The sequence below is a fragment of the Mus caroli genome, unplaced genomic scaffold (genome assembly GCF_978045245.1).
Source record: "Mus caroli unplaced genomic scaffold, Mus_caroli_1 scaffold_9, whole genome shotgun sequence".
In the NCBI taxonomy this organism is placed as follows: Eukaryota; Metazoa; Chordata; class Mammalia; order Rodentia; family Muridae; genus Mus; species Mus caroli.
Genome location: NW_028227264.1, coordinates 80,466,142 through 80,603,991, shown reverse-complemented (window position 1 = coordinate 80,603,991; position 137,850 = coordinate 80,466,142). Strand labels below are relative to the sequence as shown.

Below are 137,850 nucleotides of genomic sequence, written 5' to 3'. Positions count from 1 at the left end.
TTGGAGCTTATAACCACGGCCCCTCTGGCCGAAGAGGTAGGTTCCCTTGATTCCTTCAAGACCCCCTGAAGCACCAGAACAGACCTTGCCAAGTTGACCTTTGGCAAGAACATAAAACTAGCACCTCTAAGAAAGTCGTGGATGGCAGGAGACGGGTGTTAAATCATTCTTAAAGTTGTTTTCTATGTGGGCATATTAGAAGTAAGCTCAGGGTGGCCAAGGAAGAGACCAGCATTGCCTTTTTTGTGTCTGGAAAAAGAAAACGTTACTCTTCATCTAGAAGCTATGTTCCTGCCCTAAGCAGAGGCTTTGTTGGTTTTTATTCTAAAGAGGTGGTGGCTGTATCATTTCCCCTTTGGCTTGAGTCTCACCTCAGTCTTATTCATTTGGATAGTCTAGAAAGAATTGCTGCAACGGATATGAAGAAGTAAGAGGAAAGAGGTGCTGCTCCAGAGACAAGTGGATCTTTGAGGAAACTAAGGTTTTACCGGGGTAGGGAGATTAAAAATATTTGAATTTCTTAATCCAAAAACAAGATTAATAGTACTTGATGGAAAATACTCATATTTGATTTGTTAAACATATATCCTTTTGTCTTTTCTATAAATGCCGTTCTTTTTAAACTCATTTAAGATGTCATCACTATGTTCTGTGTTGAATCAAGAAAGTACAATGAGGAGGGGTACCTGTTTAGTGTTAGTTGACTCAATAATCCTTAGCCAGGCTTCAAGTACAAAACAAATCATTATTGCATCTATTTCATTATTATGGTTTAGGGTGAGACCTTTGCATCATAGGTATGGGTCCTTGGCCAATTCTCATTGGAATTTTAGGCCAGAGATTCTGTTCTCTTGGTCATGGGGATTTTCATATAAATATGCTATCACTTTTAACTTCCCTCCTTCCCACAGCTCCTAGAATCACTTAGCTGAAAGATCAGAGCTCTCAAAACACTTTTGAGATCGTTGGGCTCTAGAAAGGATAAAACGTTCCAGGCAGTCAACTTTTTCTCTCATTTCTTTAATTTTGGAAGCTGCTTGCTTACACTTTGTATATAATCAGGTAATTATTCCTTCTTGGATTTCTAATGGGGTTGAAGACTAGACAATTAAAGTCTCCCATATACATTTAAAGTGTTTAGGATTTAGGAAAATGTATTAAGGTCTATGCAAGTTATGGTAAAGAATGATTTAGACACAGAATTTAAACTCACCAAGATAGAATAGATTATAGAATACTTTATCCAAAGATTCCAAACAGAAAGAGCCTTTTATTAACTAAAAGGGGAAAATGTAGACATAATGTTTTGTGCTCTGTGGGAAGATTATCTCTGTATTATTCAAATGCTGACATCTCTGGCCCCATATCTGGTTTCAAGCCTTATTCAAAGTATCTCCTGCCTCATTGTTGTATAAGTACTGCTCACTATTTATTCCCTGACTTCTGAATAAAATCTTACCAGTCAATTACTGAACAGGGGAGAGAATAGGTCACTATTTCATCCCAGCTAGGGGAGGGGGAGAGAGGGGGAAGTAGAGATTACCCAGAGGGAGAGAGTCCAGAAGAGACCTCAAGAATGACATAAATGCAAGTATGTTGGGGATTTGGGCTATTAAGTAGCCAGATTAGTATAAAGATTAAAACAGAGTTCATCACTACTCAGTTACTTTGCCCTTAAAGCTTCTTAAATAAATATATTATATATATTATTTATATATATATAATATATTAACATAGACTCAATTATTGGGGAATTAGCTAAATTATAAAAAAATACACTTACTAAAAATCCATGAACATAAACTCTAATCCTTTATGTTTCTTACATAACTGACTTTTGTCATTGTATTTTATGAAATACAAAAGCTTTTTAGACATTTTTATTCAGGAAACATCCAGTCATCTTAATCTAAGACCATTTCCATATTTCAGTCTTCTAGTTTCTTCTTTCACTTGCTAGTATGTTTACTTTTTAAAATTTATGTATTTATGTACTTTACATTTGAATCCTTGCCCCCTGGTCTCTCCCTTACACAGTCCCTCCCCTTCTCCTCTGAGGGGGTGCCCCTGACACCCACCCCCAGTATCCCCGCATTCTGGCACAGTCAATCTCTGCAGCATTAGACTCCTTTCCCACTGAGGGAAGACAAGACAGCCCAGATAGGAGAATGAATTCTACAAACAGGAAACAGCTTCAGGGACAGAACCTGCTCCAGTTGTTAGGGTACCACAGGAAGACTGACCTGATGTGTGGGTTTATTTCTGGGTCTCTAGTTCGATTCCATTGACCAACCTGTCTGATATGATACCAATATCATAAAGTTTTTAACACTATGACTCTGTAGTATGCTTGTAATCAGGGATGGTGACTCCTCCAGAAGTCATTTTATTGTCATAAAGATATAAGTCATAAGTCATAAGATTGTTTTAGCTATCCAGGTTTTTTTTTTTTCCATATGAAGTTGAGAATTTCTCTCTCAAGGTCTGTAAAGAATTGTGTTGGAATTTTGATACATTGAATGTTAGATTGCTTTTGGTAAGATGGCCATTTTCACTATGTTATAGCTACCAATCCATGAGCATGGGTAATCTTTTCATCTTCTGACATCTACCTTAATCTCCTTCAGGAACTTGAAGTTTTGTCATACAGGTCTTTTGTTTGCTTTGTTAGCGTTACACCAACATATTTTATGTCATTTGTGGCTATTGTGAAGGGTGTTGTTTTCATATTTTTTTTCTCAGTCCATTTATCGTTTGTAAAAAGGAAGGCTACTGATTTCAGTACGGTAATTTTGTATCCGGCTACATTGCTGAAGGTGTTTATAGTTGTAGGAGTTATCTGGTAGAATTTGGGAGGTCACTTATGTATACTATTACATTATCTGTGAATATTGAGCAATTCTGTCTCTTCTTCATTCCAGTTTGTATCTTGCTATCCCCTTTACATATCTTATTGCTCTAGCTAGAACTTCAAGTACTATATTGAATAGATAGGAAGAAAGTGTACAGCCTTGTCTTGCCCCTAATTTTAGTGGAACTGCTTTAAGTGTCTCTCCATTTAATTTGATGTTGGCTATTGGCTTGATTTATTTTGTTTTCATTATGTTTTATGCACCTTGTATCACTGACCTCTCCAAGAATTTTAACACGAAGAGGTGTAGTATCTTGTCAAAAGACCTTTTCAGCATCTAATGAGTTGGCCATGTGATATTTTTGTTTATTTATATGGTGGATTACATTGATGGATTTTCATATATAGAACCATCCCTGTATTCCTGGGATGAAGCCTTCTTGATGGGATGAATGCTGTGTTCTTGGAGTCAGTTTGTGACTATTATATTATTTTTGTGTTGATATTCATAAGATAAATTGGTCTGAAATTCTTTTTCTTTGTGGAGTCTTTGTGTGGTTTAGGTATCAAGGTGACTCTGCTATCACAGAATGAGTTTGGCAGTGTTCCTTCAATTCTTATTTTGTGAAATATTTTGAGGAGTAATGGTATTAGCCATTCTTTGAAAGTTTGGTAACATTCTGCACTAAAACCATGATAACTTTTTCTTACTGGCATGAGGCATAAAAAAATTGACAAGTAAATTTATCAGGTGATCCACTTTTTTGATGTATGAATGGATACTTGTATTCTCCTCCTTTTCATTGGAGACCAAGGAGAAGAAAGTATGTTTGGTGCCTCCACATTTAAAGATGTGACTCTGGAATACTTTTGACCTTACTGAATTCTCCTTGTATTTTTGTCTGTCTGACTTTAACCTGTCTGTGCTTGAACTTCATGTAGGCAAACTTCTGGAATGGATATATAAAACTTCACATTCCAACAAGACAAGTAAGCTTTTAGTGGGTGTACATTAGAGAGTGTTTGGCTATCTCAAAAGATAACCTTCAAATAGTCCCTTTGAACATTTCCTTAATGCCAGGTAGTGGTGGTGAACACATTTAATCCCAGCACAAGAGGCAGAGGCAGGAAGATCTCTGTGAGTTCAAGGGCAGCCTGGTCTACAGAGTGAGTTCTAGCACAGTCAGGTCTATATAGAAAACCCCTGTCTCCAAACAAAACATAAACATTTAATTGACCCTCTTCTCCAATTTTGTAATCCATCAACCTTGGTTACAATCTTCAAATTAAATACAAGTAGAATATGAACAACCTCGGACTTAATCCTGCCCTGTGAGATATCTTTCATTAAATCAGGCTGCCTAGGTTAAAAAAGATACAGTCAGATTAAGTACCCACTCATAGTTTAGGGACCATAGGACACAGAAAACATCTAAGTTAACTGAGGAGACTATATTAGAATGTTCTCTGTAGTTTCTTTATGTCCAAGCAACTAAAAAATGAAAATGAAAGCACAGTTCCTAGGGCATGCTTGGGCAGACACAAGAATGGTCATCACCAGGGGAAGAGAGGAGTCATGAGTGTCTTGGGAAAAACAGGCAATGGAGATTACCAGTGGGGTGCAAAGGTGTGAGGAGAAGCAGTAAGACTCAGTGTACACTGTATCTGAAGCCTCCAGCTGTTATAGCTGCTCACTAGCAGCAGCTTGTCTAGCACCCAGCAATCTATTCTTTCGGTAATCTTGGGATGTGTGCTATCCCAAGAATGGCTAAGCTGGTGCAAACCACATGAGTCTTCAAATCTAACAATTGTAGTGGATTAGGACCTTTATTTAATATCTGGATATCTGTTGGAGGCAAATAGTTAAGAACATTTGCATAATTTCCAATAAAATAATTTTCTGGTAGTATATTTGAGGCTACAAATGGGAAGACCACAGTAGTGAAGGACATTGTAAAAATTCTAGAAGATCTGGAAGGTAATCTTCATGTGCAAGCTGATATATGTGCACCTCTAAAGAAATTTCAGTGTACCCAGAAGTTTTATGGAAAAGCAGCAGTGTAAATAAGCAAAGTTTAGTGGTTATTAAATTCTCATGATTCCATATAGCTCCATGTCAGGTAGCTGATAAATTACCTGAAGACTTTCCTCTAAGAAAGAAGGCAAGGAAACAATGCCTTAACAGATGTCACAATTTTAATCATAGCCACGTGAGAGCTATCTTGTAGAACTGTCCATCCATTCACTTAGCTTAGCCCTTGCTACCTCGGGGCCCAGTTAAACCCATTGCATTTTATTTCTCCAATTGAGCAGCAGCATCTCCTACCCTAAGGCCTGGGACAAGGAAAAGGGCAAGAACAAAACTCTTCAAATGTACTGGTTTCCCTATCACCAGTTTTCGTCTTATAGGGCTGGCAAAGGGCATATCTTCTGGACCTTTCCATTGTAAGGAATTAGGTTTTACATAATGTATCCACTCTAGCATTGCAATTTCCCTGAACCTTAAAATCCCTTTGTCAGCACTAAGCCAAGGGATATCAGGCAACTCCAACTCCTTTTCAGTAGGCCATCTTTTGATAAAAGTTTCAGCCAACCATTCAAACAAACTTCTGAAAGGTCACCTAATTCATTGCCAGTTAAAACTGATGGATCAAAATAATCAGAGGCATTAGCTTCTTTAAGTTTGAAATCTAGTTTCCATCACAGGCCTTCAATATTCTGAGCTTCTGGAGAGAGAGTGTCTGGAGAGCTTTCAGTAGTTGAAGGTAATGATGAATTAAAAGGTGCTGGAAAATTATTAAACCAATTCCAGATACTTAAAAGATTCATCATTATACTTCTGCTCCTCTAGAACCACTCCTGGTACCAACTTCTGTTATTAGTCAGGGTTCTCTAGAGTCACAGAACTTATGGGATGTCTCTCTATATTGAGAGAATTTATTGTGATGACTTACAGTCTGTAGTCCAACTAACCCAACAGTGGTCAGCTATGAATGGTAAGTCCAAGAATCTAGTAGTTACTAAGTCTCACCAGTCTAGTTTCAACTGGTCTTCTGTAGAAGCAGGTTCCAACAGATGTGCTGGCCAGTAAGTACAAGCAGTAGAGAAAAGAATCTTCCTTCTTCCAATGTCCCTATGATGGCCTCCAGCATAAGGTGTGGCCCAGATTAAAGGTGTATACCACCAAGCCTGGATCTGGGACTTTCTTTTGTTCCAGGTTAACCTTGAACTCAGAGATCTCCTTGCCTCAGTCTCCTGGGATTAAAGGCATGTACTACCTTGCCAGGACCTAAGCTTTTCACAGCCACTATTCCTCAAAATCTCCATGCTAAGATCCAGGTCAGAAACTTGTGTCATCCAGCCTCAAGATCTGGATCACAGGTGAGCCCTCCAATTCAGGATTATACTTCATTTCAGATATAGTCAAGTTGACAACCAGGAATAGCCATCACACATACCATTCAATTACTGTCAAAATTATACACATTGGTAAAGAGAATACTGTGTGTCAATGATTCTTTAAAAGAAATCTTCCATATTAAAGTATCCTTCACATACTTCAGTGCCTTACCCTAGTTTAGGTAGAGAAGCAGTTTATGAGAGAAAAGTATGTTGTTGTGGTGGAGAAACCTGAATCCCTATGCTATATCTCTACAAGAAACAAAAAGTTAACCTAGTGAATGCAGTATGAAAACCTTTTATTTGTTATTCCTCCTTTAATAGGTATATCACCTGTCACTCTGGGCTAAAGCCATTTGAGTGCTTCCTGCCAAACTTGGCCACCTCTGTTTCATCTCTCCGTTCTCACAGAGAGGAACTGAAGAAGAAACACTTGTGCACTGTCCTCTGACAGGTATGTGGACATCATGACAGAGGTGTATACACAGTGTTAAAACTTTGGAGACCATGAAATCAATCAAGCAAATAACTAAAATGTTGAGGATATAGGATGCAATTAACCAGGTGAAATTAACACATTATGGAAATACAAGAGAGTAGGAGTCGGAGTCATAGGAAATTTTATCTATTCCCACAGTATTCCCATGTAGTTTCATCTTCTCAAACTGTGCCCAGGAGAATTGTTCTCCATTTCCCCATAACAGTCCCTCCTTATTTTCCTGTGCCCAAACACCATGAAAAGCTCAATAGCAACAGCAACCAGACCAAGAAGAGAGACCCAGGGACAGATATTGCCCCAGAAAATGACAGGAAATAGAGCAGGATCTTCTTGCAGGACCTCTGTAATACATCAAGGAGCTCAAAGGAAACCTGCTATCTACTTACTAATCTATCCCTTTCTACACATCCACACTGATTCTGGCCAGGCATGGCTCCTGCCAACTTAATATCAGTTCTACTAATATAACAATTATACAACATCCCTCTGAGCCTTATGGTGATTTCATAGGGAAATTCAAAGATGCTACTGAGAAACAAGTAAAAGGGGAACAAATTCAAGAGTTATTGTTAAAAGACTTGGGTTTAATGCCAGTGAAGACTGCCAAGGACTAATTAGGCCCCAGAAAGAGACAGGAAATGTTATAGACTTTCTAAATTATGTCGAAACAAGTGTATCTACAAACAGAACAAATTTATCTGATGTTGAAGACAAATGACTGCTGAGTATTTGAGTGGGGGCCTACTGAGCCACTTAAAGAAACAATGTAAATTGCCCTTGAAACACCAATACTCAGAAATAAGGAGCTTATGGCTTATGTCCTAAATGCAAGAAAAAAAAAAAAAAACAAAGATCAAAACACTGAGCTAAAGAATGCTACTGCAAACATGATAAGGACAGCTACGCATGGCCTACCAACTCTAACACCAAGAACCATGAACCAGGATATGGATTCAGGCCCCCTCTTCAACCCCACAAAATTCTTCCCACCATTTGTATCTCTGCCTGGAAATTTCTACTTTCCTCTCCTGCCTAGCTATAGGCCATCAACTCTTTATTAAACCTCTGAGGTGAGGAAAGTGTGTTTACAAAACACCAAGACAGGTAGTACTTCATAAATTTAACAATGTTAAAGTCCAGTCTGTACTCGACTCTCTGATGGTATAGAAATCTACATTTGAGTAATAAAAAGACAACCTTTACACAGTACACAAAAAGATTATCCCAACACCTCATGAGAAAAAATGTGTTTCACTTCCTGAGAGAGGATTTGGTAATATATAATAAACTGTAGATTTAATCACTTCATTGAAAAATAATGATAAACCACTACTGTATTTCTATGTAAGAGGAAAAAGTTTTACAAGAATAATTGACCCTGGAACTGATGTCTCTATTCTAACCATAAAAGGATGGCAACCTGAATGGCCTGCGATGGAGGTAACTCTAAGGAGATTAAGTGCTATGAAATTATAATGCATAGGTCCAGAAAGCATAATAGCAGGTTAATTGCCTTGTGTTACTCTGTATTTCCAATGATCCTTGCAAGAGGGACTTTCAACAACAAAATAATGTCAGTAACAAGGAGAAGATATAGGGAGACTTGGGGACAGATGGAGGAATAATTACGTACTGCAAACAAGGCAGGTAAAAGCCCTGGGTCAGGGGAGAACCTGGAATATTGGAAAGCCAATGAGGGTTCTGAGTGTCAGGAGCAAAGGGACAGTGAGGAAGAGAGAGAGAAAGAAAGATGGGAAGGTAGGGGGCGATGATGTCCCAGGGAATTGTGTCTTCACACACGGACCCTACACCTCCTGACTTCTGTTCTTCTGCAGGAGACCTTCTGGCACAGAATCCATCCAATCCTCACAACCATCCAATACTCTTGTACCCTCCCCAGCAGGGGACACCACTTTAGGTAGTGTTTCTAGGGCTACACATTCATGAATGTGATGCAGAAAAACATTAGACCCTAGGCTACCCCTATGTCTTCTTGGTACAGGTGGGCTGGTCAGAGGCTGGAGGGCTTCTTTTTGGGGTCCCTCACTCTTCATAGTTGAACACCAAGTTCTTGGCATAAAGAGAAATAAGACATGAGGGCATGGCAGGATATGTCAGGGAATACAACGTTGGACTCTCAGCCCCATGCTTTCCATAGTAAATGTGGTTTTCCCTGTGAACCAGGTCCTGACCCTTTATAGGCTATTTGCATAAAGCCTGCTCAGTCCCTTTTATCCTGGGATTTTCTTACATGTATGGTTTATTTTATAGAGTCCATGTGGTACAAGGTTTCCAGTATTTCTTTTCCAACTGGCTATTCCTGTCTGTTCTGAGACAGGGTCTGGTGTAAACCAGAGTGGTCTCAAACTCAGCAATGTAACTGAGGATGACCTCAAACTCCTGAGCCTCTCACTGCAACCTCCTGAGTGCTGGATGACAGGAGTGAGCCACCATACCTGGTTCTTACCATGCTGACTATGGAAGCCAGAGCTCTAGGCATCCTAGGTAAAGAGCCTACAAACTAAGCTATAGCCTCAGCCCCTTGATTCATTCATATATTAACCTTGATGCCCCTCACTGCACATCCCTCTCATCCTCACACAATTTTATTATACCACACTTGACCAAGACAACATTCATAAGAAAATCAGTAACACTCTGGAGTCCATTTTAGAAATGCATAAATTGGTATTGTTACACTTTTTAAAATGCATCTGTGCTGGAGCAATGATTAAAAGCACCAACTGTGATTCCAAAGTTCCCCAGTTCAAATCCCAGCAACTGCTTGATGGCTCACAGCCATTAAAAATGCATCCAGTGGGACCCAGGCACCCAGGAACTACACACGACCAGTGGTACAGGTTCCTTCTTATGTCCTGAGCAGACCTTGGGCGTGAACTCCACCGCCAGTCCCAAACACCCAGAGGAAGCTCCACCCCCAAGCACTCTAACAAGCCCAGGATCACAGGATTCCAGGAACATGGTCACACCAGGATCTCAGGGTCTCAGAGGCACCTTGACTCCTAGGAGCTCTGACATATCCAGGAACTAAGGGTCACAGGATCCCAGAATCACAGGATCCCAGATACTGCTGAACTCTGAGGAATTGTGACACAACCAGGATCACAGGAAGGACAGGCTCCAGTCAGATATAGCAAAGGCAGGTAGCACTACAGACAATCAGAGGGCAGGAGGCAAGTATAAGAACATGAGCAACAGAAATCAAGATTACTTGGAATCATCAGAACCCAATTGTTCCACCATAGCAAGTCCTGGATACACCATCACACCGGAAAAGCAAAATTCGGATCTAAAATCACTTATCATGATGATGATAGAAGCCCTTAAAGAGGAAACACAAAAATCCTTAAAGAATTACAGGAAAAAAAAAAAAAAAAAAAAAAAAACAACAACAACGAAACAGGTGAAGGAGATGAACAAAACCATCCAAGATCTAAAAATGGAAATAAAAAAATAAAGAAATCACAAAGGGAGACAACACTGGAGTTAGAAAACCTAGAAAAGAGATCAAGAGTCACAGATGCAAGCATCACCAACAGAATACAAGAGGTAGAAGAGAGAATCTCAGGTGTAGATGATACCATAGAAAACATTGACACAACAGTCAAAAAAAAAATGCAAAAAGCAAAAAGCTCCTAACCTAAAACATCCAGGAAATTCAGGACATAATGTAAAGACCAAACCTAAGGATAATAGGTATAGAAGAGAATGAAGATTCCCAACTTAAAGGGCCAATAAATATCTTCAACAAAATTATAGAAGTAAACTTCCCTAACTTAAAGAAAGAGATACCCATGAACCTAAAAGAAGTCTACTGAACTCCAAATAGACTGGTACAGAAAAGAAATTCTTCTTGTCACATGATAATCAAAACACCAAATGCACTAAACAAAAAAAGAATAATAAAAGCAGTAAGGGAAAAAGGTCAAGTAACATATAAAGGTGGACTTATCAGAATTACACCAGACTTCTCACCAGAGTCTATGAAAACTAGAAGATCCTGGGCAGATGTCATACAGATCCTAAGAGAACAAAAATGCCAACCTAGGCTTCTATACCCAGCAAAACTTTCAATTACCATAGACAGAGAAAATAAGATATTCCATGACAAAACCAAATTTACACAATATTTTTCCATAAATCCAGCCCTACAAAGGACAAGAAATAGAAAACACCAACACAAGGAGGGAAAATACACCCTAGAAAAAAAGCAAGAAAGTAAACTTTCAACAAACCCAAAAAAAGATAGCCACACAAACATAATTCCACCTCTAACAACAACAACAAAAACAAACCAAGATGTAACAATCACTTTTCCTTAATATCTGTTAACATCAATGGACTCAATTCCCCAATAAAAAGACATAGACTGACAGAACGGATACGTAAACAGGACCCAGCATTTTGCTGCATACAGGAAACACACCTCACCTGGCTCCTAGTATGGCTGACTTTATAAAGGGTTGCCTTTTATCTCAGTTGTAACCACTGCCTAGTCTTATGTATGCATTTCTGTTTTATGTCATTATGTATAACTTCAATGTGCCTTGGCTGATATGTCACCTAACTTCTTTGTTTTCTTCTGTAATGTAAGTCTGATGCTTGCTTTGAGAAATTACATTCAGATACAGCACTCTCTCTGTGTCAGTATGTCATTTTTCACCTACTCCTTGCCCACCTGAGTACCAAAACCCTGATTTCACCACAGGTTGAGGGACCGATTGAGTCTAGTCTATGGCAGTTCATTATTAATATTTTTAAGGTATGAAAGGATATGAGGGCTGGAGAGATGGCTCAGCAGTTAAGAGTACTGACTGCTCTTCCAAAGGTCCCAAGTTCAAATCCTAGCAACCACATTGTGGCTCACAACCATCTGTAATAAGATCTGACGCCCTCTTCTGGGGTGTCTGAGGACAGCTACAGTGTACTTAGATATAATAATAAATAAAAGCAAAAGCAAGCGGGGCCAACCAGAACGAGAACAGACCAGAGTGAGTGGGGCCAAAGCAAGCAGAGGTCCTGAATTTCAATTTGCAGCAACTACATGATGGCTCACAACCATATGTACATCTGCAGTGTACTCATATACATAAAAAATAGATCTTTTTATAAAAAAGAAAGGGTATGAATATAAAATTTTTAACAAAATTTTGTTTCTTTGCATACAAGATGTCCAAGGAAGCCAGAAGAATGTATCTGAACTTCTATATCAGGAATTAGAGGTACTTCTGACCCATCTGTTGTAGCTGCTAGGAAGAGAAGAATTTCAATATTCTCAATATTCTTTGAGAATATTGAATATTCTCAAAATATTCAATATTATTGTTTGATGTATAAAATGCACTTATTAAAAATTAAGAAAAAAGAACTCTAACAGTTGTCATCTTAATACACATTCTCCTTTCTTTCAAAAATGATGCATAAGCTTGAAAAAAGGCAAAGCCTTTCCAGGTTTCTACCCATCATTCTCATTCACCTCACTCATGGTTGACATTTGGTCCCTGTTTAGTTCTTCTCACTGGCTTAGAGCTGGGGGACCTGGGAGAACTGAGCCAATAGGAGAGCTGGACTGAAGTTTCATGCAATAGTCAACTTTACACAGCCAGGGGCAATTTAAACTCTGAAGATTAAGAAATGTCACCTGAGTAAAGCTCTCATGAATAAAGCTGTGTACAAGAGAACAAACACACATGGCAAACATGTTTTCCTACAGAAGCATTTAAAGCATACGATAAACTTTTAAATGAGCAACTACAAGCAACAATGAGTAATCTCACTCCTATCTCCTACATCTCAGAGCATGAAAACACATTCCAAGAACAAGACTGTAATTTGAAGAATCTAAGGTCATAAGAATCTTCTCATATTTTTTTTTAGGTGTGTTTTCACAAGCATTCAGAATTCTCATGTAACTCCACTCCAGGACTGTTTCTCAGTAATACATGTAAATTATTTTTATTTTCTAAAAATATAACATGATTTTTACATTTACATATACATGTTTTAAAATATGGAGTCCTTTTGTGTATGTGTGTGCCTTTACAATCTTTGCATACAAGATGTCCAAGGAAGCCAGAAGAATGTATCTGAACTTCTATATCAGGAATTAGAGGTACTTCTGACCTATCTGTTGTAGCTGCTAGGAAGAGAAGTACTACTATGTCAACATTCCAGGCCACAAATATGCAACTATAATGCAGAAAATGAAGAGGCCCCATTATTCCCTTGGTCTTCTATCACTTATAGGGTCCCTGATAAATGATCATTGAAGAACTGAATGGGTATCTATCCTATTGTGAATGGACTCCTCTATTGCTTTTCACTGTCATTTTTAGAAGTTCTATGAGAGTGAAGACAACAACTTAGTTGAGGAGAGATGAGTTCAGAATATACTAGGAAAAGATCCAAAAATGGAGATATGGTTGTTTGTTTTAGGGGTATATTGTTCTTGATGTCTTGGGATTTTTGTTGGTGGTGGTGGTAGTGGTAGGATGGTTGGCTTTTGGATTTGGGGGTGGGGGGAGGCAGAGACAGGGTCTCTATACATAACCATGTCATCCTGGAACTCACTTTCTCACAAGTGCTGTGATTATAGGCAAGTACCTTTCCATCTAACTGAGGTGTTTTTACAAAGGCCTATCTTTGAATCAGAGAATTAAAGAATTATGTAAGATTTATACACAAACCATCATTCTTTGATGAACAAAAGCACCTCCTAGAATACAATAGATTAATTACAAGTGGTAAATCATTTATGTTCTCAACACTGTGGCTATTTTGTTTTCTTAATTTCATGTTCAATAATTTTTACCTGGATGCATACACTCGTGCTAGGGTGTGCACATGTCAGTCAGAAGCCAACTTACACGTGTCTATTCATATTTCCTCAGGGTAAGTTTGACCCACATAGTCAAGTTTTGCAGCAAGAATCTTCTAACTGGTGAGTGAACTCACTGGCGCTTAAGTTTCAAAAATATTTATGTATGTGTTGCTGTGCATATGTCATAGCATATGTATAGTGATCAGAGAAAAACTTGCATGTTTGTCTCCCACAGAATAAACTCAGATCATCAGGCTTAGCAGCAACCTCCTTTACCCACAGTGATAATTCTCTGCCATTCATTTGTGTTTCTTAGAAAGTGTTAAGAATAAGTATTTATTCCTCAGAATAAACTAACCCATAGAAATGGATGGCAGTATATAATTATCATTTGTAAGTAGGTTTTTATTTTTCAAATTACTGTGGTGTTCTATTCTTGGGTGACAATTTGTATATAATAAGAAAACAATTTTTTTGAAGGATGAAATAGTTCTGCTAATCTTCTATAAGCACCAGAAGATGGCTCAGTAGGAAATATGTGCTTGGTGTGCAAGGCTTTAGTGCATTTATTAGATTCATAGTGATTATTTCCAGTAGGAATGCTTTCATGATTTTGGAGAAGACTATGACACGCAGAGACACTATGACATTGACTTTTCTCTGGGATGTGTTTCAAGATTATACTGATGATCAAACTTTTATTACATCAATTACATCCATAATCCTATCCAGTACAAAATTTTTTGTGATTGCAAAGACTAGTGTGATATGCACAGGCTTTAACCACAGTGAGTACATTCTTATGGTTCCACTCTAGTATGAACTCTTTTGTGTATTTGAAGATAACTTTGACTTGCGAAGGCTTTACCACACTGATTACATTCATAGGGTTTCTCTCCAGTGTGAATTATTTCATGCCTATGAAGATCTCGGTTATATGTAAAGGCTTTACCACACTGATTACATTCATAGGGTTTTTCTCCAGTATGAAGTCTTTTGTGTATTTGAAGGTAACTGTGACTTACAAAAGCTTTACCACACTGATTACATTCATTTGGGTTCTGTCCAGTATGAGTCCTTTTGTGTACTTGAAGATAACTATGACTTACAAAGGCTTTACCACAAAGATTACATTCATATGGTTTCTCTCCAGTATGAACTCTTTTGTGTATTTGGAGATAACTTCGACTTGCAAAGGCTTTACCACACTGATTACATTCACAAGGTTTCTCTCCAGTGTGACTTCTTTCATGTATTTTAAGACTGCTACTACATACAAAGGCTTTACCACATTGCTTACATCCATAGGGTTTTTCTCCAGTATGAATCCTTTCATGTATTTGAAGATCACGCTTTAATACAAAGGCTTTACCACATTGCTTACATCCATAGGGTTTTTCTCCAGTATGAATTCTTTCATGTATTTGAAGATTACTGCGACGTGCAAAGACCTTACCACATTGGTTACATCCATAAGGTTTCTCTCCAGTATGATGTTTTTCATGATTCTGAAGACTAGCACGACTAGCAAAGGCTTCACCACAATGATTACATTCATAGGGTTTCTCTCCAGTATGAACTCTTTTGTGTATTCGAAGATAACTACGACTTGCAAAAGCTTTACTACAATGAGTACATTCATAAAGTTTCTCCCCAGTGTGACTTCTCTCATGAATTTGAAGACTACTGCTATATGCAAAGGCTTTACCACATTGCTTGCATCCATAGGGTTTTTCTCCAGTATGAATTCTTTCATGTATTTGAATATAACTGCGACTTGTAAAGGCTTTACCACACTGATTACATTCATAAGGTTTATTTCCAGTATGACTTCTTTCATGTATTTGAAGACTGCTACTACATACAAAGGCTTTACCACATTGCTTACATCCATAGGGTTTCTCTCCAGTATGATGTTTTTCATGATTTTGAAGATTAGCATGACTTGTAAAGGCTTTACCACAATGATTACATTCATATGGTTTCTCTCCAGTGTGAGTTCTTTTGTGTATTTGAAGATAACTTTGAAGTGCAAAGGCTTTACCACATTGATTACATTCATAAGGTTTCTCACCAGTGTGAGTTCTTTCATGCCTGTGAAGAATACTCTGACTAGTAAAAGCTTTACCACATTGTGTACATACAAAGAATTTCTCTCCAGTATGATGTTTTAGATGATTTCGAAGACTAGCATGGCTTGCAAAGGCTTTGCTGCATTGGTTACATTCATAGGGTTTCTCTCCAGTGTGAGTTTTCTCATGTGCTTCTAGAGCTCTGCTGTATGCAAAGGCTCTACCACATTCATTACATTCATAGGGTTTTTCTCCAGTATGAATTATTTCATGAATTTGAAGATTATTGTGAGTAGCAAAGGCTTTCCCACATTCATTGCAGCAATATGGTTTCTCTCCTGTGTGAGTTCTTTGGTGCGTTTGAAGATTACCTTTACTTGCGAAGGCTTTCCCACACTCACTGCACCCATAGGGTTTCTCTCCAGTGTGAGTTCTTTGGTGAATTTGAAGATGACTGCGAGTTGAAAAGGCTTTCCCACATTCACTGCACCCATAGGGTTTCTCTCCTGTATGAGTTCTTTCATGTACTTGAAGAGAACTTCGACTTGGAAAAGCTTTACCACAGTAATTACATTCATAGAGTTTTCTTCTACTATGACTTCTTTCATGTTGTCGGAGACTATTAAAATTTGCAATGGGTTTACTGCACTGATTACATTTACAGGATTTCTCTTCAGTATGGACTCTTCCGTAAGTTTGAAGAACACTGTTACTTGCAACAGTACATTGCTTCTTTCCATATCCCTGATACTCACAAGGCTGGGGTCCAGAGTGACAAATATTATTCCTATTAAAGGAGAAATAATAATCAAAAGGTTTGTACTTGCAGTCATATCTGTGAAATTTTTGTTGCCCCATACACATGTGCTATAGGGATTAAAGTTTCTCCACAACATCAATCTTCTTGTTTCCCATAAACTGTTCCTCTCTCTAAACTCTGGAAAGTCACTGTCAGTATACGAGTAAACCTAGCTTTACTATAGATTATTTGCTTATAAAAGGTATTGGACATTCACTGGACATACTTTTAAGGATATTTGAATGGGATGAAACTAAATAGATTGACATTTCTACAACATGGCTCTCACAGGACTACTGACTAAAAGAGTGTGATGTGTTAAGGCATTGTTTGTCTTTTTTCTTAGAGGAATCCCTTACAAACAGGTCAACTACCTGACTTTAAAGGACATGGTCTTCTGAGAATTAAGTAATCACCACTATACTTAAATCTGTGCTTAATTACATTGTTGCTTTCCATTAAAACTTCAGACCACATTATATTTTCTTCAGCAATGCATTTGTAACAGATTCCACATGAAAATTACCTTTTATATCTCCCAGAACTTTGACAACTTTCTTCAATATTGTGGTCTTCCCATTTGTAGCCTAAAATATAGTACCAGAAAATGTATGATATATTATTCGATACTGTACAAATTTTAACTTATCTCTAGTGAATCTGAATATTAAGTCTGATTATTTACTACATCCTTCCTCTTTGACAAGAGAAATTACAGAAGTATACCAATAACCAAGAAAGGCTTGTTCCTTTGTTTAGAACGTGAAGGAAAACTCACATTCTTACCTATAGCTGTGAGGTTCCTGCACGTTTCCAGCATCACATCTTTGTAGAGACTCTTCTGGGAAGGATGCAGCAAAACCCACTCTTCTTTGGTGAAATTCACATGCACATCCTCATAGGTCACTGCAGCCTAAAATAGCCCATACACGTACATAAAAAAAAAAAATGGTGAGACTTTACTGTATGGTAAATGAACATTACATTGAGAATATTTTTCCAGAATGCTGAGTACTTCATACATTTACTCCATATCACAGAATTTCAAATGAAGTCTCCAAGTGTTTTTAGAAAAAAATAGAAAAGGAGGATCACATCTCTCATTTCTGGGCCCACTGAATTCCACACAGCATTGCAAGAGAGATGACTACTAACAGACGATACAGAGAGACACTCAAACAGATCAACAAATAGATTTCTGGTTGCTAAACAATCTGCTGTTAGTGATAGCAGGAGGCTGAAGATACCAGTGAAGCTGGGTGTTAATGCCTCATATCATGCCTGTGCCCCAACTGGAACTCTCCGGAAGACCATCACGATTCCTCTGTTTCACCTGTGATGTCCACTCCTGTGTCTGACCAACCATACCTAAGAACCTGCACTTTTATTTTCATTTTTGAGTTGTTTTGACATCCATAAGCTATGGAAAAAGAGCATTCTAACATTGTTTCCTTTCAACTATTTTAGATGTTTTCTGTATTGTGGATCACATACTCTTTAAACTCTGAGTAAATATTTAATCCAACATTGCATATTTGGCAAAGTGAGTAAAAAAGGTTTTGTTTCAGTCACGGTTTCCCACAACAGTTCATCATCAAAAACAGTGAGAGCAGAAGCTTAAGCAGAAACATAGAGACAAGAAGCTGATGCAGAGACCATGGAGGGGTGCTTCTTCCTGGCTTGTTGCCCATGGCTTGCTCAATTTGCTTTCTTATACAACTCAGGACCATCAGCCCCACCCGGGGGGGGAGGGGGCACAACCCCCATTGGAATGGACACCCCCTCAATCAATAACAAAGAAAATACCCCAAGGACACATTTTATTCTTTGTGAATTTCACATCATCACCCAAATCCCACTCATCTGCCCATCCCTTCATTTCTGTCATCTGTCCTTACAACTTTTCCCCAAAAGAAAAAAAAATCTCTTTGTGGAAGCTGTAGTGTTGCCAGGAAGCAACTGGATACACTAGCTCTCTTGCCCTGCAGCCGCTGTTGCCTGCTCACTTGCCCTCTCTCTGCTGCTTGCTCCAGCTTAAATGTCTATTTGTGCCATGAGAGCAGCCAAGCCGTGAAGTGCACTCCTCACACCAAGCTGCTTAGACTGAAAGAGGAAAATTACTGGACACCTGAACTGTTCCTGAACTCTCTTACCCCTCCCATCCAGAGACTGTTCTCGGAACACTCCTGAACTTTTTACCCCAAGGTACCCCCTCCCAATTGGAAACTGTTCCAGGAACATTTTTTAGATAAGGGTCTCCTGGAACGAACAAACCTAGTCCTACCCCTCCTAACTGAAGACTGTTCCAAGAACATTTTTGAGATAGGGGCCTCCTGGTACTACCCCAGAATGTTCCAATAGATCAAGTACATTGCCAAAATATAGTACACGACCCCTTGGTTACGTAAAGCCCCTTTGGAAAGTCCCTTGGAATAACCCTTGGCAGAACCCCTTGGTGACGTAAAACTTGTACTTTTCCCCTTACCCTTCTCCCATAAAAGCCTGTGACAAGTCTGGGTCAATGGTCGATTCTCCTCTGCACCTTGCTGGCTGCATGGGTTTCGACCCCAGATATCTGGTATATGTGCTTTTTATGTGCTTTCTTGTCGTTGCTGTATTAAATCTTACTCTCTATACATCCTGAGTTCGGTCTCAGTGTCTTCTTGGGTGCGCGGCTGTCCCGAGGCTTGAGTGAGTGTCTCCCTTTGGGAGTCTTAGAGTCTTTCAAGACCACACCACTCAGACCGACCGCTGGGGCCCTCACGGTAATAGAGGCTGCCTGCGGTGACAGGGAGAGGATTCCTGTCCATCAGACAAAATGTGTCTGTTTGTTGTCTCTGCCATGCTTCTACCATTCCATTCTAAGATACACTTGGCACACATCTGCAGTTCCGGTCTAAGGTATAACACATGACCTTTCTCCACAGGTGGAGCTATAGCTTCTGCACCATCTTAGCTAATGGCAGTCACATGGCTGACTGTAGCTTCAGAGCCATCTTAGTTAAAGTCATTCTCATGACTATTCTCCATCTTTATTGGGCAGATCATACTTCACTACTGTGTTTAGAGGAACAGCCTGACTTAGGGTCTCCAAATACAAGTTAAAATTAAGATATGGTTTCCTTGTGATTTCTCTCCTGCCTTGATAAATAATTTTAATATTAATTTTTAGTCTTGTTTTTGCTACTGTCATTACAGCTCTTAAGTTATAATATATTCTCTTTATTTGATACATACATTCTAGGACAAATAATTAAACAAACACAGATTGCCTAACTCAGATATACTTAATAGATACTGGCTCTCAATCTTGTCAGAAATCTGCTAAATATAATGTTAATATAATATAATATTTATTAAATATAATATTTAAGCTTATTATGACAGAGACTCTGAAATTATAACAGTAACCTTCCCCAAGGTCTCCTAGAAGATAAGAACACAGCCATATGACTACGTAGATTGGGGTATGATAACCACTGAGAAACACTGCTTCATTAGCTTGCCCGCTGCCAGGGCTCGACATAAACTGTGGACAAACAGAAGAAAGCCAGAGAATTAAATGTCTCATGTTGCCTAAAACAAGGTGAGTCATTTCTCCCAGGCTCCTCCCCTACAAGAAAAAGCTTCCCATTCTGAGCCTGTCGGCCAGACTGACTCTGCCGGAGTTGTTAGGGAGACCAAAGGGACCAAGAAACTGTTTAGTGGTAGACTATAGACCAATCTCTGTCATTTTAATTAATATATGACATCTAGATTATAATTTATTCTTCCCAGATTTCTGATTACATTGACAGCGAGGATACTACAGATTGACAGCTAGAAAACAGACCTCTAGCTCCTTACCCCAAGGTAATCCACCACCTTATTAGCTCATTGGTCAATCTGTTAACTAGTTAAGACTACCACATCTCTTATCAAAAAGACAGGTTTGCCTTGCTCACAGGCCTCACAATAAATGGTACACAAGTTTAGATGTAAACTTACACAGATGTAACCTTCTACTGCTTCCTTATCTAAACTCAGTTTCTAGTGACTAAATGCTTCATATTTCCTCCCCTTGTTATGCCACTATCGTAATGTTAACAATAGAGTTCTTATAGAACATTCCACTATACGAGATCCAATTTTTACAATCACAAGTTCAGATTATAGGTTTCCTTTGATTATCTTTTAGTGATAAACTAATGTTTCTCATGCTAAATCTGTATTACCAACTATCATATTGACAAGGTCAAGGCTTTGAGTTTCCTTTGTTTTTTAAATGATAAGTTAAAAAATGCTTCTTATTATGCTAAATTTTTATATATTCATTCTCCTAGACAGAAGGAGAAAGCCTTCCTTGCTCCTGCTCCACAAAAGGTTTTGTCTTCCCTAAACTCACCTTAAAGACTTTTCGTGCTGTTAACAAATACCTCTTTTGTAAACTTAGAAGCTGCAGAAAACACATTCAGATCTACCTTTCATGGACCAAACAGACTCCATCTAGATAAGTACACCTGCCAATCAATAGCCTAAGTTGCCACATGCTACCTATTCCAGAGGGTGGGATTCCTCTCCTGTTCCCCAGGATTGGGAATCCCCTCACCCCAACTACCAAGACTTAAGGGTTTCAAATGTTCACCTAAGAAAAAAGTTTTTCTCCCAAACCTACTTAACTTTATTTGCTGCCTCATAAATACAATTCAGCAGCATGGCAAGTCCAGGCGTTTACTCAAAATATACATCCAGGACAGCTCCAGAGAAGCAACCCACAGATACTCCAATCTACTCTCACAGACACAGATGGTCCCACAGACTCTGGACAAGAAAACAACAAACTCTCCTAAGACTGGACCAACATTCCCATCCCCTATTTTCGTAGGTTTCCCAGAGACACATCATATCAAAGTCAGCAGAAAGCAGCTAATGACGACCATGACCTTATTCCTGCTTCAATATCACCTCTTTCTAGTTCCTCCTTTTTCAATAAAACCAAAACAGAGTAATATTGGCATTCCTTCTACACTCTGCCCAACAGTTACCTGACAATAGGCAGGTAGGCCTGGTTTGCTTAAAAGGGGCTGTTTGGCCCCTCCTACCTCTCTGTGTCTCTCTGCCTCTCTCTTTTTTCCATCACCCCTATTTTTTCTCTCTCCTTCCCCCCCCCCATGTGTTCCTGGCAGGCATCTCCTCTACCCACTCTCTGTCTCTACTCCCTTCTCAATCCCTAAATAAACTCTATTCTACACTATAGCTGTCATATGGCTGGTGCCTCAGGGGAAAGGGATGCTTCCCCATGGTCCTGCTGAGGCACCCCTCCCACTTCGCCATACCATGCTCTACAAAATATATCCTGGTCTTTTTATAAAACACAACAACTATTCTGTTAGCTTTCTGAACAAGGCGCAGATAGAACTCGGAGCTCCTCCAGCTTTATGTCTGCCTGGATGCTCCCATGCTCCCACCTTGGTGAAAATGGTCTGAACCTCCAAACCTGTAAGCCAGCCCCAAATAAATGTTGTCCTTTGTAAGAGTAGCCTTGGTCACTGTACCTCTTCACAGCAATGGAAACTCTTTAAGATAGAAGTTGGTAACAGGGACTGGCATTTTGCTATGATAGACCAGACCATGCTTTTCTTTGGGAGAATGTGGGTTTGGAAAGCACTGGAATCCTTTAACTGGGGCTTAGAGGGCTATCCTAGTAGGAACATGTTAGACTTTGTTGCTGAGTTATTTGCATAGTGCAGACCCAGCTCAAGAGGTTTCACTGGAGAAGAACTTCAGTCTGTGGCCTAGAGACTGTTTTTGTGGTATTTTGGTGAAGAATATGGCTGCTTTTTGCCCTTGTCTGAAAAGACTATCTGAAGCTAAGGTCGAGAGATTTATACTAATTGCACTGATAAAGGACATATAAAAACACCCTGTTATAAATTCTGTTGTGTGGTTATTAGAGTCCACGCTTATGAAGAGTCTGTTAATGAAAAGGAGTAAGCTGAGAAAGAAAAGACATAAAATATATGGTTCAGGTAATGAAGGAGCTCCAGGAAGTGAAATGAAGCTGAATTCTATGTTTAAGGAGATAAACAGATTACGGGAGTAGTGACCTGAGGGCCACTCAGCTAAGATTAGGCACACACCTTTAATCCCAGGAAAGAAAGGCAAGAAGATTTCTGCGTTCATTGTCAGTCTGGTATAAAGCAAGTTCCAAGGGGAGAAAAGCTTAAGTCCAGGTGAGATAGTAAAAGCCTTTGTCCCCAGCATTCAGGAGACAGAGCCATGCAGATCTCTGAGTTCAGAGTCAATCTATAGAGCAAGTTCCAGAACAGCCAAGCTTACGCAATGAAGGAGTTGGAAAACAGAAAGCTATGACAGGCCAGGGAAGGCCATTGGTGAAGTTGTAGCCTCAGATGCAGTTGATAGTCCAGGATTGAAGGAGTCAGGCAAAGAAGTTGAGGTTTGGCACTATGAAGAGAGCCTATGAAAGGCTACTGAAGCCTAGCTGCAGAGGAAGACCCGAGTGTATTGGAGATGCCAGTACCATAGGATGATCACCAAGAACACCAGCAGCAGTGGAGTAGAGTCTGTAGTGTGCTACAGAAGGCAGAGCTGGAGAAGTGACCCAAGTCCTTTGGAGGAGCCCAGAAGATGACGGGTGGATCCCAAATACTGGAAGAAGAAGCTGTAATGTTGAAGTTGCCTTGGAGACCCCAAAATGTTCAAGATATCAGAGCCATGGGATATCTACTGAGGAAATAGCTACTAACAGGGAATGGAATCAGACAAAGAAAATTGTGCTGCAGTCAACAAAGATGAATGGAGCTGAAGATCTTAATTTTTTTTTCCCCTTGGTTTTTCAAGACAGGGTTTTTCCGTGTAGCCCTGGCTGTCCTGGAACTCACTCTGTAGACCAGGCTGGCCTCAAACTCAGAAATCAGCCTGCCTCTGCCTCCCAAGTGCTAGGATTAAAGGCGTGCACCACCACTGCCTGGCAGAGCTGAAGATCTTAAAAGCACTTTAATAATGAACATGGAGATGCAGTTTTGAGTTGGCCCAGCTTGGTTTTGATCTTGTTTGTTCCAGTATTTACTCACTCTGGCATTTTGGAAGGGGGCTGTATATCCTGTGATGTTTAAGGTATGTGATCTGACTTTTGATTGGGGAAGTTTGAGAACCACAGCTTCCATCCCAGCCTGCACCATTGCTCACCTGGAGAAGCATGGGGTGTGATCCCTATCTTGGGCTGAGCTTCACCTCCCCTGAGTGGTGTGTCAGCATCCCACAAGCCCAGGTCCTCAATGGGGAGAAAGTTTTGCCTCCCCAAGCAGAGTCTCAGTGGTGATCTGACCCCCCCCCCCAGTGGTGAAGCAAAAAGCAGAACCACATCTGGCTCCACAACATGGACCTACCCAGCTGACATACACCATAGCAAGCGGCTTGTGCAGACCTATATTGGAACTCCAGATTAAACAAAGACCATGAGCAGCCCTGGCTTTTAGCAATAGCCTAGAAGACCCAGGCCTTCCCACTCTGAAGACAGACAGGTTATCTTCTTCCCACTTTTGTTTTCTGGCGGAGCTATTGCACCAAACCCCATCTCAAACAACAGTCCACTTGGCCATTAACATAGACTCCAATCCCTACCCCTACCCCTACCCCACCAATACGATGCCACCAAGCCCCTATGCTGTTTCTACTCTACTTTTAGGGTTTATATAAAGTAGCACACCCCCACCTTACAGCAGTACCAGCAAAGAAAAGCCACACAGGGACAAAAGGACACACACTTATTCTTTCCTGGGAGCTCTCCCTGAGTTCCTGGCTATGATCCGAGAACAGCCGCCACCATACTGCCAGCTGGCATTCTTCTACGAGCGCCCCCGCCACCGTTCCTTCCTCCAGCTGGCTTTGCTAAGATGTGGACAACCACCCTGCCCAGAAACTCTGGGAGATGCTGTTCACATTCTACCACCAAACCATCCCATCTGGCTCTACCAACTGCCAATGACTGCCCCATGGCTGTACCCTTTCTCCTGTCCACCTGAGTCTTAGCGGATGGAAAACACCAGACAAGACCACCTTAATATTTTATAATCGGCCAGATAACACAACCACTGGGTGCTGAATCTATTACCCTAAACTCATCAGCTATCTTATATCATAATTCTTCCAGTGACAGAGGCTGCCACCAGTTCTTATAGCCCCCAGGCCTACAAGGTGTCAGTCCTGTCTGCTCTACAGCCTGGTCCAACTCTCCCATCCTCTCTGCATCCCCTTCTCTTTCTGTCAGGCCTGAAAATTTCGCCTTATCCTTTGCCCAGCAATTAGCTTCTACCATCTTTATTGACCCAATCAAGAAACAATTAGGGAACTAGATTTTAGTTATCAACTCCTCCCTCTACAACCTTTGTCCAGACACATCATCTGATTGGAGACTTTCCAGACAAGTGGACACTGAGACCTGACAGCTTTGGGTCATTCCAGCAACAAGAAATCTCTTGCTTGAGCCTAATGGCTACAAAACTTGGGGAAACTTGCATGATAGTAAGGAAAACATTAAATAAATCAAATGGTGTTTAAGACCAATGTTAACACCATGAAAAACCCCAAACAAACTTACTCTTGATTTCAATCCACTAAACAAGGAAGTTTGTTCACTAATCCCTCCTCTTAAGGCACTTGCAGCAGAGTTCAGATGAGCGAGCTTGCTATGGCATTTCTCTCCTGTTCCTGGAGTCTGTGTCATTAACTCCACACCAACCCCCAAGGGCAGGTAGAGCCATGCTTCAAGTAGTCCAGGGCACAGGCAGCATCTGGCGCCCAATATGGTCAATACACTACTTCATCTTCCTCATTTTTGTGGCTGTTTGTGAACCTCCTTTTCTGGGGGCTCGTTTTTTGCCTGTAGCAGCAAGGACTGTGCTCTCAGTTCGACATGATCTGCTCTTCTCCTTGAGGTGCTGCTGTTGTGTCCACTTCAGTTGCTTCTTTGGTGAGTTGTCCCCTTAGAATTTTATGTTGTGAGTCCCTCAAATGTGACTGCTTATCTCATTTCTGTCTTCTTTGTCTTTTCTGTTTGTCCCAGTGACATTTCCACTCTCACTTTTGGTCTCCATCTGGGGGTGAGCATGCAGCCTCCATATTTTCTTTCTTCCTTGTCTTTGTCTGGGTAAGTATACTGTGGTGAACCATCTTTTCTGTCTTCTTTGTCTTTGTCCGCTCATTTTCACTTTTGGTCTGGATTCATGCCAGTACCTGACATAGGGGCTAGTCTCCCAGGCAGTGTTAGCAGGGATCGGCTCCCAAATGCCTTCTCTATACTGGGTAAACCATCCAGGCATAAGGCCTTTGAACTACAACTGAGGGAGTCTCCTGATTAGTACAGTATGACTTTTGTCACCTCTTCTGTCATATTTGTCGTATCTGTTCATTGTTTGTTTCCTTTGTGCTTGTTGTCCTGGGTTCTCTTCCATCAAGGAACCATATTAGAGCTCTGAAAACTCTTCTAGTTACTCATGGTCTAGGAGGACTCTGCCTTCCAGTGGTCACTCCTGCAGTGGTTGCTCCTGCAATACCTGTCCCTCTTGCTGGATTGCCTCTTCCCTGGGAACCTCATTCATAAAAGAGACATCTGCACCAATATAAGAAACCATTTGGAATAAGACTTCCATTTTGAGTAGTGGTCAAGTAAAGTTTAAGTTCCAAGACCTCCCTGAAACTGACATCCTACTTGACAGAAAGAGACATGAATGTGGGCAAATGATATCCTGATTGGCAAGTCAAGACATAAATGTTAGACAAGTCCTATCCTAGAAGAAACGTTAAGACAAAAATGTTAAACAGGACAAGTCCCCTGCCACAGTTGAACACTCCAACCAATAGAAAAGGAATAAACATACCACAAAGACATATTCCTAATTAAAAAAAAAAATCCCCATCCCTAAATCCTGATTGGTAGAATATCTTGGCACAGACGTTTGTGTATTTTACACTTAAAATCCCTGTAGTATCTTAACTCAATGTTATAGTTCTGTTCCCAAACCTGGAACATGGCCTGGTCAAACAGTCCTGGGGCGTATGCTCAATAAACTCTCCCTGTCAGACTGAGATCGGAATCCATGTGATTTGTGAGGTGATTCCTGGATCCCAACACATGGGTTAAAGCTGGACTTCCAACAACAACAGAAACACCAGAAAGCCTATACACTCATGGCAACTGAACAACTCTCTACTCAATGAACTCTGGGTAAGAGAAGAAATAAAGAAATTATAGAATTTCTAGAATTCAATGAAACATTTCCAAATTTATGGGTTACAATAAAAGCAGCTAAGAAGAAAGTTCAATTTACTAAGTGCTACCATAAAGAAATTAGAAAGATCTCATACTAACAATTTAAAAGTATACCTGAAAGCTCTAGGAAAACACATACACAAAAACACACACATCAGAGAGGAGTGAAAGGCAGGAAATAAATTCAGGGCTAGAATTAATCAATTAGTAACAAAAAAAGAATAATACAAAGAGTGGAAGAAACTGAGAGTGAGTTTTTTGAGAAAAATCAAAAAGATAGACAAACCTTTAGCCAAATTAACCAAAAGATAGGGAGACAGTATTCAAATAAACAAAATCAGAAATGAAAAAGGAGAAATAACAAGACAATGAGGAAAATCAAAGAATCATTAGGTTTTACTTCAAAAACCTATATACCACAAAATTGTTTCCAATTTTAGGTCATCCTGATACCTAAGCCACACAAAGACCAACAAAGATAATTCAGACCAATTTCTCTTATGAATATTCATGTAAAAATAGTAAAATATTTGCAAACCAAATCTAGGAACACATCAAAAATATCACCCACCATTATCAAGTAGGCGTTATCCCAGAGATGAAGGAATGGTTTGCTATATATTAAATCCAACATTGTAATCCACCATGTAAACAAACTGAAAGAAAAACAATCATTTGATCATCTCTTCAGATGCTGAGAAAGCCTTTGATAAAATCCAGTACCCTTTCATTTTATAAGTCTTGGCGAGATCAGAGCACATACCTGACACACTAAAAGCAGTCTACAGAAAGCCAATACCTAACATCAAATTAAATGGAAAGAAACTTAAAGCAATTCCACTAAAATCAGGGACAAGACAGGCTGCCCACTCTCTCCCTATCCATTCAATATAGAACTTGAAGTTTCCAACAAGGCCACACCTACTCCAGCACTGCCACACTTCCTAATCATGCTACTTCCCATTGGCCAAGCATACTCAAACTACCACAGTGTGTGTCCCAGACCCATTATAAGCCAATCTTTGAGAGGAAAGCTAATGTCCCTCATATACTTTTAGTGACTTACTCTTGTTTATTGAGAGGAGTACTATATGAGAGACAAGAAGTTAGTTGTGGTAGAAAAAAACTGAATCCCTATGTTTCATCTCTATGAGGGAAAAAGTTAACCTGTGTGAATGCATTGTGAAAAACTTTTATGTGTTATTTACATAATATTTGTGTTATATAATTTTATATATAATTTTACATATGTAATAATTTTAATTTTATATATAATTTTACATAATGTTTTTTTATTCTATATAATACGTATATAATCTGTCACTGTGGATTCAAGCCATTTGAGCTCTTGTTGCCAAACATGACTGCCTCTGTTTCACCTCTAATACTCACAGAGAGGAAATAAAGAATAGACAACTGGGGGGGCTAGAGAGATGGCTCAGTGGTTAAGAGCACTGACTGCTCTTCTAGAGGTCCTGAGTTCAATTCCCAGCAACCACATGGTGGCTCACAACCATCTATAATGGGATCTGATGCTCTCTTCTGTTGTGTCTGAAGACAGCTACAGTGTACTCATATAAATAAAATAAGTAAATCTTTAAAAAAAAAAATAGACAACTGTCAATTGTCCCCTGATTGGTATATGGATACTATGATAAGTGTATGCATATGGTTAAAACTTTTGAAAAAGATGAAATTAAACAAGTCAAGGAAGAAAGAAAGAAAGAAAGAAAGAAAGAAAGAAAGAAAGAAAGAAAGAAAGAAAACAAACCAAGAAGCTGGGCAGTGGTGGCGCACGCCTTTAATCCCAGCACTTGGGAGGCAGAGGCAGGTGGATTTCTGAGTTCGAGGCCAGCCTGGTCTACAGAGTTCCAGGTCAGCCAGGGCTACACAGAGAAATCCTGTCTCGTAAACAAAACAAAACAAAAAAACAAAACAAAAAATTAAACAAGCATATAACAAAAATACTGAGGACATAGGACACAACTGACCAGTTGAAATTAATACATTGTAGAAATCCAAGACTTGTTCTGTTTATAAAAACAGTGATGTTCCTGCTTTAAATCTACGTCATCCTTTCATTCTCTGCCTGTAGTGTTAAATGCCTGTAATCCCAGCACTTTGGAGACAGAACCAGGTGGATCTCTCTGAGTTTGAGGCTAAACTAGTCTACACATTGAGTTCCAGGATGAACACAGCTATATAGAGACCCTGTCTCCAAAACAAAACAAAAACAATAATGGTAGTTACCCTAACATAATCTGGACTCATCTCTCCCCAACAAAATATTTCACTGTCTTCACTTACATCAAGATAATAATATTAACAATAAGAAGCAATGTACAGAGCCCATTCACAGAGGGATAGAAATACATTCAATGGCCATGCAGGGACTTTCATCACACACAAGTGATAGAAGACAGAATGAATAATAGGGCATCTTTATTTTTTCATTATAGTGACACCCTTAGTAGCTGGAGTGTAGACTCAGTAGCATTGCTGCTGTTGTATGCCCAAGTTTGTTTCTTAACACCCACTTCAGATGGCTCAGAACTATTTGTATTTACATGTCCATAAGGTACAATGGACTTTTCTGGCTTCCTTGGGCACATGCACATTTTATATATTTTTATATATGATATAAGCCTGAATTAAGTTATTGTGATTTTCTAAATAAAATAACAAATACATGATGAAAACAAATTTTACAGTATGAAGTCCTGTGTTTGTGTGTGTGTTGACTCCTCCATATTATAAAAAAGGTCTCATTTATATATTTTTTAAATTACAATTTTGGGTATATTGTCTAAACACAATCCAGAAATGGAGTCACAAAAGGAGAACTCTAAGAACTTGTGAGAACAAGCAAAGAAACCAAGAGACTTGTGACATTCGTTTCTTCAAAAAGAGAACTGTGCTTGGAATGTGTTTTCATGCTCCTTTCAGATATAGCAAATAGAAATGAGTTTACTGTAGATTGTTCATTAATTCTTGCTGCTGCTATTCAATTAAAAGTTTAAACTATCTTTTCTACACCTCAATGGAAAAGCAGGTTTTTGCCACCTGCAGCTTATTCTTGTCATTGTATAAAGCTGGGACTCATAAGTCTCACTCTTGTGAGTATTCTTCACTGTTTCTCCAACCAGACTCTGTCTACCCCTGGATGTCCTGGAACTTGGGTGTGTAGACCAGGACAGAGTCAAACTCGGATCCACCCTATTAACCAAATTTCCTACAGATCAACATGAAGATGAACTTTCATGAAGTAATGCTATTTAGATGAATTAATGACTTGATAGAATTCCTAACTTGATTCAAATAATTTCAGGAAGAAAGCTGAAGGAAAGGGTTTTAGTCATTTTGCCAGAAAGAAGTAATAAAGTTAGAATCAAGAATAGAATGTGCCAGGCTTGGTAGTGCACGCCTTTAATCCCAACACTCGGAAGGCAGAGGCAGAGGCAGAGGCAGGCGGATTTCTGAGTTCCAGGCCAGCCTGGTCTACAAAGTGAGTTCCAGGACAGTCAGGGCTATACAGAGAAACCCTGTCTCAAAACAACAACAACAACAAAAAGAATAGAATGTGCCCCCTCCATGTAGAATAAAGGCTGCATAATAAGGACTGCATTGAGCAACATGAATTTGCACTAAGAAGAGAAACAGGTTTCAGACAAACTTGTAATCAAGGAAAAGCATTCATTCTAGGACATGTCCAAGGATGAAGCCACAGGTTTGCAGTATGATAAAGCAAGGCCATGTGAAACTGTTGCTTTGAACTTATAATGAGCTTATAAAATGAAACAATGCTTTGAACATACTATCAACATCCTTCTGCAACTCCCCTTTCATATAACATTTTACCTATGAAGTAACCTTTTCATAAAAGAGAGCTTTTTGTCCTAAGTGGCCAAGTTCTGCTGCTTGCTAGTACTGATCATGTCTACCTCATTCAATTATTTTCTATTTTCAACAGCTTTCTGTTTCCCATGTTTTTCTTCACTGCCTAACCTTAGCTGTCTTGGAACTTTCTCAGTAGACCATGCTGGCCTTGAACCCAGAGATCTATATGCCTCAGTCTCCTGATTGCTAGGATTAAATGCATGTACGACTGCACCTGGACCTTAGCTTTTCTTTACCTGGAACTTGCTCTGAAGACCAGGCTAACCTTGGACTCAGAAATCTGCCCTCTGTCTCCTGGGGGCTAGGATTAAAGGCCTGTACCACCATGCCTGGACCTCAGCCTTTTCTTTTTTTTTTTTTTAACAGATCTTTATAATCATGGCCACTGTACCACAAGTAAAGGCTTGTGTCAATGTGGATCAAGAATGTCATCCCACCTCAAGATCCTGATCTAAAGCCTGAATCTTTCAGATTCAAGATCCATATCAAAGCATCTAAATCTTTATACCGCAAGATCTGGATCACTGATACACCCTCCATTTCAGGGGGCTTGGGGGAGTGATCATCCAGATATAGTCAAGTTGATAACAGAAAATAGCCATCATAACCTAACCCTTATCAACTGGACGATCATATTTCATATATTAAATGAAAACAATAACCAGGTCATAATGCCTAACCTGGTATAACGATGCCTTATACAATTGCACAGACACAATAAGCTTAGCTGGTTTTGATCTTGCCTGAGATCACCATTCCTATAATTCCATTTGATATATTCAATCTATTTATCTGCTTAAACACAGGATTTACCTCCATTCCACTTCCTGGTACCCCTTTAATCCTTGAACCATATATTTTGTATCTGTCCTTGCTCATATTATTCCTTTGCAAAATGTTCTCTTACTAAGAGAGTGAACCACAGGACAGAGTCTACACTAGGCTTTTTGAAATGTCCTTTACCAAAGTAATTAATCTAAATTTCTTCACCTTAGCCTCAGCAGCCTCTTTAGACATAGGCAAAAAGCAGCCAAATTCTTCAACAAAATATCACAAGAACAATGTCTAAGCATCACACTAAAATTCTTCCTCTCTGAAACTTCTTGAGTCAGGCACCCAAAGTTCAAATCACCCTCAGGACCACTGTCTTCCATGCTTCTACTACTATGGCCAATTAAGTACAACTTAAAGCATTCAACTGCTTTCCTAATCCAAAGGTCCTTAGTTAGGGTTTTACTGCTGTGATCAGACACCATGACCAAGGAAACTCTTATAAGGACAACATTTAATTGGGACTAGCTTACAGGTTCAGAGATTCAGTCCATTATCATCAAGATGGGAGCATAGCAGCATCTAGGCAGAAATTGTGTAGGCAGAGCTGAGAATTCTACATCTTCATCTGAAGGCTGCTAGTGGAAGACTTGCATCCAGGCTGCTAGGATGGGAGTCTTAAAACCTACACCTACAGTGACACACCTACTCCAACAAGGCCACACCTCCTAATAGTGCCACTATCTGGGCTGAGCATATACAACCCATTACAGTACCCAAATCCACACACCTCAAACAAAAACACGGTCAGCACTATCATAATACCCCAGTCCCTTGTACCAACTTCTCAGGATTTTATTGATCTGAAGAGACTCCATATATAAGGCAACTCTTATAAAGGACAACATTTTATTGGGGCTGATAATGGTTTCAGAGGCTTTGTCCATTATCATCATGGTAGAAAGCATAGCAGTGTGTATGCATGCTTGCTGTTGGATGTGCAGCTGAGAATCCTATAGGTGGTCGATCCTCAGACAGAAAGGAGGACTCTGTGTTCTGCAGGCAGCAGGAAGACACGTTGATTCAACATGGAGCAGAGCCTGAGCATTCAAGACCTCAAAGCCTGCCTGCCTGCACAGTGACACACTTCCTCCAACAAAGTCACATGAATTCCAACAAGGCCCCACCTCCAAATAGTGTCACTACTCATGTGCCAAGCATTCTAACATGAGTCAATGGGAGCTATACCTATGCAAACCATCACAATCCTGATAGTTTGTATATGCCTGGCCAGGGAAGGCCTCGTTAAAGTAGGTGTGTCACCGTGGACATGGCTTTAAGACCCTTGTCCTAGCTGTCTGGAAGTCAGTTGTCTTAGTCAGGATTTCTATTCCTGCACAAAACATCATGACCAAGAAGCAAGTTGGGGAGGAAAGGGTTTATTCAGCTTACACTTCCACACTGCTGTTCATCACCAAAAGAGGGGCAAGGCAGTGTTTAAAGGGAAGAATGGAAGTTCACCTTTCCTCCAAGACAGGAGGCATGGCAGTATAACAGTGTCCAAGTAGACATGGTGGTGGAGAAAGAGCTGAGTTCCACAACTTGATCCACAGGAAGGAGAAAAAAGGGACTGTGTTACGCTGGCCACGGTTGAGCATATAGGAGACCTCAAAGCCCACCTCCACGGTGATACACTTCCTTGAACAAGGTCACACCTCCTAATAGTGCCCACTCTCTATGAGGCAGGCATTCAAACACAAGAGTCTATGGGGGCTAAACTCAAACCACCACAACGTCACATGCAAAAAATGAGGCTTTTAAAAGAGATATAAAAAGCTTTTAAAAAAAAAACTATTTAGGTATACCAACTTTAAAACAATGTAAGTTCTTTTCTGGTAGAGAAAATGCCATTAAGAAGACAGTGTATAAACTGCTCTGTGTAATATGTGAACTGCTGAGTGTTGTACACTGATACACAAGCCAAAGCCAAATGCCCCGTGTCTCAATACTGGTGCCTTCAGTCACTAAACTGAAGTGACACAACCAGGTTTGCATTTACCCATATGAGAGAGTTGGCCACTTGGAAATTTCATTGGCCCAAAATAACTTCCTCAAATTCCACATCCACCGATTTGGTTTGCCTTAATTCATAAGGTATGAATTAATGCATGTTGGGAAAGAACACATAAACTCACCTACCACATCAGGATAATAGAGACTCCTATAGTTCACTGATTAAAGATTAAAAGCCTGTAACCCAGCTACTGCCTAGCCTGTTTTGACCTGCAGTATACACAGTAAGCTTTTCCTTCCTTCTTTTCCGGTGTCCATAGAGAAGCCATGCTCCACACACACATGTCCTATTCCTGCTACTGACATGAACATACCACTATGTAAATCAAAAGAGTCTTTTTAGAACTGTGTGGTACTACAATCCTTTTATACAAGAATTGAGGAGATTGGCTTAGAAGGAACAGCTACACAGTAGGAGGAAGACAACCAGAGTCAACATAGGACACCCAAAGTATTTTCCTGAAAGCCTGGAGGTGAGGCTGCTCTGGAATTAATGTGCCTTCCCAACGTGAAATCACACCACACATTTAGAGAATAGTGAAGAAGACTCTATATGATAAGAAGTCTCCAGCACAAGGCAGCTACAAGATTTTGCTAAATTATATAACCGTAAAGGATAGGCTTCTGCATTCCACATATGTCACAGGTCCTCTGACCCGGCGGCGACACGAACGACACAGACACCAAGTCAGGTTCACGCAGCAACTTTACTTCGGGCTTTTTCTTTTACAGCTCCCTTCCCCAGCAACTTCTTCTTAGGGCAAGGGCTAAACTACTCCTATTCTACTTCTACTCACGGCAAGGGCTAAAACTCTCCACTAGCTAAAACTCACTACTCTGCTCGTGGCTTCTACCGACTAGGGCAAGGGCTAAACAACCTCTCTCCTCTCTCTCTCTCTCTCTCTCTCTCTCTCTCTCTCTCTCTCTCTCTCTCTCCACCCCACCTCATCCAATCAGAATTCACACACACTCCAGGCAGGAGCGAGCTTAGGTCGTTCACAGATTGGCTGACAGATTTGGATCCCGAGGAACTGTCCAGCCTGGCAGGCAGCCCACACATGTAGCCTCACTGCGCATGCTCGGGCAAGGCAGTAAACAAGTGGGTTTCACTCACCCGCTTCCCACACACATAGTCTGCAAACTTGGTGAATGCTGCTTACTGCTTCTGGTGGGTTGAATAAGAACGGTACCCAAAGGCTCATAGATTTCAGTGTCTGGCCATTAGGGAGTAGTGCTACTTGATAAGTACTAGGACCTTTGGCCTTGTTGGAGTGGGTGTGGCCTTGTTGGAGCAAGTCGGTCAGTAGAGGTGGGCCTGGCAGTTTCAAATGCTCAAGCCAGACCTACTGCCTGCTGATCTGGATTTTGAAGTCGCAGCTGCCTCTCCAGCACCATGTCTGTTATGTATACCCATAATCCACACTGTGGCAATAATGGATTAAACTTCTGGAACTGGAAGGGAGCCCTATTTGAATGGTTTTCTTTATAAGTGATGCTGTGGTCATGATGTCTCTTCCACAGCAATGGAACTCTGACTAGGAAACTGCCCGGATGCTATGGCTTGCTAAGACTGCTTTCTTATACAACTCAGAACTACCTGCCCTCGGTGGCACCAAACACAGTGGGATGGACACTATTATATCAGTCATTAATCAGAATACCCTACAGATTTGCCCACAGGCCAGTCTAACTCTAGCTCGTGTCAAGCTGACCCAGTCTCACCAGTACCTCCGAGACATCTCCCACAAGACTTTTAACCAAACCTCAATCACCTTAACCCTCAGTTTTCAGCCTGTGAAATGGGCGCACTCACATGTAAAATTTTCAAAGTCTGTCAAGTTTAAGACACAAGAGATGGCTCAGCAACTAAGACCTCTGCTCTAGTGGAAGAGCTGGGTTTGGTTCCCAGCACTAACATGGTGGCAAAGAATTATTCCTAGATCCTGGTGGCGACATCTAATGGCCTCTCTGGTCTTCTATTGGTGCCAAACACCCAAGTGATGAACACACATGCACGGAAGCAAAACACTCATGCACATGAAACAAATTTAGTAAATTAAAAATACAGATCCCCATATCTCTTATATGTCACCATGGATAAAACAGCAATAAGACATATATGACAATATGACAAATATCTGTAGCCAAAATTATAATTTCGTAATTAAAAGACTCGAAGAACTTGGTCAAAGGAGAGAAATCCTATGACTCTAGACAATTAGTCTCAGTATTATTTCAGTACAGAATCTGAGCTATAGATTCAACAAACGTCCACTAAAAGAGTCTAACGAGTTCTGCAATGAGCGACACAAAGCCGATGACAAAAGGTCATCATGAATGAAAACATGAGCACACAAGACTGAATAAACAGCACGGTGACACCGTCTGACTTCTAAATTACCCTACACCTGCGATAAAGATTGTGCTGTTTGAGACCGACATAACATGAGAGAACAAGAACACTTAGGACAAAAACACAACTAATATTCGGTCGATTTTGACAACTTATGGAGGGAAACACAGTGAGTCTGGCCTTACAAACACACGTGACTGAACCACCGTGGCATCTACATGCGAATGTGTTAATGGCACAGACTTTACACTGCGCAGAGTTAACTGCGATGGATGCTACACCCGAATGTCACCTGCCAGGTTCAGAACTTCTGGAAGACACTAAAGAAAAGAATTTGCTCTGCCAGTCAGCAATTCCCTCTGCACTGACAACAAAACCCGCGCATGCGCGCCCGCTGAAGGATGCCGGTGTCCAAGCAAAGCATCATCTCTAGCTTCCTATGCTGTGCGCCGGTGCAGCCCCGGGAACCGTCTCATGGGGAGGTGCTGCTTCCACACCGGAGGATAAGGGAACTCGGGGACTTCAGGTGAACAAACGCAATTACAAAGGTCGCCACATCTCGCTGCCGGTCCCCGCACCCCAGGACAACCCCACACGGGACCCCGCGGGTCCTCCCCGCGCGGGGACAGCGGCCTCGCTCACCATGGCGCGGATTCCAAGTTAGCCTCGCTCTCCGCTCAGCTCCCGGCAGATGGTAAAAACTGCTTTCCTCAGATTCACAACAAAGCGGGTAATATGGCGAACAGGAAGTGCCCGCCCACTGTGACTGAAGGCTCGTCTCGAAGTTCTGATTGGCTACTGAGGCCTGAGTGACAGGAGCAGTGTCCCTAAGAGACACTGTGTTTCCCATCTCTGACTTTCACCACAGGCCAAGAGCGGGCATAGATCTTAAGGCAGGTTTTGCCATAGAACTTGCTCCTGGACTGCAAGGTGGTCCCTGCACTTTTCCTGCACTCAGTAGGCACTTCCCCGTCTTCCTCCTGGGCAGAGAGTGTTATGTCTCAAACCCAGAGACAAATAAATTTGGTGCCTATTTATCAAAAATGCTGTCTGCCAGGTTCCCTCTGCATATCTCAGTCCCTACCTGTTACAATGTTGGCCTGCATGCCCAGCCCCTACCCTGAACTTCTCCAGACTAGGAGCTTGGCTACCCTTACCCCAGATGTCCTCCCCACGTGTGTCATCTATCTATCTCGGTACCTGGGGCAGAGGCAGGGTGGAGGATTTTTTGTTCGGTTGGTTTTGTTTTTTGTTTTTTTGTCATCTACCCTTTACATGCCTGACTTCTTGGTCTGCCTCCTCCATCTCCCCTCCCTCCTCTTCTCACATGCCTAAGGGTCACGTTCATCCTGGACTCTCCTACATATCTCTGCCGCTGGCTGTATTCTCCCATTTATTTACAAGAATTCTCCCTCACAATATCTAGGAGTAATCATGGTCTTTACTTTTTTCTTTTATTTATTCATCTGGGGCCAAAACCCAGAACCAGTCATGTTCTCCTTTTCTTATTTCTTAGTTTTTGATTCACGGGGCTCTAGCATACACAGATGGTTGCTCAGTGTATACTGAAGTGATTCCCCCACCTCACAGCTGAAATAATACCCCACACATTCAGGTCGAAATTAAGCCAACAGACTAAGTTAATTAAGATTAATTAATTAGGATTAATTAATTAAGATTAATTAAGTCAGCATCAGCAATTTCAATAAGATTTCCTCACACCTCTCAGATGTACATTCTTAGCCAAGCAATAACACTTTCCCAGCCTTCTGTCGTGGCACTGGCTTACCATGCCACCATTCCAGAGGTGGGCATCAAAAGGTTAAATGAGTGAGGACTATACCACCAATAATTATGGTCTCCAAAGTGAGCATGATGCCCTCTCCATGTGACTTCCAAACGGAGAGAGAAGAGAGGTTTAGCCACAATTTCATGTTTACATCAGTATTTAAAACAATACTGATTGGTCTCCCTTGGCTGTAGGCAGGTTCTAGAGTGGGCCAAATTCTGACATCTCACATCTAGGCAACATCTTTTTTGTTGTTGTTGTTTGTTTTTTTTTTTCGAGACAGGGTTTCTCTGTATGTCCCTGGCTGTCCCAGAACTCACTTTGTAGACCAGGCTGGCCTCGAACTCAGAAATCCACCTGCCTCTGCCTCCCGAGTGCTGGGATTAAAGGCGTGCACCACCACACCCGTCCGGCAACATCTTTTTATCAAGAGAAAAATATTGGTAAGATACAGCTGTCTAGGCAACATTTCTCGTAGCCTTATACTTACTGTTTGTGGAGAAGGATCCCTTGCGTTGTTACGAATTCTTTTAGTCACTGGCTCAACTTTCCTGCTTAGTGCTGAAGACCATGCGGGTGCCCAAAAGTAATTTTTGGGCCACTTGTGCACCTGGTGCTCAGATGTGGTGTGAGCTTGATAGGACCCTTAGGCTCCTCTAGCCTTTTTCTACCACTTATCTATCACTGGGAAGGTAAGACAAAGGCCTTGCTTGACCAAGTTTGGCTTCCTCTGAAGCCTGCATGGAGCCTCCTCATTGTACATTGACAAAGTTTTGAATTAACTGAATAGGATTACCAAGGCTCCATGAACAAGACACCAAGTGACTTTCCACAGGTACAGGATACTGATCAATGGCCCACAGACTGCTGGGATCTCATTGACCTGAGAGGGCAAAGAAGAAAATATTCTCCCTCTTAATCCTTCTGACATTAGTATAGCCTGCAAGTGTGTTAACTGTATTTCCAGAGATCTTTGGCCACCACTTTTTCCTACTTTTAACTGCTCATATTTCATCTTATGGAAAAACAGGGATAAAGATGACCAGTAGAGAGCTGGAGAGATGGCTCATCGGTTAAGAGCACTGACTGCTCTTTCAAAGGTCCGGAGTTCAAATTCCAGCAACCATCTAGTAATGAGACCTGACACCCTCTTCTGGTGTGTCTTAAGACAGCTACAGTGTACTTACATATAATAAATAAATAAATCTTTTTTTAAATGACCAGTAGAGGGGCAGAGGCCTGCGGAGAGGCAGAAAGACCCAGCTTGACTTGTACCTGGTGCATCGAGCTCTCACAGATGCTCAGTGGCAGCAGCTTATCTAGCACCCAGCAATCTATTGTTTTGGCTCCTTTGGGATGTGTGCTTTACCAATATTGGTTCTCTAGGCTGATATAAATTCACATGAGTCGTCAAATCTAACCAGTGTGAACTTTGTTTGATAACTGGATATTTGTTGCAGGCACACAAATAAGAAAATTTGCATGATTTTAATAGTGTACATTTTCTGGCACTATAGTTGAGTCTACAAAAGGGAAGCCCATGACATGAAGGACACGGTGAAAGGCTGGGAAGGCAATTCTCATTTGCAAGCTGATACATGTGTACATCTGAAGAAATTGTAATAAACCCTTGTATTTTAAGGAAACGCTGCAGTGTAAATAAACACAGATGTGCTGCTTATTAAATTCTCATACGACCATATCTCAATGTCAGGTAGCTGATTGTGGGGAAAACTTGCCAATTAAATTTAGAGTCTGCCATTGTCTAGACAGCACAAAATATAGAACTCCATTTACCAACAAGGCTTCTCCTTCTCTGGTCTTCTCGGGAAGCCTGAAACCCCCACACCCTCTACACGCAGAAAACTACATAATCTTAGTGAGATTATAGGTTCGGCTTACTTGCTCCCAATACCTGCTTTTTTCTTTGCTGACTATGAAAGCCAGGATTCTGGGCATCCCAAGCAAGCAGCCTACAAACTGATCTTACCCCTGGCTGAGAAAATACTAGCTTAGACTTGATGCCTCTCTCTGCACAACCCCCACATTCCTCACACAATGTTATTATACCACATTTGGCTAAGAAGGGGTTCATAACTAATTTGTCAATAATATTCTCAGGTCTGTTATGCAAATACATAAATTATAACATCTAGAAGTGGTCCTCCCTCAGGCTAAGGATATGAAAATTGAGCACCTAGGCTCACTCCTCAAATCTCACCATTTAGAAAGCTGGGGCAGGCTGATTCCACGAGTTCCAGTCCAGTCAGAAGTATATTACAAATTTCCACCAGTGCACACTACTATGTGAAATCCTCCCTAAAATTTAATAAACAAACAGATAAAATGGAAAGAATCCAACCTTTCTAAACAATGTACTCAGAATTCATTAAATCCTGGTGCTTAGATGTTGGAGTGTGAAGTACTGGCAGAAAAGTTAGCTTAATATTATTGCATTTTTTAATCACTTGTGTATTTATTCCTTCTGGATGGGTAGATACGTGTGCCACATGCTCCTGGGTAGGAAGTGGCTCTGTATTCCATGTGTGCAGAAGTTGGTACTCTATGGATTCCAAAAGTTGAACTCAGGTCACATGGCTTGTCTGAGATCACCTTTAAGCAGCCTACCTGGCACAGGAATTGGACAATTAAATTTCTCCTTTACTTTTATGAGCAAAGGGTTTTTGGTGAAGTGAGAGTACAGTCCGATCCATTACACTGTTTTTACCTTATTGAAATCATTTCCCAATGTATCTGCCTGCAGACTCTTCTGGAAAGGATACGGTAAAGACCACTCTTCTTTGGTGATGTTAACATGCACATCCTCATAGGTCATTGCAGCCTAAACTATCCTATTAATGTACATCATAAAAACAGTGAAGTAGACAGTATTGTACATGTACATGACATTGAGAATATATATGTCAAGGTGGGAGCATGGCAGCATCTAGGCAGACATGGTGCAGAAGTTGCTGAGAGTCCTACATCTTCATCTGAAGGCTGCTAGTGGAAGACTGACATCCAGGAAGCTAGGGTGAGGGTCTTATAGCCCACACCCACAATGACACACCTACTCCAACAGGGCCACACCTCCTAATAGTGCCACTCTCTGGGCCAAGCATTTACAAACTATCACAGAGGGTGAGCTGGAACTCGGATATCTGCTTGCCTCAGTCTCCTGAGATTAAAGGTGTGTACTACCTTGCCTGGGCCTAAGCTTTTCATGACCACTATGCCTTAAGATCTCCATACCAAGATCTAGGTCAGAAACTTGTGTCTTCCAGCCTTAAGATCTGGATCACAGGTGTGTCCTCCAATTCTGGATTGTAGTTCATTCCAGATATAGCCATGTTGGCAATCAGGAATAGCCATTACAACAACCAAAGTAAAATTGTGAGTTTGTGACTGAATTGTAAACACCCAGTATTCCATTAGCTTATTAGAACTCCATTGAGCATTAAAATTTTTGAACATTTGAAAATAGCACAAATGAAGAAAAGAAATCTGAAGCATTCTCCATTTTTCAGATACCTTAAATCACTTTCTTACACCTCTACAACTTGCATTTACATACCTTAATCAATTTTCAAACCCTCAGAACTTACCTAAGCCTTTACATCCTCAGACCATTATATACCTTAGAACACACAGAACTTACTTTAAACCTTTTTATTTCCATATAATCATTTATCAGAGACATGAATAGTTATTACTGATAACAGTTTATTGCAAAGCAAGTTTAACTAAAGGAACAGAAAAAAAGCTACATCTGAAACCTGTTTATATTTTAGTTTGAAGCCTGTTAGCAAGGCGAACCTGTCTGCTTTTTGAAAATAGAGAGAGACCCAGTAGTTTGAACTAATAATTAACCAATAACCTAACATAGTAGTGGATTATCTTGACATAAAGAGGTAGTTGACTGTTGTTAAGATGCAAGAAGCTGTCAATGCGATGAGAACTTGAAGGAGAATAAGTTGTAATAAGATGACTATCAATTAAAATGACGGATTTGCCCATTAACCAGATGGCCACCCCATTAGGTTCCTGTAACATTGACTTCATTGGGGCACAGGTCCCAAGGCAGGATCAATCCTGCATTGATTTTGCAATATCAAAGTAACTTTTCAAAAGAAGGCAGCCATACAGCATAACCATAGTTTTTAGAAGACAAAAACAATTTCCAATTTTTTTAACTGTAAATAATCCAGTGTTTCTAAAATCAATATAAAGTGCATTATTTTCATGTTACAAAGTTTGGTTGTCAGCAAGAAAAGTTCTTGTATATAAATGAATGGAGGTGCAAATTTAATGCCTCGTTAAAGAAACATTTTGTTGTCATATTTATTATTAATAATAATTATTGTATTTCTTTAAATTCCAAATGTTGCCCCAACTCCTGGTCCTCCAATCTCCCTCCCCTTCACCTTTGAGAGGATGTGCCCCCCAGACATATTCCCTCTCTGAGGCATCAAGTCTCTACAACATTAGGGACATCCTCTCCTACTGAAGCTAGACAAGGCATCCTTCTGGTACATATGTGCCAGGGCCTCAGACCAGTCTGTGTATGTTCTTTGTTTGTTGCCTTAATCTCTGGGAGCAACCAGGGGTCCAGGTTAGTTGACACTGTTGGGCTTCCTATAGAGCTGTCATCCCATTCAGTTTCTTCAATTCTTCCACAGGGGTCCCGGATCTCAGTCTAGTGCTTGGCTGTATCTGCATCTGCCTCAGTCAGCTGCTGATGTAGCCTCTCAGGGGACACCCATGCTAGGCTCCTGTCTGCAAGCACAATAGCATCAGTAACAGTGTCAGGATTTGGTGCCTGTGCATGGGATGGATCCCAAGTTGGGCCGGTCACTAGCCTGACATTTATTCAGTCTCTGCTCCATTTTTTTTCCCTGTATTTCTTTTAGACACAGACAACTTTGGGTCGAAATTTTTGAAGATAGGTTGATGTCCCCCATCCCTCCACTGGAGTTGGTCTCTTCAGGTTCTATATCCTCACTGTTGTGCATTTGAGCTAAGGTCACCCACATTGAGTCTTGAGAGCCTTCCCCATCCCAAGTCTCTAGGACTTTCTAGAGATTCCCCCCACACTCACACCCTATCAGCTGCATATTTCCATTTATTCTCCTGGCCTTCTGGGCTTCTCTCTTGTTTTCCCTCCCATACCTGATCCTGACCCCTTTTCCCCTCTCCTTCCACTCTCTCACCTAGGACCATCTCTCCCTCTACCTCCTACGATTATTTTGTTCCCCCTTTTAAGTGGGATTTAAGTATCCTCACTTGGGCATTTCTTCTCGTTCTACTTCTTAGGGTCTGTGAGGTATATTATGGGTATTCTGTATTTTTTGGGTATTCTCCACTTATCAGTGAGCATATACCATGCATGCCCTTTGGGGTCTGGCTTTTAAATCCTATCTCTTTAAGTCTAGTTTCTAGAACAAAATGTTATTCTAATTTAAAAGTATCTTTAGATCTTGCGTGCGTCCGACTCGACCAGCAAGAACGACGCTGCAACAGGATCCTTCTGCACACGTTTATTGGGAGAGCTTGATTGTAGAAGCGAATAGACCCTGAGCCCAGCACTGGTGCTGCTTTATATAGGCCTAGGAGAGGCGTGTCTCACACCTGGATTGGTTGTGCTTTGGTTGATGCTTACCAACTCATTTGCATGCCTACATCTGATTGGTTAATTTCTCTCTCATCTGATTGGTTAACTTTTCTCTCATCTGATTGGTCAACTTCTCTCTCATCTGATTGGTCAATTTTGGTTAATTCTCAAAACCTCATCTTGGCAAAAAACTTTCCTGCCTATGTATGCATGGTGGCCAGCAGAAGCCTGTGCCACTCTGCAACGGCACATGTGGCTTCCCACATCTCCCCCTTTTTGTTTTAATAAAATGAGGCTGGACTAGGCCTGTGCAATTATGTCCATCTGCTGTGGCTCCTGTTTTAGGTCGTTCCTCCAATGTCACAGCCTTTCCCGTCATAGGGTAACCCTATCGCCACCGGGCCCCGTGTCTTAGGTTGGCCTGTGCATGAGGAAAGTTGCCCGTCTCTGGATACCCCAGTGCTGTGTGACAGTAACTGCTAAATGACCTAGGGCGAACTCTGCAAAAGAGGCCAGCCAAAAAATGAATCAGTGGGGAAATCATGATCACCCTGTCGTATGCATCAATGTGCAAGGGCTGATCAATGATTGTTGAGTCTCTCTCATGCACAAGAGCAGAGAACTCAGATGCCGACTAATTCTTGAGCATAGATAACCAAACTTTAGGGGAGGTGCCGTTTTCAATAGCTAATAGTGCCTGAGTTATAATCACCTTGTCACGTTTTTGTTGGGTTCTAAATTTGCATACCAACCAGAGCATGAACGCCAGTCCACAGCATATGGCAGCACCAAACAAAATCACTCTCACCCATTCCTTAAAGTAAGAGAAAGCAGAGGAAAGCCAAGAGGTAAAGTCTCCAAAGGTCACAGGTTCCACTCTGGTTCCATTAAGATTCAGGATCTGTATCTGCAGCCTCCTCTGCAGCCTGTCCAGCTCCTGCGATCAGTTCCCCTTCAGATAATTCGATAGGTCTGTACTTTTAATAAAAGAATTATTAATATACCTATTGGGAGTAATGCATACATGCGGAGTGGATGCCACACAACTCATTTGAACGACATCCATCATCTGTTCCATGTTATGCTGTAAAATATCCACTCTCTGATTCACTAACATTAATCCTGAGGCGATATGAGAATCCACCCTTTGCAGAGTGAGCAATGCCTCAGACGTTTTTTCTGCTATCTGACTTATGGTATCAGCACTATTAACTTGATTGGCCATAGCAATTCCTGCGATAACCGCTGATGCTGCAGACACTACAAAGGCAGTGACAATGGCAGCTGTGATTCCAAAATCTCTCTTCTGCCTAACTAGACTCATTATTGGGAACTTCTCTGGATCTGCCTCAACAGGTACAGGGACCAAGATTGGTAGCTGTACCACTAAGGCTAAGAATTTGCTTCCATTCCAGCATTGCGTCAAAAAACAAGTGATATTTGTACAACCTAACCATTCTATATCATTTTGAAATTCAGCCAATATAAAGAAAAATGGAGGACTAACACAAACTTCTACTGGAGAGGTAGTCATATTTCTGATAACTCTATTAGTTGTCACATTATCTAAATGAGCAGAGGTATTGGAAAGTGTGGCAGAAACATTCAGTATCTCATGAAATGTTCCAGTCAGCAGTGCAAAGGCTGACAGACTGGTACTAGCACCTGCCTCATTACTTAAAATCCATTGGTAATATGGCCAAATATTTTCTTTTCCTGTAGCATCTTCTTTATCATTCATTACAGTAAAATCTAAAGGAGGTGACAAAACAAAACCCTTTGCTATTTCTTTTCAAGGAAAAATTTTTGATTGACAAGGTGAAAAAACTATAGGAAATGTGAAGTCCGGATGACACCAGGGCACGCTGCGTTTAGCAGTGGCATTGCCAACAGGCCATCGTGATCTTTTGGGAATAGTCACCTTTCCCTTTATCATAATAGTGGTGATGTTTATAGGTGAAGTTATATTATTTCCAACATCACCTGAGCCTAATTGCGCTCCTTGGACGACTTGCGTTAAAGCATTAAGTAACACTCCAGAGCTCACTTTATTTTGGATAATGGGGTCTGCCCAATTAGAGATAATCTTTTTCTTTAAAAATATACAGGGTGTAAAAGGTTTATCCACATTATGCACAAAGCATAGTGTATAATTTAAATGAAAACTCGTACTATTATACACCCGTGGCTCTTGAGGAGTTTGTTGTGCACAAGGCACATCCAGAAAACATTCTGTTGCATAAAACAAAGGCAAGGTAGAAGAATTTGAATGTACCGGTAAAGGTACTGGCCATGATCTTACTATGGCCCACAAAGGTATACTTATCCCGGTCTCAATCATCAGGAGCAGGAGGATCATCTTGGGGTTCATCTTGCTCTTTCACGGTCCTTGTCAGTTGCGTCGGGACCCAAAGTGGATTTTCTTCACCCTGTGGAAAAACACAAATAGCTCCCCGGGATCTGATTAAGATAGGATCCGGGCCATACCATTTATTATCAAGGACATTTTTCCATTTGACCATTTCATTGGGCGATTGAGGCCATTGTCCGTGCCTTTCAGCTGGTGATCTTCCAGCATCATCCAATTTTAAAAAATTAAGAGTAAATATTGTAAGGGATAGAGCCATCTTTGGCGTCATAGCCTCTATTCCCCCTTTCTGTTTTTGCAAATATTGTTTCAAAGTTCGATGGGCTTTTTCAATGATGCCTTGGCCCTGTGGATTATAGGGCAGTCCAGTAATATGTTTCACTTGCATTTGTTTGCAAAATTGGCTAATTTTAGAAGAAGTATATGCAGGACCATTATCTGTCTTTAGCACTAGGGGCTTACCCCATGCAGCCCAAGCCTCTAAGCAGTGAGATATGACATGAACTGCTTTTTCCCCTGACAAGGGAGAGGCATGTAGGACACCAGAACTGGTATCAATGGACACATGTACATATTGTAATTTCCCAAAAGCTGGGATATGCGTGACGTCCATTTGCCAAACATCTAGGGGTCGCAATCCGCGAGGATTAATGCCCACGGAAGGTGCATTAATAAATTCTACACACCTACCACACTGTAGGACAATATCTCGAGCTTCTGTTCGTGTGAGCTTAAACTTTTGTCGTAATGTAGAAGCAGGGACATGATAAAGTTGATGAAAATTTTTTGCACTTTCTATAGAATTTTGTGATAGGAAAACCATATCTTTGGTGGCTGAATCAGCAATTGCATTACCCTTAACCATAGGTCCAGGTAATGATGTATGTGCTCTAATATGTTGAATATAAAAGGGATGCTCACACATCAAAATACAATTTTGTATTTTCATCAAAATTTCAGATACTGCACTAGACTGCTTAAAATTTCCAGCAGTCTCTAACGTTAGTACAGTATTAACCACATAAACAGAACCAGAGATAATATTTATGGGCATAAGAAATCTTTTAAAGACTTCTAAAACCACCAAACATTCTACCAATTGAGGGGCTCCTGGTGTAAATTGCAACCTTACAGCCTTTTCATTAATCACATAACTTCCAATTCCTGTTTTGGATCCATTTGTATAAATATCAATGGCTCCCTTTATAGGAGTATTAGCCGTTACCTTTGGAAATATCACTGGATGCAATAACAGAAAATGTAATAAAGGATGTTTAGGATAATGATTATCAATTAAACCAGAATAACTGCATCTAAGAATAGCCCATTCATCTATAGTCGCACACAATGTTTGCATTTGTGCAGCAGTATAGGGAACAATTATGCTATCCGGCATTTTTCCAAAGTGAGTAATTGAACTTTTTATGCCTTTATGGGCCATATTTGCCACCATGGTGGGATAATGCTCTATAGTCTTATTAGGGGATATATGTGATGTATCCATACTAGAGGACCATCTTGCCATAATACAACAGTTGGCAAATTTATGGTTCATAATATGCATAGGCAAAAAGGTTTTTGCTCATTTATACGATTTAGCTGTGCTGTTTGGATCGCTTCTTCTACCTTCCTAAGAACATCAGAAGCCTCAGGTGTTAATTGCCTCAATGAGGTAATATGTGATTCTCCTTCTAAAATTTGAAATAGAGGCTTTAATTCCGAAGTAGGGATCCTTAAATAAGGTCGAATCCAATTTATATCTCCTAATAATTTTTGAAAATCATTTAATGTCTTTAGATGATCTTTTCTTATACTAATCTTTTGTGGGGTAACACACCGTAAAGTAATAGTGGCTCCTAAAAATTGACTAACATTAGACTGCTGTACCTTTTCTGGTGCAATAATCAAGCCATTATTTTTTAAAGTTTCATTAAGAAAGCCATAAGCTCGCTGTATACTTTCTTCTTCAGGTCCACAAATCACAATGTCGTCCCTATAATGACAAATTTTTAAGGAGGGGAAACCATCTCTAACTGGTTGTAAAGCTTTTCCTACATATAATTGACATATGGTAGGGCTATTTGCCATTCCTTGGGGTAACACTCGCCATTGATACCTTTTATCAGGCTCCATATGATTAACAGAAGGTAGAGTAAATGCAAATCTAGGTTTATCTTTCTTGTTTAATGGAATGGAAAAGAAACAATCCTTAATATCTACTACTATAATTCTCCAATCCTTAGGTAGAGCTGAAAGTAGGGGGAGTCCTCTTTGTACAGGACCCATAACTTGCATTTGTGCATTAATGGCTCTGAGGTCATGTAACAATCTCCATTTACCTGACTTTTTCTTTACAACAAAAATAGGGGTGTTCCAGGGTGATTGTGTGGGTTCTACATGTCCCAGGTCTAATTGTTCTTGTACTAATTCTTTAGCTGCTTTTAATTTCTCAGAGGATAAAGACCACTGAGGCACCCACACCGTGTCCTCCGTACACCACGGAATGGGCAAAGGCTCCTCAGCGGCCCCTAGAAAAAACCCAGCCCTTTCTTATCTGCTTTTACTGTGGCTTTAACTGGTGAAATTCTACCTTGTAAATTTTTTCCTAGACCTAGTCCAGGTATATATCCCATTCCTTTCATCATTTCCTTGCTTTTCTGGGAATAATCATTAGTCAGTATAAAGTTCATGGCTGACATCACATCTCTTCCCCATAAGTTTACAGGTAAAGGGAGTACATAAGGTTGAAAAGGCCCTGTCCTTCCTTCTTTATCTTTCCATTGTAAGGATTTTGCACTTATAGTTGGGGTAGCCTCATATCCTAATCCTTGTAAGCTATGTGACGATTGATTAACAGGCCAAGAAGCAGGCCACCAATTACTGGATATAATGCTTTTATCCGCTCCTGTATCCATTATACCTTGAAAGGTTTTTCCTTCTATTTGTAAAGATATGTACTTTATTTTCAAACCTACTCTTTCTACCCTTTGTACACTGCTTTTGCATATCACCTGTTTTCTTATGTTGTTTAGAATAACTCCAATCTTGAGTTTCCAATTTTAAGCTAACTTTCTGTTACAAGTAAAAGGCTGCCTGCCCCTTTAAAAGCTCCATTTGCAATCAGCCCTCAGCAGGGCTTTTTCAGCTGTACTTGACTCCCAGCCACCATGCAGCTAACTTGTCATTTTTTGCTGTGCAGACTGAGACTGCTTTTTATATTTTTCAACATGAAACACAGAACAACAATCATTCAATCATCCAAACATGAATTGACAAACATATAGACAATTTGGTGCACCAAAAACAGACAATAGACAGGAATAGAACTTGATGTCTCAAAGGGACACAGATACCCTATCCAGCGCTAAAAATCTCTCCATAGGAGCCAGAGAGGAAGGAGGACATCTCCCGTTTTCCTTCTGTCCCTAGGAGGGCTCTGAAATAGCTTATTTTCATTTTTTCTCTTTCTTCTGGGAATTCTGCACAGTGGCTGCTTCTAATAGTTACTCCTCTTTCCCTGAGAGCTATCGTTAAGCCTTTGATGAAGGCTGCCTCTTTAGTCAAAGTCCTCGAGAGGAGGGTAAATTGACTTAATTTTTTGTTCTTCATTTTTTATATTATCCTTTATATCTTTATATTATCCTTTGTATCTTTATATTATCCTTTGTATCTTTATTTTTAGCTTCCTTTCTTTTTCTCTTTTTTTTTTTTATATTTCTTAAGTTACTTATTTTTCTGTGCGCATCTTCTTTTTCCTTTCTCTTTGTTTCTGATATGCCTTCCTGGTACTCTTACAAAGTCGCTGCCCTTCCTTAACAGCTGGTCCCACACAAACCCAGCAACAACTACCAGACCTACTGCGTAAGAAAGCATACCTCTCAGAGACTTACCTTAATTTCTGTATACTTACCGGTACCACCGTTCCTCAGCTGAAGAGTTCTGAATCCACGCAGTTGAATCCTTCTCAGCAGTCTGTTTTGCAGGAACACTTTATTAACACCGCTCCCCAGCTGAAGAGTTCTGAATCCACGCCGGATCCTTCTCAGCAGCCTGTTTTTCGGGAACCTTTATTAACCGCTCCTTCCCCACGATGCAGTTCTGAATCCTCCCTGTAGCAGGAGGTCTTCGCTCGTGCCTGAAGATGTTTCCTCCCGGGTTTTCGGCACCACTTCTTGCGCGTCCGACTTGACCAGCAAGAACGACGCTGCAACAGGATCCTTCTGCACACGTTTATTGGGAGAGCTTGATTGTAGAGGCGAATAGACCCTGAGCCCAGCACTGGTGCTGCTTTATATAGGCCTAGGAGAGGTGTGTCTCACACCCGGATTGGTTGTGCTTTGGTTGATGCTTACCAACTCATTTGCATGCCTACATCTGATTGGTTAATTTCTCTCTCATCTGATTGGTTAACTTTTCTCTCATCTGATTGGTCAACTTCTCTCTCATCTGATTGGTCAATTTTGGTTAATTCTCAAAACCTCATCTTGGCAAAAAACTTTCCTGCCTATGTATGCATGGTGGCCAGCAGAAGCCTGTGCCACTCTGCAACGGCACATGTGACTTCCCACATTTAGAGACCTTGGTTGACTCATGCTATGTGTTGTTGCCCAGGATGGCTTTAATCCTGAGTTATTTTAAACCACTTTTCTGTTACCGACATTATAGATTATTAATCATATATCATAAATAGCATTTCATGACCAAGACATGCAGAACATGTTAACTTATAAATATTTAAGACTGGTCAGAACTAAACATGCAGTGCCCACATATATCTATATATTTAAATCAGACAGACAAAATCTTTTTTCTTTTAGCTATAATTTCAAAGAAGGAGAACCTTGATACCTGTTGAATTCAATTCTCATAGCCATCAACTTTCTTCCTGGAGAGACTGAGAAACTGCTGGCCTCTTTAGAAGTGGCTTGCACAGAGCAATCTGGCTTCGTGTGCTTGATCCAGGCAGGAGGCAAAGCTTCTGGGGCAGCGCCAGTTTATTGCTTTTTGGTTTTTCAGCTTAGCCACTCTTTTCTTTGAAATTAGTTCAAACCAAGTCAGGGGTGAATAGCCAACAAATGAAATTTTCACCATTTTCCCCAGACCTAGATGTCCTGCCCAAGGGACCCAGACAATCCACAGTGCAAAAGTTAATGATAAAAAAAAAAAACAAGAGTTGGTAGACCAGCTGGCCATTTGTTCATGTAAAAGATGGTTAGTTTTTCTGGCTCTAAAGTTAAGCTTAGATTCTCTGCCAGGCATCTTAAGTCCTTGAAGTGTAACCAGACTAGAGGAGCTGGTGTAACAGGTGGTGGTGTCTCTCAAGGTAAGAGGGGAGAGCCAATAATCCACAAGCACATAAAACAAGCAGACACACAAAGGTGTTCCCAGGAAAGCAAAACCAAAAAGAGAAGGCTGTCTCAGACGGTCTTCCTTCCTGGGCATGGAAGACCCACAGACCCACAGCAGATTCAGAAATCAGGTGAGAACTAGCAAGTTCTCCCAGATGGGTTTCAGGAGAGTCCTCCTTAACTTCAGGCTAGTGATAGGATACACAGCTGCTCTGTCCCTCTCAGCCTCCAGATTGACAATAGAAAAACAGGCACAGATACAGACCGAGCCCTAAAACAATCAGATATTTGAATGGGGGTCTCCAAAGAATTCAGGATGAACTCCCAATTGTTAGGGTTCAAGAATCGCTGAAGGAAGATTCAAATAGTACGCAAAAGCAAAGAGCATTTATTCAGCAGAATTAGCTGCACGCAGCCAGGCAGTGGTGGCGCATGCCTTTAATCCCAGCACTCGGAATGCAGAAGCAGGCGGATTTCTGAGTTCCAGGCCAGGCCAGCCTGGTCTACAAAGTGAGTTCCAGGACAGCCAGGGCTACACAGAGAAACCCTGTCTCGAAACACCAAAAAAAAAAAAAAAAAAAAAAAAAAGAATTAGCTACATGCTGGGGTCTCCCCATTTGGGAATGGAGACACAGGTGTGGGCTCTGCAAGGTCAATTTAAAGCCTATTAGGTTAGGAGTGTGTGACTTTTACCTTTCCCTTGATTGGTTGGCTCTATCCCTAGGGGTATGGATGTCTTTGTGATTGGTTAGGGCTCAGGAAACTTACATAGTGGCAAGCTATACTCAAATTGGCTGCCCACAGCTATGGTTGGCTGACCAAAGATTCCTGGATTCAGGTTCTCATTTCTGAGAAAAAGAAACTTGGGCCTAGTCTCCCAAACTGCCAGATTGCAGCCTGTCATGAAGTCACCTTGGCTCAGGCTAACTTAGTCCTCTCAATATCAACTGTGTCCATGGGTGGCATTATTGAAGATGCCTCCTCCCAAATGGAGGTGGCTTACCATTTGGTGAGTCTTATTTCATGAGATTTTAAAAGGGGACATATTTATCTAATCTGAGGGATTTTTTTTCTAGTGTAGTGAGGTATTCCCTGCGGTAGGAAAGAAACGGAAATGCCTGGTTGAGAGAAGAACTCTTCTGCAGCCTTCTATCAGCAGATTAAGCCCTGTCCCAAAACATCAGCATGTCCACAGGTTTAAAAGCTCTGGTGACCACCCTAGCAGTTTTTACCGATCAATACATAATGGATTTTTCCTTTTTTTTTTTTAAGGAAAAAAGATAGAGGGGGTATTTCTAATTCTGGGAGAGGCTGTCAGGGTGCAGGCAGAGGTGTGAGGACCTTCTACAGACACCAAGGAGTGGCTGACCAGAAGGTTTCAATTGTCCTTTCAAAGTGTCTGAACCCAACCTGATGGTGCAAATGAAAAACAAAACAAAAAACAAAAAACAAAAAAAAGGAAAAAATATACTGATAGCTTTCAGTTTGGGGGAGGCTTAGGGTCTTGGGGTTAATACCAAATGCTGGGCTTGGGGCCACTCATCTTTCCTGTTCAAACTGAAAGTCATATAATATCCATCTTGGGTGCCAGCTGCTGCTCCAGGTTGACTTTTCCTTTTGGGCTATTCAAGTACCACGGTGCACTGGGCACTGGAGTGAATGGAATGAAAGTTAGCTGAGAGTAAGTAGGTTAGGCAGGATCTTAGTCACTGTCGAGTGTGAGAGAAACGGCTTTCCTTAGAGATGGTTTTAAATGAAATAGTTCTATTTACTGGAGGCAACTAAGGACTGTATAAATACTGGAGAATGGACAGGGACCTTTGGAATGAATGTACACCATTGGCTAGTGACAAGGTGAAGGGAATGTGTCATTTGCATGAAGAGGAATTTCAGGTACTTTCTGGACATGTCTTTATAAGGAGAAATGAAGTTCAACCTGACACCTGGCCATCAGGCTACGTGATTACCTCAAGATGGGGGGGGGGTTGCACTGATATGTGCGTTGAGACATGCAGAATCAAAGGAAGAAGAAAGAAGTCCTACTTCTAGCCTACTTCTAATCTACTTCTTGTCTCAGGACAAGATTTTCAGTTTGGACACATCTCAACCTAACTGTTGCTCTGAATCAGCTCTCCTAGTAGCACAGTTTTCCTAGCCCTACATACATGAAAGGAAATCCTTTACAATCTTTAGAATGCAAAGGTATAGTGTAGAAAGTATTATAAAAATAGTCTATAAAATCTAACACTTATAAGAGGCTAGCTGTTGGAAGGCCTAGTCGTAAAGGTCCTGTTAATTCCATGGTAGCATTTACTCAACATAGATCCTGCAGCAAAAGCCATTTTTCTGATTGTTTGTTTGTTTGTTTGTTTGTTTGTTTGTTTGTTTGTTTTTTCGAGACAGGGTTTCTCTGTGTAACCCTGGCTGTCCTGGAACTCACTCTGTAGACCACGCTGGCCTCGAACTTAGAGGTCTGCCTGCCTCTGCCTCCCAAGTGCAGAGGATTAAAGGCATGCGCCACCACACCCAGCTTCTAATCTTTTTAAAATCACAAAACAGGAGAATTCCATGAACTGTCAAGTTCTTCAATATGCTCCTTTCCCAGTTGTTCAAAGAGTAACACCAGGGTGACTGCTTTCTTTTATATTGTAAGGAGCCACTGAAAAGCCCAGAAGGGATGCTCAGAAATTCAGGTTATATGATCAGCATGATCCTTTCAGAAGCTCCTAGGAAAGATATCCCAAGTCTTCTCTATTGGATTTTGGAAGGGGATTTAAAATTCAGTTATTTCCTGCAACTCTTTCCCCAGATCAACCAGGTTCCTTCAAACATTAATATCAGGGATGACAGTTAATTTATGGGGAAGAGATGTTCTTCAAAGTCTAGGCATTTATCTCTTTATTTACCACTGGTGAACAGTTGATGCTCTCACAAGATTGAATTCCAGGAAATAGTTTTCAACAAATGGTGCTGGACTAACTGGGTGTGTGCATGTGGAAGAATGCAAATAAACAAAAAATCAAGTCCAAATGGATCAAGGACCTCAACATAAAAGGGGTTGCCTAAATCTCATAGAAGAGAAAATGGGAAATACCCTTGAACATATTGAGACAATTTCATGGTCAGAACACCAATGGCTCAAGCTCTAAGATTAACAATTAATAAATGAGACCTCATGAAACTACAAAGCATCTGTAAGACAAAGGATACTGTCAACTGGACAAAACAGCAGCCCACAGATTGGGAAAGATCTTCACCAACCCTACATCTTACAGAAGAAGAATATCCAAAATGTATAAAGAATACAAGCAGGTAAACACCAACAACCCAAATAACCCAATTAAAAAATGGGGCACAGAGCTAAACAGAATTCTCAACAGAGAAATCTCGAATGGCCAAGAAGCACTTAAAAAAAATGATCAAAGTCCTTAGTCATCAGGGAAATGCAAATCAAAACTCCGAGATTCCCTCTTACACCCATCAGAATGGGAAAGATCAAAAACCCAAGAAATAGCACATGCTGATGAGGATATGGAGCAAGGGTATGCTCCTTCATTGCTAGTGGGAATGCAAATTTGTACAACCACTTTGGAATCAATTTGGCGGTTTTGCAGAAAACTGAGACTAGTTCTACCTCAAGATCCATTTATTCCACTACTGGGCATATAATCAAAAGATGCTCTACCATCCCACAAAGACACTTGCTGTCTAGCAGCTTGTTCCTAGCAACTTTATCCATAATAGCCAGAAACATGCTCAGGCAAGACATATGCCAAGACAAGACCTACGGAGGACACATGATGTTTAAAGGGAGTATAAAAAGACTCAACAGACAGTGATAGAGGCTGAGCTTGGCTTGCTTACATAGCTAAACACTTGAGGTCTGGTGTCTTCACTGGTCTTTGCTTTGGTGAGCTTCACTTCACTGAGAGAAAGAGACACAGCTGAAAACCTTTCCCAATATTCGTGTTGGCTCTGATCCCTCCTGTTGACAGCTAAAGCCTGGCTGCTCTGCTATGACTAACCTGACTCTACCAAACTAGACTGCTGTTATATCCATAAAGTGTTTGTGAGTAAACTGAGCTGTTGATGCTGACCCGTGAACTAAATTGCCAATTTCCAGACAACACAGAAGAGAGATGCTCCAAAGAACCATTTCTTAACAGGTCCACTTCCTCCATATCCTTTCTTTTCTACTACCTCTGGTGGGTGATGGCCTAAAAGAGAGGTTAAAGCATTTAAGAACCATCACTTAAAATAAGCTTTAAAAAAATAAAGTTACCAACAGGTGTGTGGGTGTATTTCTGAATCTTAAATTCAATTCCATTAATTAATGTGTCTGTTTCTGTAACAATACTATGCAGTTTTTATAATTATTGCTCCAAAGTACAGCTTGAGGTCAGAACTTTGGGTCCTCCCAAAGTTTCTTATTGTTCAGGATTGATTTGACTATCCTGAAGTTTTTTCCATATGAACTTGAGAATTACTCATTCAAACTCTACAAAAATTGTGTTGGAATTGTGATGGGGATTGCATTGAATCTATAAACTGCTTTTGGTAAGATGGCCATTTTCACTGTTAATCCTATCTATGGGAGATGTTTCCATCTTCGGAGGTCTTCAATTTCTTTCTTCAGGGACTTGAAGTTCTTGTCATATAGATCTTTGATTTGCTTGGTTAAAGTTACACCAAGATATTTTGCATTATTCATGGCTATTGTAAAGGGTGTTGTTTCCCTAATTTCTTTCTTGACCCATTTATCACTTGTATAAAGGAAAGCAACTGATTTCTTTGAGTTAATTTTGTATCCAGCCACTTTACTGAAGGTGTTTATAAACTATATAGAATTTTTGGGGTCACTTATGTATACTATCATCCAATCGTACGATACCTAGACTTCTTCCTTTACAATTTATATCCCCTTGATCTCCTTTAGTTGGTTATTGCTCCAACTACTATGTTGAATAAATAAGGAGGGAGTGGACAGCCATGTCTTGTCCCTGATTTTAGTAGAAATGGTTTAAGCTTCTCTCCATTTACTTTGATGTTGGCTATTGGATTGCTCTCTGTTACTTTGATTATATTTAAGTATGTACCTTGTATCCCTGATCTCTCTAAAACCTTTAAGATGAAGGGGTGTTTGATTTTATCAAAGGCTTTTCAGCATCTAATGCAGTAATCATGTGATTTTTTTTCTTTCAAGTTATACGGTTGATTACATTGATGGATTTTCCTGTATTGAACCATCCTGCATTCCTGAAATGAAGCCTACTTGATCTTGGTGGATGATATCTTTGATGTGTTTCTGGATTTGGTTTGCTAGTATTTTTGCATCAATGTTCATAAGAGAAATTGGTCTGAAGTTCTCTTTCTTTGTTGAGTCTTTGTGTGGTTTAGGTATCAGGGTGACTATGGTCTCATAGAATGAGTTTGGCAGTGTTTCTTCGGTTTGTATTTTGTGGAATAGTTTGAGGAGCATTGGTATTAGCTATTCTTTGGAAGTCTGGTAGAATTCTGAACTAAAAATATCTGGCCCAGGACTTTTTTTGGTTGGGAGACTTCAAATGTCTATTTCTTTAGGTGTGATAGGGCTGTTTAAATAGTTTAACTGATACGATTTAACTTTGGTAAGTGAACTCTGTCTAGAAATCATCCATTTCATTGAGATTTTCCAATTTTGTGGAGTACAGGCTTTTGAAGTAAGACCTAATGATTCTTTGAGTTTCCTCAGTGTCTGTTGTTATGTCTCCCTTTTCATTGCTGATTTTATTTGGATACTGACTGTCTCTGTGTCTCTTGATTAGTTTTGCTAAGGGTTTGTCTATCTTTTTGATTTTCTCAAAGACTGAACTCTACGTTTCCTTGATTCCTTGTGTTGTTTTGTTTTTGATTTATTTCAGCCATGATTTTAATTGTTTCCCGCTTTTTACTCCACTCTGGTGTGCTTACTTCTTTTTTTTTCTAGAGCTTTTAGGTGTAGTTTTAAATTATTGGTATGAGAACTTACAAATTTCTTTATGGAGGCACTTAGTGCTTTGGAATTTCCTCATAGCACAGCTTTCTTTGGGTATTTTGTGCCTTAATTTTTGTTGAATTCTAGAACATCTTAAATTCTTTCTTTACTTCTTCCCTGACTGAAATATCATAGAGTAGAGAGTTATTCAATTTCCATGAGTGCATAGGCTTTCTGATTTCTGTTGTTGGTCTGATAAGATACAAGGTGTTACTTCAAATTTGCTGTATCTGTTGAGGCTTGCATTGTGACTAATTATATGGTCAATTTTGGAGGTTCTGTGAGGTGATGAAAAGGTATATTCTTATGTGTTTGGGTGACATATTCTATAGATGTCTGTTAGGTACATTTGATTCATAATGTCTGTTAATTTCATTATTTATCTGTTTTAGTCTTTGTCTAGATGACCTATTATTAATGAGAGTGTTGTTTTTGAAGTCTCCCACTATTTATGTGTGAGATTCGATGTGGGATTTAAGCTATAGCAATGTTTTGTTTACAAATGTAGGTGCCCTTGTGTTTGAGGCATAGATGTTAGAAATTGAGATATCATCTTAGTAGACTTTTCTGTTGACTTTCCTGTTTTCTGTATGAAGTGTTCTTCACTGTCTCTTTGTTAATTGTGGTTGAAAGTCTATTTCATTAGATATTAGAGTGGTTATTCCCACTTGGTTCTTGGGTCTGTTTGCTGGGAGAACTTTTTTCCAGCCCTTTACTCTGATTTAATATCTGTCTTTACTCCTGGGGTGTGTTTCTTGTGTGCAACAAAATGTTGGATCCTGTTTTTGCATCCATTCTGTTCACCTGTGTCTTTATTTGGGGAATTGAGTCCATTGATGTTGAGAGATATTAATGACCAGTGATTATTATTTCCTATTATTTTGATGTTGGTAGTGTTTGTGTGTGTGTGTGTACACATTCCTTGTATTTGCTGGTATGGAATTATGTATTGCTTGTGTTTGCTTGGATATAATTATCCTCCTTGAGTTAGATGTTTGAATTTGCCTTTGTCTTGAAATATCTTGTTTTCTCCATCTATGGTAATTGAGACTTTTGCTGGGTATAGTAATTTAGGCTGGCAATTGTGGATCTTTTTTTTTTTAAGAGGTTACAAGATATCTGACCAGGATCTTCTAGCTTTTAAATTCTCTGTTGAGAAGCCAGGATAGAAATGCCTTTGCATGTTACCTGGCCTTTCCCTCCATGTCTCTTTTAATATTCTTTCCTTGTTCTGTAGGTTTTGTGTTTTATTGTATAGTGTCCATTTTTCTTTTCTGGTCCAGTCTAATTGGTGTTCTTTTTTTTTAATTTTTTAAAGATTTATTTATTTATTATATGTAAGTACACTGTAGCTGTCTTCAGACACACCAGAAGAGGGGGTCAGATCTCATTACGGGTGGTTGTGAGCCACCATGTGGTTGCTGGGATTTGAACTCAGGACCTTCAGAAGAGCAGTCAGTGCTCTTAACCGCTGAGCCATCTCTCCAGCCCCTAATTGGTGTTCTATAAGCTTCTTGTATGGACAACCTTTTCTTTATGTATATTTTTTATTAATTTATTTTTTTACACTCCATATTTTATTCCACCCCCATCCACCCTCTGTTGTTCCACATCCCATACCCCCTCCTCACCTACCTGTTTCCACATTGATGTCCCCCACTCCCCACCCCACCTGACCTCTAAACTCCCTGGAGTCTCTTGAGGGTTAGGTGCATCATATCTAAATGAACACAGACCCAGCAGTCCTCTACTGTATGTGAGTTGGGGGCCTCTTATCAGCTGGTGTATGCTGCCTGGTTGGTGGTCCAATGTTTGAGAGATCTCAGGGGTCCATATTAATTGAGACTGCTGGTCCTCCTACAGGATCGCCCTTCTCCTCAGCTTCTTTCAGCCTTCCCTAATTCAACAAGAGGGGTCAGCTGCTTCTGTCCATTGGTTGGGTGCAAATAACTGCATCTGATTTTTTCAGCTGCTTGTTGGATCTTTCAGAGGGCAGTCATGATAGGTCCCTTTTTGTGAGCACTCCATAGCCTCATTAATAGTGTCAGGCCTAAGGACCTTCCCTTGAGCTGGATTCCACTTTGGGCCTGTCCCTAGACCATCTTTTCCTCAGGCTCCTCTCCATTTTCATCCCTGTAATTCTTTTAGACAGGAAAAATTATGGGTCAGAGTTGTGACTGTGGGATGGCAAGCCCATCCCTCATTTGATGTCCTGTCTTCCTGCTGGAGGTGGCCTCTATAAGTTCCCTCTTCCTACTGTCAGGCATTTCATCTAAGGTCCCTCCCTTTGAGTCCTGAGAGTCTTTCACCTCTGAGGTCTCTGGTGCATTCTGGAGTGTCCCTCCAACCTCCTGTCTCCCAAGGTTGCCTATTTCCATTCTTTCTGCTGGACCTCAGGGCTTCAGTCCTTTTCTCTTACCCGATACCAGCTCAGGTTCCCCTCTTTTAGCCTCTTCTCCCCAAATCCACTTTCCCTCCCAGGCCCCTCCCTCCCTCCCTACTTGTGATAGCTTTCTTCTCTCTTCCAAGTGAGACTGTGGTGTTCTCACTTGGACACTTCAGCTTGTTGACTTTTCTGAGTTCTGTGGACTGTATCTTGGGTATTCTGGTTTTTGTTTGTTTGTTTGTTTGTTTGTTTGTTTGCTAGTATTTACTTACTAGTGAGTACATACCATGCATGTTCTTTTGGGTCTGAGTTATCTCACTCAGGATATTTTCTAGTTCCATCCATTTGCCTGAAAAACTCAGGATGTCCTCATTCTTAACAGCCAAGTAGTATTCCATTGTGTAAATAAACCACATTTTCTGTATCCATCCTTCTGTCTTGGGACATCTGGGTTGTTTCTAGCTTCTGGCTATCACAAATAAGGCTGCTATGAACATAGTGGAACACATAACCCTGTAGCATGGTGGGGCATCTTTTGAGTATATTCCCAAGAGTGGTATAGCTGGTCTTTGGGTAGATCTATTTTCAATTTTCTGAGGAACCTCCAGATTGATTTCCAGAATGGTTGTACCAGTTTGCAATCCCACCAGCAATGGAGGAGTGTTCCTCTTTCTCCACATCCTCTCCAACATGTGTTGTTACCTGAGTATTTGATCTTAGCTATTCTGATTGGTATAATGTGGAATCTCACTCAGGGTCATTTTGATTTGCATTTCTCTGATCACTAAGGATGTTGAACATCTCTTTAGGTGCTTCTCAGCCATTTGAGATTCCTTAGTTGTGAATTCTCGGTTTAGTTCTATATTCCATTTTTTGATTGGGTTGTTTGGCTTTTTGGTGATTAACTTCTTGAGTTCTTTATATATTTTGGATATTAGCCCTCTATTGGATGTCAGGTTAGTGAAGTTTTTTTTTTTTTTTTTTTCCCCAATCTGTAGATTGCCAATTTGTTTTATTGACTATGTCCTTTGCCTTACAGCTTTCTTTTCTGGTCCAGTCTAATTGGTATTCTATAAGCTTTTTGTATGTTTATAGGCATCTTTCTTTAGGTTGGGAAAGTTTTTTTCTATGGTTTTTTTTCTTTTCTGAGAATTACTTACTAGGCCTTGAAGCTGAGACTCTTCACCTTTTATTCCTATTATTCTTAGGTCTTTTCATGGTATCCAAGATTTCCTGGATTGTTGTGTGTCAGTAATTTTTTAGATTTAACATTTTGACTAATTTATCCGTTTCCTGTATTGTATCTTCTACACCTGACATTCTCTCTTCTATCTCCTGTATTCTGTTGGTGATACTTGCATGTTGGTACTGTTCTCTTCCCTAAGTTTTCCATATCCAGGATTTCCTCAGTTTGTTTTATTTCCCCTTTCAGGTCTTGCAGTTTATTTCCTTCACCTGTTTAATTGTATTTTCTTGTATGATTTTAAGGGAACTGTTTCCTCTTTAAAGACCTCTGATTGTGTATTTCTGTATTACTTTAAGGGATTTATTCATTTCCTCTGTAAAGGCCTCTATCATCTTTATAAGATTAGATTTCAGATCATTTTTCTTGTGTTTCAGTTATGTTAGGATATCCAGGGCTTGCTGTAGTGGGGTAGCTGTGCTTTGGAGCTGTCATATTTCCCCAGCTTGTGTTGTGTTCTTTAAAGAAACTTTATCATCTGAATGGTTTTGGTACCTGGATGTTCTTGTTGTAGTAAGTTTTGGGAAGGGGGAGAACCAAGCTGTATTGGTGTGGAAGGCCTCTGATAGTTATCTTGGGCTGTATGGTTCCAGACCTGCAGGTCTCTATGATTCAGAAGCCTCAGGTCCGATGATGGTAGGTGGAGACATGGCAGGAGAATGGAAGTCTCCCTGGAATAGCAGACTGCTTAGGGCAGCTTGGCTTGGCCCAGAGGGCTCAGAGAGCAGGGAAGATGGGTGGGCAAAGGGAAGCTTACCTAGGTGTCTCAAGTCTAATGAAGGTTGGGGAAGAGAGAGCAGGAGAATGGAATATAATGTTTGAATTTTAAGGGAGATTGCTGCCACTTAGGCAAAATTAAAGGTAAAAATGACACAACTGACAACTATGTCAACTGATGGTCTCCTGAGTGCCCTTACTGAAACCTCCTTTAACTATGTGCCTCTATTGCCAGAAGATGACCCTGAAGCATGGGACATGGCTGAAAAGAGGAATTGTTTGCCAGTTCTTCCCAGGCATTTTGATGTGTGCTTGATATTTCCTGCACAATTTCAGCAAATCAAAATGTTTATTAGGGATTAGGTATGGATATCATGAAAGACTTTTAAAAGACATTTGCTTCCTATGATCTAGTTCTTCATACTCTTGTAACTATCTTTCTGTTTGGAGCAATGACGCACAATGGCTGCCATATGATTTTCACACATTTGCTCAAATGGTTGTTAGTCCTTCCCAATCTCTTCGATGCTACATGTGGCTTGCAAATAAAGCTCATGAAAAATTTGGACAACTGGGACTAAGGGGTAATTGTGGAAATGTGGTATTTGAAATGCTGACAGGGAGTTATGATAGGTACCCATAGATTACCAGTTATGTAATAAACCTCCTGCTGTGTTTCCATATTTTAGGGGCATAGCCAAGGCTGCCTAGATAAAGCTGATACAGCATCTGCTACTGGAGTCCAGCTCTAGTGCAGTTCAGATCCTGAGGAAGAGTGGAGTTGGAGAAGGAAGAATGAACACACAGGGATGTGTTGATTGCACTCTCTGTCTTCTCTCAGAGAGGACTTCTTTTATTTTTCTTTTCAATAATGAAACCATTAGATATAGGAAAGCATGTGTTGCATGGGTTTTACATAATCAATTTCCAAGAACTTTCAAGATTACATTGCAATGTTCCTCAAACCTTCTACCCACATTCTCCTTCCACGTCTGCTGACCTGACATCAGTTCTACTTCTATAGAAATTAAAACAAGGTTCCTCTGAGCTCTATGCTGATTCCATATTGAGGCTCAAAAGTCCTATTAAGAAATAAGTAAAATGGGGTCAAATTCAAGAGTTATTATTAAAACAGTTGGATTTTGATAATGTCAATTGTCTTAAGAGTTTCACCACTGTGAACAGACACCATGACCAAGGCAACTCTTATAGGGACATTTAATTGGGGTTAGCTTACATGTTCAGAGGTTTAGTTCATTATCATCAAGGCAGGAACATGGTGGCATCCGGACAAGCAGGGTGCAGGCACAGCTGAGAGTTCGACATCTTCATCTGAAAGCTACTATCAGAATACTGGCATCCAGGCAGCTAGGATGATGGTCTTAAAGCCTACACCCACAGTGATACACCTACTCCAACAAGGTCACACGTACTCCAACAGGCTCACACCTTCTAATAGTGCCACTCCCGGGCTGGTGAGATGGCTCAGTGGGTAAGAGCACCCGACTGCTCTTCCAAAGGTCCAGAGTTCAAATCCCAGCAACCACATGGTGGTTCACAACCATCCGTAACGAGATCTGGAGTGTCTGAAGACAGCTACAGTGTACTTACATATAATAAATAAATAAATCTAAAAAAAAAAAAAAAATAGTGCCACTCCCTGGGCAGAGCATATCTAAATCATTATACCAGTGAATATTGCCAAGAATCAATCAGACTTCAGAGAGACAGGAAATGTTATGGACTTTCTAAATTATGCAGAAAAATTGAGACCTAAAACATAGAACAAAATTATCAGCTTTAGAAATCTATACTGTTCAAAGACATGTGTCTGCAAAGTGTTTAAATTTCAGCCAACCTGGCCACTTAAACTATATAAATTGATCTTATAACAAATGAATACTTAGAGTTCATGGTTTATGCCCTAGATCCAGGAAAACACTGGGCTAAGGAATGTCAATCTAAATATAAGGACAGCTATGCATGGTCTAGCAACTCTATCAATATCAACCAAGAGCTGGGAAATGGATTGAGGTCCTTCCACTTCATGCCCCACAGAAATAAAAGGGTTAAATCCCAAAGCACTAACATTTGTGCTAGCTTCAAATTATAATCAATCTATTCTTTACTACAAGCTGGCGCACACACACGCACACACAAGTGTTACTGACATTTCTTGCTCTAAAGATACTGCCACTTCCTTTCTTCAATATACCTTTTAGTTACTCACAGGAAAGTGTGAACTTGTTCTATCAGGAACAACTGGACTTTTATTTAGTCACAGTAGTTTACCTATGAAAGGAATCATAGTTCATACAGGAGTCATATTAACAATTAGGCAGTGGAATTGCTGTCATGGAAAATGTGCTTTTGAGAGGACTGAGTTAGCCAGAGCCAGACTGATTCTGTAAAAGGCTGCAAACTGTCAGTCTGGGAGACTAGGCCTAAGTTTCTGTTTTCCAGGACCAGAAAAGTCCAAAACAAGTCAATTTCAGGGAAAACCACCCCTCATGAACAGCAGATCAGGAGCTGTCAGAAGCTGCCCCACCACCTAGCTTGAACCAAATATCAGTCAAATCAATCAAATAAGCAAAAGTCCCCCAAAATCCCCCAGAGCATTAACCAATTACAAAAGCAGCCACACCCCTGGAGACAGAGCCAAACAATCAAGGGACAGAAAGGTATGTCACCAACTCCTACCCTAACAGGCTTCTAATTGACCCTGCAAAGCCATACCTCTGTCTTCCATCCCGGTGTATGGTAGACCCTTACACGCTGGTTCTCTACAGAATACTCTTTGCTGTCGCATACAGTTTGAGTCTGGGGTATCATTCTTCCTGAATCACAGACCCTTACACTTTGACAGAAGCCATCTATGAAAGGCTATAGCAAGAAAATGAGTTTTATAGAGATGGCCCACCATCTTGCATGCCTGTAGTGGTTTGCTCTGTGATGCAGGGTCCTGAGAGACTTCATGCCAAAATTGCTTCTTGCTGCTGCTATGCCTTTCCTGTCACAATTACATAGCCTAATGATTCCTGGCCATCAGCCCACCCTATTGGGCAAATTTCCTGCAGATCAACATAAAGATGAACTTTCATAAATTAATGCTGTTTAGAAGAATTAATGACTTTATAGAATTCCTAGTTATTCAAATTCAAATAATCTCCTTTAATATTTAAGGAGATGGTTTAGTTATTTTGCCAAAAAAAAAAAAAAAAAAAAAAAGTAATCAAGTTAGAATCAAGAATAGAATGTGAAACCAGGCGTGGTGGTGCACACCTTTAATCCCAGCACTCGGGAGGCAGAGGCAGGCGGATTTCTGAGTTCGAGGCCAGCCTGGTCTACAAAGTGAGTTCCAAGACAGCCAGGACTATACAGAGAAACCCTGTCTCAAAAAACAAAACAAAAAAAACAAAAAAAAAGTTGCCAAAAGTCAGCAACTCTGGGCCCCAATCGCTGATGCCATACCCCACTGCCTTCCTCAGTTACCTGGATGCCAGAAAAGGTTACCAGCAGTGCTTCATTCATTCTTGATGGAGGATTTGGTAATATAGATAAAACTGTAACTTTAAGCACTTTATTGAAGGAGAATCATAAAACATTAATGTATTTAAATTAAATGTAAAAGTAAAAACTTTACATAACTGACTCTAGAAGAATGGCCACCTACATGGCCTGGGATGGACATATATCCAGCCCTGATAGGGATGTAACTACTAACTCTCAGGAGAGTAAACAATGTGCTACAAGATTACAGTGCATAGGTCCAGAAGCAGGTCTGTTCCCTTCTGTTACTCACCATGCCATTCATCTTTGTATCAAGCACTGCCATAGGATTTCTCTCCGGCACAGAATTTTTTGTGACTACAAAGACTAGTGAGATATACAAAGGCTTTTCCACATTGAATACATTCATACCGTTTTTCTCCTGCATGAGCTCTTTTGTGTACCTGAAGGTAACTACGACTTACAAAGGCTTTACCACACTGAGTGCACTGATGTGGCTTCTCTCCAGTGTGCGTTCTTTCATGTACTTGAAGAAGACTGCGAAGTGCAAAGCCTTTACCACATTGACTACATCCATAGGGTTTCTCTCCAGTGTGATGTTTTTCATGGTATTGAAGACTAGCACGACTTGCGAAGGCTTTTCCACACTGATTACAGTCATAGGGTTTCTCTCCAGTGTGACTTCTTTCATGGATTTGAAGATTACTGCGACGTGCAAAGGCTTTCCCACACTGACTACATTCATAGGGTTTCTCACCCGTGTGAGTTCTTTGGTGTATTTGAAGATGACTGGGACTTACAAAGGCTTTACCACACTGACTACATCCATAGGGCTTCTCTCCAGTGTGATGTTTTTCATGGTATTGAAGACTAGCACGACTTGCGAAGGCTTTACCACACTGATTGCATGCATAGGGCTTCTCTCCAGTGTGCGTTCTTTCATGGATTTGGAGATTACTGAAACACGGGAAGGCTTTCCCACACTGACTGCAACAATAGGGTTTCTGTCCCGTGTGAGTTCTTTTGTGTACCTGCAGATTACTGAGCCGTGTAAAGGCTTTTCCACAGTCACTGCAATCGTAGGGTTTCTCTCCTGTATGGGTTCTTTGGTGAATCTGAAGATGACAAGGACTTACAAAGGCTTTACTGCACTGACTACACTCATAGGGTTTTTCTCTAGTGTGATTTTTTTCATGTTGTCGAAGACTACGGAAATTTGCAAAGGCTTTACTGCATTGACTACATTCATAGGGTTTCTCTCCAGTGTGAATTCTTTTGTGTACTTCAAGATAACTTCGATTTACAAAGGCTTTTCCACATAGAGTACATTCATATGGTTTCTCTCCAGTATGAACTCTTTTGTGTATCTGAAGAGAACTGTGACTTATAAATGCTTTACCACATTCATTGCAATTATAGGGTTTCTCTCCTGTATGAGTTCTTTCATGTACTTGAAGAGAACTGGGACTTGGAAAGGCTTTACTACAGTGACTACACTCATAAGGTTTTTCTCTAGTATGGTATTTTTCATGTTGCCGAAGACTATAGAAATTTGCAAAGGCTTTACTGCACTGATTACATTCATACGGTTTCTCTCCAGTATGAACGCTTTTGTGAATTTTGAGATAACTGCGACTTGTAAACGCTTTACCGCATTGAGTACATTCATACGGTTTCTCTCCAGTATGAATTCTTCTGTGTATTGGAAGATAACTGCGACTTGCAAAGGCTTTTCCACATTGACTACACTCAAAGAGTTTCTCAAGAGTATGATGTTTTTCACGATTTTGAAGATAATTGTCATTTTCAGAGGCTTTATCACACTTCGAACATTCATAAGGTTTCTCTCCAACATGACTTCTTTTGTGGATCTGAGAACTGGGACTCACATAGGCTTTACCACAGTGATTACATGCATACGGTTGTTCTCTAGGATGATTTTTTGCATGTTGTGGAAGACTATGGAAATTTACAAAGGCTTTACTGTATTGATTACATTCATAGGCTTTCTCTTCATTGCAGATTCTTTCATACGTTTGAAGAAAACTGTTACATGCAAAGGTACATTGCTTCTTTCCATGGTCTTCATTCTCACAGGGCTTGTATCCACAATTACAAATGTTGTACCTATTAAAGAAGAAATAACAAAAGCTTTCCACACTGCATCCACACATATGAACTGCTTCCCATAGATATGTGCTATAGGGGCTAATGCTTCTCCAGTGACAACAACCTTCTTGCCTCCCATAAGCTATTCCCTCTCACTAAACTTTGGAAAGTCACTAGAAGTGTATGAGTAGCACTAGCTATTATGAGCTATTTGGTTATTAAAAAGACATACACTGGTCCCCTAATCAATGTTTTTTGTGATACTCAAATACGATGAAACTAAACAGACTTACAGTTCTACAACACAGCTCTCCTGACTAAAATGGTGTCATATATTAAAATATTCTCTCTCTCTCTCCTTTTTTGTTTTTTAGAGACAGGTTTTCTCTGTGTAGCCCAGAACTTACTCTGTAGACCAGGCTGGCCTCGAAATCAGAAATCCACCTGCCACTGCCTCTCAAGTGCAGGGATTTAAAGGCATGTGCCACCACTGCCTGGCTAAGATATTATTTCTCCTTTTCCTTAAAGGAATGCCTTGCAAACACTGGCCAGCAACCTGAAATCCAAGTACATAGTCTTTTGAGAATTCACTAATCATCAGGATACTTAAAGCTGTGTTTATTCACACTATTGATTTTCATTAAAACTTCAAGGTACATTAAAATGTCTACAGTGATGCATCTGTATTAGCTTGCACATGAAAATTACCTCCCAGGTCTTCTAGAACTTTGACAGTGTTCTTCAATATTGTGGTCTTCCAATCTGTACCCTAAAATACAGTACCACAAAATTTATGATGTATTATTTGATACTGTGCAAATTTTAAGTTAGTATCTCTGGTGAACATGAGAACCATGTCTGAGTATTTATAGTCACCACAGTCTTCCTCTGTCACAAGAGAAATAACCAAGAAACATTGTCCTCTTCTTTACATCTTACCTATAGCCATGAGGTTCCTGCATGTCTCCAGCATCACATCTCTGTAGAGACTCTTCTGGGAAGAATCCAGCAAAGCCCACTCTTCATGAGAGAAGTTCACATGCACATCCTCATAGGTCACCACAGCCTAAAATATCCCACACATGTACATAATAGACATGGTGAGACTGCATTGTAAATATACATTCACTGAGAATATATTTACATAATTCTGGGTGCTCCACACATTTATTCCATATAACAGACATTCAAATGAAGTCTCCAAGTGTTTTTAGAAGGAAACAGAAAAGGAGGATCACATCTCTCATTTCTGGGCCCACTGAATTCCACACAGCATTGCAAGAGAGATGACTACTAACAGACGATACAGAGAGACACTCAAACAGATCAGTGCTATTGAGTATACAGTAGCAAAATTGTATCAAAGTCCCTAACTTCAAGAAAGGATGCACAAGATGAACGTGGTGATGCACACCTTTAATGTCAGACCTCAGGAGGCAGAGACGGGTGAATTCAGTGATGGCTACGTCAGCCTACTTTGCATACTATTTCCATGATAGTCAGAGGCACACAGTGAGACTCTGTCTCAAAAAAACAAATAAAGGATAGAAAGCACACAAGAGCTTACTTGACATTCCTCCAACAAATTAAAATTTACTCCAGTATAAGACTAGTTTGTCAGAAAACTGGAGTGCCCCAGTTTAAACCATAGGGGGGGATATAATATTTCTACATAGGAATACATTTGTAATAAGTTACTGACAGATCAAAGAGGTCTCAAAAATATTAGCAAATTATATTAATCCAAAATCAAAACCAAAACCAACAGCAACAAAAGGAACATAGAGAGGAAAAATGGGTCAACACAGGATTAAGTGGGGACGTCAGTCCCCAACACTCATGTGGAGGCTCCCAACCATTCATAACTCCAGGTCAACAGAATCCAATGTTCTCTTCTGACTTTAGTAAACACCAGGCACACAAGTAGTACACATTTATGTATTTGTGTACATGTGTTTGCATGCACACATATGTGTATATGCAAAAGACTCATACACATTTTTTTAAAAGCAAAAACATACATAAAGATAGGGAGAATGTTAAACAACTACAGGCCGATGATTGTGGAGACTCAGTATTAAGGTCAGGAATGCATGCCATTTGCTTAAAAAATAAGACCTTATGCAAAAGTTCAAAGCTCAAGATGTGAGTAAAGGTCAATATACGTGCTTGGTGCCAAGAGTAAGTGCATGTGGGTGCCATGCTGCCGGGGGAGTGGGAGCAGCTGACCAGGCTTATGTGTGCAAGGGGACCACATCCTGAAGTTCATCACCGTCTTTCCCACACGCTTTCCTGAATCAAACAATGTGTAAGATTCTGGACTAGAGGAAGGGAATGGCATGGATGTTGAAGGGGTGACACACAAGCAGGTAGTGGACCTGATTTGCACAGGCAAGGAGGAATTGGTCTTGACAGTGTTGTCTGTACCTCTTCCTGAGGCTGATAACCCAGTGACCATTCCTTGGAACAATCATTTTATGATTATACAGAAAAGCAAGCAGTGCCCATTTTAGTCCCCTATACAAACATGTGGAACAGAATGGTGAGATATTTATGGTATACAAAGTTTACATGACAGGGAGGCAGCTATGTTCTAAGTGGTACCAGGAGTTTGCCATATTGCACCAAAATCTAAAAAGAGAGTTTGCCAACTTTACATTTTCTTGACTTCCAGGAAAGTGGCCATTCTCATTATCAGAACAATTAGATACCTGACATTCGGGGTCAGGAGTGGAAGAATATCTAGAATAGGTGTGTTCAATCCAAGTCACTGGTGAGAGAGACATCATGCAGGAATTCCTGCCAAATCTGATGACTACAATGGTATGTCTGATGTAGAGCTGAGAGTAGTGTTACTGGATGGAACAACAGTCACTGTTAGAGTGAAAACAACAGTTCTACAGATGGCAATGTGAAGAAAGGTTACATTAAAGCAGAGAAGAGGAAAAATCTTACCAGTTACAAAAGGTATATGAACAAAGGAAGATGGTCATATACCTCAAAATGTTAAGGATTTGTGAAATCAACTTCCCATACTGTGCCTGTGAATCTAAAAGGAGGGGCATGTGGTCACGAGCCATCAGCCTCATGAACTGTAAACTTCATGCCTGCACTGAAGAAGGGCAGTCAGAGAAGCAAGTAATAAATAGGATTTGAATGGGATGAGATGTAGCAATGGGACACAGATGAAGAAGGAGTAGTCTTCTGAATATGCACAAAGAGAAAAGAAGTCTCCATGGATTAAAATCTTCATACTATATTTCAGTTACATGTATGAATATATTGAGAGGATTTTCTGCAAGCTCAGGTGAAGAAAAGATGAATATTAGTTAGAGACTGATTATTCCATGTAAGCCAGGACATTCTCTGGTCTCTGGATGATGAAGGGACTATGCAAAATGTGCTGCTTCTTCCCTTGTGTAGGGCTCGCCCATCTTTCATGACTTCATGGACCCTCTCTGCCTGTCTGATTTGTTGTTGTTGTTGTTTCTTTGTTTTTTAATCAAATAACCCTCCATGCTGCACCTGACCCAGGAGAGCACCTGTCCTGAGTTTTAGCCATGTGATTAGATAAGTCACAGTAGAGTCTTTCTACACTAACCAAGAACATATATGTGAGGACATGTTTTTGCTACTGTTGTTTGTAGTCAATTAGTACTGGAGCAGAATTTAGAAGACTTTAGCTACTTACTCTCAAAGAAAATCAGAAAATCAAGAAGCCAGTCACATGGAAGTTTGTGTTCTTGCTATAGTAGAAAGAATACTGGGCTCTGGAAGTCATCTGAGTCATATACTCTTGTCCACACAATTTACCTGCAAATGTTCATTACAACTGGTCTTGTTTGAGGCGTCCGTCTGCTACACTATCAATATTGGATATTCACCAGATCTCTGTGTCATGGAGATCCTACAGCTTTGGATCTGCAACAATGGCCCCTTCATGACCTCCAGCAGTTCATAGATGACGTAGATGTTGAGGTCAGCTAACTCACAGCCCTGGATCTGCATCTGGGTAACAGCACTCAAATACAACTTTAGTAAAAAAAAATTGGGAAAGGGATAGAGGGCATTACTAGAGAAGGAAATGGCTCTGCTGTCTATTAGGAACAAACTGCTCTGGCCCTGGCCATTCAAGCAGCCAGCCCAGGCATAATGGGACAAGGAGTTTTGGATGTGGAAGCTGACTGCCTAACTATTCTCTGGGAAATTTTAGCCAACTCATGATGATAAAGTTGTACCAGGAAATATTTGAAGCAGGAAATGTTTTTTGAGAATCCTTAAGTTTTAGTCATTAAGAGAATTGAAGACCCCAAGGAAAAGGAACACTGGGCCTAGGGACAGGGCTGTCCATAGAAAATACAAGGGACAAGATAGAGGAAGTAATAGCTGGATCTATTGGATTAGTGAGCTGACCTTCCTGGAAAGATAGGAACATACTGATTTGATCCCCTGGCATCATTTGCCTAAGGAAATTAGGGTACAAGTTTTAAGAGATAGGATTTGGGCTTGTGAAGGAGCCCTAGGGGAAGTTACAAGAGGAATGAATATTTATGAAGAAAAGTTTGGAAAGTACTGTAGAAATAGATATACAGATGAGCTTAATAAAGAGATCTTGCAAGTTTTAGACAAGTTAAAAATATTAACATTATCCTGACCTGTTTAGGCACCATTCTGTTTTCATGCTAATGCTATAACCCTATGTTCATGCCCAGATGACCTGTGATGTGTAGATTTTTCTGAGAAGTAAAGGTTAATGTAAAACTTGCTTTAGCAGACACTAAACTGTGTCTTTGGGTGTGCATCATGCTTTCTGGTGGCAGAGTTACATGAGGTTTTTCAGAAAAACTAATGTGCTTGAGAAAAATAATGAAGAGGCTTTGGATTATGTATTACTGCATAACAAGGAAGTGTGTAGCCAATAAAAGCCTGAGATGAACTCAGAGAAAAAAAGAAAAGACAAACCCGAAAGCTGTCTCTGAGCTCAGCTTCTGAACAACTATGAGTCACCTGTCAGCTTGAGCCTGCATCATTGCCTGAGACTCTTGACTTCACACTGGTCCAATCTTTCCATTCTCAAGAACCCCGAAACAACAGATGAGGCTGGTCCTCAGCAATTATTCCTAGCCACAAAAGTACAAATGATCTTGACTGGTGGCCATGGTGGCACCAAACACAGTGGGGTAGGCACTATTCTATCAATCATTAATCAGGAGAATACCCTATACATTTGCCCACAGGCCAGTCTGACTCTAGCTTGTGTCAAACAGACCGTCTCAAACAGTACCTCTGAGACATCTCCCAACTCCCAAACACAAGACTTTTAACAAACCTCAATCACATTAACCCTCAGTTTTCAGCCTGTGAAATGGGCACACTCACATGCAAAATTTTCAAGTCTGTCAAGTTTAAGACAGAAGAGATGGCTCAGCAACTAAGACCTCTGCTCTAGTGGAAGAGCTGGGTTTGGTTCCCAGCACTAACATGGTGGCAAAGAATTATTCCTAGATCCTGGTGGCGACATCTAATGGCCTCTTTGGTCTTCTATGGACACCAAACACCCAAGTGATAAACACAAATACAAGAAAGCAAAACACTTGTGTACAAGAAACAAATGTAGTAAATTAAAAGTACAGATCCCCATATCTCTTATATGTCACCATGGATAAAATGGCCAGAAATACACAGAAGTGGAACAAATATCGGTTGCCAAAACTATAAATGTATAATAAAAAAAAAAAAAAATCAACGAATTCAATCAAAGGAGAGAAATTGCAAGATTGTAGACAAGAAGTCTCAGTATTATTGCGGACACAATCTGAGCTATGGATTCAACAAACGTCCACTAAAGAGTCTAACGATTTCTGCAATAAACGACAGAAACCCGATGACAAAAGGTCAGCATGAATGAAAACATGAGCACACAAGACTGAATAAACAGCACAGTGACACTGTCTGACTTCTAAATTACCCTACACTGCTATAAAGACTGTGCTGTTTGAGAAAGAAAGAGGCCAACAAAACACGAGAGAGCACTCAGAAACAGAAACACAGTTAATGTAGGTAACCCAGTAAGTCTGGTCTTATACATGTGATTGGACCACGGTGGCATCTGCATGCAAATGTGTTAATAGCACAGACTTTACACCTGCGCAGAATTCACTGCAGATGGAGCCCACACATGAATGGCAAATGCCAAGTGACGAACTTCTAGAAGACTCTAGAGAAACTAGAGCTCTGCAAGTCAGAAAATCTGGCTGCCCTGACCGTGAAACCCGCGCATGCGCGTGCACTGAATGGTGCTTTGCACTTTGCGGACAGCAGGTCCGGCATCCCAAGTTGTACGCAGGCGCAGAGAGGAGAACTAAATCAATCAGAGGTCCCGCCTCCGCCTGGGAGATGCGGGGACCTCAGGGGGAACAAAGGGAATCACACCGGGCCCCGCGTCTCGCCGCCGGTTCCCGCACCCCGGGATAACCCACACGGGCTCCCGCGGATCCTCCCCGCGTGGGGACGGCGGCCCCGCTCACCATGGTGCGGATTCCCAGCTCGCCCGCTCTCCTCACAGCTCCTAGCAGCAGTTGAAAAAGCAGCACACAGAACCACAAGAGCTTCCCTAAGACTCACAGTCAAACCTGCAGCATGGTGGCGGAAGTTCCCGCCTCAGTTCTGACTGGCAGTCCAAATCCAGGTTCTGATTGGTTAATGAGGCCTGTGTGACAGGCGCTAACACCCTACAGACAAGAGGGCCTTACAGGGACGCTGCACAGAGGTTTGCAGGGACAGAACTTTCCCAGACCTGTGGAGATTGGCACTGCAGCTGAATTTGTGCCTGGATTGCAAAGTCATTCCTGCACTTCTCCTTCACACAGTAAGGTATTTCCCCTTCTTCCTCCTGGGCACAGAATGTTAGGTCCTACAACCAGGGATAAAAAACTGAGGTAGGTACTTTATCAGCGCAGAGGCTGTCTGCCAACTTCTCCCTGCATCCCTCAGTCCCTACTGCTTACAGAGTTGGCTGGCATGCCCCAACCCTACCCTGAACTTCTACAGCCCTGCTTCCCACAGCAGCCCTTCCCTTTATAATCCAACCATTAGATTACCTAGGGGTGGGGATGTATTTTTATTTTTCATCTACCCTTTACATTCCTGATCTCTTGGTCTGCCTATGAGAGGCTATTGGTGGAGCCTAGTTGGAGCACAAGACCAGAGCCTACTGGAGAGCCCAAAACCAAGGGATGATCACCAAGAACAGCACAGAGTGCTACAGAGGGCAGAGCTGGAGATATGACCCAAGCCCTTTGGAGGAGCCCAGAAGATAACGTGTGTGGATCCCCAACATTGGAACAAGAAGGTGTGAAGTTGAAGTTGCCTCGGAGACTATATTAGAGATGCCAGAGCCATAGAATACCTGCCAAGGAAAGCTGCTAATAGGAAGTGGAGCCAGCCAAGAGAAAGAATTGTGTTTTAGTCACCAAAGCTGAAAGGAGTTAAGAGATTAGACATGGAAATGCAGAGTTCGGCGTTTCCCCAGCTGATTTCTGGTCTAGCTTTGGTCCAGTATTTCCTCACTATAATTTTGGACTGGTCATGTGCATCCTGTGATGTTGAAAATACACGATTTCCATTATGATTGAGATTTTTTTTCAGGTGATTACAGTTAAGAGATTGCATAGGTCTCAGAAGAGCCTCTGAACTTTGGACTTTTAAACATTGTTGAGACTATGATATACTGTGGGGACTTTTACATTGTGGCTATGATGGCCCCTATAGACTTGTGTGTTTAAACAAGGATGTAGGGCCAGGAAATGGAATGTGGTGGTTTGAATGTGCTTGGCCCATGGGGATTGGCACGACTCAGATGTGTCAATGTTGGGGTAGGTGTGGCCTTGTTGGAAGATGTGTGGCACTTAGTGGGGTGGATGTTGAGGCTCCTATGGTCAAGCTCCATCCACTGTGGGAGACCGCCTCCTCGTAGCTACCTAGGGAAGACAGCCTGTCCTGTACTGGGTACAATCAGATCAAGATGTAGAACTATTGGCTCCTTCAACACCTTGTCTGCCTGCTCACTGCTATGCTCCTACCATGATGATAATGGACTGAACCTCTGACAATGTAATCCAGCCCCAACTAAATAGATTTCTTTATAAGACTTGCCATGGTCATGGTGTTTTTTCATAGCAATAGAACCGTAACTAAGGCACACACTCAACAATGTTTATGCCTTTTACAATAATTGAATGGTATGAACCCAAATGGACGGACAATGGTACAACATGGCTCTCATGTGACATCTGTTAAGGCATTCTTTTCTTGTGTTGTTTCTTAGAAAAAAATGCCCTCAAAACATGGATCAGGTACCTGGCATTGGGTTATGTGGCATTATGAGAATTTAATAAGCATCACGCCAAGCAGTGGTGGTGCACGCCTTTAATCCCAGCACTTGGGAGGCAGAGGCAGGCAGATTTCTAAGTTCAAGGCCAGCCTGGTCTAGAGAGTGAGTTCCAGGACAGCCAGCAAAAAACAAAAACAAACAAACAAACAAACAAAGCATCACAAAGCTGGCCTTATTTCACCGTAGCTTTTCCTTAAAACTGCAGGGTATACTACAATTTCCTCAGAGGTACATGAGTATATCCTCTTGCACATGAAAATTACCTTCTACGTCTTCTAGACCTTTTTAATGTCCTTCAATATTGTGGTCTTCCCATTTACAAAGTGCCTCTAATATAATACCAGAAAATGAATATTATCAGAAAGTATGCATATTTTGGTAGTCATGTGCCTCCAAAAGATATCCAGGTATTAACAGAGGTCCTAACCCTCCACATTGGTTATTTGTTTTGTTTTTGTTTTTGTTGTTCTTGTTGTTGTTTTTTACCCTCCACATTGTGAAGGCTCTGGTGAATATGCAACAGCCTAAAGAGCCAACCATGGGAAAGCACACATCCAAAGCAAACCAAAGGAAGAGATTGCTGGATGCTCCAGAGATGCCACCAGTGAGCAGCCATGAAAGCTGAAGGCTGCAGACAGAGGCAAAGCTGGGTCTCAACACCTCACATCATGCCCTGCCCTGCACTGCTACTCTCCATGCCTGCTTTTTCTTAATATATGTGTGACTCCTCTTTTGAAGTCCATTCTTATTTCTGCCCAAGAATGCCCTAGGAGCCCATGCTTTTATTTCCATTTTTTTAGTGACTTTGACATAAACAAGGTATGGGAAAAAATACATTGTAATATAGTTTCCTTCTCAGTTAACTTATTTGTTTCCTGTTTTCTGTGTCCTACCCTATGAGTGAGTACTTAATCTGCCAAATTATAATTTAGTAGGCCACCTAATATAAAATATCATCTCTATGTGGGGGATTTAGTTTGTTCATGATCTACTTCTATCAGAGATTGATGGATTGTAACATTGGAGAAAGGAAATGCTTGTCTCAAATTTTTCCCGTTTTCTTTTTCTTTCTCCCTATTTTTTCAAGAAAGGGTTTCTCTGTGCAGCTCTTGCTGCCCTGGAACTCATTCTGTGAAGGAGGAGGGCCTGGAACTCACAGAAGTCTACCAGACTATGCCTCATAAGTGCTAGGATTAAAAGTGTTCCCCATCACCAACCAGCATCAAGAAAATGTTTTAAGGGGATATTGGAAGTGTGTCCCTGAAGGAAGACAAAGCCCTCCCTAACTCACACCCATTAAAAGTTTACTGGCATCCTGTTACTCTCTTGTACATTTACAGGGATCTCAGTCTTCAATGATGGTGATGAAAACGTTTTCTAGGCCTTTGCTCTCAGAATCTTCTCCTTCAATTCCTATTATTCTTTGGTTTGATCTTTTCATAGTGTCCCAAATTCCCTAGATGTTTTGTGTCATGAACGTTTTAGATTTTTCATTTTGTCTGATGTATCGAGTTCTTCTATCATATCTTCTATGCCTGAGATTCTGTATTCAATTTCTGGTATTCTGTTGGTGATTCTTGTGTCTGTAGTTCCTGTTCTCTTTCCTAGGTTTTCCATTTCCAGGATTGCCTCAGTTTCTGTTTTCTTTATTGCTGCTATTTCCATTTTCAGGTCTCAGAGAGTGTTATTCATATCCTTCACTTGTTTGTATTTTCCTGTATTTCATTATATTTATTTGCTTAATCTTTTTTTTTTTGAAAAGAGATATTTATTTATTTTATGTATATGAATACACTGTCCTGTCACTGTCTTCAGACACACCAGAAGAGGGCATCAGATTCCATTACAGATGATTGTGAGCCACAATTTGAACTCAGGACCTTTGGAAGAGCAGTCAGTGCTCTTAACCATTGAGCCATCTCTCCAACCTGCTTAATCTTTTAATGCCTCTAACTGTTTCCCTGATTTCTTTAAGGGATTTATTCATTTCCTCTTTAAAGGTTTCTGTCATCTTTATAAGATTGGATTTAAGATTATCTTCTGTGCCTCTGTTTCATTTGGGTATCCAGGGCTTGCTGTAGCAGGATAGCTGGGCTTTAGCACTGCCCTGGATCTTGTTATGTTTTTACGCTGCCCTTTAGGCATTTCGTTTTCCCTGTTGTTGGCTGGATGATCCTGATGATCTCAGAACTTCTTGGGAAGGCAGGGGGAGCTGTCGGCCAGACAATAAAGGTCAGGGGACCCAACTCTGCGGATGTCCCCTAACTGGACTGCCTTGTCTGACCTTAGTCAGAGAGGATGAAACTAGTCCTGCAGTAACTTGATGTGCCAGGGAGGGAAGTGATACCCAGAGAGGGCTCCCTGTTCTCAGAGAAAAAGGGGAAAGAGAAATGGGGAAGGATCTGTGTGAGAAGGTACTGGGAGGAGATGGGGACTGATATTGGGATGTAAAGTGAATAAATATTTTTTTAACGTTTACTGGTCTTTTTGCCATGTGAGATGCAGTACATACATTCAAGAAGTTTGGAACAGGGCTGGAGAGATGGCTCAGCAGTTAAGAATACTGACTGCTCTTCCAGAGGTCTTGAGTTCAATTCCCAACAACCACATGATGGCTCACAACCATCTTTAAAAGGATCTGATGCCCTCTTCTGGTGTGTCTGAAGAGAGCTACAGTGTAACTCACATACATAAAATAAATAAGTAATTTTTTAAAAGTTTGGAATAAGCCAAGCAGTGGTGGGACATGCCTTTCTTTAATCCCAGCACTCAGGAAGCAGAGGCAGGTGGATTTCTGAGTTCAAGGCCAGCCTGGTCTACAGAGTGAGTTCCAGGATAGCCAGAGCTACACAGAGAAACCCTGTCTCAAAAATTAAAAAAAAAAAAAAAAAAAAGTTTGGAATATAACAGTTGATGTTAGACCTCATTCACCTGAGATGACCTTAATAGGAGAAGCTGCCACTAGAGGCCTTGAGACAACACAAAATTTCATATGTTTTAATTGTGGTGAGCAGGGTCATTTCAAAATAAACTGCAGAGAAAAAAAGTCCCAAAAGGAAGCCTAGGCCTCCTGAAATATGTAAAAGATGTGGCAAAGGCCAACATTGGACTAGGGACTGTAGATCAGCAACAGACAAATAGGGAAACAAAAACTCCTAGGGGAGGGAGCTCTTGTGGGCCCCAGTGCCAGACAGGGAGGTTCTCTTCCTCAGGACCATTAAATACCACTGCTCTGAAAAGAGACATTAAAAGAGATAACAAGGTTGAGGCAAATTCTATAGACAATTCAAAAAACCTAAAAAGGGACCAAAATGCATATTTTGACAAATTTCTATAGAGGATCAAAGATCCAAGCTAAGAATACTTGTAAACAATATTGAAATTGAAGGAATGTTCGACGCTGGAGCAGATGTCACTATTATTTCTGCAGATTCTTGGCCTGCAGGTTGGCCACTTCAAGAAGTAGACATACAATTGTAAAGAGTAGATACTTTATCTCAAATAAAGCAAAGCACCAGATGTCTTAAATGTACAGGGCCAGAAGGTCAGATGGGAAAATTAATGGTAGGCACACTGCTGATACAGCCATAAACTTATGGGGAAGAGATCTGTTACAACAGTGGAAAACACAAATTAATATTCTTTCAGTTTCACAGGCTGGCCACAAAACCAGTCAGGCTCCTAATTTAAAAATCAAATTAGTTAAGGAATGTTATCAAAGACAGTTTTGGACTGCCCAGGCTATTCATAAACAAGACACAGCAGGAGCTGACAATTCAGCTTTACATCAAGGAGCCACTGCAAATAAAACACCAACAGCCTTTCTACTAAAGTGGTTAACTGACCAACTCATTTGGATTGATCAATGGTCTATGACAAAAGAAAAGCTACAGGCACTAGAACAGCTAGTCCAGGAACAGCTAGAGGCTCAGCACATAGAGAAGTCCACAAGACCTTGGAATTCTCCAGTATTTAAAAAGAAATCTGGCAGATGGAGGATGTTGAAAGATCTCAGGGTAATTAATAAGATTACTCAGCCAATTGGGTTCCTTGCAGCCTGGACTCCCATTGCCTTCCTTGTTGCCTAAGGAATGAACTATCATAGTGATTGATCTAAAAGATTGTTTTCTCACAATTCCTCTACATGAATGTGATAAGGAAAGGTTTGCTTTCTCAGTACCTACCTTCAGTAGAGGTCACCCAAGAAAAAGATATTAGAAAGTCCTGCCACAAGGAATGTTAAATAGCCTTACCTTGTGTCAATATTTTGTACAACAGCCATTGAAGATGGCTCAAAAAATTTCTTCAGTCCATTGTTTATCATTATATGAATGGTATCCTACTGGCTGATTCAGGTATAAATATCCTGGAAGGACTGTTTGATGAAGGAAAAAACACTTGCCTTGCTGGGAATTGCAAATTGCTTCTGAAAAAAATAAATTCTATTAATTATCTAGGATATAGAATAAGTCTACAGGTTAGGCATCAAAAGGTGCAAATCAGAAGAAACCAATTAAGGATTCTTTATGATTTTCAGAAGCTACTAGGAGAAATTAACTGGCTTGACTACTCAAGAGCTAAGCAATTTATTTCAAACCTTACAAGGTAATAAAGATTTAAATAGCCCAAGGAAATCATCAACTGAGGTTGAGAAAGAGCTCTGGTAGAAAGGAAATTTCAGAATACACATCTAGATCTTGATGCAAAAATGGCCTACATCTTAGTCATCTTACCTTCTACTCATTCCCCTACAGGAATTCTTATGCAGAGAGGGAATATTGTATATTAGAATGGATATTTCTACACATAAACAAAGTAAGAAATTTTTTAACTACATAGAAAAGGTTTCTGAATTAATACTAAAAGGGAAAATGAGACTTCAACAATTGCTAATGGATCTAGTTGAAATTGTGGCACCCTTTACTACTGCAGAGATTGCCTCATTATAGACACAGAATGAACATTGGCAAAGGGCATGCAGTATCTTGGGAGAGATTAATAACAAATACACTAAAAGCAAGCAACTTAAGTTCATAAAGAGAACAGACTGGATTCTCCCTCTTATAATAAAAAGAACTCCAATTTCTGAAGCCCCTACATTTTACACTGATGATAACAAATCAGGAGGCAGGATATAAATCAGAAGATATAAGGTGGTTGAGAGTACCTATAAGTCAGCTCAAGAGCGTTAATTATATGCAATACTTATGGTGTTATCAGATTTTCAAGAGTCTCTTTTTTTTTTTTTTTTTTTTTTTGGTTTTTTGAGACAGGGTTTCTCTGTATAGCCCTGGCTGTCCTGGAACTCACTTTGTAGACCAGGCTGGCCTCGAACTCAGAAATCCTCCTGCCTCTGCCTCCCGAGTGCTGGGATTAAAGGCATGCGCCACCACGCCCGGCTCAAGAGTCTCTTAATATAGTAACTGACTCTCAATATGAAGAAAGGGTTGTTTTACACATAGAGACTGGTGAACTTACTCAGGATGATTCTGAATTGATATCACTGTTTATTCAGCTACAACAAATGATCAGGAATGTTCCTTACTGGCTTGTTTCCCCTGGCTTGCTCAGCTTGCTTTTTTATAGAACCCAAGACTCCCAGCCCAGAGATGGTACCACCCACAAGGGGCCCTCCCCCTTTGATCACTAATTAAGAAAATGCCTTATAGCTGGATCTCATGGAGGCATTTCTTCAACTGAAGCTCCTTTCTCTGTGGTAACTCCAGCTTGTGTCAAGTTGTCACATAACCAGCCAGTACAGTTATATTATAGAAATTAGAGAAATATATGAATAGTAATAGGACACTAAATTTACTCATAAGCAAAGCCATAAACTTACTTTGGGAGAAATCTTTATATGTGATGCAAAACTGAAGTTATAATTCCTTACATTGTCATAGAATTTATATATTGTTACAGATGTAAGGTTTTCATTGATATAAATCTTTCTATACTGATACAAAATTTAAAATTAATATTGTTACTCTTAGATAGTACCTACACAACTCATTTAAGAATACAAAGCTTAGACCCAGACCTTCCTTTTAATAGCTGCTATTACAAACTGGTTAAGATGATTAAGTAATGCAACTTAATAGTCAGATAGTAAAACTCATGGACATATCAGATTCTAATTTAGTTAATTACAAAAAGTGTTTTCAAGATTGTTAAAATAGTGAATAGCTAAGAATAATCAATGTTTGACAATTATATATATATACATATACATACATGTGTGTGTGCATGCTCTTAACAAGCATCAAAGATCAGAGATCCACAGATTATGGAATTTAATATTATTTCATTATGAAGGATCATTTGACTATGCAACATGTGTGCTCCGGACAGTATCCCCATTTTACTTCAAGGAATATATTGAGCATCATTACTTCTAGGTGGGGTTGCTTCAGTTGTGGCAAGGTGGCCAGCCAATGGACAAGAATTGCCCTAATTCATCTGCAGACAAAACATACTATCCAAAATGACAAACTGATGTGGGATAGTCGACTGCTAAGCTCTGCCAATAAATTGTAAGCTAGTCCTTCATAATTCCATCATCACTTAAGGTCTCTCAGATGGTTCTGAGCCAGAAGGCTGAAGACAGATGCTCCAGAGCTAAAAGAAATTAGGGAACTCTCGAAGCAGTCAGCTGTTTCTATAAATTGTATAGTTTTGGAAGCTATGGCTTCTACTTCTTACATATTCCTTTTCAGATCTCTGATGGGGTTGAAAACTGGTTTTAGTCTCATAACTGAACCTAACTTGTTTAGCATTAAAGAAGATGTTACAGATTTGAAAGGATGGATTTCAGATGGTAATACAAGGTAAAATCAACATAATTCAGGCACAGAACTGTAAATTCTTTAAATTAGGATAATTTACAAATATGATGGACTAGATGTTGAGTGTATATCATACTTTATAATTTGCATAATTTTTATAGTTGTATTCAATTTATATCGGAGGAAAAAAGCTTTTTATTGGACAAAAAGTAGGAAATGTGAGTTCTCCTGATGCTGTTTGTATGCTAATGTTAATTCTGTTTCCTCAAGAGGGGTTGACCCCAACAAGCAATAGATCATATACTCGGGTGATCTCATGTGAACCTTCTCCCCATTTTAACTGGTCAGTAAAGGCTAGAGTCTGTGGTTGGGCAGTGGAAGGGAAAGGGAAACAAGAGGTTTTTGAGAGTCGGGACAGGTAGAGAGGACAAGAGTATGAGTGGGGTGGGGAAGGAGAGAAGACAGAAGAAGAGGAGAACATACCCATGGTGACACAGAACCATGTGACCAGGAGAAACTGCAAGTAGCAAGGGGTCTTATAGCTGGGGAATATGTTAGTATAGTATTAGATCTGCCCAATCTAGGCTTGTAGTTTATAATTATAATAACTAGATTGTGTGTGGGTTTTTTATTTACATTTTATTGCATTATGATGAGAAAAGGTACATAATTTCAATTTATCTGAATTTGTTAACATTGAAAAACATATTTTGAGTAAATAGAATTACATCACATTCTTCTTTCCCTTTTGTACCCCAACTCCTCCCAGAGATACCCCCTTCAATACCTGTCATACCTTTCATTTTTTTAAATTTTATCATATTCTTTTGTTTTGTTTTGTTTTTTGTTTTTTTGTTTTTCGAGACAGGGTTTCTCTGTATAGCCTTGGCTGTCCTGGAACTCACTTTGTAGACCAGGCTGGCCTCGAACTCAGAAATCCGCCTGCCTCTGCCTCCCGAGTGCTGGGATTAAAGGCATGCGCCACCACGCCCGGCCATATCATATTCTTTAAAATGTATAAAATATTGTAACAATAAAATGGGTACTATAAAAGTTGTTTGATATAAAACAACAATCAATTGAAGTCTTATGTAGATGCTTGCCTACAGCAATACTGAAAATACATGTTTTTCTCAATATAAATTTTAAGTAACTCCAAATATATTAACTATGTGATAATTTTAAATAATATATAACTATTAGTTTTTTAAATGAACATAGATAAAGTCTTTTGTTTGTTTGTTTGTTTTGTTTTGTTTTTAGTAGAGCTTAAAATCTTGGCTCTTACTGTGGTACAAACCCAAAATAAGAACAATTTTTAGACATTGGAGTTCATTGTAATAAGGCTGTACTTCAATGTCCCTCACATGACCAAAGGAGTTTACCTCCATAGCAGCTAAGAGTTGATAGTTCTGCTACACCAAGGAATGAATTGTAAGCACGATTTTTGGATACAGATTTCCTGCTATGGTCAAAGCTATATGACTTGAGTGATTGTCTTCACTCTCAGCCCACAGGGAAAAGGTTACATTCATTTAAGAGATGGTGTGTGTATTAAGATAGTCTATCCATGAAGTCATTCATCAACAGTTTCAATGAAGAATGGTTCTGCTTGGAGGGTGGCACAGACATTAGGTGAGGGTAAGATTTTGGTTCATTGGCTGTGATGATTTTGAAAAGCATTCATCTCAGAATTCTAAGAGTAACTTCTTCAAAATTGATACAATAATTATAAATATCAAGCAAAGCAATCAGTCTCACTCTTTGTTGTTCTCTTACAAGCCATCTCCCAAATTAATTGTTAACATTTCTTTTGGCTGTATAAATAATTTTGAAATATGTAAGTTGTTCTGAAAACCATAGTATAGTGTAAAAACATCAAATAAACAATCCTACTAATAGAGAGGCTGAGATAGGAGAATCATGATTTCAAGATCATTATGTGGTACACAGCAAGTCACTGTCATATACAAACAAGCAGAAAATTTATATGGATTGTACCATATTGAACCTATTTCTCCAATTACCAAATTAGAGAGACCACTGGATGACAGCCAACAAATTTCTAATTCCTCATACTTTTGAATTTCAATCATTAGGGTGTGTTGGTAATATTAATTTTCATATTAAAAGATATTAAGGAAAGGTGATTGTTACTTCCTGTTAATTTTCTTGTTAGAGGTGGAATTATGTTTGTGTGGGTTTGTTGAAAGATTACTCTCTTGCTTCTTCTAGGGTGTAGTTTCACTCCTTGTGTTGGTGTTTTCCATCTATTATCCTTTGTAGGGTTGGATTTGTAAAAAGATATTGTGTAAATTTGGTTTTGTCATGGAATATCTTGCTTTCTCCGTCTATGGTGATTGAGAGTTTTGCTAGGTATAGTAGCCTGGGCTGACATTTGTGTTCTCTTAAAGCCTGTATACCAACTGTCCAGGATCTTCTAGCTTCCACAGTTTCTGGTGAGAAGTCTGCTGTAATTCTGATAGGCCTAACTTTATATGTTACTTGACCTTTTTCTCTTACGGCTTTTAAAATTCTTTGTTTAGTACATTTGGAGTTTTGATTATTATGACAGGAGGAATTTCTTTTCTGGTCCAACCTATTTGGCATTCTGTAGGCTTCTGGTATGTTCATGGGCATTTCTTTCTTTAGGTTAAGGAAGTTTTCTTCTATAATTTTGTTGAAGATATTTAGTGGCCCTTTGCATTGGGAATCTTCACTTTCTTCTATACCTATTATACTTGGGTTTGGTCTTCTCATTTTGTCCTGAATTTCCTGGATGTTTTGGGTTAGGAATTTTTGCATTTTGTATTTTCTTTGACTATTGTGTCAATGTTTTCTATCTGCACCTGAGATTCTCTATCTGTTGGTGATGTTTACATCTGTAACTCCTGATCTCTTTTCTAGGTTTTCCATCTCCAGGGTTGCCTCCATTTGTCATTTCTTTATTGTTTCTATTTCCACTTTTAGGTCTTGGATGGTTTTGTTCAATTCCTTCACCTGTTTGATTGTGTTTTCCTGCATTTCTTTAAGGGGTTTATTTGTTTCCTCTTTAGGGGCTTCTACCTGTTTGCCTGTCTTCTCCTGTATTTTTTAAGGGAGTTATTTATGTCTCCTTTAAGGTCTTCTATCATCTTCATGAGATAGTATTTTAGGTCAGAATCTTGCCTTTCAGGTGTGTTAGGGTATCTAGGGTTTATTGTGGTGGGAGAACTGGGTTCTAGTGGTGCCAAGTTATTTTGCTTCTGTTGCTTATGTTCTTGTGCTTGTCTCTTGCCATCTGGTTATCTCCTGGTGTTAACTGGCATGGCTGTCTCTGACTGGAGCAGGTAGAGCTCTGTGGTGAGATGGTCTCGAGTAGGCCTCCTGGGAGGTAGAGTGCTGTCTCTGTTTAGGAGGGCCTCCTGTGTCCCTAGTTAGGGCAGGCCTCCTTTGTCCCTGGTTATGGCCAGCCTTCTGGTATACAGACAGGCTCTGTGTTGTGGGAGTCAGGAGCTCCAGATCTGCTCCTGGTGGCGTTACAGACTGGAAGGAAGATGGGGCTCTAGCAGAGTGGATAGATCCCATATTTGTTGGGCTCTGTGAGTGTCCCACCTGGAGCAGGTACTAAGGTGGGGGTCTCACCTGTGTCCCTGGTTACGTCAGACCTCCTGGGAGACAGACTGTTTGTGGGATGTAAGAGGGGTGCAGGAGTATCCTATCTGCCTCAGGTAGAGTTGCAGACTAGAAGCAATATCCTTGTTTTTAATAGCTAAATAGTTTTCCATTGTGTAAATGAACCACATTTTCTGTATCCATTCTTCAGTTGAGGGACATCTGGGTTGTTTCCAGTTTCTGGCTAGCATGAGTAAAGCTGTTATGAACATAATGGAACATGTGTCCTTGTGGTATGATGGAGCATCTTTTGGGTATATGTCCTGGAGAGGTATATCTGATTCTTCAGATAAAACTATTTCCAGTTTTCTGAAAACCACCAGATTGATTTCCAGAGGGGTTGTGTGTTGCTGGAATTATCAATCCTAATAAGCCCATATAAAAAACACACAAGCAGTCTGGGCCAGTGCCCTGAGCAGAGCGTGGGCAAAAACTCCACAGCCAGTTCTACAACACCCAGAGGCAGCTCCACTCCCAGGCGTTCTAACACGCCCAGGATCCCAGGAGCTTGATCATACCAGGATCTCAGGGTCCCAGAGGCAGCTTGACTCCCAGGAGCTTGGACACACCCAGGATCTTAGGATTACAGGATCCCAGAATCCAGGATCATAGAGACAGCTTGACAGTTCTGACACAACCAGGATCACAGGAAGGAAGAGCTCCAGTCAGATACAGCCAGGGCAGGTAACACTAGTGATAACCAGATGGCGGGAGACAAGCATAAGAACATAAGCAATAGAAACCAAGGTTACCTGGCATCATCAGAACACAATTCTCTCACCATAGCAAGTTCTGGATACACCAATACACTGGAAAAGCAAGATTCAGATCTAAAATCACTTCTCATGATGATGATAGAGGACTTTAAGGACCAAGATGCCTAACAGTGGGGAACTGGATCCAGAAGAGGCCATCTCCTGTAGCCAGACAGCCCCCAGTGAGGGATGTTTCCACCATGTCCAAAAACTTTGACCCAAAATTTTTCAGGTCTAAAAGAAATGCAGGGGCAAAGATGGAGCAGAGACTGAAGGAATGGCCACCTAATAATCAGCCCAACTTGAGCCCCATCCCATGAGCAAGCATCAATCCCTGAAACTAGTAAAAATACTCTCTTATGCTTGCAGACAGAAGCCTAGCAGGAGAGGCTCTACCCAGCAGCCAAACATTGGATGGGGCTCAGGGACTCTTATGGAAGAGTTGGGGGAAGGACTGAAGGGCCCAAAGGGAATAGGAACTCTACAGAAAGACCAACAGTGTCCACTAACCTGGACCCCTGGGAGCTCTCAGAGACTAAGACACCAAAAAAGCAAGCGTGGGCTGGACCAAGGCTCCCAGCACATATGTAGCAGATGTGCTATTCATTCTCTATGTGGGTCTGCCAACTAGACCAGGGGCTAGTCCTAAAGCTGTTGTCTGACTGTACAATCCATTCCCCAACAGGGCTGCCTTGTCTGTCCTCAGTGGTAGAAGATACACCTAACACTGCAGAGATGGGATGCACAGGATGAGGGATACCCAAATGGGCCCCATCCTCTCTGAGAAAATAGGAGGGGAAGTAGGGGAATGACTCTGGGAGGGGACTGAGTGGAGGCAGTGATGAGGATGGGAAGGAAGGAAGGAAGGGAGGGAGGGAGGGAGGGAGGGAGGGAGGGAGGGAGGGAGGGAGGGAGGGAGGAAGCAATCTCCGATTAGCTGGGATTCCCACCAGAGGCAGATATAAAGACTGACGTGGCAGAACTTCCAGAGGAGGAAGGAGCACATAAATCCATCCACAAAACCTTACACAAAACACAAAATTTATCTTGCCTACATAGCGTGTAGGGATAAATGTGGCCTCCCTTCCCCCAGCCTGGAACCTGCTTGCTCAAGGGTGGAGCTACCTGCTCATTCGTCCTGCCACGCCTACTGCTGGAACCTGCCTTTGCTGCCTGGAGGCACACACGTGTTCGTCCTGCTACTGGACCCTGAGTTACTTGGCGGGAAGTTGGGTTCCCTCCCCCTTCCTTTATAACTGAGTGTCTGAAAATAGTAAAATTGAGCCTTGATCAGAATGTTTGTTGTCTTGGCTCCATTCTTTCTTTCGCCCCATCTAGATTCCTCTCTTTTCAGATCGAACTGCCATTCTCAGTTGAACCGTTCGTGTTGTGGACTGCGGGCAGGCCGCAACAGTTGGCGCCAGAACTGGGTCCTGAAGAATGGCAGAGGGATGCTAAGAGAAACGACTGCTGTGTGGAGCTCCACAAGAAAGGAAAGGATCTTCGTATCGGAGGAGCATCGGAGCAACGGACAGGTACACATGCTAGCGCTAGCCTAAAATTTCAGTTTTGTAAAGTGTTGCTGAGGATGCGGTAGGATAGGAATCAAGTTTGAATCAGTGCTGACCCAACACTGTTTCTGCTTGGGGTCAGTAGTTCGTTAATCGGAACTAGATACGGAGACAGGCGGTGTGCCGCAGCTTTTTAGAAAGCTGCTTAGGTGGAAGAAGGAAGGGTTTAAAGTCATGGATCAGGCAGTTGTTTTTAGTTTTCAGGAGTTGCTTCAGGCCAGAGGAGTAAGGCTTGAAGTACAATTAGTAAGAAATTTTTTAGATAAGATAGATAGCTGTTGTCCATGGTTCAAAGAAGAAGAAACGATAGATTGTGGAACCTGGGAGAAAGTTGGTGAGGCCCTGAATATCGCTCAGACTGATAATTTTACCCTAGGTCTCTGGGCGCTTGTAAATGATGCTATAAAAGATGCAACTTTTCCAGGGCTAAATCGCCCTCAGGCGGAGCTTGTGATATCTCAGGAGGAGTGCCTATCAGAGAAGGCCTCCTCAGAAAAAGATCTTCTTAACTCAAAAATTGATAAATGTGGAAACTCTGATGATGGACTGAATTTTAACAAAAATCACTCAGATAGAGGAATTGCCCATTACCTTAATGAGAATTGGTCCTCTTGCGAATCTCCCGCTTCACCTATAGTCACCACTTCGGGAGGTGCTACTCATAGGGACACACGGCTAAGCGAGTTAGAGTTTGAGATTAAGCTTCAGAGGCTGAGTCTCTTAAGATATTTCTAGTTTAGATAATGATTAATGTGGTTCCTATCCTAAATAGTAAAATTTAAGATAAGATATAAAGCAATGCCTCTTTATTAAAGCGTTAAAGCTTGCTTTAATAGGTATTCATAGGTATTAATTGATATCCAAACTTCGTAATATGATAGTAATGCTTCTAATATTGATTTTAACAGTGATAAATTGTTTTAAACATAGGTTTTGCTTTCCCAAAGTTGTAGGTATTATCCTAACCTTGCACAAAAACTTAAAAATTATGGTTAAAACTGCCATTGTTCCATTGACTGCAGCTTGCAGTTTGATTGCAAATTTAAGATTAATGCTCAGATTAAAAAGTATTTTACCTTTGAGTCAATACAGGGCTCTGGGCAGCCCCAGAGCGGCTTGTGGCCCTTTCTTTTGTTTTGCAAACAATGCCTAAAAAAGTTTTTCCCTGTGTTCAAGAAAATTTCTTTTTAACAGTGTTACAGATCTATTCAGATGTTTAAAATAATGCTTAAATTCAAAGATTTTTGCTTCTAGTAAACTGGTAATCACTAGAAAATTTTGCCTCTACGTATGGCTAATATAGCTTTACATTATGTAAGAAAAATGTTTATTGTTTCTGCTTCTTTACAAGAAGCCAAAAGTTTTAATCTTTCTGTATATATTGTTTCCTAAGTGGAAAGTATTTTATTAACTAATGCTTCTCAAGGGAAGTTTACCTTAAATCCTTGCTTGTCATTTTTCCAGTTTAGACTAGCTTCTAGCCTTTTAACTTTATGGCAATAGTACATCAGAGACTGTATATTCAGACTTAGTAAAATTAGTCATTTAATAGAGTCATAATGATTTTTCACTCTTCTTCAGTGTGACCAGCCATTCTAACTCAATCTTAGACTGGTCTAATATTCAGTTCAATTATTAGAGATTCCTATATTCTAAATTACCTAGCAAAGTTAATTCAGAGCATTTCCCCCAAGGTCACCAAAGGCTCATCTTGCCTTCACCTTATTTGTCCTAAACTTTTTGCAAACTGACATTAAAGGTCAGTCTGCAGCGGAACACCACTGGCACCCAGTTACTTCTAATTCTTATGCATTGGTGAAATGGAAGGACGCCCTGACTAATAAATGGAAGGGTCCAGATCCAGTTCTAATCTGGGGAAGAGGCTCGGTTTGTGTTTTTTCACGAGATGAAGATGAAGCACGGTGGCTACCAGAGAGATTAATTCGTCAGGTAAACACAGATTCTGTCTCTTCTCGTAAGTATCATTCTAAAGACTAAAATTCCTCTTGTGCTAAGAATTCAGCTGGGAGTGGAAGCTCCCAAGAAACTGTTTTCCTCTGAGCCAAATCCCCTACAGGAGGCCAGAGATTAGCTTTAGTTTTACAATTTGCATCTAAATAAAGTACCTTGACTTCTCCAAACAGAAAATTTACATTGCTACACTCTCATTGTTTAGATTTCTTCCTTTTCTCAAGCAGGTCAATCTACATTCTCCGGTTCTCCGCCCCTAAGAGCAAACAGGTGGTACTGCTAATCTCCCTTCCAAGGACATCCCAGCATGTGGTTTTCAGTCTGAGATAGGATTTAGATTTACCAGGAGAGCTAGGGAAGTAGAAATTTCATATATTTACAGAGATTAGTTCTTATTTTAATAGAGATGGGCTTAGTCCCTTAGCTCGCCTCTGGCTTTTCACCCTTGCTGTTACTGCAAGGTGTCCTTAGTTCCTCAGGCTATTGGGAATAACAGAGATGAAGAGGAAAGACTTTCAGCTCCTATTTTAACCAAAATTAATGGTGTTAATACTGACATAATTCTGTCTAGGCCTTGCTAAATCTGAGGTTGACAAGTCTCATATAGAGACCGCGCATAACTCAGAACTGCGATACTGATTCATAATCATATGAATACAGTATGGGTACCGCTTGGCGCAGGAGATTACTGCGGAGGGAAGGTCCAGCTTGACCGTTTCTGAGTTCCCTGTGCGACACACCTGATTTGAAAGAGGTTGGTATCTGATTCCAGCTAAAAACCAAAAATACTTAAGGCTCTGCCTCCCCTCCCCAAAAGATACCAAGAGCCACAGATGTGAGTTGTTATAATGCTCACGGGAGGAATCAGGTCAATGTCCACCCAAGTCAAGGTTAAAGGCCCACTCATCTATGGATGAAAAAAAATCATTTGATCACCTCTGTTAAGCATTGCCTATTTAAACTTAATTAATAGGGGGGAGAGAGGTTGGAGACCTTACTGTTGTAAGGGCAAGCCCTTCACTGCCTCCCACCCAAATAAAAAAGCCAACTGGCTTTGTACTAAAGAGCTGGTCTTACCCCCTTCTCCCTGTTTCCCCTGCCTGTCACCCAAAATTGCGGAGGATTATCAGCTCAGTGTTATTCTAAATTTGTTTAGTTAAACTCAGCCAGGGTTCCAACGCCCTACTTAAATTGCAAACAGGTAGTTACCTATTCAGCACTAATTAGCATTATAAAGTCAGAGCCTATTCTGTTAGTGGTTTACTAGGATAATAAAGACAGTCTTAGCCAAATACAGTTTACCATTAGAAAAGTTAGGGAATCCCACGGAAACAGGTTTTTTCTTTGGCCCTAGGAACTCAGGCAGAACTATTGAACATAAATAATTTTTCTGCCTCAGGCCACCCCCTTTTTTATTTTTGTTTGTTTTGTTATCTAATGGGAGGAGATGTGGCCTCCCTTCCCCCAGCCTGGAACCTGCTTGCTCAAGGGTGGAGCTACCTGCTCATTCGTCCTGCCACGCCTACTGCTGGAACCTGCCTTTGCTGCCTGGAGGCACACACGTGTTCGTCCTGCTACTGGACCCTGAGTTACTTGGCGGGAAGTTGGGTTCCCTCCCCCTTCCTTTATAACTGAGTGTCTGAAAATAGTAAAATTGAGCCTTGATCAGAATGTTTGTTGTCTTGGCTCCATTCTTTCTTTTGCCCCGTCTAGATTCCTCTCTTTTCAGATCGAACTGCCATTCTCAGTTGAACCGTTCGTGTTGTGGACTGCGGGCAGGCCGCAACAGATAAAGATGGAGCAGACAACAGCCAGCCAATGACTGTCCCAAATTAAGACACACACCATGTGAGAGAGCCAACCCCTGACACTATTAGTAATACTTTGCTATGCTTCCAAACAGGAACCTAGCATAACTGTCTCCTGAGAGGCTTCATCCAGCAGCAGATGGAGACAGATGCAGAGGCGCAGAGGCAAACATCAGGCAGAGCCCAGGGAGTTGTGTGGAAGAGTGGGTAATGAAAGTAAGCAACTCAGAGGATCAAAGACACCACAAGAAGACCCACAGAGTCAACTAATCTGGGACCTTGGGAGCTCACAGAGCCTGAAACACCATCCAGGGATCATGCAGGAACTGGAGCTAGATTCCCCACCCATTTGTAGCAAATGTACTGCTTGGTCTTCATGTGGATCCCCTAGCAAGTGAAACAAAGGCTATCTCAGTCTCTGTTCCCTGATATTGGATCCCCCCCTCCCCAAATGCTTGTTGTTATCTTCCCTGTTAACACAAATACAGAGCCTCTCTCCCAAAATAGCATGTCCTTGATCCAGCAACCCAAAGTCATCAAAAGTATATAGAAGGATTTAATTTAGCAGCCTGTTTTTTATTTAGGTCTGCTCTACTTTGTCCTCTCAGATAGAGGATGTGTAATACCATTATAACCACCAAACTCACAATCACCTTAATTTTGATAATTAAAATAACTGAAAACAATTATTATTTATTGAAATAGGGTTTCTCTGGGTAGCCTGAGTTAACCTGGATTTGTTTATAGATTAGATTGGCTTCAAACTCATAAGAAACCATGCCTTTGTCTTCTATGCATTGAGATGAAAAGTCTGGGTTTATTTCTTTACCTATATATCCTTAAAAACATTTAAAGCAATTTCCATTTATTTCTCCCTTCTATCCTTAAAAACAAAGTAATTTTCATTTATTTCTCCCTTTTATAGAGATAAATGTCTCTGTAGATAAACATACTTACATCCTCCTTCTCCTTATATAAATTGAATTAATATCCTTTTCTATATTTAATATTATTTAAATTCCCATCTATTTACTATATGAGTCTACTTTCAGGGCACCATAAGTGACATGTGCTAGGCTAAGCAGTCCCAGTATTCCCGTGGAGCCCACATTGAAAGAACCTGGTTGCTTCTGATAATACTGACATCTTTATGAAGGTGATGAGCATCAATACCTCCATATGGAGTTACTTCAATTATGACAGGCTAGCCACTGGGTGAGAAATGCCCTGATTTCATCTGAGGACAGAATGCTGTCCAAGAAGGACAAACACAAAATAAACAACTACAAAGCTCTGCCAAAATAGGATACGCTAATTCTTCATAATTCCTACTTCACTTAAGGTCTGTCAAATATTCTGAGCCAAGAGACTAAAAATAGATACTCCAATATTATAAAAATATTGGGGACTCTCCAGACAGTCAACTGTCTCTGTCAATTATTTAAATTTTAAAAACTATGTTGTTACACTTCTTACATAATCAGATATTTATTCCTTCTCAAATCTCTGATGAGATTAAAGACTAAATATAATCTCATAATTAAAAAATTATTTAACATTAAAAATTCTAGATTTAAAAAAGATAATTCTCAGGTGATAATACAAGTTAAAATCAAAATAATTAAGATATAAAATTATAAACACATTAAGATAGATAATAAAATCTTTATCTAAATTGCCAAATATAATAGACATCATAAATATATACCTTATAATTTACATAATTATTATGATTACATTCAATTTATAATGAAGAAAAAAAGCCTTTACTGATAACACTGAGTCATTACTTACTACTTACTATGTCTATCTAGGCTGTTCTTAACTCCAATTGGCCAGCCCTCAGGGCCACGGTTGTATGGCTCACCTAACCCATGGTGGCCTCTCTTTCTTCCTCTTGCACCTTCTTTTCTTCATGGTTCTCTAACCACAGGCCCAGGGACATTCTAACCCCATCTTTGTCCCTTTGGCCCAGCTATTGGCTGTTGGCACCCTTATTTACCAATCAGAAATAACTTGGGGGCAGGGTCACTGGGGCTATATGTAGACTCTAGGTCTTGGAGGCCCACACTTGGCATTACAATAAACAGCAAGACCAGACCTCAACAGATTAAAGAGTTATAAAATTACAACACATAGGTCCAGAAGGCATAGTTGTGTTTCTTCTGGGATGGGAGGGTTATCCTGGAACTTGGAAGCCCAGGAACCATATAGCACTGAAGGAAAAAGTATCTCAGTAGAAGGGCATCCTGAGCTCAGAAATCACACAGCTCTGAAGGAAGTCTCAGTAGAAGCATTGCAGCTCCCAAGGGAGGGCCTCAGACCTCCTCCTTCTTCACTTGTACTCTTCATTGCTTCTTTGTTTTCTCAGCACCTTCTGACAACAGAGTAACACCAGGCAGAAAACCTCATGAAAGAGATTTATGGGAGGCTCTAGGATGTGGAGGATGTGGATGGTGATGACTCCAGGGGTAACTGCCCTGTGATTCCAGGAGTAGGAACCAGGGAACTGGACAAAGGGCAGGGCTTTTCAGTGCAGGGATTTCCAGATTGAATATTGGGGGAATTTCAAGTCCTGAGCTTGGGGAGTTCAGGGTTTTGTGAAAAGCTCAGGCATTGGTAGGTTTTCATGATCAGGGATTTGTGGGATTATTTCGTCCCTTTTCCTAGCAACTGCCCATGGGTTAGGGTGAGAAACCCTTCCTGGATATAGCTGGCTTTTGTTGAGGCACCACCTCTGTGGGACTGCTGGGGAGCATGGAGGGGGAGGCTGGAGAGGAGGTGCTGCCACTGTGGACAGTTCCTGTGGGACAGCTCTTACAGCGGTGTTCCATGAAGGCAGTAGGCTGAGGCAGGAAAGGTGTCAGCACCGTGGACAGCTCTTGAGGGGCAGCTTCTGCTGAAGCTGGAAAAATGATGAAACCCCACGGACAGCTCCTGTGACACCACCACCCCACCCGCACCCCCGCCCCAGGCTGAGATGCCATACTGCTGCCATTTTGATGAGAGCTGCCATTTTTGACAGCTCTGAAAGAGCATCTTACCAACGCCATAGGCTGGGGCAGGAAGGATTGCAGCCCCTGCACCCTCCTAACCTCTCCTGTCCTCTGTTCCTCATGTTGTTTCAGGCCCCTGATAATCTACAAGAGCCAGCCTTTCTCTTCCCTCAGGCACAGAATCTCCTCACAAGTCACAAGCATCCCAATTGTCCTGTCCCCTACCCACAAGGCAACACCACTTTAGGAGAGGTCTCTAGAACTATGCCATCCTGAGTGTGAGGCAGATTCCCACTCGACCCTAGGCTACCCCTATCCCTTATAGGTAGGTAATGGTGTCCTTGCCAGAAACTGGGGTGTGAGGGAGCTTCCTCTTCTTGGGGGCTCCTTGCTCTTCATGGTTGGACACTGAGCTCTTCCACAAAGAGAAATAGGACATGGGGCCAGGCCAGGATACACATGAGATACAATGTTGTGAGCCATGCTCCCCCAGCTCCTAATCTTTTTAGGCTATTTACATAAAACCTGCCGAGTTCCCTTTATCCTGTGCTTTTTTTCTTTTTTCTTCTCTTTTTTTCTTTTTCCTTTTCTTTCTTTTTTTTCTTTTTTTTTTTTTGTGGGTGCAGCAAACTTTATTGATGGTATTCAAGAGAGTAGGGAGGGCTCCCTAGGCCCCTCCTGTTATTATGGGATGGCACTGTACAAGAAGATGCCGCTGTCTCTGTAACAAGGAGGAAGAGAGAGCCTTGGTTTTTCAAGATAGGATTTTTCCTATGTAGCCCTGGCTATCCTGGAACTCACTCTGTAGACCAGGCTGGCCTCAAACTCTGAGATCCACCTGCCTCTGCCTCCCACGTGCTGGGATTAAAGTGGTGCACCACCACTGCCCGGCTATTCTGTGTTTCTCTTATTGTGTGGTTTGTTGCATTGAGTCCAAGTGGGGAAAGATTTCTAGTCTTTCTCTTCCAACTGGATTTTCTTGTTACTTTGTCCTGAGACAGGGTCTGGTGTAACCCAGGGTGGCACAGACTTAGCAAATTCTTGAGCCTTCCCCGATGCCTCCTGAGTGTTGATGACAGGAGCAGCCCACCATACCTGGCTTTGCTGTACCAACAATGGAAACAAGCAGCCTACAAACTGAGCTTAAAGGACAGCTTCTGAATTCTTTCATGTATTAGAGAGACTTGATGCCTCTCTGCATGCCCTCCCTGTTCCTCACACAATGTTATCACACCACACTTGGCCAAGTAGTGGGTCATAACAAATTTGCCACTGACATTTTGGGGTCTGCTTTGGAAATACATAAATTATAACACCTAAAAGTGGTCCTCCCTCAGGCTATTAGTTCTGTTGCTTTTAAGGAAATGGAAACCAGCACCTTGGCTCACTCATGTAATCACAACACGTAGAATGCTGAGGCAGGAGGATTCTATGAGTTCCATCAGAGTCAGAGGTATATTGTGAATTTAGGTCAGTTTAGGCTACAGTGTGATATCCTGTGTAGAAATGAATAAATAGATAAAATTTAAAGAGTCCACCCTTTCAAAAGTGTGAACTCTGGCTGTGAAGATAAGGAATGTCTATAACGTGATTAATATTCCATTTCTTAAAGAGCTTCTTAAACTTTTTACTACTGTAGACTGGTTCATTGTCAGTTTTGATAGAAGTAGGCAGCCCATAACAGTCAAGGTTTGTATAAGAGAATATATGGCAGAACCATTCTCTGAGGACTGAGAAACAGGGAAAATGTATTAATGAAAATGTACAGGGATAGCATCTGTGGCACAGGAGCCAAGTGCCACAATTCATCAATTCATCAGCATTCTTACCTCTGGGATTAACACCAACTATATGACTGTGACAGTATAAGGAGGCACAAGTAGGATATTCCTGCACAATTGTCATGTTTCTGTAAATGGGATGAAACACATGAAGTCTATTAACATTAGTAGGTAGGTGCTGATGTCCTGTTCGAGAGAAGCAAATAATAAGACAGGTTAATGTATCAGCTTGAATATTCCCTTCTACAATAAAACCAGGGAGGTTACACTATGCATGAATATGAGTAAGAAACAAAAGATGTGGGCAGGTTTTAAACAGATGTTACAGTTCCACTGTAATGGAAGCATAAAAGGAAGATAAAATTAAAGCAGTGTCTACTGCTGCAAATAACCCCACAACATGAACAGAATCTGAAATGATTTATAAGGGTTTATTAATTAGTCCTAATAGAGGAATCAAATCAGCTAGGTCCAATTGTTCAGCTAAGGAAAACGAAGTATTAATAGATTGATGAATAAAAAGTGTCTGGAGCCTGAATCCCTCCTATACCATTTGATTAGCCATCCATGACTTTAGTGTCTGCCTGTGGAATGGGAGAAGTTTGGACAGCTTTTGTAATAACAAATTCAGTTCATATGAGGGAATCCCACATCTTGCCAGCTGGATAATGAATTCCTATCCTTCTGTGGTAATCTACAAACAAAATTTGAAAATTCGTAGTCTGTGTAACACTCTTAAAACCTCATTGTTAGGGGTAACACACCGACCGCAGCAAGCACCACACCCACGCAATCGTTGGCACCAAGTCATCCACTCTTATAATCAAGCATGAAGACTAAGGAAAGCAGTTCATATTTTCTAAGGAAAGCAGTTAATATTTTCTGACCATTATGGTATAAATAAATTCATTCCAAAGGTTTATTGTCTTGTGTTATAACCTGTAGGAGACATTTTAATGGGTAAAATAAGTAAGTTTAAAGGCAATTTAGGATCCACATGATACAGAAATGCCTCTTTTGGTCTGAATTCAATAGCTGTAGCTTTTCCCTTGCTTCTTGAGATAATTCTATCGAGGGTTTTAAATAGATTGCTTAATGGACTATTAGGAGTTAAACATTTTGATTTTGCTGAAATTTACTTGAAATATGATGTACATGAGACAAGGAAAGAATTTATAAACAAATTCCTCTTCCCTGTATGCCCTAGCTTCCCTCCATTGTAAAGTTACCTTGTACACAGGCTCTCTTGGTCTTCATCAAGAAATGGTGGGAACTTAAGATTAGATTGATGATCAAGTCTTTTCCCCATGCTTCAGGGGGATTTTCAGGCAATGGAGTATGGATAGCTAAAAGCTACAATAAAGGAGATGAGGGGACTGACTGTCACCTGGACAGGAACTGGTGGTACTGTTTTTACTTTCAATTTTACTTGAACAGGGGAAATATTCCTTTTATTTTGCTTTTCTATTTTTTGGCTCTTTAACCAGCTTTCAGGTTTGATTACCCAGCTTTGAGGCAGTCTAGAATTCAATATTAATATCGTCCTTATTGTTCTTAAGTATTTGGAAACAGTCCAAATTAATGGCCAAGTGGCCCAGAATTGAATGTGGATCTTTTAGCCTAGTTCATCTTCCTTTTCAATATTCTCTTAAGACAATGTTCCATACTTCCTCACCTAGAGTCCTTCGTTATGGACTTTGCATGATACGCCCAGTAGGAGAATTGAGTTGAAGACAGAAGAACCAAAAAACAATCAAGTTTGTGATCTGCATACATCCTGCAGTCTCCATTCTACCAGAGTTAACGCTCTCTGCTTTGGCTGTGAACCTTCTTGGCCTATGTTCTGGCTAGTTTTGTGTCAACTTGACACAGCTGGAGCTATCACAGAGAAAGGAGCTTCAGTTGAGGAAATGCCTCCATGAGATCCAACTGTGAGGCATTTTTCTCAATTAATGATCAAGGGGGAAAGGCCCCTTGTGGGTGGGACCATCTCTGGGCTGGTAGCCTTGGGTTCTATAAGAGAGGAGGCTGAGCAAGCCAGGGGAAGCAAACCAGTAAGAAACATCCCTCCATGGCCTCTGCATCAGCTCCTGCTCCCTGACCTGCTTGAGTTCCAGTCCTGACTTCCTTTGGTGAAGTGTAAGCCGAATAAACCCTTTCCTCCCCAACTTGCTTCTTGGTCATGATGTTTGTGCAGGAATAGAAACCCTGACTAAAACAGCCTGTTTTAAGTCCAATTTATTCTATTACTTATACAGTTAATTAATTGTGTATTTAATATGCATATATACCAATACATCAAAATAATTGTATAATTACTATAATTAAATCAACTATATTGTACATATAAAACAAATTTAAGTAATTTAAAACAAATTTCTTAAATTACTTAACAATTTGAAACAAATTGGATTAACTCTTGAGTAGTTAATCTAATGGTAGGCTATAGCCTAATAATATCTACCATTAATTTTTGAAAATCAATAAGAGTTTGCAACTGATCTTTCTGATTTGTAACTTTTGTGGTTGAATTTTCTGTTATTTCATAACAGAAATAGTCAATAGAATCTCCTCTCTGTAATTTTTCAGAAACAATCCATAAACCCATGCATGGCAGAATTCTTTACGCTTCCTTAAATATTTATTTCATCTAAAGTATCTGCATCAGAATTAGCCCCCAAAAAATCCATGTAATGATAAATGATGAATTGAGAAAATTGCTTACAAATTATTTCTAACAGTTGTAGCACAAAATATTGACATGAAGTTGGCATATTCCTCATGGAAGAACTTTCCACTGACACCTTTTTACTGGACCACTATTATTGTAAGTAGGCCCTATTAAAGCAAACCTTCCCTATCTTGCTCTTGCAAGGGGATAAGAAAGCACTCTCTTTAATTAGTATCATAGGCCATGGCTTAGGTAATAAAGAAGGTAAAGGAATTCTAGGCTGTAACGAATCCATTGGTTGAATTAGTCTATTCATTGCTCTTAAATCTGTTAACATTCTCCATTTTCCTGATTTCTCTTTTATAACAAACACAGAGGACTCCATGGGCTGGTAGACTCCGTTGAGCCTGCAGCTGCTCTTTAGTATATGTACTGCCAAAGCAAACACATCTCCAGCTGCTCTTGTACCAGCTACTCTACTGCCTGTAACGTACTCTTTAGTTAAGGGTCACTGATCTACTCACACAGCCTTGTCAGCCAACCACTTTAAGGGTAGGGCCATTGATATAATTTCAGCAATGGCTTTGTTTACAAATTTGGAAACTCCATCCCTGTGATGACGTGTTTGGACAACTGATGCGCCCTGGGGTTGGTTTTCATGACTGAGATAGATAGATATAGATATAGATATAGATATAGATATAGATATAGATATAGATATAGATATAGATATAGATATAGATATAGATATGTGTGTGTGTGTGTGTGTGTGTGTGTGTGTGTGTGTGTGTGTATCAATGCCTTCCCCAGGAACATCTACCATCTCACCCCTAGTTTCATCAGGGGTGCTCTCTGGAAATGCAGGAATATTATACTGAGTACCCAAATGTTGTAAAAGATCCATTTGCCATAAATGTATGGGTGTATCAGCCACATAAGGTCTTAACTTTCCTATTTGACCTTCTGGTCCCACACATTTAAGCCATCTCACACTTCATTTTTAATAACTTCCCAATTCCCAGAAACTGTGTATAAACTTTTTAAAGTGGGTCACTATGAATTCCAAGACCTTTGTGAAATACTAGTTATATCTGCTCCTGTACCCACCAAACCTTCTATTTCAATACCACTTACCTGCTATTTTAATTTTGACCTCTCGTCATAAACAACTGTTCACCAGAACACATGTTTTCCAGTACTTTCAACCTCTTCTGTTCTTTCTACTAGTGCAGGTCTGGCTTTGATACAGGGAAACAGTAGCAGCTGAGCAATCATCACCTGCATTAAAATGCATCTCATTTTTTACATAGGCCATAATTTTAATTTCCTCTTTGAAATCTTCATCTATAATTCCTGGATGCACAATGGACCTTTGGAAAGTCAATCCACGCCTTTCCTAAGTCATTCCTACTGTCCTAGCAGGTAAAGGACCATAAACCCTGTAGATATTTTGTAACATTAAATTTTGGGGGATAGAGTAAGATGTTTATATATGGCCAAGTCTACAGCAGTACTTGCACTAGAAGCACATGCAGCAGTACTTTAGCATGCACTAGATCCTCAATATTAATTGAAGGTTTTCTGCCTGATTATTATTTCATGGCTTACAAGAAACACACACCTCGTACTTTTTGGCTGCAAAACCTCAGACCAGGTCTTGCATTTTTCAATGATAAGAAAATTGCCTAGGATATCTCTGCTGGACCTACACTTAGGGGTCCAATGGCAAGCCTTGCCACATTGCCTGCACACATCTGGAAGCCTAGGCTGTTTTTCTGGTTTATATTAACAAAAGCCATTACCCTTAGAGATGCTTTGACCCTGAACAAATGTTTTATGAACCAAGTACAATATTTCTCACAATTAATGCACCAGATATTTTGAGATCTGAGACCTTTTGAGCAGCTCGGTCACAGTGCCTTTGCAAATGACCAAATTTCCCAAAACTGAATCACCAGGCCTCTATTGGAGACCACTAGCTTCACCTACAATGGCACACATTAGAAACAGTAGTACACATCGGAAACAGAGAGGAAAATGAACTCACATGAGGACTTTGGGTCTCCCAGATGATGACCTCATCAGCCTTAACTGCAGCTTCCCTCACTCACTGAGGACATTCTCTGGACTAATTTGTGGTTCTGATAAAGTGTTAAGAACAAGTATTTGTTCCTCAGAATAAGATAAGATAACCCACAAAAATGGATGGCAGTATAAATATCATTTTCATTTGAAAGTATGTTTTATTATTCAAGTTTTTCTGTGTTCTTCTCTACTTCGGTAACACTTTGTATACAATCTAAGAAGAAGACAGTGTTTTAAGGATGAAATGGTTCTACTAATCTTACATAAGCACCAGTGAGATGACTCAGTAGGAAAAATATGCTTGTTGTGCAAGCCCTTACTGCATGTATTAGATTTCATGGTGTTTCTCTCCTATAAGAATTCTTTCATTCCTTTGAAGACGACTATAAGATGCAGAGGTGTTGTCCCATTGATTACATTTTAAGGTTTCTCTCCAGTATAATTTTTTTGATGCATCTGAAGATTACACTGATGTGCCAAAGCTTTACTGTTTCAATTACATTCATAGGATTTCTCTAGTATGACATGTTCTGTGATAACGAAGACTACTCCAATATGCAGTCTTTACCGTAACACTGAGTAACTGTGACTTGTAAAGGATTTCCCACATTGACTACACTCAGAGGTGCTTTCCAGTGTGGTTTCTTTCATATATTTAAAGATGGTGGAAGAGATGTAAACGCTTTAGCACACTGATTACATTCATTAGGTTTCTCAATATTATGATGTTTTTCGTGATTTCGAAGACTACTACGACTTGCAAAGGCTTTACCACATTGATTACATGCATAAGGTTTCTCTCCACTATGACTTCTTTCATGTTTCTGAAGAAGACTGCGACGTGAAAAGGCTTTTCCACACTGATTACATTCATAAGGTCTTTCTCCAGTGTGAGTTCTTTCATGCATTTGGAGACTACTGCGACATACAAAGGCCTTACTGCATTGATTACACTCATAAGGTTTCTCTCCAGTATGACTTCTTTCATGTATTTGAAGAAGACTCTGACGTGCAAAGGCTTTACCACATTGATTACATACATAAGGTTTCTCTCCAGTATGAGTTCTTTCATGTATTTGAAGACTACTGCGAAGTAGAAAAGCTTTTCCACATTGATTACACTCATAAGGTTTCTCTCCAGCATGAATTCTTTCATGTATATGAAGGTGACTGCGACGTGCAAAGGCTTTACCACACTGAGTACATACATACGGTTTCTCTCCAGTATGACATCTTTCATGTATATAAAGATTACTGCAATATGCAAAGGCTTTACCACATAGAGTACATTCATATGGCTTCTCAAGAGTATGATGTTCCTCATGATTTCGAAGACTACTACGACTTGCAAAGGCTTTACCACATTGATTACATCCATAGGGTTTCTCTCCAGTATGAATTATTTCATGTCGATGAAGACCACTGTTATATGCAAAAGCTTTACCACATTGATTACACTCATAAGGTTTCTCTCCAGTATGCACTCTTTTATGTATTTGAAGATGACTGCGACCTATAAAGGCTTTACCGCATTGATTACATTCATATGGTTTCTCTCCAGTGTGAGTTCTTTCATGTATTTGAAGATGACTTCTAGTTGCAAAAGCTTTCCCACATTCATCACAATCATAAGGTTTCTCTCCAGTGTGAGTTCTTTTGTGTTTCTGAAGATGACTGCGACATGCAAACGCTTTCCCACATTCATTGCAACCATAGGGTTTCTCTCCTGTATGACTTCTTTTATGTATTAGAAGATTGCTGCTACGTGAAAATACTTTTCCACATTCACTGCAATCATAGGGTTTCTCTCCTGTATGAGTTCTTTTATGTATTTGAAGATGACTGCGAGTTGAAAAGGCTTTTCCACATTCATTACAGTCATAGGGTTTCTCTCCTGTATGCGTTCTTTCATGTATTTGAAGAGAACTGCGACTTACAAAGGCTTTACTGCACTGACTACACTCATAGGGTTTTTCTCTAGTATGGTTTTTTTCATGTTTTCGAAGACTACGGAAATTTGCAAAGGCTTTACTGCATTGACTACATCCATACGGTTTCTCTTCAGTTTGGATTCTATCATATATTTGAAGAAAATTGTTACAGGCAAATATATATTGGTTCTTTCCATATCCCTTATGCTCACAAGGCTTGTATTCACAATGACAGATGTTATACCTATTAAAAGAAAAATAACAAACAAGAGGTTTCACACTGCATACACACAGGTGAAGTTTTCATTCCACGTAGATATGTGCTATAGGGATTAAGGGTTCTCCATGACTGCAACCTTCTTGCTTCCCATAAACTGTTGTTCTCACTAAACTTTGGAAAGTCACTAGAAGTATATGAGTAGCCCTAGCTTTACTATGGACCATTTGCTTATAAAGTCTTAGACATACACTAATCCCATAACCAATGTGCAGGCTTTTTATAATACTTGAATGAGATGAAACAAATAAATTGACATTTCAACAATGTGGTTCTCTCAGGTTGTCTAAAATAGTGTCATGTATTAAGATATTGTTTCCTTGTCTTGTTTCTAAAAAGAATGCCTTATAAACACAGCTCAGCTACCTGAAATTCAAGTACATGGTCTTATGAGAATTTATTAATCATCAATATACATAATGCTGTACTTATTTACACTGTTGCTTTTCTTTAAAACTTAAAAGTAAATTAAATTTTCTTCAGTGATACAATTATATCAGCTTGCACATGAAATTTACCTTCTATGTCTTCTATAACTTTGATAGTATTCTTCAACATTGTGGTCTTCCAATTTGTAACCTAAAATACAGTACCAGAAAATTTATGATATATTATTAGATAGTATGCAAATTTTAAGTCAGAATCTTTGGTGAAGTTGAGAACCATGTCTGATTATTCACCACATTCTTCCTCTGTCACAATAGAAATCACAGTGCACCAATAACCAAGAAACACTTGTTCCCTTGTTTATAAAGTGAAAGAAAACTAATATTCTTACCGATAGCAGTGAGGTTCCAGTAGGTTTCCAGCATCACATCTCTGTAGAGACTCTTCTGGGAAGAATCCAGCAAAGCCCACTCTTCGTGAGAGAAGTTCACATGCACATCCTCATAGGTCACCACAGCCTAAAATATCCCACACATGTACATAATAGATATGGTGAGACTGCATTGTAAATATACATTCACTGAGAATATATTTACATAATTCTGGGTGCTCTACACATTTATTCCTTATCACATATTTCAAATGCAGTCAGCAAGACATTTTACAAGTAAATAGAAAAGGGGATCACACCACTCCTTTTCAGGCCCACTGAATTCCATATGCCACTGCAGGAAAGGTGACTACTAACAGATAACACGGAGAGACACTCACACGTCCTTATTATAACCATAAGGAAGAAAGCTGGGTCAGCAGTTAGGAGCACATGTTGCTTTTGCAGAGGACCTGGATCAAATCCTAACACTCGCTTGAAAGTTCCCAGCCATTCATAACTCCACATCAAGAGAATCCAATGCTCTCCTCTCACTTCAGGAAACATCAGGCACACAAGCAGTATACATCTATATACATGTATATGTGAACATATGTATGTGATACACAAATACATATATATATATGCATATATACACATATGCACAAAAGATTCATATACTTTTTAAAGATATATTTATTATTATACATAAGTACACTGTAGCTGACTTCAGACACACCAGAAGAGGGTGGTCAAATCTCATAGGGGTGGTTGTGAGCCACCATATGGTTGGTAGGATTTGAACTCAGGACCTTTGGAAGAGCAGTCAGTGCTCTTACCCACTGAGCCATCTTGCCAGCCCATGGTTTTTTTGTTTTTTATTTTTTTTCAAAATCAAAACTCCACAAAGGTAGCAAGAATGTTAAACTGCAATGCGATGATCCTGAAGCCTCAGTATTAATGTCATGAATGGATGCCACCCTGGTGAAAACAATACCCTCTGCCAAGGTTCCAAAGTCAAGCTGTGAGCAAAGCTCGGCACAGGAGGAACGGCGTGACACGTACAAAACCTAATTATGCTTTCTGAGCTGATAGCAGTCCTGCAAACATGGTGGATGTTCCTAAGACCCACCAGACATTCTGCAAGAAATATGGGGAAGCACCAATCCCACAAGGTGACACAGTACAAGAAGAGCAATGAGCCGGGCATGGTGGCGCACGCCTTTAATCCCAGCACTTGGGAGGCAGAGGCAGGCGGATTTCTGAGTTCGAGGCCAGCCTGGTCTACAAAGTGAGTTCCAGGACAGCCAGGGCTACACAGAGAAACCCTGTCTCGAAAAACTAAAAAAAAAAAAAAAAAAAAAAAAAAAAAGAAGAGCAATGATTCTTTGTATACCCAGGGAAAGCAGCATTATAACAGGAAACAGTGTGTTTATGGTGGGCAGACTAAACCTATTTTCCACAAAAAGGCTTAAAACTACAAAGAAGATTGTGCTGAGACTTGAATGTGTTGAGCCCAACTGAAGATCTAAGAGGATGCTAGTTATTAAGAGATGCAAGCATTTTGAACTGGGAGGAGATAAGACGAGAAAGAGCCAACTGATCAAGTTCTAAGCCAATTTTGTTATGAAGACAATAAAATCTTGACCTTTCAACCCCTTAAAAAATTAATTCTATCAGCCAGCAATATAAAAATAAAATATATAAGGCCAGAAAATTAGTTTAGTGAGCTAGCAACTGCTTCTATTCTACCTTACACTTTTCAGGGATGAAGTGTGTAATGGTGGAAAGGTGTGGGTGCATGAGAAGAAAGCATGGTGCTCAGTTTGAACCACCAGAAGACGTAAAAAGATGAAGTGTGGTGAGAAAATAAACACTCAACACCCTTCCCCAGAGACTAACTTCCTCCAGAAAGGATCCTCCTCCTAAGGTTCCAGACGCACTTCAATGAAAGCCACAAACATGAGGCAAATGTTCAAATAAACCATCCTACCTGGGAGAGTTGTCATTCAGCCTACCACATTTCAACACAGCTCATGGCATGCTCCTGTGGAGAGCCTATTCCAGTCATCCCATTACGCAAAACATATTTAGTTTTACTTCAAAGATTGCCATATTATGGAATAGTACTAACATTGTTCCAATGTACAAAGGTTTTTCTGACACTCCAGGCAAGATCTTTTTTTTTTTTATAATTTATTTTTTTTATTAGGTATTTTCCTCGTTTACATTTTCAATGCTATCCCAAAAGTCCCCCATGCCCACCCTCCCAATTCCCTACCCACCCACTCCCCCTTTTTGACCCTGGGGTTCCCCTGTACTGGGGCATATAAAGTTTGCAAGTCCAATGGGCCTCTCTTTCCAGTGATGGCCGACTAGGCCATCTTTTGATACATATGCAGCTAGAGACAAGAGCTCCGGGGTACTGGTTAGTTCATATTGTTGTTCCACCTATAGGGTTGCAGTTCCCTTTAGCTCCTTGGGTAATTTCTCTAGCTCCTCCATTGGGGGCCGTGTGATCCATCCAATAGCTGACTGTGATCATCCACTTCTGTGTTTGCTAGGCACCGGATCTTTTTTTTTTTAATGGTGAAAAAAAAAGTGTATATTTAGAATTAGCCATCTGACTCAGTTTAGATGATCCCAATCTTATTGGCAACATCTAAGGCATCATAATCAGGAGCCAAGCAAACATACGCCTTCTTCTCTCCATTGGGCCTTATCAGGGTATTGACTTTGGCTACATCAATGTCATAGAGTTTCTTGACAGTCTGTTTGATCTGATGCTTGTTGGCCTTGACATCCACAATGAACAAAAGAGCGTTGTCCTCTATTTTCTTCATGGCTGACTCAGTGGTCAGTGGGAATTTGATGATAGCATAGTGGTCAAACTTGTTTCTCCTGGGCGTACTCTTCTGAGGATATTTTGGCTGCCTCCGGAGCCGCAGGGTCTTGGGTTGCCAGAAGGCGGGTGATGTTCAGATCTTCTTTTTGTGGCTGTGGACGCCTTTCAGCACCACCTTCTTAGCTTTCAAGGCCTTTGCTTTGGCTTCGGCTTTGGGAGGGGCAGGAGCTTCCTTCTTCGCTTTTGGCACCATCTTGGCGAAAAGGCTCCAGGCAAGATTTTGACTGTGATATCTTATAATATAATATATACATATACATACATACATATACACATATATATGTATGTATGTATGTATGTATGTATATATGTGTGTGTGTATATATGTATATATATATGTGGCTGCACAATGGCACAGAGTACACATACTCTTTCCAACAAAGAGAAAAGGAAAAAAAAAACCTGGACCAAGGAAAGACTGAAATCTTTCTAGGCAAAACCCAAATCTTGCAGCTCTGCGTCTCAGTTTCAAAGAGTTTAGATGGCTCTTTCTCTCTGCAGCTTCTCTTCTTCACCATGGTTTCGTAAAAAAGGATAAATGCCATGTAATTTATAGATTATTGAAACCACGTGGCATAAACTGAATGGTCAACACCCATAAATTTCCTGGTGTCACTCCAGTCCACTAAGGAGATGTCAGACTTCCATGCTGTGTGTTTGCTTTGATTTATTTTTACACATTGATTTACCTGATGTATAAACTTCCCCAGCCAAATGAGAAATTCTATTAGCTGTGTGGCTCCAACAAATAGTTATCCAGTTATCAAAGGAAACTGCTAATGATCTACAATGCTTAGACTTCAAAGACTCATGTGAATTTGCATCAGCCTAGATTCAACCTTGGGCAAACACACACCCCAGGGGAACCAAAATAGCCTGCTGGGAGCTAAGTGATCTGCTGCCAGTGAGCAGCTAGGACAGCAGGAGGCTGCAGATACAGGTGAAGCTGGGTCTTACTGCTTAACCTCACACCCCACCCCCACCCCCTGGTAATCTCCATGCCTGTTTTCCCTAAGACAGTAATGACTCCTGTCTTCCACCTGTGGCATCCATTCTTATGTCTACCCAAGCATATTCTAGGAACCTGTAGTTTTATATTCATTTCTTAGTTGCTTTGACATGAACAAGGTATGGAAAAAGAACATTCTAATATTGTTTCATTATCAACTATTTAAGATGTTTTTTCTGTATTCTGGATCTTACAGTCCTTAAACTATGAGTAACTAATCCCAGATTGCAATCATTTTGGGAGGAGGGAGCAAAAGGGGTTTTTTTTACTCACATTTTCATATAACAGTTTGTAATGGTTTGTATAGGCTTGGCCTGGGAAGTGGCACTATTAGGAGGTGTGACCTTGTTGGAGGAAATGTGTCACTGTGGGGGTGGGCTTAAGACCCTCATCCTAGCTGCCTGGAAGCCAGTATTCTGCTAGCAGCCTTCAGATGAAGATGTAGAACTCTCAGCAGGAGATATAGAACTCCTGCACCTCACCTGCCTGGATGCTGCCATGTACCCACCTTGATGATAATGAGCTGAACCTCTGAACCTGTAAGCCTGCAGCAATTAAATGTTGTCTTTATAAGACTTGCCTTGGTCATGGTGTCTGTTCACAGCAGTAAAACCCTAAGCCAAAAGTTGGTGCCCGGAGTGGGGTATTGCTGTGACAGTCCTGACCATGTTTTTGTTTGGAAGAATGTAGATTTGGGGACTTTGGATTTGCAAAACAGTGCTACGCTTTAAATGGGGCTTAATGAGCAATCCTATTAGGAATATGGAAGACTTTGTTACTAAGAGTAATTTGAATTGTGCAGACCTGGCCCAAGAAGTTTCAGTGGAGAATTTCAATATGTGGCCTAGAGGCCATTTTTGTGGTATTTTGGTGAAGAATGTGGCTACTTTTTGCCCTTGTCTGAAGATTCTACCTGAGGCTAAGGTGAAGAGAATCAGATTAATTGCACTGACAAAGGAAGTCTCAGAAATGAGTCTAAGTGAAGAAAAACTTAAATCCAGGCTTGGTGGACCATACCTTTAATCCCATCATAGACTTTGTTTTCTGGTTAAGTCCCATGAAGAGGATTTTAAACAAGTGGAGCAAGCTTAGAAAGGAAAAATAAAAAAATATATGGTTCAAGTATTAAACAGGTACCAGGAAGTGAAATGGATCCTAATCCTGGGTTCTAGGAGACAGCAGATGAAGGGAGTGGGACTTTGGGGCAAGATCCTATCCAGCTGGGGCTGGAGAGATGGCCCAGCAGGTAAGAGCACTAACTGCTCTTCAGAAGGTCCTGAGTTCAAATCCCAGCAACCACATGGTGGCTCACAACCATCCATAATGAGGTTGGATGCAATCTTCTGTTGTGTCTGAAGACAGCTACAATGTACTTACATATAATAAATAAATCTTAAAAAAAAAAAAAAAAAAGATCCTACCCAGCTAAATTTAGATCCAGGCATGGTAGTACAAGCCTTTAATCCCAGGAGATAAAGCCAAGCAAATCTCTGAGTTCAAGGCCATCCTGGGAAAAAGCAGGCTCTAAGTGAAGAAAAACTTAAATCCAGGCTTGGTGGGCCATACCTTTAATCCCAGTGTTTAGGAGACAGACAAGCAGATTTCTGAGTTCAAAGTTAGTCTACGGAGCAAGTTCCAGGACAGCCAAACTTAGGCAGTGAAGGTGTTGAAGAACAGAAAGCTGGTGATAATGTAATCGAACAAGATAGATATGTTCCAGCCCCAACAAGCAGCAGAAATCCACAGTTTTGGCCATGTGGCTCTGGCTTTAGAGTCCAGAATAGAAGGGACTACTAGGACAACTGATGCTGATTAGCTGGAGCTCAGAAATTAGTGGTAATTAAGAAGAGATCGGCATCACTGAGGTGAAATCTTCTGGGAAGTTTTTCTGAGAACAAAGAGGCTGTGTTCCAAAGATAGCCAAGGTTGTACCTCATGCTGCAGCCAGCCGCACTTGGTAATGTGTAAGAGTCACTCAAGTGGTACTTGTTTTGAAGGCATGAAGGGGTCATGAAGAGCAGCTAAGGCTTGGCACTGTGAGAGTCCATGGAAGGCCATTAGTGAAGGTGCAGCCTCAGTTGTAGTTGATCGCCCAGGACTGATGGGAACATGCAAAGGAGTTGAGGCTTGGCACCATGATGAGAGCCTATAAGAGACTATTGGTAAAACCTAGTTGCAGTGGAAGACCCTAGTATATTGGAGATGCCACTACCATGGGAATGATCACCAAGAACAGCAGCAGCAATGGAGTGGATCAACCTGAGCTTAGAGTGCTACAGAGGGCAGAGCTGGAGAAGTGATGCCGACCCTTTGGAGGAGCCCAGAAGATCATGTTTGGATCCCAGGCATTAGAACAAAAAGGTATAATATTAAAGTTGCCTTGAAGGCCCCAAGATGTTTGAGATGCCAGAGCCATGAGATATCTGCTGAGGAAAGCCTGCTAAGAGGGAGTGTAACCAGCCCAGAAGAAAGAAGTTTGTTGCAGTCAACAAAGATGAAAAAGGAGTTGGAGATCTGAAGACCACTTTGACATCAGACATGGAAATGCAGAGTCTGGAGTTTGCCCAGCTGGTTTCCTGTCCTGCTTTGGAGATTACAGTTAAGTGACTGGATGGATCTCAGAAGAGACTTTGAACTTCGGACTTTTAACATTGTTGAGACTGCTAAGGGGATTTTGGAAGTTGGATTAAATGTACTTTTTATTATGCTGTGGCTAGATATGGCCCTCATAGACTCATATGTTTGAACAAGCCTATGGGGGCCAGGGAGTGGAATGTGCTTGGCCCAGAAAGTAGCCCTATTAGAAGGTGTGGACTTGTTGGAGTAGGTATGTCACTGTGGGTGTGGGCTTAAGACCCTCATCCTAGCTGCCTAGAAGTATTCTTCTAGCAGCCTACAGATGAAGGTGTAGAACTCTCAGTTGCTCCTGCACCATGCCTGCCTAGATGCAGTAAAACCCTAACTAAAATACAGTTCGTTATCAAAAAGTTAGAACAGAAACCCAAGCCAGGCAAGAATCTGGAGGCAGAGGCCATAGAATTTTGCTGTTTTCTGGCTTGCTCCCCATGGCTTGCTCAGTCTGCCTTCATACAGAACACAGGACCAATAGTCCATGCATGGCACAACTACATTTGGCTGGGCCCTTCTGCATCAATCACTAATTAAGAAAACGCTCCACAGCCACTGTGTTAGTTAGGGTTTTACTGCTATGAACAGACACCATGACCAAGGCAAATCTTATAAAGACAACATTTAATTGGGGCTGGCTTACAGGTTCATAAGTTCAGTTCATTATCATCAAGGCAGAAGTATGGCAGCATCCAGGCAGGTGTGGTGCAGGAGGAGCTGCAGGTTCTACATCTTTACCTGAAGGAAGCCAGGAACAGACTGGGCATCCTCAGGCAACGAGGAAGATCTCCAAGCCTATCCCCACAGTGACACGCTTCCTCCAACAAGGCCACACCTTCTAATAGTGCCACTCCTTGGGATGAGCATATGCAAACCATGACAGCCACTTTTTATTCTTTGTGAATTTCTCATCATGTACCCCAATACCTCTCATCTGCCTGCCCCTTTGTTTCAGCCCTCTGCCCTTTCAACTCCCTCCACCCCAGAAAAAATCTTGTTGTGGAAGCCATTGTGCATGTAGCACAGTGTGTCTCACAGTATAAACTTTTGTCCACACTTCTTAGTTGCAAATGTTCATTGCAATGAGTGCTCTGGCCTCTACTCCCTCCCCAGAAGCCCCTTGGGTATCCTGGTGTCCTGTGCTGTGGAGATCCTGGGACTTTAAATCTGCAAGTGAAGCCCCTTCATGCGCCCTAGCAGTTCAAAGATGAAGTAGATGTTGGGTTGACTTAACTCATAGCCCTGGATATTGACCTGAGTGATAGCTAAGTTGGTCACACCAACAGCTCACCCACACCCATACCACCAGGGTCAGCTTTACTGTCCTGCTTAAGCAAGGCATAGGCCAAGCCCTCCCAAGTGCTGCAGCCACTGAGTGGCAAGGCCAGTTCTCCTGCTTGATATAGGTGGCAAGGGTTGGGGCGGGGGTAGTCTCTCCCTCCAAACAACAACAAGGAGGGGCAGGGCCAGCACAGACCAGGGATGTCTGATGGCTTTTGGTAGTAATACAGGCCACGGACATCTACATGGACACCTGCTGCTGCAAGCCCTCTGACCCGGACATGAGCCTCAGCAGCTGCAAAGGCCACGACTTCACCGTGGCCTCAGGGAACATAGCATTCTACTCACGTCGGGCTGCTTTTTTCACCTTTGCATCTGTTGAGCCACTGTTAAGGCCAGAAAGTTGTGCAATTTCAGGAAGCCAATCTGGAGCAAGAGCGAGGCTGAAACATGTCCAAATCCCAAAAATCTTGTCCTGAGACCACCAGGAGGTAGGACTGTTCCCTCCTTCGAGTCTGCATGTTCTAATGCACATAGGCTCTACGACCCCAACCCTCTGCCACCCTGAGATAGCTACATAGCCTGGAGACCAAATTGCACATTTAGCTTCCTCATTCCCTGAGGACATGCCCAGCAAGCGCCTGAAATTCCTCTTCATGCTAATGGGGTGTGCCCAGCACCTCAGCCCAGCCAATGATGTACACTCACTGAAAACCCACCCACCTCCGAAAGTCCATATAGACCCCCAAAAAAGGAGGGCTGTTTCACTGAGAATCTCTCCAAGGCTCTTTCTCCCCTGCATTCAAGCTGGCTGGATCCTGCAAATACACCCCACTTGCATAAGCTTCTTTGCTTTCATTCCAGGCATGTGGATAACAGTGCCTGGATACCCTGAGAGAGGAAACAGAGCCAGGGAATAAAGCCTAGGTCACCTGATCTGTACAAGATGCTCTTAAAAAGTCACCTGCACATCAGCTTTTTACAACAGGTATTCAGTGGCTGTCACACAAGAGAACCACTGTGACCATGAGAACTGGACTCAACAGGTAGCAAGGTCCTCTTCTCTTGAAATTACAACTGGAGGAAGTTTTGTCTGTCTGTTTCAAATGTATAATGTGGCCACTACATGTTTGTTTCCGACTGGTCTTAAATATATGCATATACAATGTTCTACATGTCTTGGTTATAGATTATTGGCTTATAAGTTATTGGGTATGGTTAAAAACCTGTAACATCTGTATCAAAAAGTTAACTTAAAACTCCTAACTCAGGGTGGGAGCCATTCTGGGCAGCAGCACCGGGCATGAGCTAACCAAGAAAATGTGTCCAAAGATACTTTAAAATCAGGAAAAGATTTTATATAATTTCTGTCCTGTCTTAAAACCCAAGGGCGTGTGTGTGTGTGTGTGTGTGTGTGTGTGTGTGTGTGAAAGTATTAAAACTGCACCTCCATACAGTCATGTAAAAAACAAAAAAACAAAAACTTTACAACTTTGTAACATAAAAGTAAGCCAGTTGTTACTGATTTTGGAAACACTGAGTTGTTTACACTGTTAAATCTTGGTTTTGCCTTCTAAAAATGACTGTGCTCTCTGACTTCACCCTTTACACAGGTACTTTTTCAATACTGCAAAACATACAATTGAGAAATTTTAAACTTCTTTAAAGAAAGTTTAGGAATTTTACAAAAAAAAATTAAAAACTGGACATTTTAGAAACAGCAAATTTTTAAATTTATAAGGCTATGAGACAATTTAAAGTTCATCAGATATTTTATTGTAATGACCTTATCAATATATGATCTTGATGGATAGATAAATAAGACTAATAAATACCACAGCTAAACACCAGGCCACAAAATTCCTATCTTATGAGGCAACAGAATAATGACCTTAGACACTCTGATAAGGAACTTGAAACAGTTTCTCAACTTATGGGTTGAAACCCTTTGAGAATCAAAAGACCTTTCTGCAGAGGTCCCCTAGTGTTGCCAGACTGTCATATGTTTGTTTTAAGGTTGTGGTCACAACATAAAAGAAGAATTATGTTAAAGGATTCCAGGATTAAAACACTAAGAATCACTTGCTTAAAAATATGTCTCTCTGGGCTGGAGAGATGGCTCAGTGGTTAAGAGCACTAGCTGCTCTTCCAGGGGTCCTGAGTTCAATTCCCAGCAACCACATGGTGGCTCACAACCATCTGTATTGGGATCCAATGCCCTCTTCTAGTGTGACTGAAGACAGCTACAGTGTATTAGTATAGATAAAATAAATAAATAACTTTTAAAAAAAATATGTCTCTCGTGCTGGAGAGATGGCTCAGTGGTAAAGAGCTCCGACTATTCTTCCAAAGGTCCTGAGCAACCACATGGTGACTCACAACCATCCATAATGAGATCTGACGCCCTCTTCTGGTACATCTGAAGACAGCTACAGTGTACTTAGATATTATAATAATAATAAATAAATCTTTAAAATAAAAAAGATTTACCTATCTATTCCGACTAACACAGACTGACTTAAAGATACATGTCTAACCTTAGCTTAGAAAAAGCCTCTACAAGACTGGGTTGTAGATAGACCTGCAAGGCATTTTTTTTTTTTTTTAATTAGCAATCAATGGGGAGGACCTAGTCTACTGGGAGTGGTGCCATCCCTGGGCTGGTGGTCCTGGATTCTATAAGAAAGCAGGCTGAGCAAACCATAGGGAGCAAGCCAGTAAGCAGCGCCTTCCATGGCCTCTGCATCAGCTCCTGCCTCCAGGTTCTTTTCCTGTTTGAGTTCCCATCCTGGTTTCCTTCAATACTGAACAGTGATGTGGAAGTATAAGCCAAATAAACCTTTTCCAACCTGTTCTTTGGTCATGATGCTTCATCATAGCAACAGAAAAACTAAGACACATACCTACATGACACATTGTTCTAAAAAATAAATGAATGAATAACCACTTGCAGAAAATTGAATGAAGTTCATAATAAGTGAGAAGCATTGGAGAACAGAAGCAAACAGAGACGAGAGCAGTAATGTATGTACAAAAATGATATTTTTGGGGCTGTGGATTGTGTGGCTGCTTACAGCACTCAGCAGTTAACATTTACACAGGCCAGGCCAGATAGTCAATGATACTGCAGTGGTCTGAGTGAGAATGACCCCCATAGGCCCTTATGTTTCATTGAGTGGTCATCAGGGAGTGGCAATGCTTGAGAAGGATCGGGACAAGTGGCCTTTGGTCTTGGAGGAAATATGTGACAAGGGGCATGACCTGAGTTTCAATAGTCAGGAGGGATGGCAGCCCTTGGCAGAGAATAGGAGGGGTGGTGTTGTAGAAGAAAGTGTCACTTGGGGTGTACTTCGAGGTTTCAAGGGCCCAAGCCAGGACCGTTGGCTTTCTCTCTTCCTGCTGCCTACAGTTCCAGATGTAGAACTCTCAGTTAACATGCCTGCCGCATGCCACCATGCTCTTGACCATGATGACAAAAGAATAAATCTCTGAAACTGTAAGCAATCCCCAATTAAATGCTTCCTGTTATAAGAATTGTCACGGTCTTGTAATAGCAATAAAACATAGGCTAACTGTATTACTTAAGGTTTCCATTGTTGTGAAGAGACACCAAGACTACAGACAGCAATTCTTACAAAAGAAAACATTTCATTGGGGCCGGCTCACAGTTTCAGAGACTTAGTCTATTATCATCATGGCAAGAAGCATAGCAGCATCCTGGCAGACGTGGAGCTGGAGAAGATCCTGAGAGTTCTAAGTCTTGGTCTACAGGCAGAAGAAGAAGGGGACTGTATCACACTGACTACATTTGATCATAAAGAAGTCAAAGGTCACCTCCACAGTGGCACATTTCCTTTCAACAAGACCACACCTACTCCAACAAGGCCACATCTCCTCATAGTGCCACTCCCTAGGAAGCAAGCATTCAAACACATGAGTCTATGAGAGCCATATCCATTCAACCCCCACACTAAGTCACATATTGAAACTTGGCTTTTAAAAGAGATTAGAAGTAAATAAAAGAGCAGCTAGATATTTTGACTTTAAAACAGAATAAATTCTTTCCTGGTAGAGAAAATGCCATTAATAGGTGACTATCTGGCCTGGCCTGTGTAAATGTTAACTGCTGAGTGCTGTAAGCAGCCACACAATCCACAGCCCAATCAATACCCTGTGTCTCAGGCCTCCTACCAGAGTGAAATGAGCCAACCAGATTCGCATTTATTTACCCACATGAGAGAGTTGTTCAATTGAAAATTTCATTAGCGCAAAATAATATTCCAAAATTGGACCCACCAATTTGGTTTGGCTTCAGTCATATGGTCTGAATTGATGCATGCTAGGAAAAGTACAAGAAAGTCATTCACCTGACACATCGGCACCTTCTTTATAACAAAGACCCCAGCAGTTCACTGAATTAAACAACCTGTAATTCAGCTATTGCATAGCCTATCTCCCCCTGCAATGGACACAATGAACTTTTCCTTCTATTCTGGTCTCAAGGGAGAACCCATACTCCACACACAAAGCCTTATGGACAGCCCATGACATGAGTCACAGAGATATTTTTTTAGAACCATGTGATGTTACAAACCTTTTATCCAAGAGTTGAGGATGTTGACTCTGAAAGGGAGCAAGGCCTGTGTAGCCACATAGTGGGATGAAGGCAACCTGAGTCAACATAAGAGACCTTCTCATAAATTTATTTTTTTAAAAGCCCTACCTGGACTGGTTGGGACTCATGTTTTACAAAGAACATCAGCTATGAACAAAGCTGTATCAGACTCTGTAATAAGACAAGTGTTAATAGAAACCTTGGCATTTGGAAATGCAAACACTGAATATTTTAAAAGATATTAAATCGTTAAAGACAGGGGCAGCACCCATGTACAAGTGGATAAAGGAGACAACTGATATTGTTCTAACATGCATCATGCTAATATCATTTGTTACTAGCATTAACATGGTGGCACAAAATTATCCATAGCTCCTGTTGCAGAGCATCTGATGTCCTCTTTAGTTTTCTGTGGGCACCAAACACCCAACTGATGAACACATACACTAAAGCAAAAACACTCATGCACATGAAAGAAATTTAGTAAATAAAAAACACATACCCTCATAACACTTACATGTCCTTTTGAATAAATACAGGAATACCTAGAAATGTGACAAATGTCTGGAGCCAAAACTGTAACTATGTTATAAAAAGAATCAATGAAATCAACCAAAGTAGAGAAATTCAAGGATTGTAGACAAGAAGTCTCAATATTATTTTAGTGCAGAATCTGAGCTATAGATCCAACAAATAAAGAGTCTAACGGTTTCTGCAATGAACGACAGAAAACAGATGACAAAACGTCATCATGAATGAAAACGTGAGCACACAAGACTGAATAAACAGCACAGGGACACCGTCTGACTTCTAAGTTACCCTACACCTGCGATAAAGACTGCTGTTTAAGAAAGAATAAAAAGGGGCTGGTGAGATGGCTCAGTGGGTAAGAGCACCCGACTGCTCTTCCGAAGGTCCAGAGTTCAAGTCCCAGCAACCACATGGTGGCTCACAGCCATCCGTAACGAGATCTGGCGCCCTCTTCTGGAGTGTCTGAAGACAGCTACAGTGTACTTACATATAATAAATGAATCTTTAAAAAAAAAAAAAAAAAAAGAATAAAAAGATCAGGAGAACATAAAGAACAATTAGAACAAAATCGCAATTAATATTCGGTCGATTCTGACAACTTAGGCAGGGAAACACAGTGGGTCTGGCCTTACTAACACACGTGAATTAACACATGCGAATGTGTTAATGACACAGTCTTTAGACCTGCGCAGAATTCACTGTAGATGTACCCTACACGTGAACGTCAAGTGCCTAGTAAGAACCTGTAGAAGACGCTAGGGAAACTAGAGCTCTGCCAGGCAGCAGCACTTCTCTCCCCTGACAATAAAAGCCGCGCATGCGCGTGCCCTGCAGACTGACGAGAAGAGTTTCCAAGCAACTTCTCAGGCTGTGCGCAGGCGCAGCCAGGGGACCTGTGCCAGGGAGAGGTCCGGTTTCCGCCTGCGAGGGGCAAGGACCCTCAGTAACCTGAGGTGAACGAACGGAATCACACCGGGCGCCGCGTCCCACAGACAGTTCCCGCACCCCGGGGCAACCCCACACGGGCTCCCACGGATCCTCCCCGCGTGGGGACGGCGGCCCCGCTCACCATGGCGCGGATTCCCAGTTCGCCCGCTCTCCTCACAGCTCCTAACAGCTGGTCTCAGCACAGAACCCGGAACCACCAAAGCCTCCCTCAGAAACACAGCGGAGCCTGCAGCATGGCGGACCGGAAGTACCCGCCCCCATTCTAACTGGCATCCGTATCCAAGCCCTGAGTGGCTAGTGAGGCCTTGAGTGACAGGAGCGGCTCCCTTAGCTTGCATAGACCCAGCATTGTGGTACACAGTCCTGGGCGGCTCCACCCCAAGTACAGAACTGTCCTGCTGGACAGACCTGCAGAGAGACTGTAGAACTTGCACCCGTAGTGCAAAGTTGTCCCTGCACTAATTCTGCACACAGTAGGCACTACCTCGTGTAGGCATAGGGTGTCTAGCATACACAGACCGTTACACTATGTGCACTGTGTGATCCTCCTGCTCACAGCTGAAAAGAGGTCATATTTAAGCCACCTGATTGATATTCACCAGACATTAGCAGTGTCTATAAGACTCACTAAAGATTGCTCGAATCTCTCTCAGCTGAACACTGTTGGCCAAATATTAACACTTTCCCAGCTTTCTGTGGTGGCAATGACCTTTCATGCCACCTTTTGGGAGGTGGAGGCAGGGCATTAAAAGTTTCTGGTCTGAGACCAGAAACACAATTATGGTCCCCAAAGGGGAGGTTCCAGGGTGATGACCTAGGATTCAAAAATTAAGAGTTTGGCATTGCCCAGCTGTGGTGATGCATACCTTTAATGCCAGCACTTGGGAGGCAAAGGCAGGTGGATCTCTGTGAGTCTGAGGCCAGCCTGGTCTAGCCTTTCAAAAGTGTGAACTCTGGCTGTGAAGATAAGGAATGTCTGTAATGTAAATTATATTCCATTCCTTAAAGAGCTTCTTATACTTTTTACTACTATAGGCTGGTTCGCTGTCAGTTTTGATAGAAGTTGGCAGCCCATAACAGCCAAAGTTTGTATAAGAAGAGAGCACACTGCTGAAGCATTCTCTGAGGACTGAGAAACTACCCAGAAAAAAAAATTTTTTTTTAAGTATCAACGAAAATGTACAGGGATGGTGTCTGTGGCACAAGAGCAAAGAGAATGATATCCATCTGCCACAATTCATTAGTATTTTTACCTCTGTGATTAACCACTGCTATTTGACTAAGGCAGTAGGGAACACATTTAGGATATTCCTGCACAATTGTCCCATTTGTCCAAGTAGGATGTGACACATGAAGTCTGTGAGCATCAGTGGATAGGTTTTGATGTTCTTGTTCTAGAGAAGTAAAAATAAAACAGATTAATGCATCAGCTTGCTATTCCCTTCTGCAGTAAATCCAAGGTCAGACTATCTGAGAATGGGTAATAAACAAAGGATTTGGGCAGGCTTTAACCAGATTTTGTAGTTCCATTTGTAACGGTAGCATATCAGGAAGTGAAGATGAAACTAAGGCAATTTCTATTTCTGGAAATAATCCTACAACATAAGCAGAACAGCATGAGCAGAATGGTTGTTAGTGAACCATCTAAGGGTAGGGCTGTTGGTACTACAACAGTGGCCCTCCCATATAAAACTGGAAACTTAATCACTGTGATGCCCTGTGTTTGGACAACTGGCACAGCCTGAAGTTCTTTTTCAAACCATGTATCAGCATCTTCCCAAGAGGCATCTACCAGTGCATCCCGCGCTTCATCGTGCTTGGTCTCTAGCAGTGAGGGAATATTAATCTGATTTCACCACTGTTGTGGTAAATCTTGGCCCCATAATTTTATGACTATGTCAGCCACTTAAGGCCTTGACTACTTGACTTTCCAGTCACTTAGAAAACTCTTTTATCTGAGATAACTTTCTAATTCCTAGAAACTGTGTATAAACCTTTTGAAGTGGCCATTCTGAGTTCCAAAATGTTTGTGAAATGAGTTACATCAGCTCCTGTATTCATCAAGCCTTCTACCTAAATACCATTTACCTGCTATTTTAATTCTTGCCTCTTATCATTAACAACTGCCTGCCAGAACACACATTTTCCAGTACTTCCAAACTCTTGGGGTTTTTTTTCCTGTGGGAGTTTTGCATTTGATGCAGGAAAACAGGAGCAGCTGAGCAATTCTATCACATCCTATCAATCCTATCATTTGCTTTTTTTTTTTTTAACATGTCATTAATTTGAATTTCTCCTTTGAAATCTTCATCTATAATTCCTGAATGCACAATGAATCTTTGGAAAGTTAACCCAGTCCTTTCCAAAATCATCCCTATTATCAAGGCATGCAAAGGACCATAAATTCCAGTAGATATTTTATAACATTGAGGTTTTAGAAGTAGAGTAAGGTGTTTATCTACGGCCAGGTCTAGAGTAACACTGCCTGCAGAAGCATACATTACATTTACAATACTTAGTTAAGATTTTTCTGCCTGCTTGCTATTTCCTGGCTGACAGGAGTCAAATAGCTCATACTTTTTGTTGTGGGGCTTCAAGTCAAGCCCCCAAGAAATCTCCTGTCTGTAAAAATTTGCCTTGGATATCTGCTGGACCAACACTTCAATAGTCCAAGGGCAACCCTTGCCACATTGCCTGCACAACTCCCGAAGCCACTACCCTTCAGGATGCCTTATTCACTTTTCCTGCACAAAACCCCTTATTTTTTGCAATTAATGCACCAGCCATCTTGAGAGCTGAAATCTTTAGGACCTTGGTTACACTTTCTTTGCAAATGACAGTATATCCCACAATCCAATCACCAGGCCTTTTGATATTGAAGACCTCCAGTTATTCCTTCACCTATGCTATTAGCCTGGTACACATTGGAACAATATCAGTTGTATCCTTTATTCACTTATACATGGGTGCTGCCCCTGCCTTTAATGGTCTAATAAGTGCTTTTAATATTCAGTATTTATATTTCCATATGCCAGGTTTCTATAAATGCTTGTCTTACATAAGGGTCTGATACGGCTTTGTTCACAACTGACATTTTTTGTACAAAAAAAAAAAAAAATTCAGTGAAGAATTCGCCAGAGCTTATATAGTCTTTGTAAACAAGGTGAACATTTTCTGAGGTGCTCAAATTTGCCCCAAGCTCCTAACATTGCTAATCAACATTGTTCTGTAGTAGCATCATCAAACTGAATCTGTTCCTTTATATCAGAGTCAGCAACTGGTCCTTGACTAGCCTCCTTCCCCTCGCTCTATTTCACTGTTCAGTATTTACAGCTTCTTCCCTCTACCACATTAGCCATTGCAATTGTGGACTGGCCTCTAGTGCAACTGTCACCAATTCCTTCCAGCCTTGGGGAATAATTCTCTTTTGAGTAGGCCAGGTTTTACAATTGCTTTCATATAAGGTGAGGACATCCCATATGAAATCGCAGCCTCTTTAAAACACTCTAGATCTATCATTTCTAGAGGTCACCATCCTATATTACAACCTTGATCCATCCCATTAGAAAGCATATACTAGCAGGCATACTGGGAAAGATGATGGTGATTAGGTAACCTACACCCCCACCTCTGGTGGTACAGTTGGCTCAAGGTTAACCCTTTCTCTCAAAATGGGCTATTTCATCAGCCTGTTCTGCCTTTTCTGCTTTTCCCTGACCTGACCACCCTCTTGCACAGCTAGCTTCTCACCCTCTTTCCTCCTATGAGAAACTCCTGTTTGCAGTCACCCAGACTGAGGTTTTGTTGTTCTCCCTCTTCCAGTGTTTCTTGCTTCCCAAATGCTTCAACTTCCATCCACAATTTCCCTGCCAATTCTACAGCCCCTTCAGAAAAGAGCTGAGAGAACCCTTTTGTCTTCCCATTTCTGCCATTTTTTGTTATTTGGGTCCCTCATATCTACTCACAATTTTTGCAAATGCTCAGTCATTCTCCCAATCTTCTTTGAGACAGAATAAAGGTAGGAAAGAAGAAAAGAAACAGAAAATTTCCTGTGGGAGCAGACCATGGAATTTTCCAATGACAGCTGCCAAAATGTTTTGCTGTTATCTTGAAACAAAGATCCATTCCTTCATCCACTTCTGTGTCCTCTAAAATATTTGAAATCAAATTTCTCATTCTGCTTGGTCCCACTTATAAGCACCAATTATAGCCGGTGTTTGCTACTTTAGGGATTCTTATTTCTTCCACCCTTCTCCACCCCATTTTTCTTCCCTTATACCACCCCTAAAACTAAACAGGAGAGAAAGAAATGATAAAGGGGAAAGGAAGCAATTTTTATTAGACTACTTCCTGCTGATTAGGGGTATCAGGTTCCTTAGGGCAAGACTGATCTTTGCCATCAGGATATGTAATTTCTACTTCTCATTTCTTTCTGCGGTACTACTTCAAAACTGACAAACTGCGACCAACACCAACAAAAACACCAACCAGCCACTCACACTGCCTCTTAGAGCCCTAGCATTTATATAAACTCTGAAAAGTCCCCAGAATTCCAAACATCACACAATTCCATAAATTATCTGCTGCTGGCAAAAATCATACCTCTGATAGAGCAAGAGGCAAATCATACACAGCTTCTATGAACAATCTGAAGCAGCCCCACATTCCCACACCTGGATTTAAAAACATATTCACTTAACATTTCTGTTTTTTAAAGAACCCAAAATTACAAACTTCTCACTACATTCAGATTATTTTAGGAAAAGAATCCATAAAGGGAGAGATGGTTGTTTGGTTGGGGCTTTATTGTTGTTGTCTTGAGGGTCTGTTTGATATTTATGACACAGGATCTCTCTACATAGCTATGCCATCCTGGACCTCCCTATGTGGTCCAAGCTGGCCTCGAATTCAGAAATCCACCTGTGTCTCCAAGTGGGGGATTCCAGGCGTGCACCTCTATATCCAGCTGAGATGTTTGTAAAATGACCTATCTTATAATCAGAGAGTGAAAGGATAATGGAGGATCTTGACCCAGTTCACAGGTCAATCAACGGGGTCTGCAAGGGAGAGAGTGGGGATGGAGGGGCAAGAGACACGAAGAATGGAGACAAGACAGTCTGCCTGATCCGAGTCTATTGAAAGGCAACTATGGATATGTAAGCACAAGCTGGGGAGGGCAACTGGAGACACTTAACCACAAGTCGAGGATGTGTCTGAGAAAAACAGGATGTTATCAGAGTGTGTTCAGCTGTGGTGGGCTGCTTGCAAAAACATCATGCTAGGAAAACAAGTCTCTCGTCAGGGTGGAAAAGTACCAACCTGTAAGTAAACAGCCTGAGATGGCTGCAGAGATGATAGCAGCTTTCTGCTAAGAGTCGGCAGTCCTCTTAACAGGATCTAAATAGGACCCATCATTCTTTTGATGAACATAGACAATTCTTGAAATATTACAATGCATTAACTGGTAAACCATTATGTTCTGAATATTTTCATTTTGTTTGCTTTAATTTCATCTTTAATAAATTTTACCTGTGTGTATATAACTATGCTCTGGTGTGCATGTTCCAGTCAGACGACAACTTACATTGGTCTACTACCTATTTACTCTTTTATTCAAATTATTGTGTTCCTCTATCCTTGGATGACTATTTGTATACATTTTGAAAAGACATTTTAAAGATGAAACGGTTCCACTAATCTTACATAAGCACCAATGAGATGTCTCAGTAGGAAAATGTGTTTGATATGTAAGGCTTTACTGCACTTATTAGATTCATGGTGTTTCTTTCCAGTAGGAATTCTTTCATAACCTTAAAGAAACCAGTAACACGCAGAGGCAGTATCACATTGATTACATTTGTCAGGTTTCTCTCCAATTTATATCTTTAATGTATCTGAAGTTTACACTAACGTGCCAAAGCTTTACTGAATCAATTATATCCAAAGGGGTTCTCTTCAGAATGACATTTTTTGTGATTATGAAGACTATTCGAATATGCAAATGCTTTACCACAATGATTATTCATAGTTTCTCTCCAGTATGATTTCTTTCATGTCTATACAGATTACTGCAACATGCAAAGGCTTTACTACATTGACTACATTTATATGGCTTCTCTCCAGTATGAGTTCTCCTGTGTATTTGAAGACTATTTTGACTTGTAAAGGGTTTTCCACATTGACTACACTCATAAAGTTTCTTTCCAGTATGATTTCTTTCATGTATTTGAAGACGTCTGAGACATGCAAAGGCTTTAGCACACTGATTACATTTATAAGGTTTCTCAATAGTATGACGTTTTTCATGATTTCGAAGACTACTACCACTTGCATAGGCTTTACCACATTGATTGCACACATAAGGTTTCTCTCCAGTATGAATTCTTTCATGTATTTGAAGAAAACTGCATCTTGCAAAAGATTTACCACACTGATTACATTCATAAGGTTTCTCTCCACTGTGAGTTCTTTTATGCCTTTGAAGAGTACTGCAACATACAAAGGTCTTACTGCATTGATTACACTCATAAGGTTTCTCTCCACTATGACTTCTTTCATGAATTTGAAGACTACTAGACCATGTAAAGGCTTTACCACATTGAGTACATTTGTGCAATTTCTTTCCAGCATGATATCTTTCATGTATATAAAGATTCCTGTGATTTGCAAAGGCTTTACCACATAGAGTACATTTATGTGGTTTATCAAGAGTATGATATTCTTCATGATTTCGAAGATTTCTATAACGGGCAAAGGTTTTACCACACTGATTACACATATAGGGTTTCTTTCCAGTATGAATTATTTCATGCCTGTGAAGACTACTGCTACAAACAAAGGCTTTACCACAATGATTACATTCATAAGGTTTCTCTCCAGTATGACTTCTTTCATGCATTTGAAGACCACTACGCCGTGTAAAGGTTTTACCACAGTGGTTACATCTATAAGGTTTCTTTCCAGTGTGAATGTTTTCATGTGTTTGAAGATAACTGAGACATGCAAAGGCTTTCCCACATTCATTGCAGCAATATGGTTTCTCTCCTGTGTGAGTTCTTTTGTGCGTTTGAAGATTACTTTTACTTGTGAAGGCTTTCCCACACTCACTGCAATCATATGGTTTCTCTCCAGTGTGAGTTCTTTGGTGAATTTGAAGAGCACTGGGACTTGGAAAGGCTTTACCACAGTGATTACATTCATAGGGTTTTTCTACAGTATGATATTTTTCATGTTTTTGAAGACTACGGAAATTTGCAAAGGCTTTACTGCACTGATTGCATTCATAGGGTTTCTCTTCAGTATGGATCCTTTCATATGTTTGAAGAAAACTCTTCTGTGCAAAGGTACATTGCTTCTTTCCATGTCCCTTATGCTCACAAGACTTGTATCTGCAATTATAGATGTTATACTTATTAAAGGAGAAATAACAAACAAAAGGTTTTCAAATATTCACATAGTTTGAATTCTTGTTCCCCACAGATATGTGCTATAAGGATTAAGGTTTCTCCATGACATCGGCCTTCTTGCCTCCCATAAACTGTTCTTCTCACTAAATTTTGGAACGACTATTTGTTTATAAAAGTTCTTGGACATTCACGGGTCCCCAATCAATGTGCATGCTTTTTGTTAAAATTGAATAGGATGAAACTAAATGGTTGACAGTTCTACAACACAGTTCTCACAGGCCTATGACTAAACTATCATCATGTGTTAAGGTATGATTTCTGTGTTTGTTAGAAGTTTGCCTTGCAGACACAGGTTAGCTACCTGAAATTGAAGTACACAGCCTTGTGAGAATTTAATCCTCATTAATATACATAAAGCTGTGCTTATTCCCACTACTGCTTCTCTTTACAACTTCAGGACACATTAAAACTTCTTCAGTGATGCATCTGTATCAGCTTGCACATGAAATTTACCTTCCACGTCCTCTAGAACTGTGACAGTGTTCTTCAATGTTGTCTTCCAATTTGTAACCTAAAATAATAATACCAGAAAATTTATGATATATTATTGGATAGTATGCAATTTTAAGTTAGTATCTTTGGTAAACCCGAGAATCATGTCTCAATAGTCACCACATTCTTCCTCTGTCACAAGAGAAATCAGAGAAGTACACCAATAACCAAGAAACCTTGTCCCCTTGTTTAGAAAGTGAAGGAAAACTCACATTCTTACCTATAGCAGTGAGGTTCCTGCATGTCTCCAGCATCACATCTTTGTAGAGACTCTTCTGGGAAGGATTCAGCAAAGCCCACTCTTCATGAGTGAATTTCACATACACATCCTCATAGGTCACCGCATCCTAAAAGAGCCCATACATATACATAAGAAAAATAGTGAGACTGACTGCACTGTAAATGTACATTTCATTGAGAATATATAATTCTGGGTGCTCCACACATTTATTCCATATCACAGACATTCAAATGAAGTCTCCAAGTGTTTTTAGAAGGAAACAGAAAAGGAGGATCACATCTCTCATTTCTGGGCCCACTGAATTCCACACGGCATTTCAAGAGAGATGACTACTAACAGATGATACAGAGAGACACTCAAACAGATCAGTGCTATTGAGTATACATTAGCAAAATTGTATCAAAATCCCTAACTTCAAAAAAGGATAGACAAAATGTTTAATATACTCAGTAGATACTGGCCATTAAACCTGTCTGAGATCTGCTGAGTATGGCATTTAAGAAGTTTAAAATTATCATGACAGAGACTCTTAGGTCCTAGCAATGACCCTCAAGGTCTCCAAGAAGACAACTGACACAGCAACAAAGGACTCCACCTGGATTGTGGAAACATTAACTGGTGATGGCCATGCATCAGCTGCAGGGTACGCATTTGATTGCTTCACTGATGGGCCATTTCTGTGGCAAGGCCCATGGAAAACCCTTCTCACTTGGCAAGGACCTGTGGTGAATTTTGGTGGCCCACTGCTTATTACCTAGGTCATATATGGTACAAGGTCTCTTTGCTTTTGCTATGCTGTTTATACTCATAGCAATATTTAGTTTCACTTTGTGGGTCATGGGCAAAGCCAAGATTATGCAGACTGAAAGCCCTGTGGATGATTCTATGTTTTTCTAAATACTCATTCTAGGGGCAAAATCCTCCTTTCCTCTATCAAGCTTCTACTTGTGACCATTAATCCTGAGTATTTTGGGACATATAATTGTGTCACTAGAGATACTGCTACAGTCACACTGAGTAAGTCTGTGGCAACCCCAGGCTTGAGAAGAGGAGTATGTCCTGCTTGCATAACTGTTCTGAGGAAGATATGTCTAAACAACAGAGACTTAAAATGGGTAGGTGTTGCAGCCTGACCAGCAGTCTGCAACGTGAACGGTTCATCTGAGGATGGCAGCTCGAGCTGAAAAGAGAGGAAACTAGACAGGGCGAAAAAAGAAACGGAGCCAAGTCTCTGATCAAAGCTCTCCTTTACTAGTTCCGACATTCAGTTATAAAGGAAGGGGGAGGGAACCCGATTTCCCGCCAAGTAACTCAGGGTCCAGTAGCAGGATGAACACGTGTGTGGCTCCGGAAAGATAGTATCAGAAATTGATAGGTACATATGAGGAAAGGTTACTTAGTAAAATGAGCACATCTTTGTCTTCAGTTTAAAATGTATTTTGACAGAGGGGTAGTATCTGATGACTGGACTTATAATCAGGAGTGTTTAATCTGTCTATCACCTTGCATAACTGTGTAATGGCATTTGCTACCAGCTGGGTTTGTGCTCATATCCACAGGTCATGCCTGACTAGACATTTATTTTTGCCTTTCTGAATTGTGCTTTGTAGTGCAAAATAAGATTAGGGGTGTGTGACTGACCCAGTGGGAGGAGGAAGAAAAACTATTGGGGGCCTTTACAATGATGGGACTTTTATAATGCTGATATTATGATCTCTTTAAATTAAAGTAACCAATAATATCACTACTCAGGCAAGCAGGATTGGGATTGTATAAATAAAGATGGCTCAGGGCCACTTGCTTGAATAGGTGGTCACTTGCTTAAACAGGTGGTCACTGTTTTCATTTTCCCTGACACCACACATCCATCCTCAGGTTCCAGAACCCCTCTAGTGCTGGATTCCAGCAACTAACCACTGGGCGAGACTGCTTCAGGGCCCAGACTGCCCCACTTTACCTAGACAAGATACAGTCAATCCCTCCCATATTCCTCCTACACAGGAATGTCTCTGATGCTGATACCTCTGCCCCCATCACCATGGAAACCACAGGAGCCTAGGATGGCTGTCTACATAATGAACTATGGACCAGCCTTGATCATTTTAGTTGATACATAGCCCATTTAGATTATAATTTGTCCTTCTGAAGTCTCTGACCACATCGATACTAAGCTAACTATAGTTTTGCCACTTAGACAACAGCAATCATCTTCTTCCCCCAAGCCACCTTGTTAGTCCATTAGTTCTTTAGTTAAATAAAGCTGCTGTGTACCTTGTTAAGGAAAGGAAACCAAGTTTACATTGTTAACAGGCTTCATGTTAAAAGATAAACAGGTTTATAACCTTTTACTAAAAGAACATAATTTACAATGACAGTTAATAATAACTACTATGTCTCTGATAAATGATTAAAATTTAAAAAAAATGTTCAAAACCAACACAAGGTCTAAGGATATAAAAACTTACGTTCTAAGGATCAAAAAATGATTTAAAATATATAGAAACTTAAAAAAAAAGTTTTCAGATTTCTTTCCCTTCTGTGCTGTTATCACGCTGAGATTTCAGAAGTTGAAGACTTGATGAAGCACTGACTCTTTATTACTCAGTCACAAGCTCAGGATAAAGGGAAAACTTCTGGTTTCTTTGGAAAGTTAGTTAGATCAAATGATGTTTTGATGGAGCAAACAGGTAAAAGGATGCCTTGCTAAAGCAGACACATGAAAGAATATTTTCCTGAAGCAGACACAAGTGAAAGAATGTTTTGATACAGCAAACGTGAAAGGACGCTTGACAAAGTAATATAAATATGACGCCACAGAGAGTGGGAGACGAGCGCCAAGCATTGGTTTGGTATGCTTCACTATGCTGCCATTGAGAGAAACTCACCCAAGACCTACTCATGAGGTTCCTACAGCAATATGCCACTTCCATGGCCTCATCTCTGACTGCTGGTGCTGAGTTGTATTTGGTGTTTGCTATGAGACTGAATTACTGCCAAAAAGATCAAACTTGCCTCAGAGAACTCTTGCTGAACAGGTTCACCTCCTAATAACTTCTCTCTAATCACTTCCCTCACCTCCTAATAACTTCTCTCTAATCACTTCCCTCACCTCCTAATAACTTCTCTCTAATCACTTCCCTCACCTCCTAATAACTTCTCTCTAATCACTTCCCTCACCTCCTAATAACTTCTCTCTAATCACTTCCCTCACCTCCTAATAACTTCTCTCTAATCACTTCCCTCACCTCCTAATAACTTCTCTCTAATCACTTCCCTCACCTCCTAATAACTTCTCTCTAATCACTTCCCTCACCTCCTAATAACTTCTCTCTAATCACTTCCCTCACCTCCTAATAACTTCTCTCTAATCACTTCCCTCACCTCCTAATAACTTCTCTCTAATCACTTCCCTCACCTCCTAATAACTTCTCTCTAATCACTTCCCTCACCTCCTAATAACTTCTCTCTAATCACTTCCCTCACCTCCTAATAACTTCTCTCTTCCTCTACTTCTGCTGGGTGCTGGGCTAGAGGTTGAACCCTTATTAAAAGTAGGTTGTAAAAAATTTAGGTCTAAGGGATTTTGAGTTTTCTTTGTCATCTAGATGTAACTTAAAAATGCTTTTCATCACGCTAAATTATCTCTGACCAAACTATATACCTTGTTCTCTGGAAACAAAAATCATGCCTTTTAAACCTAAAACTATAGTTTTTGTTAAGACTCAAAGACATGAGTCTACTCCTACTATCTTACAGACACCTGTTAACTGCTTTTTCTACCATGTAGATTTCAATACAATGGTAATGCTAATAGATATCTTTTTGTAAACTAAAAAAATCATGTAAGCTTCAAGTAATCAAAAAGGTGTTACAACCTGGATCCACCTGTCCCTGGTCAAATGGACTCCAGATAAGTACAGTCTAAGTTTCTGTATCTCTCCATTCCTGAAAACGGGATTTCCCCCTGGTCTTGGGATTGCTCCCCTTTGTAGCCAGACTTTGATTATGTTGTAGGTTTTTCTTACTTCCACCCTTCTCCATTCCTTTTCTTCAATACTTTCAACCCATTAACACTAGATGGAAGATCTTCACCGTCAGGATAACTAATTTCTTCTTGTTTCTTCCCTGCCCGTGACTAGTTAACAAATTACAACCAGCAGCAACCAACAACCTACCACCTCTTGGGGATCCAGCATTTACATACATACCCTTTGAAATGTCTCCAGAATTCCAAACATCACACAAAACTATCTGCAAAAACTCTGCCACTGGCAAAATCACACTTCTGCTGGAGCAAGAGGCAAATCATACTCAGCTACTGTGGACAATCTGAAAGCAGCCCCATATGCCATACCTGGGGCTAAATGAAAACACTTCCCATATTTCTTTTTTGTTTTTTTTTTAAACCAAAATTCTCACTACACTCCTTCACCAGTTATGAGGAAATGTAAACTTCTCTCATTAGTCTACATTTGTCTCAGCAGATTCCCGCATGGTTGGCAAACATCGTGCAGGGAGCACCTTTGGACGTGGTCCTGAAAGCTGATATAAACTATTCCAGCTGATCTCACTTCAGATCAGACGCTACAGAAATGCCACATTGCCCAGCCTTTTACTAGCACTTCAGCCTTCGTGGACCCTGACAACTTAAACCCCAATTTCAGCTCCAAGTACTTACAGAAGAGAGTGTAGGGCTAGGGAGCTGTGGGACCAGGGGAGCTGGGCAGGAGCAAAAATAGGGTCAAAACAAGCCCAGCCCCAAAAATCTTGTTCTGTAATTGGCAGGAGTAGGATCACTCCCCAACTGCTCCAGGACTGCATGTCCCAGTACACGTAGTCCTATGCCCTCACCTTTGCCCCACCAGAGGTCATGAAAGACCCACAACGTGAGGACTCCCCCACGTTCTGACTCAGGAGAGGCGACACCCCAAAATCACCCACAAGAAACGGTCTTGCTGCAAACTGCAAGAGGATTTTTATTCAAGAGTGCTCTCGGGCCCACGGTCATACACCACGCAGGGGTAGAGGACCGTGGCGCCCCGAGTAGCGGGATAAGGGGGTATTTAAAGGAAGAAACCACAACTCAAGGAAGTGGGGAGGGCGTTGTTAGAAAAAAATACCAAAGATACCAGTTAAGAGTCACAAGGAAGTACAAAGTCATAAGTGTCACAAGGAATACCTGCTAATTGTTAACTCTCAAGACAGTTTCTAAGAGCCCCTAACAATAGCACATTTGCATTTCAGGTTCCAGTAATGGTCAGGGTGACTTTCTTTGAATGAACACTCTTTGAACCCAGGAAGCAGGTGGGTGGAGGAATGTCGCTATCTGTTTTATGATCACAAAGGCCACATTCCCAAGCCTGGGTCTAAAGGCCTAGAATTTTGTTTTTACGTTTTACTCTTTCAGTCACATAGCTCAGTACCCAGGAAAAATTTCCTCTCCCATTATCTAGTTATATTGCAGGAAATATTTTTTTTTTTAAAAGGTTTTTAAAATCAAGTTCCCGTGCTTCACCCAGCTACTCTCAGCCCCTGCAGACTCCCCAGGCAGTTCTTATCTCGTGGAGACTCTCTGACTCAGAACTCCAAAATCTCTCCACCCAGCTCCCTAAATTCCCACTGGCGGGTCACTACCACACCAGCCCCATGCTTCAAAACCCTCAAAACCTTTGTGGTGTACATCAGACAAACCCACGCTTTGCCACCGTACCTTTGTCTCTTGAATCTGAGAATGCCATGTGAAGTGTGAAGGAAAACACAACACAAACCAAGTTCAGAAACAACGGTAACTCAACCACTGGGCACAACTAAAATCCTAATCTTGTAAACCTTATTAAATCTAAATCCAAGCCGGGCGTGGTGGCGCATGCCTTTAATCCCAGCACTTGGGAGGCAGAGGCAGGTAGATTTCTGAGTTTGAGGCCAGCCTGGTCTACAAAGTAAGTTCCAGGACAGGCAGGGCTATACAGAGAAACCCTGTCTCGAAAACCCCCAAAAAAAAAAAAAAATCTAAATCCTCCGATGATGTTGAATCCTGATGGATCCAGGATCCACCATTGAAACCGGCAGACACTAGTAATTATATCTTGTCCTCACACCGCACCCAAAAGGACCCACCCCCTCTCCTGCATCCTCTCTTCCCCTAGCTAACCTGGAAGTCCTGCCTATTCACCCAGTGGTTGACTCCTTTATTCATTAGGGGATGGTTCACAAGTCACAAGAGTCATTCGCAGACCCTCCCAGGAAAGCAGAATTAGCATAAAAATCCAAGCAACCTCAGGGCTATCCACCACATAGTTCTGTCCAGCAGCACCTGGAATTGCTCCTTATGCAAATAAGTCTTCCCAGGCATCCTGTCCCCAACCAACAATATATATTCGCCCCTATAGCCCATAGCCACCCCACAAATGTTTAAACAGCTGTTGTTCCTGAATTAAGTGAGATGTTTCACTAAAGCCTGACTCCCAAGAGTCTTTCTCTACACATTTACTGGCCGCCTGAAGTCTCTTTATGTCCACTTGTTTGGTATTCACCTCTCACACCCTCTCTCCCCTCCTTTGCACCCAAGCCAGGATCCACCAGTTGTGATCACGGGCTGAACACTCTGAATTGGGCAAGGAGGCAGACACTGAACAACAGCTAGTGCTGCCATGCGGGGCTCCCGCGGAGATCAGCAGGAGGAGAGTGACCAATCCTCCCCAGAGGACACAGTTGGCCCAACTCAATCTTGCCTCGGCATTATGAGAGCTAACATTCTGGTTTTCCTACTCTCTCTTACACTGGTTTACGCTGTCACATGGAACCGAATTCAGTAAAAGGGCAACGGACATCTTCTGGTCAAGGATACGCTTTGGCATTGGCAGAAGTCCACCAACCTTTCTGCTTGAACCCCAGCAGCTCACTTAGACATCAGCAATAACCTCCTATCTTTTTCTCCTTAAAAAAAAAAAAAAAAAAAGAAAGGAAGAAAGAAAGAAAGAAAGAAAGAAAGAAAGAAAGAAAGAAAGAAAGAAGTTATCCATGTCTGCTTGGGTTGCTTTGGATGGTTGGACCCTAACACTGGGTATCTTCAAATGTATGCCCAACCTAAAGATTGCAAAGGATGTAAAACTCTGGCCAGAATTCAACACAGCACGTAAAACTGTAATTCAAATTAGAGTCATCCAGTCTCCTGATGAACCTCCAACACAAGCAATGAGAGAGATTAGAAGACAGGCCAGAAATTCAACTCAACAGGCAGCAGGGAGAGAGACACTGGATCTCTTGAGTGTAATGAGAACTATGCAATTTCGGTTTATTTAAAATACACGACAATTTTATGAGGCTATGTTTTCCTTTGATAAAACCCACCCATGTATGAGTTGCTATGACTCCCAGAGCTGTGTCCTGGCCCAGGGTGGCACTAAACTACGTGGGAAGGGCACTATTACATCAATCCTTAACCAAGAGACTACAGGATACATCTGGCCATAGGCCAGTCTCCTCTACCCTAAGTCAGGCTGACCAAATCCAACCAGCATACCTCTGAGACATCTCCCAACCTCCAATCACATATTTAATCAAGACTTCATTCTCTTAATGAAGAATCTCACAGGATTTCAGCCTGTAAATGTGCACACACATGTAAATTTTTGAAAGTATGTCACATTTAAAACTGGAGAGATGGCTCAGCAGTTAAGACTACTTATTGCCAAAAAAAAAAAAAAAAAAAAAGAGCGGGGCGTGGTGGCGCACGCCTTTAATCCCAGCACTCGGGAGGCAGAGGCAGGCGGATTTCTGAGTTCGAGGCCAGCCTGGTCTACAAAGTGAGTTCCAGGACAGCCAGAGCTATACAGAGAAACCCTGTCTCGAAAAACCAAAAAAAAAAAAAAAAAAAAAGACTACTTATTGCTCTTACAGATGACCTGGGTTTGTTTACCAGCACTAACAAGGTGGCACAGAATTATCCCCAGATCGTGGTGGAGGACATCTAATGGCCTCTTCTGTCTTCTATGGGCCGCAAACACCCAAGTGATGAACATACATATATGAAAGCAAAACGCAGGCACATGTAAAAAGTTTAGTAAATAAATAAGACAGATCACCATAACATTTATATGTCACAATTGATACGTTGGCCAGAAATACAAAGAAATGGGACAAATATCTGTAGCCAAATCTATGACTGTAATTAAAAGAATCAAGGAACTCAATCAAAGAGAAATTGCAAGACAAGATTGTAGACAAGAAGTCTCAATATTATTTCAGTACAGAATCTGAGCTATAGATTCAACAAACACGAGTTCTGCAATGAGCGACAGGAAGCCGATGACACAAAAGGTCAACATGAATGAAAACATGAGCACACAAGACTGAATAAACAGCACGGTGACACCGTCTGACTTCTAAATTACCCTACACCTGCGATAAAGACTGTGCTGTTTGAGACCGACAGAACATGAGAGAACAAGAACACTTAGGACAGAAACACAATTAATATTCGGTCGATTTTGACAACTTATGCAGGGGAACACAGTGAGTCTGGCCTTACTAACACACGTGACTGAACCACCTTGGCATCCACATGCGAATGTGTTAATGGCACAGACTTTACACTGCGCAGAGTTAACTGCGATGGATGCTACACCCGAATGTCAAGTGCCCGGTGCAGAACTTTAGAGGACAGAGAAACTAGAGCTCTGCCTGTCAGAAAATCTGCCTTTCCTGACAAGAAAAGCCACGCGTGCGTGACCACTTCCCAAGCACCGACTCCCGCGTCCCATGCTCTGCGCAGGTTCAGCCAGGGGAACGGAGTCAGAGAGAGGTCCCGCTTCCGCCTGGAGGTGCAGAGACCTCGGGAACCAACGCGATCACACCGGACGCCGCCGGTTCCCGCACCCCAGGGCAACCCACACGGGCTCCCGCGGATCCTACCCGCGTGGGGACGGCGGCCGCGTTCACCATGGCGCGGATCCCCAGCTCGCCTGCTCTCCTCACAGCTCCTAGTAGCCGGTCACAGCGCAAAGCACGGGACACACTAGAGCTTCCCTCAGACTCACAGTCAAACACGAGAATGGCGGGCCGGAAGTTCCCGCCTCCACTGAAGCGCGCCTCGAGGCTCTGATTGGTTAATGAGGCCTGAGTTACAGGAGCATCTTAGGGACAGAGTGCCTCTTAGGGACTCAGCACATTGGTTCTCAGCCCTTGGCTCCACCCCAGGCACAGACCGAAAAACTTGCACCCATAGTGCAAAGTCGTCCCTGCACTTTTCCTGCACACAGTAGGCACTTCTTCGGGTAGGCATAGGGTGTCTAGTACACACAGATCATTACTCTATGAGCACTGTGTAGACCCTCTGCTCACAGCTGAACCAACCAATCACAGAATCAAATACTCTAAAGGTCTTCTCTGCTCAATCTGAAGTGGCCCTGGCACTATTCGCAAAATTTTAAAAATATTTACTCACTACTGTTACTCTATGTGAGCCACAGCGTTCGTGTGGATATCAAAGGTCAAATTGTGGGTGTAGGTCTTTTCCTTCCACCGTAGGTTCTAGGGGCTGCACTCCAGTCGGTCATCAGTCTTGCATTCCAAGTGGTTTAGCCCACTGAACCATCTCATCCGGCTGTCCCCAGTGCTTCATTGCCTTGTCTGATTTCATTTCCTCACAGACGCTACCTATCAGCTGAAGTTATCGTATTGCTCTAACTTTTAAAAATCTATCCTCTCTCCCCAGACTCCTAGGAGGGCAGAGACATACATGTGCCCATTCAGGTCAAATTTAAGCCACCCAATTGATATTCACCAGGTATCCTCAATTTCATTAGGGCACAACTAAGATTTCTCACATCTCTCTCAGTTGTACACTGTTGGCCAAATATTAACACTTCCCCAGCCTTCTGTGGTGGCAATGGCCTTTCATGCCACCTTTTGGGAGGTGGAAGCAGGGCATCAAAAGTTTAAACCAGCTTGGTCTGAGACCAAAAACATCCAAAACTAAAGTCCCCAAACGGAAGGTTCTAGGGTGATGATCTGGGACGGAAAGATGACCAAAAAAAAAGGTTGGCATTGGCAGCTGGTGGTTGCGCATGCCTTTAATCCCAGCATTCAGGGGCAGAGGTGGTGGATCTCCATGTGTTTGAGGTCAGCCTGATATACAGAATAAGCTCCAAAACAGCCAGGGCTACACAGAGAAACCTATATAAAAACAAAACTAGTGTATGGGGGAGGAAGGAAAAAAGACTGGCATCAATAGATCTTGCATAAGCTGATCACACCGGAGCTTGTCAGACGGCTGCCCAGGAATCCAGTCATTTAAGGAGAATTGTGAATGCCCATAAGAACACTCTAAGAAACAAGACAAGAATCTTTCGGCTTCAGTGTATTCATGCTCCTCCCAGCGTTATTCGATAGGAGTGAAATTACCTGAGATTACTCCACTATTGCTTGCTGCTGTTATTCGGAGAAATGTTTATACCTCTAAGAAAAAACATGATCCTTCTTTTCTTTTCTCCTTCTTCATATTATTTTTATTATTCTTATTCTTTGGTTTTTGAGGGGGGTGATTTGGCTTGGCTTAGTCTTTTGTTTGGTTTTGTCGTTTGAGATGGGGTTCTATTGTGTAGCCCTGGCTGTCCTCATGCAACCTTTCTTAAACCTCAGAATATATATCATCTGGGGCTTTGAATAAAGATGCCTATTGCATGAGATTTTAGTCTGCCTCGATTATCAACTCCATGTCCCAGACCCCACCACCTCTAGAGTGACCACTGGATTCCACCACTGATCAACCCCCACCTCCTCCCTGGGGGTTCTAGGTGGGGTCTCCTCCCCTGAATTACAACTCTATTCCCTGGTTTCTTTAAATATTGCATTTCACTCATATTTATTGTCATAATTGTGTTATGGATCCAAAAGATTAAAGTGTTCTGAGTCCCCCTACCCAACCCCTGCCCTCAACTAGTGTCCCACACTGGTTGTGCCTCTTTCTCTCTCTCTCTCTCTCTCTCTCACACACACACACACACACACACACAAAATGGGTGGAGGCTGTAATGTAGGTGGCATATCAGGAGTCATCACATATCAGATGAGAAGTGATGGGAATCAGAAGATGAAAGTCTATGAAGCCATGAGGTTATGGTTCAACTCAGCATCTGCTGGGAGCCAGTTGGTAGGGAAGTGACTGGGTAAGTGTCAGTGATTTTTGGGTGGCAAATGTTGGTTTTGCAAAAGTAAAAGTTAATTACTATTAATAACATTTACCTTTCTTGACTCTGTGCTATTCTGAGACCAGAAACCTCAGGCTTACGATGATTACCACCCTGTTGTTAAACAGTGGGGGATTAAAAAAAAAAAAGAAGTTCTTGCCAGGCGGTGGTGGCGAACGCCTTTAATCCGAGCCC

The 137,850-nt window shown here is 40.9% G+C and overlaps 4 protein-coding genes, 1 long non-coding RNA gene and 3 pseudogenes across 7 annotated transcripts; 3 read left to right on the top strand and 5 right to left on the bottom strand.

The window, feature by feature from the left end:
- Positions 1-10,245: 10,245 nt before the first annotated feature.
- Positions 10,246-36,791, bottom strand: LOC110303022 (uncharacterized). Its single transcript, XM_021173908.3, has 4 exons — positions 36,468-36,791; positions 17,248-17,374; positions 16,988-17,048; positions 10,246-16,449 (listed from the first exon to the last, which is right to left on the bottom strand). Exons 1-4 carry the CDS (start codon positions 36,468-36,470, stop codon positions 14,391-14,393), a joined length of 2,250 nt encoding a protein of 749 aa, XP_021029567.2. The 5' UTR covers positions 36,471-36,791; the 3' UTR covers positions 10,246-14,390.
- Positions 36,792-62,117: 25,326 nt separating this feature from the next.
- On the bottom strand, positions 62,118-73,543 carry LOC110302716 (uncharacterized). 3 transcript variants are annotated; one of them, XM_085843050.1, is made up of 5 exons: positions 73,447-73,537; positions 67,859-67,985; positions 67,628-67,688; positions 65,103-66,937; positions 62,118-63,073 (listed from the first exon to the last, which is right to left on the bottom strand). In XM_085843050.1, the coding sequence occupies exons 1-4, from the start codon at positions 73,447-73,449 to the stop codon at positions 65,122-65,124; spliced, it is 2,007 nt and encodes a 668-aa protein (XP_085699176.1). In that variant the 5' UTR covers positions 73,450-73,537; the 3' UTR covers positions 62,118-63,073; positions 65,103-65,121. The 3 variants fall into 3 exon arrangements, with proteins under 3 accessions (XP_085699176.1, XP_029338859.1, XP_085699177.1); XM_029482999.2 differs by having other exon boundaries at positions 62,118-66,937; XM_085843051.1 differs by lacking the exon at positions 67,628-67,688 and having other exon boundaries at positions 62,118-66,937; positions 73,447-73,543.
- On the top strand, positions 69,114-73,393 carry LOC147002691 (sorting nexin-27 pseudogene; annotated as a pseudogene).
- Positions 73,544-73,657: 114 nt separating the features above from the next.
- On the top strand, positions 73,658-75,073 carry LOC147002690 (uncharacterized). The gene is made up of 2 exons (XR_015048441.1): positions 73,658-73,857; positions 74,092-75,073. It is a non-coding gene; the product is annotated as an uncharacterized LOC147002690 (long non-coding RNA).
- A 19,760-nt stretch (positions 75,074-94,833) lies between these two features.
- On the bottom strand, positions 94,834-118,515 carry LOC110303018 (uncharacterized). Its single transcript, XM_021173904.3, has 5 exons — positions 118,389-118,515; positions 104,372-104,498; positions 104,112-104,172; positions 101,348-103,560; positions 94,834-96,757 (listed from the first exon to the last, which is right to left on the bottom strand). Exons 1-4 carry the CDS (start codon positions 118,389-118,391, stop codon positions 102,033-102,035), a joined length of 1,719 nt encoding a protein of 572 aa, XP_021029563.3. The 5' UTR covers positions 118,392-118,515; the 3' UTR covers positions 94,834-96,757; positions 101,348-102,032.
- Positions 105,459-105,964, top strand: LOC110303021 (large ribosomal subunit protein eL42-like; annotated as a pseudogene).
- On the bottom strand, positions 106,984-107,448 carry LOC110303020 (large ribosomal subunit protein uL23 pseudogene; annotated as a pseudogene).
- Positions 118,516-123,291: 4,776 nt separating the features above from the next.
- On the bottom strand, positions 123,292-135,518 carry LOC110303019 (uncharacterized). The gene is given in 5 exon segments (XM_021173905.3): positions 123,292-124,292; positions 124,295-125,655; positions 126,187-126,244; positions 126,446-126,572; positions 135,380-135,518. Coding segments are annotated over 5 exon segments (1,671 nt in total). The 5' UTR covers positions 135,410-135,518; the 3' UTR covers positions 123,292-124,197.
- Positions 135,519-137,850: the final 2,332 nt, after the last annotated feature.

Excerpts from the sequence above, each read along its gene's own strand:
- LOC110303022 (XM_021173908.3), bottom strand. Across the intron at positions 17,049-17,247 it reads CAGGAACCTCACAGCTATAG|GCTACAAATGGGAAGACCAC; the intron begins GTAAGAATGTGA and ends ACTATATTTTAG. Across the intron at positions 16,450-16,987 it reads AGTTCTGGGAGATATAAAAG|GAATAATATTTGTCACTCTG; the intron begins GTAATTTTCATG and ends CTCCTTTAATAG.
- LOC110302716 (XM_029482999.2), bottom strand. Across the intron at positions 67,689-67,858 it reads CAGGAACCTCATGGCTATAG|GGTACAGATTGGAAGACCAC; the intron begins GTAAGATGTAAA and ends ACTGTATTTTAG. Across the intron at positions 66,938-67,627 it reads AGTTCTAGAAGACCTGGGAG|GTACAACATTTGTAATTGTG; the intron begins GTAATTTTCATG and ends CTTCTTTAATAG.
- LOC110303018 (XM_021173904.3), bottom strand. Across the intron at positions 104,173-104,371 it reads CTGGAACCTCACTGCTATCG|GTTACAAATTGGAAGACCAC; the intron begins GTAAGAATATTA and ends ACTGTATTTTAG. Across the intron at positions 103,561-104,111 it reads AGTTATAGAAGACATAGAAG|GTATAACATCTGTCATTGTG; the intron begins GTAAATTTCATG and ends TTCTTTTAATAG.